Source organism: Rhinoderma darwinii, chromosome 11 (assembly GCF_050947455.1).
Source record: "Rhinoderma darwinii isolate aRhiDar2 chromosome 11, aRhiDar2.hap1, whole genome shotgun sequence".
In the NCBI taxonomy this organism is placed as follows: domain Eukaryota; kingdom Metazoa; phylum Chordata; class Amphibia; order Anura; family Rhinodermatidae; genus Rhinoderma; species Rhinoderma darwinii.
The window spans coordinates 65,554,913-65,699,091 of record NC_134697.1 but is presented as its reverse complement, the minus strand read 5'-3'; the positions used below and the strand labels follow the sequence as shown (position 1 = coordinate 65,699,091).

General features: G+C 42.5%; 3 protein-coding genes across 6 annotated transcripts; all 3 read right to left on the bottom strand.

Moving 5' to 3' along the window:
* Nucleotides 1–2,998: 2,998 nt before the first annotated feature.
* LOC142663919 (steroidogenic acute regulatory protein, mitochondrial-like) lies at nucleotides 2,999–18,464 on the bottom strand. The gene is made up of 7 exons (XM_075842761.1): nucleotides 18,336–18,464; nucleotides 9,044–9,163; nucleotides 8,201–8,340; nucleotides 7,953–8,111; nucleotides 6,697–6,881; nucleotides 5,819–5,912; nucleotides 2,999–3,958 (listed from the first exon to the last, which is right to left on the bottom strand). The coding sequence occupies exons 1-7, from the start codon at nucleotides 18,397–18,399 to the stop codon at nucleotides 3,854–3,856; spliced, it is 867 nt and encodes a 288-aa protein (XP_075698876.1). The 5' UTR covers nucleotides 18,400–18,464; the 3' UTR covers nucleotides 2,999–3,853.
* Nucleotides 18,465–25,396: 6,932 nt separating this feature from the next.
* Nucleotides 25,397–97,739, bottom strand: LOC142663222 (microsomal triglyceride transfer protein large subunit-like). 3 transcript variants are annotated; one of them, XM_075841695.1, is made up of 18 exons: nucleotides 97,492–97,739; nucleotides 84,590–84,777; nucleotides 80,340–80,459; nucleotides 73,196–73,303; nucleotides 68,546–68,662; nucleotides 61,467–61,606; nucleotides 61,027–61,180; nucleotides 52,915–53,072; nucleotides 50,437–50,605; nucleotides 49,009–49,116; nucleotides 44,264–44,476; nucleotides 39,610–39,824; nucleotides 39,287–39,384; nucleotides 38,339–38,460; nucleotides 37,653–37,877; nucleotides 34,856–34,980; nucleotides 30,734–30,904; nucleotides 25,397–25,696 (listed from the first exon to the last, which is right to left on the bottom strand). In XM_075841695.1, the coding sequence occupies exons 1-18, from the start codon at nucleotides 97,550–97,552 to the stop codon at nucleotides 25,531–25,533; spliced, it is 2,658 nt and encodes an 885-aa protein (XP_075697810.1). In that variant the 5' UTR covers nucleotides 97,553–97,739; the 3' UTR covers nucleotides 25,397–25,530. The 3 variants fall into 3 exon arrangements, with proteins under 3 accessions (XP_075697810.1, XP_075697811.1, XP_075697812.1); XM_075841696.1 differs by lacking the exon at nucleotides 97,492–97,739 and adding an exon at nucleotides 90,923–91,038; XM_075841697.1 differs by lacking the exon at nucleotides 97,492–97,739 and adding an exon at nucleotides 90,736–90,869.
* A 4,394-nt stretch (nucleotides 97,740–102,133) lies between these two features.
* TBATA (thymus, brain and testes associated) lies at nucleotides 102,134–130,468 on the bottom strand. Of its 2 annotated transcripts, XM_075842758.1 has the most exons (10): nucleotides 130,346–130,468; nucleotides 125,777–125,833; nucleotides 119,125–119,372; nucleotides 118,197–118,361; nucleotides 113,396–113,481; nucleotides 111,495–111,650; nucleotides 111,215–111,296; nucleotides 109,700–109,835; nucleotides 108,966–109,018; nucleotides 102,134–105,612 (listed from the first exon to the last, which is right to left on the bottom strand). In XM_075842758.1, the coding sequence occupies exons 2-10, from the start codon at nucleotides 125,821–125,823 to the stop codon at nucleotides 105,506–105,508; spliced, it is 1,080 nt and encodes a 359-aa protein (XP_075698873.1). In that variant the 5' UTR covers nucleotides 125,824–125,833; nucleotides 130,346–130,468; the 3' UTR covers nucleotides 102,134–105,505. The 2 variants fall into 2 exon arrangements, with proteins under 2 accessions (XP_075698873.1, XP_075698874.1); XM_075842759.1 differs by lacking the exon at nucleotides 125,777–125,833.
* Nucleotides 130,469–144,179: the final 13,711 nt, after the last annotated feature.

Sequence of the window (144,179 nt, the reverse complement as noted above, 5' to 3'; positions counted from 1 at the left end):
TGGAGTGCCTACAGGTCTAAGGGCATGTTCACACAGGACCGATACACTGCGTAAAAGCACACAACGTATCCGCCCTGGCGGCCGCAGGGAATTCCGGCCGGAAAAAACGCACCAAATTGTGGTGCAGTTTTTTCAGCCAGAATGTCTGCTGTGGAAAATTGTACAAAAAAAAAAAAAAAAGCAGCCAGTGATTGGTTGCCGTGGTCACATGGAATGAAACGTCTTTCGAGGAGGCCGGCCTGGATGAAAAAGCACAGAATTCTGGTCTAAGATTTTTTTCTGAGTTGCGATTTTTGCAGCGGAATCGCAGCTTTTCCGCTGCAAAAATCATAACATATGCTGTTTGTTGCGGTTTTACCTCCCCATTAAATGTAAAGGGGAAAACCCACAACAAAAAAGCAGTGATTGCGCAAATACAATTGACATGCTGCAGATTAAAAAAACACGCCGCAGGTTAATTTCTGAGCGCTTTTTTCCACGTATCAGTTACGCAGCGTGTGGCTGACATGTGTTCAAATCTCATCCGCTGCTACTCTATTATGCTGCAGATTTTCCACAACAATATCCGTTGCAGAAAATCTGCAGTATTTACGCTTCATGTGAACCCGGCCTTATTATGCTACATATTAACACCATAAGGTATTATTTCTATGGGGGAAATAGCTCTATGATACTGCATGTATTGCTGCACGCCATTACTTTTTTTTTTTTGTCACGGATTCTATACGAATCTGTAACATCTGTATAAAATCGGAGGTACAGCATACGAGGCTGAGGTTGCCATATTATGCGTGCAGTAAGTGAATCTCTTTGTGATGTTGAGCTATGAGTAAATGTTTGGTGACCAAGTCTCCTGCAGCTTTTGTTAGATCAATAAATTCTTTGTTGGGTCTTTATCAAAAGTGTAAGGGTATGTTCACACGCATAATCAAAAATGGCTGTTTTCAAGGGAAACAATTTTTTGAGGCGTTTTTGCTAGACGTTTTTGGAGCTGTTTTTCTATTGACACTAAGGGTATGTTCACACGGCCAAATTTCAGACGTATACGAGGCGTATTTTGCCTCGTTTTACGTCTGGAAATACGTCTCAAATACGTCGTCAAACATCTGCCCATTACTTTCTATGGGTAGAACGCTGTATTGTCCACACGACGCGTAATTTTACGCGTCGTACGGCAATTACGACGCGTAAAATTACGCCTCGTAAAAAGAAGTGCAGGACACTTCTTTGGACGTTTTTGGAGCTGTTTTCTCATAGACTCCAATGAAAACAGCTCCAAAAATGGACGTAAAAAACGCTGCGAAAATGGCGTGAAAACTCCGCGAAAAATGCGAGTTGGTAAAAAAACGTCTGAAAAGCAGGGTCTGTTTTCCCTTGAAAACAGCTCTGGATTTTCAGACGTTTTTGTTGACTACGTGTGAACATACCCTAAGAAAAACAGCACCAAAAACGACTCATGAAGTGACATGCTCCTTTTTTTTACGCAACATTTTTTTACCCAACATTTTTTAAAATAGCGGCGTAAAAAACGCCCTGTCTGAACAAAACGCAGTTTTTCCCATTGATTTCAATAAGCAGATGTTTGTAGGCGTTCAGCTACCATTTTTTCAGGCGTATTTGGTGGCGTTTGAATATACCCTAAGGTCTCATGCACACGAACGTATTTTTGTCCTCCCGTAAATACTGGCGTAAATACAGGTCCTTGGTCACACGTATTCGACCCGTATTGCACCAGTATTTACGGACCCGTGCCCGTAAATACGGGTCCGGTGTCACCCGTATTCCACCCGTATTTACGGGCATGTTTTCGCTGCAAAATTACACTGCACTAATCGGCAGCTCCTTCTCTCTATCAGTGCAGGATAGAGAGAAGGGACAGCAGTTTCCGCAGAAAAAGTAAAATAAATTCATACTTACCCAGCCGTTGTCTTGGTGACGCGTCCCTCTCTTGACATCCAGTCCGACCTCCCTGGATGACGCGGCAGACCATGTGACCGCTGCAGCCTGTGATTGGCCTGTGATTGGCTGCAGCGGTCACATGGGCTGAAACGTCATCCCAGAAGGCCGGACTGGAGGAAGAAGCAGGGAGTTCTGGGTAAGTATGAACGTCTTTTTTTTTTTACAGGTTGATTTATATTGTGATCGGAAGTCACTGTCCAGGGTGCTGAAAGAGTTACTGCCAATCGCTTAACTCTTTCAGCACCCTGGACAGTGACTATTTACTGACGTCGCCTAGCAACGCTCCCGTAATTACGGGTGCACACACGTAGTCACCCGTAATTACGGGAGCCCCATATACTTCGTAAGCATACGGGGAGGTACCCATGGCCAATAGAAGTCCATGGGCCCATAAAAACGTGCTGTTATTACGGCCCGTAATTACGGGCGTTTTTACGTTCGTGTGCATGAGGCCTAAGGGAGTAATGTCTGTAGAAATGTATCAATGCATATGGCATATTACACTAATATGGATACATGGAATTATATTGGCATTGACACATTGACACATTAAACGTTACATTTTTATTATACCAAGCTGTACAGTATAAAGAGCAAACCAAGTGTTTATGCAATATGTACAATACTTTACAGATCATGCACATTTATAACATGTATTCAGTATGCACAATTAAAATATATATTTTCATTTGTGTATATGCATATAAATATTCATATTCTTATTTACATGACTCTAAATTGTCCCTCTTCTAGCTAGACAACCTTAGGAGATACAAGGACTTAAATTTGTATAAATAACTGAAACCTTTAATAGTTTAACATTCAAATAAAACATGTGCATGTGTAAAATGGGATACTATACTATGATCAGGTTGCAAGCTCTGACTTAGCTGTATGCGTGTAAATGTATATATATATATATATATATATATATATATATATATATATATATAGATATATATAGATATATATATAGATAATATATATATATATATAGATATATCTATATACTATATAGAGATAGATAGATAGATGATAGATAGATAGATAGATAGATAGATAGATAGATAGATAGATAGATAGATAGATAGATAGATAGATAGATAGATAGATAGATAGATAGATAGATAGATAGATAGATAGATAGATAGATAGATAGATAGATAGAAAGGTAGATAGATAGATAGATAGATAGATAGATAGATAGATAGATAGATAGATAGATAGATAGATAGATAGATAGATAGATAGATAGATAGATAGATAGATAGATAGATAGATAGATAGATAGATAGATAGATAGATAGATAGATAGATAGATAGATATGTGTGTTTTCTTGGTAGGCTGATTTCTGCTCCCTATTGTTTACATGAATGGGGTTGAGCTGGATTACCAGACAGACAACATCGGTGGGGGTTGTACTGTATCTAGTCAAAGGTGTCACTACTCACCACTGACCGCAGCACCCCGTTGTTCTCGTTATTGGTGGAGGTCCCAGTGGTCAGACTTAAACCTATCGCATATTGACGGCATATCCTAGGGATATACTATCAGTCATTGAGTGCAGAACCCCTTTACGCTGATGGATAGAATGTGAGAATGATGAAACCGCCACAGAGGGACAAAGCGAAATGATGGTAGGATGTGTTGCTACAGCATCAGTAAGACCCAATGGCAGCAATGCCACAGAAAGAATCTTAGAGGCTGGATAAGAAAAGACTTTAGAAAATGCTACATCATGTACTGATTCCTATAGTGGGAGGCAGGTAGTGGTTATCAAGGCAGAACCAACACGCTGTATTGGAAATATCCATAGTTCAATAGCATCTGGGACTTCTGGCTGCACTTTGTGCTTCACTTCTGTACTACTCCATTCTAAGGACATTGTAAAATCTAATAGTTGATTTCTCTTGATGATAGATGTTTCCTTAGATGTTTAATAAAATCGGCTTGTGACTGTGACAGAGCTTGGTCAGTCACAGACTGAGGTATCCAGCCCTATGGAAAGAAAATGTTTAGAAGAGAATATTAGAGGCTCATTTATTTCGGTTAGACAATAGTGAAAATTGAATAAATATGAAAAAAATAAAATGATATATACAGTGAAGGAAATAAGTATTTGATCCCTTGCTGATTTTGTAAGTTTGCCCACTGTTAAAGACATGAACAGTCTAGAATTTTTAGGCTAGGTTAATTTTACCAGTGAGAGATGGATTATATAAAAAAAACAAACAGAAAATCACATTGTCAAAATTATATATATTTATTTGCATTGTGCACAGAGAAATAAGTATTTGATCCCTTTGGCAAACAAGACTTAATACTTGGTGGCAAAACCCTTGTTGGCAAGCACAGCAGTCAGACGATTTTTGTAGTTGATGATGAGGTTTGCACACATGTTAGATGGAATTTTTGCCCACTCCTCTTTGCACATCATCTGTAAATCATTAAGATTTCGAGGCTGTCGCTTGGCAACTCGGATCTTCAGCTCCCTCCATAAGTTTTCGATGGGATTAAGGTCTGGAGACTGGCTAGGCCACTCCATGACCTTAATGTGCTTCTTTTTTAGCCACTCCTTTGTTGCCTTGGCTGTATGTTTCGGGTCATTGTCATGCTGGAAGACCCAGCCACGAGCCATTTTTAATGTCCTGGTGGAGGTAAGGAGGTTGTCACTCAGGATTTGACGGTACATGGCTCCATCCATTCTCCCATTGATGCGGTGAAGTAGTCCTGTGCCCTTAGCAGAGAAACACCCCCAAAACATAATGTTTCCACCTCCATGCTTGACAGTGGGGACAGTGTTCTTTGGGTCATAGGCAGCATTTCTCTTCCTCCAAACACGGCGAGTTGAGTTAATGCCAAAGAGCTCAATTTTAGTCTCATCTGACCACAGCACCTTCTCCCAATCACTCTCAGAATCATCCATTCATTTGCAAACTTCGTGCCTGTACATGTGCCTTCTTGAGCAGGGGGGCCTTGCGGGCACTACAGGATTTTAATCCATTACGGCGTAATATGTTACCAATGGTTTTCTTGGTGACTGTGGTCCCAGCTGCCTTGAGATCATTAACAAGTTCCCCCCGTGTAGTTTTCGGCTGAGCTCTCACCCTCCCCAGGATCAAGGATACCCCACGAGGTGAGATTTTGCATGGAGCCCCAGATCGATGTCGATTGACAGTTATTTTGTATGTCTTCCATGTTCTTACTATTGCACCAACAGTTGTCTCCTTCTCACCCAGCGTCTTACTTATGGTTTTGTAGCCCATTCCAGCCTTGTGCAGGTCTATGATCTTGTCCCTGACATCCTTAAAAAGCTCTTTGGTCTTCCCCATGTTGTAGAGGTTAGAGTCAGACTGATTAATTGAGTCTGTGGACAGGAGTCTTTTATACAGGTGACCATTTAAGACAGCTGTCTTTAATGCAGGCACCAAGTTGATTTGGAACGTGTAACTGGTCTGGAGGAGGCTGAACTCTTAATGGTTGGTAGGGGATCAAATACTTATTTCTCTGTGCACAATGCAAATAAATATATATAATTTTGACTATGTGATTTTCTTTTTTTATCTCTCACTGGTAAAATTAACCTAGCCTAAAAATTCTAGACTGTTCATGACTTTGACAGTGGGCAAACTTACAAAATCAGCAAGGGATCAAATACTTATTTCCTTCACTGTACATATATGACTTGTGAAGTTGTATATTCACTGTGGCACAGTTGTAATAGGAGGTTTACATTGTGGCCCGTGAGCTCCAAGTTACTCCGCTGTCCTTAATATCATTGTGTTAGCCAGTTGTATGTCAGATACCAGTTTGTTACAGGTTTTTTTTTAACTATACGTATAAATATGTAAAACAAACCTTAAGGTCCAAGCTAAGAAGCCATGTGAAATGGGTTTTTCCATTGTCGCCATCAATGGGCCGGAGAACAATACAGGTGAGACCAGCTTCAGCCCTACAAAAAACAAAGAAAACAAAGAGAAAATATTACTACAATACAACAAAAGTTTAATCATAAATTTTGGGAGCTGAAAAATTCATTTGAAGAGTATTTCCACCCAAAATGTAGACCTGGAAAGCAAAAGGTTAGAGCAGTGATTCACAATCATATTAGTATGGGGGAAACCCTGAACAATTTTTCAATTTCCAGGGAACTCCTATGCCCATTTCTATCTCAAAGAAGCTTGGTGTAAGAGTTAGTAAAGCGTTCTATAAGACTTGCCTAGAACTTTATTCTGGTTTAGATGTGTTTACTCTTTTGCCAAGCAACTTGATGCAGACTGAAATCAAGTTGCTGTCTCTGCCAGGCTGGATTTACACACAGCGTAGACTTGCCTTTTCGGTAGGGTTTTTAATTTGCTTTTTTGTGTGCATTTTTTCCCCAAAAAAATGCTGCGACCAGATGTTACTATAAATAGTAAAGATGGTTCCTTAAAGCTTTTGACATGTCACATAATACGTCAGTAGTTTTGATCGGTGGGGGTCCGGGTGCGGAGAGCCCCACCGATAACTTAAACGAAGGGGCAGAAACGCTCAGCTGTGTTAGGATCACTCTGGCTCTTTTTGGCTCTTCTTGTATAGATGGGTTTAGCTGAAGACAGGCTCGTAGACTTCGATAAACCTGTCTTTGGCAATTTTACACCAATAAAGAAGGGTGTCATAATAGGTTTTCTTAATGTCTCAGAAAGTAAAAACTAAAGACAGTTCTGGGCATTTACATTATTAAGAAATGTGCATACCTTATCATTCCCATCTGAGGAGGCATTAATTGAGAATCGGTAGCAGTTCCAATAAGATATAATGATGATCCTTTTCGGGAGCAGTGTCGTACGCTAACAAAGTCTCTCTGGCTGACCATATTTGCAGGAATTTGTGCTGTGATTTCTCTGGTCACTAGAGTATTTCTTCCAATTCTTTGTAGAATCTGAAAAAAATCATATTTTTTTTGTTAAGACTTGTGCAGGCTAAATAAGGTCTGGATAATTAACACTGTTGCAGTGATGTACTGTATAGTACAGATGAAAATTCTATGATCAAAATTGTTTATTTTTTACACCCAAAACCACTGGTTTTCTTTCTACCCATTTTAACGTAATGCTGTAATTCCTCATATTCTTATTCTTTATTTTAAATGCTTGAAAAAAATCATTGAGTTAATTTTATTTCATTTTTAATGTGTACATAATTGTTTCCAATGAAAGGGGTAGTCTACTCAGGATAACCTATTTCCATGAGGCATATGGATGTCGGAAAGGGGTCTTCAACTTGGGACCCCCCCCCCCCCTCTACTAGTCAGAGCAGAGAGCCCCTCTGATAGACTTGGCCCTTTCATGTACTACAAGGACACCCACTCATTTAAAAAGAAACTGAAACGTTCTTCAATGATTACAGCTGATGGCTAGGGGTTTAGGCTTTGATCACGTTTTTACGCTAATTGACAGTGATGTGTGTGAACACAGCCTTAAGCTTATCCCATGTATTCATGAGATAAACTTAATCTCCTCCTACCTAGAGCTGACAAGCTCCTATCAATGTCTCTCCTCTCCCGCAAATCTCACACATGCTCAGTACAAGCTTCAGGCTCCCTGGCTCTGCAGTAAAAGAAAGCAGCAGAGAGGAGTCAGAAGCTGTTATTCTACACTAAAACTGCTGCTAGAAGACACTCTCTCACTGCAGAGCCAGGTAAACTGCAGCTTGTACTGAGCATGCACAAGATTTTAGCATGGTGCAGGGGAGGAGGGACACTGACAAGAGCTTGTCAGCTGTAGGTGGGAAAAGTTTGTGATTACATCATGCATATACTTGGTAATTTTAATATCAGGCAGGAAAACTTTGAGAAAGGATTATACAGCCACTCTTCCGTGGATTTTCAAAGTAAGTACATCAGTCTCATCAGGTCTAAGATATCTATATAATAATGTATGCTGTTTGTATTGTGATATTTTGTGACAGATCCTCTTGTTAATATATCTGCAAATAATACGCTTATAATTACCTGCACTTTACTGATACTTGGATTCCATTTATCCATCTGTTCAAGTTTTTCAAAAAGTTGGCTGTAGATGTGTTCCGGTGGTGAGTCTATAACTGCTTCAGCTCGAAATACTTTTCCTATTCTTGGGAATGTTTTGCTGAGAATCCAGTCACCGTTTTCCTGCATAAAATAATTCAACATAAATTTGAAAAAGGATTGTATGCTAAGTTATCTGCATACCTATAAAATTAGATGGTTGATGCCCCTACCGGGTGTGTTTCAGACTGCCAACCATCTTGTTGGAGCATACACATTGCTTTGTGAAGTGTGTCCTCAGCTTGAGTAAAGTAAAACAGCTCTTGGCTGGAAAGCATTGTGGTTTCTCTGAGGTCAGGAACTGTATTAATTTCTGTAAAAAAGCAACATAAACATAATATTTTATTTCGTTCTTTTTTTTTTATTTTTTATTAAAATCTGCACAAACTTGCTTTTCCCATCCCACCTAATGGCACCTAAAAGGCTAATAATTGGAAGCAACTGTATCTTCTAGTTCTCTGTGCAGGTCATCTTCAAAGAGCCCTCATATAAAGACCATCCTGGTGACCAATTACCTTTAACACCTCACCAATTATAAACATTATTGCTAGTGAGATTAAGCACTGTGTATTACTTGAGCTTCCACCCACAATTCCTATACAAACAAACAGGTCGCAGATATTATTCTATTTAGAGGTAAAAAACCTGCAGATACTGCATATCACCCAGTAAAACTATACAGACAGCAGCAATAGTCAGTCTACAATGGCATGGGACTGTGATGGAAATGTAGACTTTTCTCTGCTCATTTATGAGCTTTCTAATCTACTGTATATTGCAAAAGTTGCAATCCGTTTCTGATGCTGCAGTTGTTAAGGTGGCAATATAACAGTTTCTTTTAGGTTTTTTTGTAAGATAAATGGATGCCTCTACCTTTCATTATCCTTATTCCAGTTTTCAAGTTATAGTTCTCAATCGTATGGCTAACATGCATATATAAGTCCTTATAGGTGTATTCCATAAAATGTTATTATAAATCTTTGAATATTGCATTCATGCTTCATGGACTAACTTACTTAATTTTGTGAATAGAATTCTCTGCAGAGACACTGGTATATGTGGGAAGCAGCTTGGTGTCTTTAAAATAAACTTTGACATTTCTTTTCCAAAAGCACCAACAGCAGGACGTTGTAGACCTAAAAACACATACAAGATATTGCATTTTACAATGATTAATGAGCATACACAAAGCATAAAGACAAAGTTGTCCAAATGATCTAAAAGACTGCATTATGAAATGCTAGAAGGTCACTAGGTAACCCATACAAGTAAATATCTCTAAAACAGATAGTATGTTCTATAGGATCATCCTACAAAAAATGTCGCCTGCTTAGAAACTTTTTTAAATTCCAATCCATGGTGCTGACAATGTATTCCACTATGTCAATTTTATAATGAGGAGGTGAAAATATACAAACTATTATCCAAAATGTTCCTACCTAATGAGGCAAAAGGAGAAAAGACTAACAATCTAAGACTGGTACACAGCCTATTTTAATATGAGATTTTGCTTTTTGAAAGAGCTGTTAGAGGATTTTGATGTATTATACTACATGGTTTCCAAAACTGTGGGTCGCGACCCCCTGGGGGTCATGTGAAGACCTCCGGTGAGTCGCGAGCCACTGACTGATGTCCCGGTTTTAACTGTATCTCCGTCCTTGATGGGCTTGATGGCTCCTTTATCCAGCATTCACTTTGCCATGAGCACTGAGCCGTGAGCGGCTCGGAGCAGACAGGTGCGATGTAGTGACGTCAGCGCGCCTGTCTGAGCTCAGCCACACACTGCACAGACCGGAGTATCAGAAGGATCTCCTCCACCAGTCGTGGGAACGGGCATAGGTGAGTATGTGTTTCATTATTTTTATTAGGCACTATTGGAAATGTGTAAAGGCATTATACTGCGTGGGGGCAGCTGTGGGGCATTATACTGTGAGGTGGCAGCTGTGGGGGCATTATACTGCATGGGGTCAGCTGTGGGGCATTATATAGTGAGGTGGCAGCTATGGGTGGCATTATACTGCGTGGTAGCAGTTATGGGGATATACTGTGTGGGGACAGCAATAGGGGCATCTACTGTGGGGGGCAGCTATGGAGGGCATTATACTTTGTGGAGGGCAGCTATAGGAGCATTATACTGTGGGGCAGCTATGGTGTCAATATACTATGTGGGGGCACTAAGGGCCCCGCAGTGCCGTTCCGCTGTATGAGACCTGGTGTCGCTGGAGGTGCGCATATAATGTTTTTTTTCTTTTACAGTGGTTAGTGTTGGGGGCCCTATCTACAGGGGACTATATAGGGGGCACTACCTACAGGGGATGCTACAAGGGGCCCTATCTACAGGGGACTATATAGGGGGCCCTAGCTACAGGAGACTATATAGGTGACCCTATCTACAGGGGACTATACAGGGGGCCCTATCTACAGGGGACTCTATAGGGGGCCTATCTACAGGGGACTATATGGGGCCTTATCTACAGGGGACTATATAGGGATCCTATCTACAGGGGACTATATAGGGGCCCTATATACAGGATACTATATAGGGGGCACTATCTACACGGGACTATATAGGGGGCACTATCTACAGGAGACTATACAGTGGGCCCAATTTATGGGAGTCGCTACAGAGGGCACTATCTATAGGGGGCCCTATCTACAGGGGCACTATCTACAGGGCCTGCTACAGGGGGCACCATCTACAGGGAACTCTATAGGGGGCCCCATCTACAGGGGGCTCTATCCACAGGGGATGCTAAAGGGGGAACTATCTACAGTGGACTCTAACAGAGGCCCTATATACAGGGGACTATAGAGTGGGCCCTATCTACAGGGGATGCTACAGGGGTCACTCTCTACGGCAACTCTATAGGGGGCCCTATCTACAGAGGATGCTACAGGGAGCACTATCTACAGGGGACTCTATACGGGGCCCTATCTACATGGGATGCTATAGGGGGCCCTTTCTACAGGGGGGCCCTATCTACAGGGGACTATGGGGGGCCTATCTACAGAGGGCCCTATCTATAGAAGGCCCTATTTACAGGGGACACTATCTACAGGGTACTCTATAGGGGGCACTATCTGCAGGAGACTTTACAGGGGGGCACTATTTACAGGGGACTCTACAAGGGGCACTATTGACAGGAGGCACTGTTTGCAACCTGTAGACTACAGGGGGCACTATATACAGGGAACTCTATGGGGCACTGTCTACAGGGGGCACTATCTACACAGGGCTCTATGGGGAGCACCATCTACAGAGGGCTCTATGAAGGGCACTACCTACAAGGGGCTCTATGAGCGGCACAATCTACAGGGGGCGCTATGAGGGGCACAATCTACAAGAGGCATTGTGAGTGGCAATATCTACAGGATGTACTGTGTGTAGTGCATTTCTTTACAGTGTTTGACACAATTTTATTCATGGGCACAGTGTATGTTACTATTATATTCAGGGGCACAGTGTATGGCACTATTATATTCAGGGGCACAGTGCATGGTACGATTATATTCAGGGCGTGTAGCACTATTATATTCAGGTACACAGTGTATGATACTATTATATTCAGGGCCATAGAGTGTGGCACTATGAGAATTTTATCTCTGTTTATAGGTGTGGAAATGTTGGTTCTGGTGCTGTATATGTACTGAGCTTGGTTCTGGAGTTATATACAGCATAACAACCAAGCTCAATATATGTATACAGCACAAAAGATAAGCTCCATACATATATACAACTCCAGAACCAAGCTCAGCATATAAATACAGCACCAAAACCAAGCTCAGTACATATACAGCACCATAACAAAGCTTAGTACATAAATACAGCACGAAATCCAAGCTCAGTACATATATACATCATAACAACCAAGCTCAAAACATATATACATGTAATGAGCTTGGTTTTGGTGCTGAATTTGTGTACTGAGCTTGGTTCTGGAGTTCTATATATGTACTGAGCTTCTCTTTGGTGCTGTATATATCTACTGAGCATGATTTCGGTTCAGTATATATGTATGGAGCTTGGTTCTGGAGTTGTATATTTGTATTGAGCTTGGTTCTGGTGTATATGTGTACTGAGATTGTTTCTGGTGCTGCATTTATGTACTAAGCTTCGTTCTGGAGCTCTATTAATGTACTAAGCTTAGTTCTGGTGTTGTATACATGTACTAAGCTTAGTTCTGGTGTTGTATATATGTACTGAGCTTGGTTCTGGTACTGTATACAGGGCCGCCATCAGGGGGGTATTACTGGTACTCCCGTCAGGGGCCCGGCCACATGGATGAAGAAAAGGGGCCCGCCGGGCTGCCGTCGCCCCCCCCCCCCCTCAGACTGTTGCCCCCCCCTAGCAACGCCCGCGGCACCCCCTGCATACCTGTTGTAGCTTCACTGGAATGGGAAGATGCAGCATGTGCTGAAGCTCCGTGTGGAGATCCCGCCCCCCAGCTCCTCTACACTGCAACGGACCTGCAGGCTGGTGAGTATGTTCCCCTATCCATCCTGCTTCCCATCCCCCTGACCCCGTTTGTAATATGTATAAAGTTGATTAAAATATTTTCGGGTATTTTTTCGTTTTCCTACCGTTTTTTTGCCGCGATTTTCGTAATCGCGGCAAAAATGGCGCAGTTTTGCCGCTATGATATAAAAATCGCGGCAAAACCGCGTGATTTGTGCCGCAATTACGAAAATTGCATTAAAAAAGGATACAAGACAAGAAAAGTGCTGTTAGGCTATATTGTCACAGTGCGGTCAAATCACGTTTTTTGCCGCGATTTTGCAAAAATTGTTGCAAAAAAATGGGATTTGAACGCACTGTGTAACTAGACTAAGGCCTTATTCAGACGGCCGCGTTCGGTCCGTGACATACGGAGCGTGTATCGGCCGTATTTCCCAGGCTGACCACAATTCATGGAGCCGGACTCCTAGCATCATAGTATAGTTATCGGTGTTGCTGGGAGTCCCTGCCTCTCCGCGGGAATACTGTCCCATACAGTAATGATGCTTTCAGTGCGGGACCGGGGTCAGTATTCCCACAGGAAGAGAGGGACTATGATCATAGATAACTGTGATGCTAGAAAACCGGCTCCCTGAACTGTGGTCGGTCCGGGAAATATGGCCGATACACGGTCCTTATATCACAGACCGAACATGGACATCTGAATAAGCCACTTACTTGCCTCCTATTTTTGGTGCGGATTGCGCACTGAAAATTCACTACAAATTACAATATAAGGCCTTATTCACACGAGCGTGTTATACGTCTGTGCTACTAGCGTGATTTTCACTGGCGTCGCACGGACCTATATTAGTGAATGGGTCCGTTCAGACTGTCAGTGAATTTCACGCAGCGTATGTGCGCTGTGTAAAACTCACAACATGTCCTATACTTTGCCCGTGTTTCGCGCAGCACACACCCATTGAAGTCATTGGGTGCGTGCAAATCGCGCACGGCACACGGAAGCACTTCCGGGTGACGCGCGTGATTCGCGCTACAGCTGGTAAAGAAGAGAAGGGAAACATAAAAGCCCCTCCTTCTTTACTGTGTTGTAACATCAAAACAGAGTGTCATAATGATGCCGGCTGTGCGAAAATCACGCAGCCACGCACCATATGCTGATGCCACACCGAACTTTTGCTCGCGCAAAACGCAGCGTTTTTTGCGCGTGCAAAACGGACACGTTCGTGTGAATAAGGCCTAAGGCGATATTCAGACCAACGTGTGTGAAATCAGACGTGAAGAACGGCCGTTTTCACAGACTTGAGTCTATTGACGGATCTGTGAAAACGCACAAAAATAGGACATGTCCTATTTTTTTACAGGCCCTCCACATGGTCTGTTAGAACAACAACCGTGTGAATAACCCCATAGAAATACACGCAGCCATGTGACGGCCATTAAAAAAAACGTCCTTCACACGGACGATTAACACGTTAGTCTGAATAAGCCCTAACTCATGTGAATGGGGTTTGTCAGAACCTCATGCACGCGCAGCATTTCACCCCACAAATAATTTTTTTGCAGCTTCCCAGTACATTATGCGGCACAATAAATGGTGTCATGAAAAACTACAACTTGTACCGCAAAAAACAAGCCCTCAAGTAAAAAAAATTATAGCTTTTGGAAGGTGGAGAGGAAAAAACAAAAAATGAGGAGGAAAGGGGTTAAATAAGCTGCATGCCTATTAGGGTATGTTCACACGCTTAGCAAAAACAGTCTGAAAATACGGAGATATTCAAGCGAAAACAGCTCCTGATTTTCAGAAGTTTTTTAAGCAAACTCGTTTTTTTGCGGTGTTTTTTACTGCCATTTTTGGAGCTATTTTTCTATAGAGTCAATGAAAAACGGCTCCAGAAACGTCTGAAGAAATTACCTGCACTTCTTTTTCGCGGCCGTTTTTTTACGCGGTCGTTGTAAAAAGAACGGCCCATGGGAACACAACGCTGTTTTTTTCTCATTGAAATCAATGGGCAGATGTTTGGAGGCGTTCTGTTCTGATATTTCAGACGTTTACGGCCAGAAAAACGGCAGAAAATAAGCTGTTTGAACATAACCTAATGTTGCAGAATTGTAACGTATTTCATCCTTTACAATGTAAAGGGTTAATTTGCTGTAAATCCCCAGCAAATTCTGTAACGCACACATTGAGGAATTTGGTGCACAAAATCCGTATCAAAACCGCAGGTAATTCCGCAGGTAAAATCTGCACCTAATAGTGCGTTTTTTGATAAGTTTTTAGGTGCAGTTTTTACATTTTGATGCGGAAATAGGTGCAGGATTTATGCTGCAGATTTTTTATTATTTTTTAAACTAGTCAGAAACAATTCGCAAGTGGAAACGCAAGATAAAGTGACATGTATCATATTTTCATATACGCACCGCAGGTCAGTTTTTGTGCAGAAAATGCGACATGTAGATGAGATTTCTTGATCTCATTTACTTTGCTGGTCCTGTATTACACTGCGGATTTGCCGCACGAAAAGACCAGCGACAAATTTGCACGTAATAAGTATCGTGTGCATTTGGCCTAACAGAGATTTTTTTTAATTCCCACTAAGGCCCCGTTCACACATGTTGGATTTGATACAGATTCTGATGACATGTCGATGATTCTGCATCCCATGCATATGAGGTTTCCGCAACCCAGTTCACATGCTGTGAAAAATTTTCCACCTGTATTTTTGTCCGCACCATGAAAAGAAATCCGCCACAGCAATAAGTAGCATGCGACTTATATTACATGGAAAAGCTGAGGATTAGCAACTTTGAATGACACTGGGACTTAGGCCTTGTTCACAAAGCTTTTTGCAGGCAGAAACATCTGCCTTGAAATTCCTTCAGGCTTTCGCTGCCTACCATTGATGTCAATGGGAGGTCAGAGACGGAAATGCCTGAAGAAAGAGCATGTCGCTTCTTTCTCTCGCAGGAAAAAAACGCCTTCGCCTCCAGTTGAAATCAATAGGAGGCGATTTCGGAAGTTTTTTGCCGCGGTTTCCGCTGAAAAAAATGTGGCAAAAAACTCTGTGTGAACAGGGCCTTATTCTCGTGCAGATCTGCTACACGCTTGTAGCATCTGCGCCAGGAATCAAAGGGAAAGCCTCCGGTTTTTGCTGTGGAAAAACACATTGAACTTTAATGGCAACGTAAGAGCGGAGCATTAGTGCTCCTTAATTCCTCACAAGCGCTTCCCCCTCCCTTCCCCCTTCACATCGTGTTGTTGCCCTAAGTTTATCGTGTAGTCAGGAAATCTCCTACCTTACAGTATAAACAATGTAGACGATAATTCACAGGGCTCCATTATGTCCTTTTAGCCTCCGTCGGTTTACCTTATTTTTGAAGGATGAAATAGCGTAGTAGACTTTGTTATTCCGGAGTCCCCAGGCAGCATCACGAGTGCTCTACCCGTGGACTTTGTCCCTGGGAGCTCCTGACATCACTGTCCATATATGTAAAGTGACATCAGAGGATTCTCCAGGGCCGGAATCCCTGGCCAGAGCATTGTCGACGCTCCGGCCGTGTACTCAGGCTTTGCAAAGCTTCGGACGTCACTTTACGTATATGGACATTAGGAACAGCGCCAGAGTCCCTGGGCAGAGCGCTAGTAGAAGGCTCCAGCCCTGTTCATGGACAGTGACTTCAGTAGTTTCCCCTGGGCCATTCCCCAGGCGACGTATCCCACTGTATGCCATACAGTCGGATAAGTTTTAGCTGAATAGATCAAAATCCCGAGCATTAACCGGTCACTGCCGGCTCCATGGTTTTCTTCACTGTAATTGACATCGGCACCAAAATCAGTAAATGCGTATAACGTACAAACGTGAGTGCCACAATTTCCGTCGCCCACCCCCGGTAATGGAGGGGGGGCCCCCAGACATCTTGGCTGTATGGGGCCCAGAAATTCCTGATGGCGGCCCTGACTGTATATATCTACTGAGCTTTGTTCTGGCGCTGTGTGTAAGTACTGAGCTTTGTTCTGGCACTGTATATATGTACTGAGCTTGATTCTGGTGCTATAAATTATGTATTGAGCTTGGTTCTGGTGCTGTATATTTTCCACTATGTCTGAATGTGCCCTATTACCTACTGTAGTACAATAGTACAAGTAAGAAGATTACATTTGTACAGTTTGTGATCTCAGACCACCACTGATTTCCAGAGTAAAATGGCTTTATAGAGGGCTTTAAATCCCTCTGTTACTAAATATCTGTCACAACATTCTCAATGAAAAAATAACAGAAAATTGTCTGCACTTCCACTTAAAATGTTGTCAGATTTCTAGTAAAATAAATCTCTGTGCAGCACCGAAAGAGTATCAACACTCTATAGAGCCGTTCCATTCCGGGAGATCTGTGGTGGTCAGATCACATATCTTTGACGTCTCTGAAAGATCAGATAATAGTTATATGTTAACATATGTCATTGCAGCACATTGATGTGCCCACAGTTGAGAACTAATGTGGTTTTGATGCGGGCAGGTCTGTACTAGACAGAGTTCAGTATTTACTGCTTTAGGCCTCACTCACACAAGCATATGACAAAGATCCCAGATATAGTGTTATGGCATTTCAATGTGGCCATTCATATCACAATATACAAATGGGTCCAAGGAAAAAAAAAAAATGTGAAAAAAAATTGCAGCATGCTCCATTGGATGTCATATATGGGGCAGAGTGCTCCCCTAGAAGCACTGATTTCTGTTTATTTAGTAGACAACTCTGTCTGTGATTTGATTCTGTATTGTTCACCTACAAATCCAAATAAATTACTTTGGTTCACTAAGCGCTTAATCTCTCTCTATTGGTTGGAGAATCAGCTTGAATTTGAATACATGAATTTTATTCCAGCTTTCCTATTCTATGCAATAATCAGAACAGATACAATACATGATTTAGGACATAATTAATGTATTTTTTGGTGGTAGTCCCCAATTAAAAGGAAGGAATTCAATTAATCATAAAGACTTTAGACTTCCCTCAACAAATCAAACAAAAACTTTCTAGTGTCAAAACAGATACTAACTAACAAACAAGAAAGTTGTACGCTGTCAATTTAATGGGGTCCAAATTAATGTGTGCAATACTCTATTCTAGGCACAAATCTAAGATACAAGTTAGCGCAATGTCATTTCCCCAACTACTATACAATGTGTGTGAGCACAAATGACTTCTGAATGAATTAGACTGAATATTCACAAGTGCCTACCCCCCTTAAAATAGATTTTTGGAATGGTTTGTACATCAGCAAAAAATATATCGTACAGTATTTAACACCCATAAATGCTGAAGTTGTCTTAGTACTTCTAATGACTAATGAAAGTATTTCACATAAGTAATTGGATATATCTTAGCATTGAATCAAGACATTTGTATGTGTGTATATGGATGGGTATAACCCATAGATTTCAGTCCTCCTTTGTCTTTGAATGACATATATTTACAAATTAATAGTAATTCTCTTGCCAATTAATGCATAAACTTGTAATATATATGTAGGTCACTTACAAAAAATAAATAAATAAATAATAATAATAATAACTATACAGTCTTTGGACTATAACGGTACATGACATTTCCCTTTGGTGCATCACACTAACTGAATACCAGTAATATATTCTTGTGCTGGATTTAGATACAATGTTGCAGGTAAAGTGATAGGTAATTGCACAAATACTAGTTCCCTAATGAATATTGCAAACTGGTAACCTTGTCAAAACAAACAGGGAAGCTATTGGATATTTGACGTAAGGAAATTGTAAGTATTTAAAAACATTGCATCAAATATTGTGTTTTTTGCAAAAGGATATACTGTACCAGTGAGTTTCCGGAGATGTTGATGGGAAATGCCACAGCAGAGTTTGAGCGTTGCAGGGAGCATGGTGTTATGTATCTGCAGCCCGGCCTCCCTTGCTGGAGAGGCTGTGCATACTGTAGGGCCCTATCTTTATAGTTATCCTGAAGGACAGCACCCCATGATAGGCAGCAAGCTTCCAGATAGAAAAGACGAGTGGATGGAGTCCAAGGACAGAGAAAGCCCAAAAGGAGGGGGGAAGCAAAAAGAGGAAAAAGTAATCAGTCGTATGTTCACAAAGCCAATGTCTTTCATCTTTACTGTACACATCTGCATATGAAGTGTTATCTGTCTTGAGATTTGCCTGGGCTTCCTCCTCCAAGACCTTGAATGAGAGAGACGAATGTCTTCTCTTATATACGTTTGTACTGACATACTTAGACACTGGATATTTATGCGGGAAGATTTATAATGCTTTCTAACATGATCATGAAGCGTTACCAATTGGCAAAATCATTCGCTCAGCCATATTTCCTTATAGAAAAGGTTCTGACTATGGATCTGATGGAGTTTTCACCCAGTCGTACTTCTGTGTGCAGTTCCTAATAGACAGCATGTTCTATGGGGGGCAGTATATGCCCTGTATTCTCCCCATGATCAATGGAGCCTACATATATGAATGTATTCTTTTCAAGATCCATATTTTACATTCATGTCCTTGTATGCAGGACTCAGAACACTGGATTTTTAGGTCGGGTCCACACGTAACAGTTTTGCCGCAGAAATTGTCTGAAAAAATCTGCACCAAATTGTGCGACTTTGCTCGTGGATTTTTATTTTGAGGAAAACAAAGTGTACTTATCTTACCAATCCCATAGCACGCCTGTGGTGTTGCTGGTGAACGGACTCTGTTCACTTAGCTCCAGCAATGACGCGTCCACCCATGTGATTGGCTGCAGTTGTCACGTGTTGAGACGATACGTCATCGCTGGAGAGCCGGTAGACAGAGATAACTAAGATAGATGACTTATATTCTGAGACAGTCTTTAAATGTGTCCATAGTCTACCCTAATTTTGATACCCCAGAGATGCTTGAAACATTGAGCAGCAAAAGAAAGCTGTTGTGTGGAAGGACTTCTGCAGAGGAACATACCTGAATGACAAGGACCAGGACGTTGGTAATTGGTGAATATATATAATGTGTTCTCTGGAGCTTCATTGTGGCTACTGTGGTAATACCTAGAAGTTTACCTACCGTGAAGCCCTACATCCTTCCCAAGTTTATTTTAGTTCTATTTATTACTAATATTAAAAATTATGTATGTATGTACAAATTTTAAAACGTATCCTTAAAATGAACGTATTGCACATGAAAATAAAATCTTGAAATATTACAGTGTTCACACTAGCCACCAGAGCAGACACAATACACTGATATTTCCTGTTTGCTGCATCTCACTTGTCAGCTGTAAACACTAGGACTCAATGCCCTTTAACACCGGCCAATTATGAGACAAACGAGCGTTCATAGAAAGCTCGTTCCTGATAATTGTCCTGTGTAAACAGGGCAACGATCAGCCGATGAACGAGAAATGGCCCTTTTATCCTCCGGATCGATGGGGGTCCCAGACCCCCAACACTCATAAAGTGGTGGCGTATCCTATCAAGATGCCATTACTTTATAAGATGGGAATACCCCTGTAACACTGCAGGCAGTTAAATTCCTCACACTTCCTCACATCAGATTATGGCAGAGGAGGGGGGGGGGATCCTAGGTGGAATTGGTAGGGGCTGATGGAGTAGTTCACTATTAGCACGGATGTTTCAGTTATATTATGGGAAGAGAGAACAGGACTGCTGGGCTGTTGTTATTTTCCAGCATGGTGTGTTGCCACTGATGTGGAATACAGCAGCCAACTAGCCGTCCTGTTGTCTCTTCCTAAGATATCTGTGAAAACATCTAATCTAATAATAAAGTACTTGATGATCCCTACTAGTGTACGGCTGGCCCACTGACACAATAAGGGTATATTTACAAGACATATCAACGTTTTTGAAAAAGTTGTGGTAAAAATCATAAACACAACACCAATTATGGTGATATTGCAGTTTTTGGCACAACTTTTTCAAAATCGTGGCAAAAAGGCTTGGAGCAGCTTTTTGCATGGAGCAATATATACATAACCTAGTACACAGAAATATGCATTTCTGGGTATATTTGCACAGGATTTTGTAAATATTTGGTTACGTCACAATTTGGTAATATTTTAGCGTTGTATGCTGTTCTTATTTGATATCTTTAAGTCTCATTATTACTTCTTTACTGTATAGCAGCATTATTTGTGCATGTATGCTTACATTGTATGACGGCATTATTGATATGTAAAGTATATAGAGGTATTTTTATATTTACATTATATAGCTGTATTTTTGAATAGTATAAGGCAGCATTAATTGTATGAACTGCATATGGCGCCAATAGTTGTACGTACAGTGATGATGGCTTATGATGGCTTTATTGTGTGTGTATAGCATATAGCCACTGTAAAGGGAAGTGTTTTCTTTGTCAGATATTAGTCAGGTGTGTATCTCTGCCCTCTGGGAGAGTGGAAGCCATAAGCAGTGAACTTATCTAGGAAGCAGGAAGTTCCAACTGCTTCCATCCCCCTCACCAGGTAATGAGATTCCATGAGGTAGTCATAAGCCCATGCCCTCCCCCTTGCACATGCATGAGCATGTGATGTCACACAGATGTGCACGGGAGGGTTTAAAAAGGACAAACGGTCCCACACTGCCCTCTCTTTTCCTGCTCCCCGGCTCCCAACGGAAGCCCCTTCCCTCCTGGTCTGCTCTTGCCTCATGGCCCTTCCTGAGAGACCACACCAACTTTGGACCACATGAACCGCTAAGTATCTTCTCCCCCTATAACCCTTGGTGTACAGGGACAGTTATATTAGGAGGGAGTGGGACTGAGATAGTGAGCGTGTGAGAATTACAAGTAACTTATGTGTATTGTTTTGTAACGTAACTGTATTCTTATGTATGTTTAGATAAGTGGGTGGCAGTATAATTAGGATTGTGATACCGTGTTTATACTGTACTACGTATAGTGTGAGTATACTCAGTATATATTAACGTGTTATATGTATTGGGCTATACTGATACTATACTGTGATCAGTTACTGTGTTCTGTGTTTGGTGTATTTTATATTCAAGTGTGATTATTGTTAGTAATAAATATTACCCTTTATTTACTACACAATTGTATTTACTGAGTCATATACACTTACATAGCAGCAAAGCAAGTAGATTAACGTTAGTATAAGGAAAAGGTAGGGGAACTAGGCATAAGCCTAGTGACCCTGATTATAAAAGGAGGTAGTAATAGTGGGTAACAAAAGTAGGTGAAATCCACCATTCAACCAGCCCTTTTACAGCCACACTATTCATATGTACAATATGATTATTTTTGTGTACAGTATACAGCACTATTTATGTGTACTGCAAATTACAGCATTGGTTGTGTACTGTATATGGCGGCGTTGGTTGTGCATACAATATTTAGCTGCATTTACTGTGTATGCTGTATATAGAAACATTTTTATATATACAGAATATGGCCTCACTATTTATATGTATAGTACACAGTATTTGGCGGCGTTATTTGTGTTTATAATATATTGCAACATTCTTTGTGTGTATAACATATGATGACCATAAGATTATCTTCACACGTAGTTTATATGCTTCAGATTTTCCAATCCAGATTTGCTGGCTGAAAATAGTCTGCGTATTACTGCAGCCGCAAAGTGCATGACAGTTTAGAAAATCAAATCAACCGCTCACTGCAGAAAAATACCCTAGGTGCATAAATTGACCGGCGGCGGGGCTTATAAATTCGCAACTTGTCAATTTATGCTGTGGATTTGCTGCGCACTTGTTGCAGAATTTCACCTTTAAGTTCGATGGTGAAGTCAAATTCTGCAGCAAATGCCATTGTTTCCGGAATTGCTCCGATTCCACATGTAAAAAATAAAAGACTATACTTCCCTCTCGTGACAATCACAGGCAGCATCAGTCACATGTGCTGAAACATCATCACAGGAGGCCGTCTGGACACAAAGTAGCTGAAAGAGCAGGGACGCATTGCTTTGGCAGCGCCAGAAAAAAAATCTGTTGCTAATTTGCCAAAAGAATCTGCGGCAAAAATCTGAAAGCTAACCATCGGATTTCTGCTGTGCATTTTCCATCTGTCGCTTATCCACATAAGGCTTCCCAACGGGGTTTTTTGCATCAAGAAAGGATATGTCACAACTTTTTTTTTTCAGTAGTGGGATTTCATACAGATTTTCGGCATGGATTTACACATGCAATTGTTGAGAAAGGAGGACACTGGAGGTATTTCTAGCACACTGTACCGTAAGCCCACTGCCTCCACTAGTTTGCTTAGCAACCGTTTTTGTTTATCAATCCATGTTAAAAATGTATCTGTCACAAGGGAATTCAATTGTACACACGTCCTAAGGAGAATTTGCAGTTTATCAGGCACGTGGCAACATACCCTAAGGGTATGTTCACACGGCAGCGTCCGTAACGGCTGAAATTACGGGGCTGTATTTGCCGTGATGGCATGTTGAGGCGCTTTTTGCTGCGTCCATTACGGACGTTAAATGGAGCTGTTTTTCCATGGAGTCCATGGAAAACGGCTCCATTTACGTCTGAAGAAGTGACAGGCACTTCTTTGACACGGACATCTTTTTTACGCCCCGTCTTTTGACAGCGGCGTGTAAAAAAAAATTACCGTCGGCATAGAACATCGTAAGACCCATTCTAATGAATGGGCAGATGTTTGCCGACGCTATTGAGCCGCTATTTCGGACGTAATTCGGGGCAAAAACGCCCGAATTACGTCCGTAAATAGTGTGTGTGAACATACCCTAAGGCTTCATGCACACATTGTGCAATTTAATGCGGAAATTCTGCATTAAAACCGCATCAAAACAGCAGATAAATGCAGGTACTTCTGCAGGTAAAATCTGCACTTTATATTGCGGTTTTATATGCATTTTTAGCTGTGGTTTTTATATTTTGATGTGGAAACAGGTGTGGATTTCATGCTGAATATTTTGGTGCATTTTTTTTTAAAATAAACTCATCTAATACAATTCTGAGATGGAAACGCAAGATAAATTGACAAGCTGCGGATTTTAAAATCTGCACTGCAGGTCAACTTAGGTGCCGAAAATTCTGCAATGCGTAGATGAGATTACTTGCAAAATCTTCATGGCAAATCTGCACGTAATACACATTGTGTGTATGTGGCCTCACAGTTTAATCATTGCAGCGCTCGTATTGCGCTGTGAGGAAGAGTCTAATGTATTCATGAGCTGCCGCTAACCCCACCCTCTCGCCGCATAGGAAGGCGGGGTAAGCGGCAGCTCATGAATACACTAGACTCTTCCTCACAGCGCGGTGTGAGCGCTGCAATAATTAAACTGTAATTTTTACAAAACTACACCACACAGGGGCACAACAAACACTCATAACGCTGAAATCAGCATCTTTTACTCTATCTTATGATGACTTCAGTGAGGGCAGTAAAAAGTTGGTGACATATGCTCTAAGATTTATGGTGATTACAAGCACTGGATGCCAGGCTATTAGTTGTACCCATTTCAGCAAGGGCACTTGATGTGACCGGTTTGGTTGCACACCTCTAAGGCCGGCACTGATATAGGTATCATGGAGCCAGCTGCACCCTGATGCCAATTTCTTTACTATAAATGATTCTGTATTATATATATATATATATATATATATATATATCTAGACAAGTCCTTTATTTTAAACATTTGACAAACAGTAGTAGCAAAGAGTTTAAGGAATGAAATATTGAGATGAATAAAGGTCACACTTTTTTTCCATTCCCGTGAACATGCTTCAATGTATAATATCCATTTAAATTATGAATTTGTGCGGTTACGTCAGTGGAAGTAATGTGTTATGTCTACCCAGCTCAAACAAACCAGGGACACATGGTGTGAGAGGAGGGAAATGGGTGTGTGTGTAAGTGTACAGAGTTGGTTCGGTGCCAGCCTAGATCATAGACTCAGACGCGTGGGATACTTCTGCCAGGATTACATTCTGACCATGAGACCTCTGCAGGAGACGTTTGAAGTCTGTCACTGAACCGATTGTGCGGTGGATAATTACATTATTTTACATGCTGTTAATGCGGCAACTAAATGCAATCACCCCCAATTCATAAAAATATAAACAATTTTGATTTGACATGATTTTTTTTTCATTAAAAATACAGTGATGGTTTAATTCGGAACATTGATAAATTAACGGTTGGATTTTTTTTATTTACTAGGGATTTCATAGAGGAAGGTCCGCCACTTAAGACTCCTCCGATATTTGCAAGGGCAGATAGACGTGCTGCAAAGAGCAGGTTTAACTCTGGAAAACTTAATGCAGCCACCTATTATATACGGTAGTTGCCCATTCATTTGAGTAGGCGCACCGAGCTTCCTCTGGTAATATTAACTGATATCATCAGAGGTTAGAGAAGCCGGGCCTGCGGCGATCAGTTGATCGCCAATGCATCTACATTCTAAAGAGTTATCCAGATTACAACAACCCCTTTAACAAACCCTAACAAAATGGAAGGATAAAATCTGGGTAAAAGTTTTTGTTATCGTCATTGCATAAGTATAAAGAAACTTCACAAAATGTCCTATAGTATATACATTACTTTTTCGATACAGAATCATAATGTGCACGATTTCAATATGTAAAACATACGATAAAAATATTTTGAATTTGGCGGCCACACATACTTCTGTAGCGCAATAGCTTCAATTACAACGATCAGGGGTTCAGACTTTTTATTTACCATGTGACATGGTCGCTTGTAAGTGAGACTCAATGTTATCTGCATGGTAGGACAGCTCGGTGCAGGGATTCTTGTAAACAACGCACCTCGCTTTTCGCCTTCTGTGGTTCGGAATATGAAACATTCCCGTGACAGTAGGTATGCGCTGTGAGTATCTGTATGATGAAGAATACCGGCACAAACTGATTTCCCTTCTAAATTGATTTTATTGACCTCCTCAAATTACATAGTCATTCTGCTGTTGTGTGACAAGTTGGGTCCACGGCTCTGGTAATTAGTGTGGCTCCTCGAGACGGAGCTGTAATAGATGCCTGCTGCTGTCAGACAATAGTGCTGAAATCCTCAGCCTCCTTCAATGTCCTACACATCTCAGAGTTTGCATTATGAAAGGGAAAATCTCGCCCCCACAGAGTAAACGTTCTTCGTTTCCTTACAGTATGTGTTGTGTTGCTTGCTGGAAAAGTTTCTGTTAGAATATAGGTTTCGCTGCAAAAAAAAATAAAAAGAGGCAAAATGTTAAAAGCAATAAATATCTAGATTTTTTTTGTTTTTAATAAATTCACTTATAGTGTAGAATTATAATATAATAGAACATGCCTGTGTTTCTTATAAAGAAAATAATTTAATCATATTTAAGTCACATATCCCATACGACGGAGAATTTACAGTAATACCCATCAAGTGAATTGAGCCGCAGTACTGAACGGGGCAGGGCCTGGAGTAGCATTGTGCACAGAGGGGGCTACGAGAGGCGTAGCTAAAGGCTCATAGACCCTGGTGCACAAGTTCAGATGGGGGCCCCTCAACCGCCACTACTTAGGACACAATCCGACTATGTTTACATTGTAATCTAATTTCATACAAAGGCTTATGGAGTTTTCTTCTGTCTGATTCTTTATTAAAAAAAATTGCCATGTTCTACCAGAAACCGTGTTGTGGAGGTTTTCAATGCTTATGGGGAAGACTCCATTTAATCTTTTTTTAATCGCTGTGCACATTATTCTTGTATTTTTATGCTGTGCATTATTATGCCTGTGCTATGACATCATTTGTGACATCAAATTCACTTTAGTAAAACTGTTAAATTTAGACATAGCTAATTTAATACTGACTGATGTGGAGTAATACGACATTTATGTAATATTTTACTACCACTCCTGTTACATCTACTTCATGGTTTTTCTCCTGGACCTAGTTGGTCAACTTTGTACACCCTTTTTCTGAAAAACTAATAAAAAAAGAATTGAAAATAAAAAAGGTTTTGGCTTAGACTAGCTTGTCTTAGAATTAGACTTGATTAACCGAATTTATCACACTGGCTCACAACTAAAACAAAAACCGTCATACTCACCTATGCCCCGTTACCGTGACGAATGGAGCGAATCAATGCCGACGGTATCCTTGCATAGGCCGGCGTGATCCAGTGACGTCATCACGCCTGCCTGTGCAGGGTTTCTGTGGCCCGTAGCCTAGTAAATGGCAGAGTAGAGAGATACCTCCCTGCTCTGCCATAGTGTTCAATAGTATCTTCATCCCGAGGACGCAGATACTATTAAATGCGGCATCACTACCACTGTAGCAGCCATAGCGGCTGCTAGCGGCACCACCACGAATGGAGGGCCCATGCCGCATTCCATCACGGGCCCCCTCCTGCCGAGGGCCCGTAGCAGCTGCAATGGCTGCTACAGCGGTAGTTACTCCACTGCTGTGACATCATTGTGACTTTTAGTCCTGTACTGTTACTTTACTTTGGTCATTACCCCTGTGGTGTGATATGACTTTTTACTATCCATTATGGCGCCCAAACAACAGTGCCATATGTTGCCAAATAACCATATATATTTGGCACTCCTTTCAGCAGGCTATAGCCGATCGCTGAGGGCGCAAACCCCTCAGGCTGTGTGTATTATACCTGTGGTGGGAAAGCATTACATGCATTATTTAGGGTCTATAACTTTGAGAATAAATAATAATCTCTAAATAGAGCACCAACATATAACATTGCGCTTTACATTTGGACAAGTAATCAAAACAAATGAACAAACAATAAGACAGAAGGAGAGAGGTCCCTGCCCATAAGAACTTATAATCTAAAATACAGAACCTCGCAATCGGTGGGGCCCTAGCGATCAGCCAATTATCACCTAACCTGTGGATAAATGTTAATTGTCCATTCGATGGCTCAAAGACAAAGAGCAATTAGTTTAAAGAGCAGTTCTAAATACTTGACTTTTTTAATCAATATAAAAACACAACCTAGCAAGTGCATTTGAGCCACATGATGTTGTTTATTTACAAAGTGTAATGTGTAGAATGTAATTTCCTAATGTATATTTATAGTAAAATACTTGTTTATCGCTGACCCCAATGATGCCTTACAATGAGTAGAGGTCCCACCTGTGGCACTGATAAGTGTAAGTAGGATGTTACCGCCTAAGACTTTGGTCCATATGTGCATATAAAACATGAATGGTAATTTTACCAATACTCCTATAATACCATAACTCATTCCTTATTATGAAGGTAGGAGTGCCTCTCTCTGGAGCCAGAAGATCATTTATAAGTGCCAGCATTATACCTGGCACCATTACTGTCTTTTATGGCTAGCATATTTCTGGGCTTAGCTATGGTGACTACTTAGCTTAAGTATTCCCGCTAAACTCACATAAAACCCATAGGAGGGATGACACCATCTCACTTTTTTGTGCGGCTTCAAGCGACATTACTGAATACACATTGGAGTCATGATCCACCCTAGTCACTTGGCTCAGTCGTGTAACATGTGCTTGTTTAGTATTCTCTAGGACAGATGGATATAACCATGGCTGACCTTAGAGTTTTGCGACTTGAGCGGTCGCACAGGGCGCTTCACTTTTCACTTCTGTAGGGGGCAGCTAATTGCTTGGGAATCCGAAACTTACACATCCAACAGCTACAGTTTGATTGGACAGTGGTTTTTTTAGGCAACTCTGGCGATGTTATTTGGGCACCCTGCAGCAATGTTATCTGGGCACTTTATCATTGTTTAATTTGGGCAAAATATGGTACGCCATAAAGGAATGTGTCAAGAGAAGGTACTTCATTGGGCACCAACAAACCTAAGGCCGGCCCTGGACTTAACACTATAGATTGCAAACTGACACCTGGCGGAATAAAATAAAAACAGACATGAAAGGTGACAGGCGTAATGTATTTTCTCCCCCAATATCTGACATGAAACAACGTGCGGGCACCCCTGTAATGCAGCACATGGATCTGTGATTTGTAAACTGTTCATTTTCCTCTAGGACTTTGGCTTTAAAATGATTTTGCCACAGAAAGCGGAGATATGTAATTCCCTATGAACATGAACGGCTCTTGACTGTTGTGATAAAGCAGACTATTGGTAACTAGAGTTCTCTCATCTGTGTGTTATCAGCAGTCTTATAGGAGCAGGAGTCATATTTTGTCTGGGGAGATATAACTCTTGGTGGCTATTACAACAGAGAAAATTGAACAATTGGTAAATAATGCAAAAGATAAAAGTGGCCTTTTGTGCTATGCTTCAAGGCATTTATTGCAAATATTTTATTTATATATTGCAATATTATTATTTTATAACCATTATCTATAAAGCAGCTGTAAGATTTAAAAGAACAGTGTACATTACATTGTCGTTTAGGGGAATTCTTTTATGTGCATAGCATCAAAGAAATTGGCTTTATATACGGTAGATGTAGGATAATAACCACAGACAAAAAACTTACGCCTAAAAATGTTTTGAAAAAATGAGGTTTATTTTACTTGTACGTATTTTGTGAACGGTGTACTCTCTCTTGCATGACTTCCTCTACATAAACACATTAGGGCTAGTTCACACGGCGGACTTTGCGTGGCGGCTCCCGCCGCAAACCCTGCTGCGGAACTATTCCTGCTGACGACAGGAAGATTCCTCCCTCCCATTGACATTAAATGCGAGGTTCGGGCAGAATCCACCCAAAGATCGAGCAGGATGCTTCTTTTTTGCGCAATCTGAAATAATCAGCTAGCGGGAAAAAGAAGCGTCCGACTCCCATTGAAATGAATAGTAGGCGGAATTTTGCGAATTCTGCAAAATTCCTCCGTGTGAACATACCCTTAAGTGTACCTCCTGGGATGGATGGATGGATGGATGGATGGACGGACCGTTCAGCTATAATATGAAAACCACCTAACCAATAATGAAAAGGTCTACGTCATGCCGCAAAAAAAAATAAAAAAATCTGACCCTTTAAAGCATGAACTTTACAAGACCTCTGTTTGGTATCGGGCACAAGACATTAGCGGCAGATCCTTTAAGTCTTATAAGTTGTGAGTTGGGGACTCCATGGATCGGACTTGGATTTTCCAGAACATCCCATATAGATGCTCGCCTGGTTTGAGACCTGGGTAATATGGAGGCCAAGTTAAGACCTGGAACTCTTTCTCCTGCTTAGAGAGGCCGCTGCTTTTAGGGAAAGCCATTGCCATAAAGTAGTGTATTTGGTCTACAACAATGTATAGGCAGGCGGTACATGTCAAAATATAATTCACATAAATGCCATGACCCAAAGTTTCCCAGCAGAATATTGACAGAAACATTACCCGGTCTCTGCCATCTCTACTCCAGGCAAGTGAGACACACGCACCCAGCCATCCACATAATGTAAAAGACAACAGGATTCATCAGATCAGACCAGAACAGATAGTGAAAGTTTGATTGAGGCCTTAGGGTTCATGAATACGGCAGAACAGAACCACATGGAGTCCTTGCCGTTCCATACTACGGCGCCATAGGCACTCAATGTGTTTCTGTACAGCGCTCCATATATCACCTAATACTGGAATTATGATGCTAAGCTTCTAGGGAAGAATATCCCCATAAAACAGCATCAGATGGAACATCATCCAACATTCAAATGAGAAAACAAACTGTATAAAATAGGAGACATAAGAAGGTACAGTGTGGCCCCATTGGGGGGGGGGGGAATTATTAAGACCAGCGTTTCATACGCCATTCTTAATGGAAAGAAAGAACCGGGGGTTAACTTCAAGACATTTATGAAGAGACAAAAGCCTCTTCATAAATGTGTTGTATCTTTCAGTGCCCCTCTCTGTTCTCCCCCTTCACCCAGAAGATTATAAAAAAAAACAAAAAACAACATGTCCTCACCTCACCACTCCTCTTCCCCCCTCCAGGTCCCTTCATTTTTCTAACGTTATCAGTGTTGCAATTTGCAGTCAGATAAACTGGCTTTTCGTGGTTGATTTTATGCGAAACTATCGATTATTTGTTTTAAATGAACCTCAGCTCAAGCAGAAGAACCGTGCTGGCTGGATGCCTAGATCCATGTACTAAGATTTTGTAGAAAAGATGGGTAAACCTAGCCAAAGATGTAAAAATAAGATGCAAGGCTCATTACAAGATCTTTGTTGTAATGGGCCCTGCAAATCTAAACATGATTGGGATGGCTTTTTCATTAGCTGACAGCAAGCAGAGATATTGAAAAATAAGCTTTACTTTACCTGTACGGCATGTCATCTTGTCGTAGCTCAAGGCACATCTGTGACTCAGAACCTGCAAACTGCATTATTGAGTCCAAACCTACAGTGGTTTCTGCATCGGCCTCGGCCTTTATAGACACATGGAAGAAGGAGGTATCAATTTCTGTCATGAAGTCTAGGACAAGACCAACTCTACGTTAGGGATAAAAGGAAATAAAAATCGATTACAATTGATTTTTTTTTTTATATAGGTAAAATTATTAAAATATATAAACCTCAGATGAAGGATATGTGCACGTTTCCAACCAAGCAGGGTTTTTTTTTTTTATAATTAGACACACAAGTGCACGATTTCTTACAGTACAGTTATCAGAGCTGTGTCTTGTAACGAGCCGTGCACCCGTGTGTCCATCACATGACCAGGACAGGTTTATTACAGTACAGTTATCAGAGCTGTGTCTTGTAACGAGCCGTGCACCCGTGTGTCCATCACATGACCAGGACAGGTTTATTACAGTACAGTTATCAGAGCTGTGTTTTGTAACGAGCCGTGCACCTGTGTGTCCATCACATGACCAGGACAGGTTTATTACAGTACAGTTATCAGAGCTGTGTCTTATAACGAGCCGTGCACCCGTGTGTCCATCACATGACCAGGACAGGTTTATTACAGTACAGTTATCAGAGCTGTGTCTTGTAACGAGCCGTGCACCCGTGTGTCCATCACATGACCAGGACAGGTTTATTACAGTACAGTTATCAGAGCTGTGTTTTGTAACGAGCCGTGCACCTGTGTGTCCATCACATGACCAGGACAGGTTTATTACAGTACAGTTATCAGAGCTGTGTCTTGTAACGAGCCGTGCACCTGTGTGTCCATCACATGACCAGGACAGGTTTATTACAGTACAGTTATCAGAGCTGTGTCTTGTAACGAGCCGTGCACCCGTGTGTCCATCACATGACCAGGACAGGTTTATTACAGTACAGTTATCAGAGCTGTGTCTTGTAACGAGCCGTGCACCCGTGTGTCCATCACATGACCAGGACAGGTTTATTACAGTACAGTTATCAGAGCTGTGTCTTGTAACGAGCCGTGCACCTGTGTGTCCATCACATGACCAGGACAGGTTTATTACAGTACAGTTATCAGAGCTGTGTTTTGTAACGAGCCGTGCACCTGTGTGTCCATCACATGACCAGGACAGGTTTATTACAGTACAGTTATCAGAGCTGTGTCTTGTAACGAGCCGTGCACCCGTGTGTCCATCACATGACCAGGACAGGTTTATTACAGTACAGTTATCAGAGCGAGGTCTTGTAACGAGCCATGCACCTGTGTGTCCATCACATGACCAGGACAGGTTTATTACAGTTATCAGAGCTGTGTCTTATAACGAGCCGTGCACCTGTGTGTCTATCACATGACCAGGACAGGTTTATTACAGTACAGTTATCAGAGCGATGTCTTGTAACAAGCCGTGCACCTGTGTGTTCATCACATGACCAGGACAGGTTTATTACAGTACAGTTATCAGAGCTGTGTCTTGTAACGAGCCGTGCACCTGTGTGTACATCACATGACCAGGACAGGTTTATTACAGTACAGTTATCAGAGCTGTGTCTTGTAACGAGCCGTGCACCTGTGTGTACATCACATGACCAGGACAGGTTTATTACAGTACAGTTATCAGAGCTGTGTCTTGTAACGAGTCGTGCACCTGTGTGTCCATCACATGACCAGGACAGGTTTTTATTCCCTTGAAGTAAACACTGAAGTTTTCCATTCAAAAACAGCAAGTAGAGATCTTGAAAAATGTGAGGAACTGATACACCAAATATAATAGAAAATTGTATAACTTTTCATTAGACAACGAAAAAACTATTTGCTCAAAACCCAAAATCATCAATGAGACCCTTTCACATCACGTTCAAAATATCCACTCTCCCATATGTCTTTGCAGAATTTTGATGTAAAAATTGAACAGACCTGTGAATACAGTATTATGGGGTACTAAGTCCTGCAGCTGCTACAAAATGAGACCCACTTCTAGCTCCTAGGACCCTCATGGGTAACTTTACACTACATCTACAATCAATAGGCTACGTTCACACAGGGTGGATACGCTGCGTTAAAGCAACAGCGTAAATGCCCTGGGCGCCGCAGGGAATTCCGGCCGAAAAAAACGCAACAAATTATGGTTCAGTTTTTTGTCCGGATTGTCCACTGCGGAAAACTGCACATAAAAAAAGTTTCAAACTTACTCGTAGCCATGGTGACGCGTTCCTCTGATGTCCTGCAGGCCGGCCTCCTGTGAAAACGTTCCACATGGGTCATCCCAGGAGGCCGGCCTGGACGAAGAAGCACAGAATTCTGGTAGAAGATTTATTTTCTCTCGGAGTTCCGATCTTTGCAGCAGATTTGCAGCTTTTCTGCCGCAAAACATCTGTTATTTGTTGCGGGTTGTAACTCCCCATTGATTTTAATGTCGAAAACTCACAACAAATAAGCAGCGACTGCCCAAATACAATTGACACGCTGCAGATTAAAAAAGACGCACCGCAGGTAAATTTCTGAGCGCCTTTTTGCTCATCATTTACTCCGCGTGTGGAGGGGATTTGTTCATAGTCATCCACTTCTCGGCTACTGCATTATGCTGCGGATTTTCTGCAACAAATCCATTTCAGACAATCCGCTGTATTTACGATGCGTGTGAACTTTTGCGGTGCAGATCTTAAAGAGCCGAAGGATTTCTAATAGAAAATGACTCTTTCAATGCTGATGTATTTGTCCTACGTATAAATAATACAAATCCAGACAAGACTTGACTGCAGGGACTACATTTGTGCTCAGAACTGTACAATATTGAAGTTTGTAAAATTTCGATGTGCACTAAAGGAAGGAATGGCGTAAACTGTACAGTAACAGGCTTGTAGAGTAGTAGAGGGATGACTTACATGATCTTTAACTGAACATGAATATACAGGAGGAAGGAATCCCACTAAAACCGGACAAGAGACCACGTGAAACTGATGGCGCAGACTGTCTATAAATATACGGTCGGATAGAAATCCTGTGAACAAGTCGTCGTATTCTCCCCTGAAATAAATGCTTCTAGGGGTAAGTACTTGTGATATTACGGCCTGAGCTGGAGCCGTGAATTTGTGTCTCTATGTAAAATCGGAAGCACATAGACGCACAGTATGGACCCAGCGTGACATGGATACTGAATGCTCTTAATAAAGGCCTGAATTCCATTTTAGGGCTAAAAATATTTTGGTTTTTGTCCCCCCCCCCCCCCTTTACCATCACTTTTATGTATGCTTTGTACTTGGCTAATAGGAGTGTTTCATTTAGGTCGACGGTCGGTTAAATAACTTTTCTTTTGCCAGTAAACGCCAAGCAGAGGATATTTTATCTGATCCCTGCCTTTAGTCCTGGCACTCATCTTCGGTTTCTCTCAGCCTGTCAACATTATCCTATCCCTGCCTTATGCAATGATATATATATATTACAAAGATGTGACACATTATTTAATAAGATAAAACATCACGCAGAGACTGGTGTTGAGTTAATGGGTTCACTTTCAAGTTTAAATCTCACAAAGATCATCTACAACAGCATGTTAATTTACAGCTCCATCAATTTAAAAAACAGCGGAGGAACAAAAAGTTCCACCGATGCAACAATGGTGCCCCCTTGTGGATAAAGTAAAACCTGAACGCCCAACTGAAGTATCTTCAGCGTGAAAAGGATTTCTCCACCTTTCTTGAAATTCCTTTACGTAGGTTTAGAGGGGTTTTACAGTGAAATAAAATTGATGGCCTCTGGAGAGGCCATCGATATCTGATCGGTAGTGGTCCAACTCATGGAACCCCCACCAATCTGCTTAAAGGAGTACGCTGCTTCCCCTTTATTTCTTACACAGCCCGATTCTGTACAATGCCAACACATCCCTAGCGGCGGAGCACAGTATTACAACTGCCTCCCATTCACTTGAAGTTTTCAATTCCCCTACAGCGCCACCATTTGTAACGCATGGGTCCTCCAGAGAGAAAACTTTGTAGCCACTCTTATTCTTTACTGTTACCCCAATAAAAATCTATTAAAGCATACATAAACAATGTTAACATAATTCATACTTGGTATTGATGTTGGTTTTTGACTGCTGATCCCAAATGCTGACATCAATGTTGGATGAGATATCTAGTCCAAGTGCAACCTGATACTGGACAATGGCCTGGAGCCCGGACTGCAGTGGTAACCACTAGAAAATGGAGCAGAAAAAAAAAATATTCTCATTAGAGGCTTATTGCAAGAAAGGAATGTAAGAAAGTAGAATGCAATACAATCCGTAATACACTCCATCTGCCGCCATATGGTGGAGAAGAATACCTTAATGGTCCATGTGAATCCTTTAGTAAAATGAAATATAGAATCTGAGCCACAAGAGCCACAGTATGGACCCATAGCGGTTTATGAGTACTGCCTTTCTTATAGACTAATGTTCCCTAATACGGCCGCGTGCAGGGCCCCTAAAACTGCAAGCAGCCCCTGCAGATATTACAGGAAACCACGGGACAGGACACAAAAGCTGCAGGACACATCACACACGTGTTCTAGCTGCAACTAGGTAGAAATGATGATGTAACTGGCAATAATAATCATACAAGAACATGCAGCACCCAGGGCTCACTGCAGCCAGTATAGCAGAATAAAAGCGGGTGCTTAGTCTGGTCAAGTTTCCACCCCGGGTGTTAGATTTTCAGATCACTGTTGGTTTTCAGCAATATGGCAACCAAACAAAGAAGGTGAAGGACCGGGCTCATAGTTCTGGCTCTAATCCTAGAATATGTATTGGCCTAAAAGCACTACTACCACATGAGACCGTCCTGTTAAACTGCAACGTATAGGTAGGGAAGAGGGACCAGTGCGGATGAATCAGCATAGAAATAATAAAACCGGATGAAAGTCAGAGTTTTGTGCACAAGGTATATACTGAGGAAAACTAAGTCCCGTACAACGGAGCTGTGGGCACTCTGCATGCCTGTATGACCCCTTCAATGTGAGAAAACCTCTATAATGCGGCATCTGATGGCGCATGGCATGTTTTTGGTTTTTTTGGTCAGATTCCATATACAAATCAGAGGCATACAGACAGGGGCGGACATATCACCGGTGCAGCCTGTTTGGCTGCACAGGGGCCCGGAAGAGGTGGGGGCCCGCACAGCTGCCCAAAAAACTGTGCACGTAGATTGGGACGTAGATCGTCACGGCCGTGCGGCAGAAGGAGGGGGGCCTTTCTTCCCTCCCTGTGCACTTTCGGCAACTCAACGATCGGACCCCCTTCCTTCACACATGTTATTGATACCATTCACTTCTATGGGAGTAACTCCAGACCATCTAATCAGAAAGTGTCTGGAACGCAGCGGGAGCCGAGAAAGGCAGAACAAGGTTTAGGGGGCCCAGTTCTAGAGACAGGTGTGTGTCCCAGAGGTGGGACCTGCATCTATCGGATGTTTATATGCCATAAATGTCCAAGATGGGCAAACCCCTTTAAAGTTTTCACTCACTGTGTGGTCACCACACTGTGATGTCCCCCATAAGAACTGTATGGGGTGCACTTCACCACCACAAATACACTTATTTTATTATTGGTTTACTACTTTGGTTATAGTATTTTTTTGTATAAAGTAACTTTACTTATACTAGTGTATTGGTTATTAGAATTGCAAGTATTTATTTAAAAAAAAAAAAATTAAACTTGTCTGTCATCCCTTCCTCGGTCCAGCACTATTGCATTCCTATAGGTGAAGTATTGCATGTTAGTCGTGCTTGATAAGTGACAGTGCAATGAGCAAGATAAAGTCATTATAAGTCAGTTACACGAGTGCTTTGTGTTATACTCAGTTGTTAAAGAGGCTCTGTCACCACATTATAAGTGCCGACTGCAGAGGGCCCCTGTGCAAAGAATGTGCCTGGGCCCCCCATAACCTGACTACGCCCGCGCGCATGTAAAACTATACAAATCTATAATGCACATTTATTACTAGTTTAGAACACGAGTAACAAACATGAATAATGCAAATAATTTCCATATTTAAAGAGGCGCTGTCACCAGATTATAAGTGCCCTATCGATCATTTTTGACCAAGTTATAAACAATTTTAGATTTATGCTAATTAGTTTCTTAATAGACAACTGGGCGTGTTTTTACTTTTTACAAACTGGGCGTTGTGTAGAGAAGTGTATGACGCTGACCAATCAGTGACCAATCAGCGTCATGCACTTCCCATTGTTCCAGCGTGATTGTGCAGTGATTGTTTTTCAAAATAAAAACCACTGTTATCTACATTACAGCCGATCACATTATGTAGGAGATAGGGCACTTATAATGTGGTGACAGCGACTCTTTAAATATGACAATTATTTGCATTATTTATGTTTGTTATTTGTGCTCTAAACTAGTAATAAATGTGCATTATAGATTTGTATAGTTGTACATGAGCACGTGCGTCGTCAGGTTATGGGGGCCCAGCCACATTCTTTGCACAGGGGCCCTCTGCAGTCGGTGCCCGCCTCTGCATACAGCGGTACAGTAGGGTCTAATGCACAACAATCCAGCGAGGAGTACCACTGCACCAGACTCACGATTCTTCAATCAAACATGGCTTTGATTTTGCGTATCTTTGTATCATGGAATAAAAACACTATTGGAGTAAAGAATCCGGAGTTTGGTGTAGTGGATTGTATTGTATTGTATAGTGGGGGAACGGTGGAATCCAGCACCAATGGTGCAAATCTTCTCACACTGGCGGTGCTAAGGAATATTGCTGCATATTAAGGGACTAATACACGGACAGATTTCTAGTCCAGACTTTTTGCAAAGTCACTTCATTTTTTGTTTGATACGTTATTGCAATAAAAATGTGACCGTACCTGAAGATAATCGACCATCAATATATTCCCTTTGACAACATTACTTGGTTCTCCACTGCTTGAAAATACTTTGGACACTAAATCCATGTACCCACTGAAAAACACAACGGGTCGCAACTGAATGCCTAACAAGATAGCGGACATGCCAACCATTGCATCCTCTCCTTCATTGTCGGTTTCTCCGTCTCCCATTAAGGATTCCAGACCGTTAGTTTCAATAGATACCTTATGAAGAAAGAATACAATATAATAAACTCAATAGTTAATTGAATTAAATAATACAAATAGTACCTTGGGCAGGCTGAAACAGTGGGTATTGGTAATGCCAGGTTTACTTCCTGTTCATGTAAGTAAAGAACTATATAACAGGGTTGGCACAGTGTGGATCGGGGGCCATATGCTGGTGTTGGGTTTCTGTCTGTGGCTCTTGACTCTTTGACCCCATGACAAACAAGAAATTAGTGTGACAGACAAGGACACAAATATTGTCTTGGAATACCATTAACTGCATTGACACATGAATAATCTGCTGTGCTGCGTGCTTATAGGACTCCATGACTTGAGGCGATGGCAGCTAGCCATTATGGTGGTTCACAAAAGTCAGTGTGCCGGCCACCCCTGATATAAATCAATGGTTTACTGGCATAAATAACGGATATATACTTGCAAATGAATTCATAGCTGACCTGCATAGCCTTAAACTGGTGGTGGTCATTATACAGGGTGATATCAGATACGCTCCGCTTCAATAACCCAGACTCCGTGAACAAAAGATCCAGACCATAGGTGGACACGGCTTCATTGGTGGCTGGAAAACATCAAGAAACGTGTTAAGAAGGAACAGGTCGTTCCCTTAGATCTTAGAGGACAGTCAATACATTGCAAGAATAGGTTCTTAGGCTAAATGTACAGAGGGTTGGTAGAGCCTCATGTGCCCAATTCATTCAGTAGGGGTGAAGATATAGGATATGGTCAGGCGAGACAGTTTGCTTCCACCGTAAGCATTAGAAAATATATGCCAATGCCAGACAACAGATGCGCTGTCCCTGCATATGATTTTGAAAGCAATATGCAGCCTTTACTCTGGCATTTGATCAGAAGGGTCTATTCACACAGTGCATTGAACTCATGTTTTTTAATGCATTTTTTTTTTTGCAAAAAAAAACAGTTTGATCGCAAAGTATAGGCTTAGTATTCTAGATCATCCTCTATAATAAAATACATAATAATAATAATATAATCATAAGTCGCAGCCGGGCAATGCTCCTGCAGCAAAGTTACGGAGTATGATGATAATGGAATGTGACTTTTTCTTGATGAAAGTTAAATCAAGAAATTCAGAGCGGACAAAAAAATAAACTTGGACTAGGTTATTAAAAAATGTTTTTTTTTTAAAGAAATTGGCACCTGCTAAGCAAAAACTTGCACCACACCCAAACAATCTTTACCCTAGAAATGTAGCAGAACTGAACTTGTATACTATCTAGAGCATCGGTACGTTGTAATCATGTGGTAGGTTTACTAGCATGTTTATTTAAAACCAAACACACGATACAAGTTCTGCAAGATGACAAACTCTGCTCAACTACATCTGTAGCTTAGATTAATTTTAAGTTATTCAACAAAATACATACCAGATAAAAGTCCAGAAAACATAGTGGATCTCCCTGCTCGCACGGTTGTCCAATAGTCATTTCGATATCCATCTTTAAAAGGGAACTTCATATTTTTCCTATGTAGCAAATGAAAATGTATCCATTGAATTTGTTAAGTAAGTGTAAGAGTAAACCACTTAGCATGTTCTGCATATTGATCACTAGATCTTTACTTTATCACTACCATTTTTCCTGACCCTTCTAGTCCACAACTATAAATGTTCTATCGAACAATGCCTGAATAATCTTGGTACTTCTAACGCTCCACAGTGTTCTGTATTCCATAGTATTGTAAGATTTACATTAACTGTTGATGGAGCTTCAGTTTGTGATGTAGTTTGGAGAGAAGTAGCCTCGAAGATTCGTTGTCCATGAATTCCAGAGCCGCGAGGATGCTGTTGAGGTCCACCATAGAATAATCTGCAGACAATAGCGTCTCCGCTGCCATAAGCCGACTCTTTTTATCATACACTTGGTGTGTTTGATGGAGGATTTGCCTCAAGGTGTCCTTCACCTCCTAAAATCAAAAGATGAATTATTGCATGCATGCAAACATTATGTACTATACTGCAAAGGAAGTGTCCTTCAGAAAACATGGCTAAATACCCAAGAATTGAACACAGTAATTCCACCACTATATACAAGGGGGGAGCGCTGTGTGCACTATATACAAGGGGGGAGCCCGGTGTGCACTATATACAAGGGGGGAGCACTGTGTGCACTATATACAAGGGGGGAGCGCTATGTGGCCCTATATGCAAGGGGGAAGTGTTGTGTAGCCCTATATACAAGGGGGAAGCGTTGTGTAGCCCTATATACAAGGGGGAGCGCTGTGTGCACTATATACAAGGGGGAGCGCTATGTGGCCCTATATGCAAGGGGGAAGCGCTGTGTAGACCTATATACAAGGGGGAAGCGTTGTGTAGCCCTATATACAAGGGGGAGCGCTGTGTGCACTATATACAAGGGGGAGCGCTATGTGGCCCTATATGCAAGGGGGAAGCGCTGTGTAGACCTATATACAAGGGGGGGGGGAGTGCTGTGTGACCCTATATACAAGGGGGGAGGGGAGCGCTATGTGCACTATATACAAGGGGGGAGCACTATGTGGCCATATATACAAGGGCGAGCGCTAAGTGGCCCTATATACAAAGGGGGAGCGCTGTGTGGCCCTATATACAAAGGGGGAGCGCTGTGTGACACTATATACAAGGGGGGGTTGTGTGACACTATGTACAAAGGGTTAGGGCTGTGTAGCACTATATACAAGGGGGGGCTGTGTGGCGTTATCCACAGTGGTATGTGTGTGGCGCTCTCTACAGGGAGCTGTGTGTAACACTCTCTACGGGGGGATGTGTGTGGTGCTAGCTATAGCGGGATGTGTGATATATACAGGGGGCTGTGTGTGGCACTATGTACAGGGGGTTGTGTGTATGTGGTGTTTTACAGTCTATGGTATTATTATATTCAGGCGCGCAGTGTTTAGTGCTACTATATTTAGGCACAGTATCTGGCACCATGATAATTTTATTTTCGTTTATAGGTGTGTAAATGTTGGAAAAGTGAGGAGCCGCAGATATCTGAGTGGCAAATTCTGCAGAAATGGGTCATGGCCGGGAAAAGTCATAATGAGCTCTGGACCGGATGGAGAAGAAAAAAGAGGGGGAAAAAACGACTAGAATCTGAGAGGTCGTCACCTGTGAGTCACTAGATTTAGAGAGAATCTGTCACCTCTCCTGACATGTTTATTATAGGAAATCCTTGTATTTCACAAAAAGTCTTTCTGCAATCCAGGACTGATAGACAATTTCCCCTGTCAGGAAGATGTGTCCCTGCACAGTGTGATACTGTCAGTATGTAGGGACACAGCCCTGTGACAAGGGGACTCGTATCACCCATTTGTTAATGCTTGCCCAAAAAGGTAGTGTTAACAATAGTTACGGCGCGACAGGGCGGCAGTGCGGAAGGGTGGCCGAAGTTTGAGTAACAGCCCAGGGCCTATGGTCTACTTAATCCGCCACTACGACATCGATTCCGTCAAAACAACAGAACCCTGTCACAATGGTGGCAGACGGAGTCCAATGGTGAGGGAAACAGAAGCTGAGGTTTCAGTTTGCCTCAGACTTTAGCGGAAGGGCAACAGGCCCTAAAGTGATGCTATTCTACATTATCTAGGCTTACAGTAACGCAATAGAGATAATGAGATGATTCTCATCCTGTGCCATTTTATACAGCAAATCTGACAATTGAGCCACAGAGATCATCATATTGTGCCTACTCTAGTGACCGGTGTGAAAACTGTAATATTTCAAGGGAAAAATAAACTTTTTTTCAAATATGCATATAATAAAAATTTGATTTAAAAAATATGTCATTGTCTGAGCAGAAATTCCCTTTAAAGGAAAGATGCATATGGCCTGGCACCCAAGGCTTGCGCCTACCATGAATCCTAATTTTATACTTCAGTTTTAGTAAGACATTATTTAGCATTGTAGATTATGTATGGAGCAGTAACTATTCATTGTCCAAGCGCTGTATGGGGGTATTTTTCTATGGCACTGCTACTTAGGCAATGTAGTGTACAGAATGTTATTTTTGTAGTGTATGGTGGTGGCAGCGCTGTGTATGTAAAGGTTATTTGACCAACGTATAACTTGTTTTTTTGGTGTAAGATACAGTATGTCACTTATAATTAGACACGGTTTTTTATGGGTATTTGCACACAGTATGACAGAACACCATTGGGGGAGAGGTGGGGTACCAAGGGGAGGGAATGTTCAGCCATGACATTACTAAGGGCTTGTTTACTGAATGTATTTGTCTAGCTGAACCAGAATTCTACCAAAAATGGTGTTTCCTCTGGTTGGACTGTAGTCCGATGTACATAAAGATTTAGCCAAGTTTATCTTGACTGACTACTTGCTGCAGTGTGATATCACACAATAAAAGCCATTGAAAAGTCATTGAAAAGGTCAAGTTAAAATTTCTTGCCACTGTGTATTTAATGCATTACGATAAAGATAGCTACATCTGTATGAAAGGGAATACAGATCCAAGAAAATCCTGCAAGAATCCATACAAATGTACAGGTTTTCTTATTTCTTTTTCTTACAAGAACGGCCTGCTGCCTCTCTGAGGGGACAGCGGCGGCACTGAAACCAGCTGCCGCCTCCCCCTCCTGCACTAATTGTATCTTTGTCTATAGAACGCAGGTACAATTACATGCATAAGCGCTGAATAGCCTGGCACGTTCCGTGCCCGACCATTTAGCGCCTTACAATGACGCTGATTGGCAGCGCAGAATGACTTGCCCTGCCAATCAACACCTTTTGATGACGCGCGCCGCTTCCGTTTTTGAAAGGCGCTGATTGGCGGGGCGAGTCATTCTTCCCTGCCAATCAGCGCCTTTCAACGATGCAAGCGTCGCGATGATGTCATCGTGTCGCTTGCATCATTCAGCCCCAGCAAACCTGCTCAGAATAGAGCAGGCCTGCATTGACACAGGACGGGATCAAGGAGAGTATTTCTTTAAAAAGTGTGTGTCGCATTATCTACAGGAGGGGAGGGCTATATGTTGGGCACAATCTATAGAGGGGGCTATGTGAGGCACTATAGAGAGGGGGGCTATATGTGGGGCATTACATATAGTGGGCTATATGTGAGGCACTATATACAGGGGGGGGCTATATTTAGGGCACTATCTACAGGGGGCAATATGTAGGGCACTATTTACAGGGGGCTATATGTGGGGCGCTATCTACAGAGGAGCTATATGTAGGGCACTATCTACAGCGAGAGCTATATGTAGGGCACTATCTACAGGGAGCACTGTGTGTGTGTGTGTGTGTGTGTGTGTGTGTGTGTGTGTGTGTGTGTGTGTGTGTGACAGTGTATGGTGCTATTATAATCAGGGACAGTGTATGGTGCTATTATAATTAGATGTGCAGTGTATGCCACTATTATATGTATATTTAAGGTGTGTGTGGCATCATGAGAATTTTATCTTCGTTTATAGGTGAAGAAATTTTTGAAAAGTTAGAAGCTGAAGACATCTGAGCGGTCAAATTGGAGAAATTGTCTGTGGCCGGGAGAAGTCCGATGTACTCTTCCCGGCATGCCAGTACAACGGCGCATCTGCAAGAGTTGGAGGAGGCTGCTAGTGATGTTTAACAGACAGGGGGATGTCAATCAAAATCTGGGGGGCGCCATCTAAATTTTCACCTCAGGCAGCAGAAAAGCTAGAATCGGCTCTGCTTACAAGGAATTTGGCACAAATTAGCAGTTTGGATTTCCGTAGTAGGTTTTATAGCTAGTAATATCAGACCTTTTTTTTTATTTCTTTAGGGCTCATGCATATGGTATTGTCGGCTGCACAGAAGGTCTGTGTGCCATTGTATGGTGCGTCTATAGGCACTGTATTCTCCCCTAGAAACAATGCTAAGGCAGCATGCAATGATGACTATATTTCTTCATTTTAAAGCTTTTATATTTTTAGATTTCTGCTTGCTGTCAGTGAATGAGAACATTCTAATTTACATCCAGAAGCTGGAATATTGAACAAATATAACACATCAACTGTAAACAGCGTTTTCAACCTCTAACTATTCCCTTTCACTGACCACAAACACATCTTCAAAAATAGTGAGAATCTTGAAAGTTGCGTAATTTTGAAGATATCACATTTCATGCTATTATCAGCTTCTACTTTATGTTCCCCAGCATTCCGTCATCAAAGACCGCATTGCACTTGATTGACAGGTTCAATATAAATGTATTCTGTAAGTTCAAAAGTCCGCAGCAGCTACTCTCTGCAGTGGTGCCAGCAGGTAAAGAAATATTGCCTTATCATGGCAGACAAATAACATGAAAAAATAGTTTGTAATTCATCCAGAACAATCTGAATGTTCTTGACCTATACATTGTATGTGAAAATACAACAGCGGAACAGCCTCCTACCTCAGTAGATAGAATCTCTGCTGGGAAGCCTTGCAGAGCAGATAGTGCAGTGCTGCACACTACTCCGGTGTGCTCCGCTGCATACTGAAGTAAGATGGGGAGAGTCTCAGGGAGCTGAGCATTCTTCAAAGACAGAAGGTAGATTTTCATTTCCGTTTCATCTTCTGCATTATTCAATCCTTCCAGGAGTGTGTCCTTTGCAAGTTCAACATCCTGCAAAAGTAAAAAATAGAAATATGGATCCTTTGGAGGCGAATATTTAAGTCATTGCTGGCTACATTCACACAACCAATGGCAATTAAAAACTGATCAACTGTTACTTTTTCATGGCCGTTTTGCATCCGTGTGTCTCCAAATTTTCATCCATTTCCAGTCTGTCTGTGTCTGTCTGTTTAATGGCCGTTTGTCATCCTGTTGCCATCCATTTTTAATGCCCGTTAAAAAAAATGGATGGATTTCATTTGTCAGGGTTTTTTGTCCCAACCGCCTAAAAACACCACAGTGCCCATGTAGATCGTGCCGCAATGTCCCTATACATAGTGCCAGTGCCCACAAAGTGCCACAGACAGTGCCCACTGTAGCTAGTGTCACAGTGCCCACATAGATAGTTCCACAGTTCTCCTGTAGATAGTGCCACACACAGTGTCCATGTAGATAGTGCCCATATAGAGCCCCAGTGCCCATTTAGATAGCGCCACCCCCTGTAGATATCGCCTTACCCCTATTGATAGCATCACACACATCCCACCCTGTAGATAGCACTACCCCCCTTTTGATAGCGCCATTGGGGCTCCCTCTAGGGGTGGAAACCCCAGCCAGAGAATCGGCCACGCGCTAGCCAGGGATTCACTTCCAGGAGGAGCCACTGATGTCACTGTCCATATTTGGACAGTGACGCCCGGGACTCCTTCTATGAGGGGAATCCCTAGCCAGAGCGTCGGCCACGCTCTGGCCGGGAATTTCACTCCTGTAGGAGATCCTGACGGCACTGTCCATATATGGACAGTGGCGTCAAGGGCTTTCACAAGACAGAAGTCCACGGTCAGAGTGCTTGCGATGCTCTGGCCGGGGACTCCATAGTTGAAAGCCTTGACATCATTTGTCCATATATGGACAGTGACGTCAAGGGCTTCCCCGGGCTCAGCGCTTAAAGTAGTGCTGTGCCTGGAGAGTCCTCTTGTGGGGGCCAGGATCAGGTTTTTAAACAGCCATGACAAGTATTAATTCCTAAAAAACAGACGTTAAAATCTGATCTATTGACTTGTATGGTTGCCGTGGGGCTCTGAAAACGGCCAAAATAAAGCATGTTCTATTTTTTGATGGTCAGTATTCACGGGCCATTAAACACAGCCGTGTGGGTACACCCTTAGAACTTCATTGTTTGGAAAACTGTCATGTGAATGTAGCCTTAGGCTTTATTCACACGGCCATGTTCGGACAGTGATATACGGACCGCATGTCAGCCGCATTTCCCAGACCGAACACAGTTCAGGGAGCCGGGCTCCTAGCATTTGTTATGTATGAAGCTAGGTTTCCCTGCCACCCTGCAGGAATACTGTCCTGTAATGAAAACATGTTAAGTACGGGACAGCATTCCCGCTGGGAGTCAGGGAAACTATAGCTTCCTTTTGCATTACCAGTTTAATGGCAATGCTTCGGTTTCAGTCTGTTTCAGCTTGTTTCCGTTTCGTAACGCAAACTTTACAATACGGAAATGAATTGAAATAGAAGCATTACCATTTAAATTAATGGTAGTGCTAACGGAAGCTATAGTTTCCGTTTATCGGTTCCTCTGACGGAAAAGTTGAACGGAACCAATGTACTAAACCCGAACGATGATGTGAACAGGCCCTAAACAGCCTGAACACTAGACTGATACATTTTACCTAGACTGATACATTGTACCAAACTATCAGTGCAGGAGTTCAAATTTTTACGCTGACGCATTTAGTTCATAGGATTGGCTAGATCAAATAATTGTAGCAAACTCTCAGCATTTAGAAGTGTTAGGTGTGTACAGGTTTTCATCCTCTGGATATAAACATGAATGCTTACTGACGGAAATCAGGAATCTTGAAAAAGGGGATAAATTGAAGTGCGAAGTATACAAGAAAATTTCAGAAGTTTATTATACAATGATTAACCATTATTTGCATAAAATTGGGAAAGTCCATTAAACATTTAGGCCTTATTGACTCTTTGCAGATTTGAGAAGTACTGAATCCTAAACATGGGGGAAATATAATTAAAAAGATTTAGGCCTCATTTACACGAGCGTGTGCGTTTTGCGCGCGCAAAAAACGCTGCGTTTTGCGCGCGCAAAAGGCACTTGGCAGCTCCGTGTGTCATCCGTGTATGATGCGCGGCTGCGTGATTTTCGCGCAGCCGCCATCATAGAGATGAGGCTAGTCGACGCCCGTCACTGTCCAAGGTGCTGAAAGAGCTAACTGATCGGCAGTAACTCTTTCAGCACCCTCGACAGTGAATGCCGAACACAATATACACCAACCTGTGAATAAAAAAAGACTTTCATACTTACCAAGAACTTCCTGCTTCCCCCAGTCCGGGCTCCCGGCCGTTGCCTTGGTGACGCGTCCCACTCTTGTCATCCGGCCCCACCTCCCAGGATGACGCCGCAGTCCATGAGACCGCTGCAGCCTGTGATTGGCTGCAGCCTGTGCTTGGCCTGTGATTGGCTGCAGCTGTCACTTGGACTTAACTGTCATCCCGGGAGGTCGGACCGGAGTTATCGGTAAGTCAGAACTTTTTTTTTTTTTTACAGGTTCATGGATTTTCGGAGCGGAAGTCACTGTCCATGGTGCTGAACCAGTTTAACGCTTTCAGCACCGTGGACAGTGACTGTCTCCTGACGTCGCGTACCCGAACATTTTTTACCGGTTTCGGTCAAAACGAGTTTGGCCGAACCCGGTGAAGTTCGGTGCGCTCATCTCGAATTTGACACTCCGTTTGGATGTTTGTAACCAGAAAAGCACGTGGTGCTTTTCTGTTTACATTCAGGAGTTTGACAGCTCTTGCGTGATTTTCGCGCATGCAACGCAGGACCGTCAGTGTGGCATGCGTTGTTTTCACGCACCCATTGAAGTCAATGGGTGCGTGTTGCGTGAAAAACGCAAGAATATAGAACATGTCGTGAGTTTTACGCAACGCACTCACGCAGCGCAAAATTCACGCATCGTCTAAACAGCCCCATAGACTATTATAGGTGCGTACGACACGCGTGAAAAGCACGCGCGTCGCACGCGCGTATAATACGCTCGTGTAAATGAGGCCTTATACTTTTTCTCTTCTTTGCATCCACTCCTGATTTTGGTTTCAAAATACGGATACAAAATACTGACCAAATCTCCAATGCGTCAATCGGGCCCTACAATCTCGTTGCAGACACTGTAGCGCACCCATCATATCAATCCATGCATCACAGTGCACATCGCCTTTACTCTTATGGTATGTTCACACGCTAGACTAAAAACGTTTCAAAATACGGAGCTGTTTTCAAGAGAAAACAGCTCCTGATTTTCAGATGTTTTTTAAGCTTTTTTCGATAGAGTCAATGAAAAACGCCTCCAAAAACATCCCAAGAAGTAACCTGTACTTTTTTTTCACGCCCATTTTTTTTATGCATAAAAAACGCCGCGAAAAACGCTCTGTCGGAACAGAATGCCGTTTTCCCATTGAAATCAATGGGCAGATGTTTGGAGGCGTTCTGCTTCTAATTTTTCGTCCGGTTTTGGCCAGAAAAATGGCCGAAAATAGGCTGTGTGAACAAACCCTTATACTAGCAGGTGAGCTATAGTTGCAGTGTCAACCAATACACTTTTCCTCAGCCGCAATCTTGATACTTGAGGCATACTGCTTAGTGCTGCCTGTGTATGGCATACTAAATGCAGAACTAAAAATGCATGAGATTTCAAGCACATTTTTCACGAACATCATTCATTAATATAGATTGTGGAATTTATTTAATCTGGCATTAAATTCTTATAATCTGGAATCTCATGAGACCAGAAGCAAATCATGATATTCTGAGCTGTCATATATGATTGATGACTCCTTTTTGCATTAAATATTTCTATATAGAGTGTAGAAGTTATTCAGTCAACAAAATATACCGAATACAATAAGAGTTAATAAATACAAAATGTGGGATTTTTTTACTTATTTATTTTAATCCTAAATATTGAATGATATACATTAAAAACATCTCTATCCACCCCTTATATGAATATTGACACAGCAATCGTCTGCAGGAAGGAGCCCCCTTGAGTTTGAGGCCTTATTCACACCAGCGTGTTTCTCGGCCGAGTGCTGTCGATTTTAACAACAAACAGCACGTTGACCATACTAGTCAATAGGGCTATTCACATGTCCAAGTGTGTGTCCAATTTGAGAAATTTACAGCTTGCCCTATTCTGGTCCGTTTTTGTGGGCCAGACTTGCCCATTGAAGTCTATGAGTGCGTGAAATATTTTTTTTTAGCACACAGGTTTGCTATCAGTTTTTTAATAATCAGTTGCTAAAGAAATGCAGGAAAAAAAAAGTGAAATCAGGAGATGCTTACAGAGGGGAAAACCAGATGACGACACAGATGCAACACGGATCTTCATATGGATGAAAAACGGTCAGTATTTCCGGGCACTTATCAAACATGCTCATGTGATTAAGGTCTAACTGGTATTATCAGAACACTTCATTGTGTATAAGAAAAAAGTGATACTTTAACCAACCTTCTCTTCACAGAGGTCCATTCTACACAATTTACCAACAATCGCACCAGTTATAATGATTCCAGTCTCCATTATGGCAGGTTCCGAAATCTTCCCTTTCAGTTTTTCCTGACAATTCAGTGAAACATTGCGTTATTAAAAGGAGATAATAAACAATAGATAATAGGCTATATAATATAATGAAACTCGTAAATGAACAAACAATGTGAACATAACATTCAGCATCAGATTCTATAACATATAGACGATAGCATTAGTGAACTTCTACTTATTAAAAAAATAATAAGAAGAAATAAAACTTAAAGTGAATATCTGAATAGATTTAAAAGAAAATTCAATTGTGCATTCAGTTTTGGATTAATTTTTTTTCAGTATCCCAAATAATGGCTCTTACATTTCTAATATTCAAAGAATTGTTGTTTTTTTTTATATATAAACTTATTTATTCATTTTCTTTTAAATTTTTGGCGTTTATTTTAATTTCCATTTTCATGATATGTATATATATATATATATATATATATATATATATATATATATATATCCCGCACACATACGCACTGTATATAAAAATCCTGAAATATTGATGATTTGCCGGATGTAGACCTTGGTACAAGGTTGAAATGCGTTGCATTCCTGAATAGAAAATCAAGAACCTTTTTAAAATAAAGTTTTTTTCACGTGAATTACCAACCTTTTTCCACCTATCCACAAAAAAACACACTGGTTCATTGTGAATACAGGAGCGCCAAAAAGGAGTCCTTTTTCTATCTCCACTGGACACGGGCCACAAGGTGAGACACAATAGGTTGGCAGTTCCTATTTCCAGTAGCTCAACTGTCAGCTTTACTGTGTACACTGGGAGAGAATGCACAGAAGCATCTCTATCATTAGAGGGCAAGGGATTTAATGAAGAAAGGGACACCTCAGAACAAAGGGTCAAAATGGGCCAAAGATCAAAATGGGCCCCCTGTTATGGTTCCAGTTTCTGCCATGGAGCACAAAGAACCTTGGCGTTTGTCACCCTCTCTACAACCTTTCCAGGACTCTTGGACTTATTAACTGGGCCCGTGAGATGATAGTCCTTTACAGGTTGTTCTCATCCAGTAAAAAGCGAATGAACTAGGGCTGGGCCCCCATTCTCCAGGGTCCCCATACCAACTGTGTGTTTTGTCTTTATAGTATATATATACACACCTTTGCCTATTACAATATAGTGTTCAATTGACAGCAATTTCAACAAAAAAAATATTTTTGTAACATAAATAATCCAAGATGGAGGGAACGTAAACTGTGAACAAAATGAGTAGATTCACTTCTTTTAAAATCTGATTTATGCCATGGTGTCCATCCCTATAAGTTTCTTTTTCCAAAAGTTATAGAAACAAGGGCACTAAAATACACTAGTCTAGACGACAGACCTCTTACCAGCACAAGGTTAAGAAGTTCAACTGTCGGGTGCGGTGTGAAGGCGGCAGAATATAGAAGTTTCTCTTGTAAGTGAGTATGTTTCTTTTTGGAAAAATCTAAATAGTCAGATAGGGCTGCTAATGTAGCAGGAGACTGGGCCGCTACTGCAGCATCGATGAAGAAAGGCCTGCAAAAGAGCAAATATTAACATCATAAGTAACATGCAGGATAACCACCTTTCATGCAATGTTTTATGTTGGGTATTACGGATTCAGCAAATAAAGGTTATTTATCGTATGAGAAAAGTTATATGATTTCCCTAATATACTTTCTGAATCAATTCAATTTCTGTCATTAAATAGTTGAATTCCAGTGGATAAAAACCTGTCCTGGTCACGTAATGGACTCACAGGTGCATAGCTCGGTACAAGACATAGCCCATACATATACTGTAACGATCCCTTCACCTGTGTGTCCATCACGTGACCATGGACAGAATTTTATCTACTGGAAGTAAACTATGCAGGTTCCTAATGAATAACTACTAGAAAAAAACGTGAAAAAGTAATGCAGAAAATATACTGGAAAATGTATTACTTTTTTTCATTATAAAATGAAATACCTTTATTTGCTTAACTCGAATACTCCTTTCCGCGGTTGCTCCACTTGTGAAGGATGATGGGCGCCCGGCCAAAGTTTGAAATTTATAGCCGCACATGCAAAGCCCCCATGCAAGTGAGGCTCCGCGACCGGCCCAACCAACCTTCCCTGTGGCATCTCCCACCGTTCGCTTTTAACTTCAGATGGGACATTCATCATGTTTCATTGGTTGAGCTATCCTCTAAAGGGGTTTAATGCAAGTTTAACCTTCCTATGTACTGCGCTTCAAGATCTTTCTTTTGGTGTCAGTGAATGAGAACAGTCTTTGGGTTTTCAGCCCGTGTAGACCGAGTACCACTAATGAATGAGTATTTAAAACAATTGTGTCTGGTCTAGGCAATCCCCTGCGAGCTACAAAGCCAGTACTCCAGCCTGATACACTTCACATACACGGCTACATTTTAGCTAACGCTAACCTTAAGGCCCTGTTCACACAGAGTTTTTTTGACACTTTTTTTGACGTGGAAACTGCGTCGGAAACCGCGCCATAAAACGGCTGAAAATGCCTCCCATTGATTTCAATGGGAGGCGGAGGCATTTTTTTACCACAAGCGGAAAAACCGTCTCGCGGTAAAGAGAAGCGTCATGTCCTATCTTTGGGCGTTTACACCTCTGACCTCCCATTGACATCAATGGGAGGCAGAGAAAGTGCATTTTGCTGCGTTTTTTTTTCCCGTAGCACTTAATGGGCGTGAGCGAAAAACGCCACGAAAATCGCGGCAAACGGCGTGCAGGCAGTTCAAAATCTGCCTCAAAATACCAAACGGAATTTTGAGGCAGAATTTTCCTACTGCAAAAAAAACTCAGTGTGAACAGGGCCTAAGGGTATGATCACACGGCCTATTTTCAGATGTAATTCGAGCGTTTTACGCCTCGAATTGCGCCTGAAAAAACGCCCCTAATACACCTACAAACATCTGCCCATTGCTTTCAATGGGAATTACGATGTTCTGTTCCCACGAGCCTTTATTTTACGCGTCGCTGTCAAAATGCGGCGTGTAAAATGACGGCTCGTCAAAAGAAGCGCAGGCCATAAAAAATGCAGCGAAAAACGCGAGTTGTTAAAAAAAAAAACGTCTCAAATTAATAGTTTCAGACGTTTCTGGTCACTGCGTGTGAACATACCCTAACAGGAGATTGCATAGACTAGAACAACTGCTGAGAAAAGGATTATATTTGTAGTGGGTTTGAAAGCAAACAGAGATCTTATAAATGGTGAGGAATTGAAACACACAGTTTATTATAAAGTTGTATAGCTTTTCACAGTTTATTATAAAGTTGTATAGCTTTTCACAGTTTATTATAAAGTTGTATAGCTTTTCAGTTTATTATAAAGTTGTATAGCTTTTCAGTTTATTATAAAGTTGTATAGCTTTTCACAGTTTATTATAAAGTTGTATAGCTTTTCAGTTTATTATAAAGTTGTATAGCTTTTCAGTTTATTATAAAGTTGTATAGCTTTTCAGTTTATTATAAAGTTGTATAGCTTTTCACAGTTTATTATAAAGTTGTATAGCTTTTCAGTTTATTTTAAAGTTGTATAGCTTTTCAGTTTATTATAAAGTTGTATAGCTTTTCAGTTTATTATAAAGTTGTATAGCTTTTCAGTTTATTATAAAGTTGTATAGCTTTTCAGTTTATTATAAAGTTGTATAGCTTTTCAGTTTATTATAAAGTTGTATAGCTTTTCAGTTTATTATAAAGTTGTATAGCTTTTCACGATACAACGATTACGTTTTATTTACATTGAACCAGAAAACCTTTAGAAATATATCTGGTCACTATAAACAAAGTACAGTAAATTTAATAGCAAAAAGTAATAACTGTTTAACTTACACTAGATTGGTAGAAGCGGTTCGCAGGAGCAGTAGAACGTCCCCTTTCTTTGCAGAACGTAATGTCCTAACGGCATTCCTGAAGTATCGGACTGTTGATATCTTGGAGAAAGCCAGCTTACTCATCTTTCTCTTTGAGATCTCGAAGTATTTTTTAAGCTAAAACCATAATAAATAGTATTCAGACTGAGACCGCAGTAATTTCACTACGCAGAGGACACACAGCAACCATTATTAAAACTAATAGAAAAAACGATGACACAATATTCCCAACCACAAAACATTGAAATATGAAGAACATCATTGTGGACTTTTCTCTATTTCATATAAGACTAAACCAGTCCTAATACTACTACTGTTCCTGTGCTCAAATTTCCAAAAAGTTTCTGATTTCATTGCTTCATAATTAAACATTTCTGTTGTCATCTCTTTACCCTAGCTAGATTTGCTTTCAGCTTGGCTTTCTTCTGCTTTAAGTTTACACGGGTTGGATTTGCTTCGGAAATTTTCCACAGCACATCCACAAGACAAATCTGTGCCGAAATAGTGCACATTTGCCTAAACAGTGTGAATTTTCCTCTTCTGATTTCCTTTGAAGCAGCATATGCCCTGGGTGGTGAGTGGCAGTAAGGGGGTATGAACAAGCCCATCTACCTTGACAAGGATACTTACCCAAGTACGACTATAATACTCTCCCCAAATTATCCAGCCTTTGATGTTATTCTGCATGCCCCATAGCATGTACTTACATGTCAAAAGACTGACCTAAAAACGTGCATCTAATGGGATGCGTCCAGATGGACCTGCACATACAGGAGTCATAATGGGCAGATGATCAATCTTTCATGTGATGTGGCCATGAGAAAAAGACAGATTTCTTACAGGAAATCATGTGCAATCCGTCAGTTCATTATATTCAGGAGCCAATTTACCAGCTGTAAATGTCAAGCGATGGATGGGGATCAACAATTGCTGGATTTTAATTTGTCCTAGAAGCAGCTATCTCTTTGGACTTAATGCTTCACCAGCCTTGAAAGGAGCTGACAGAATGCCTAGCCTTCAATTACACAGAAACAGATGACCTTCTTGTGAGATATTGAGGTCAACCACCTGACAATGAAACCGCTGCAATGTCCCTCCAAGTCCTTAGAATAAGTTAATAAAAGGATAATGAGAAAAGGCAATAACAGAAGTAATAGTAAAACAGAAAATTGAAGGAGAAAACCGTAATTACTTCTCATGGTGCAACCATGAAAACACCTTATTGTTAACAGCTTTATTTTACATGTGTCTATACACAAGCTAAACATTTGTCAGTCATTGTTAAAAATGTCTTACCGCACACAGCTCTGCCATGAGCATTGAGCCTATACAGAGGCAGACATCGTCCTTGTACCTCTGTACTATGTAGCTATAGGCACTTCGTGTACTATTACAGGTTACCTTCATATCACACTGTATTATTATTTTTTTTATTCATGTATTTATTGTTTTTCCAAAAAGTGCTATTGATCTTTATTTTATTTTTTTGTTGTAAATTCTTTATTTTTTTAAGACATATTAAGGAACAGAAGAGAGAAAAAAAAATACAAAAATTAAATTAAAAAAAACCATATATAAATAAATATGAAATGGTGATTAAACAACATATGATACATCAGGGTTTTAGGATTCATGGGGATGGAATACATTAAGGAAAAAGGTGTGGGTGAGTTGGTACCATATTAACATATTTTGTTAAGCATATTCAACCTAGGAGGATTAGCTGACTATTATTAAGATATTCTCGTGTAAAAGTAATGTTTCTAGAGAATGGCGCCATAATACTGCATATCAGCTCCCCATACAGTATAATGCCCCCATATAGTATAATGCACCCATACAGTATAATGCCCCCATATAGTATAATTCCCCCCACCATATCTGCCGCCTTTACAGTAGAATGCCCCCCATATAGTATAATGCCACCCCACCATATCAGCCCCCCATACAGTATAATGCAGCCATATGTGCATAATACAAAATTAATAAACTTACTTAACTATCCCCGTTCCCACGCTGGGTGGAGGATCCTTCTCCTCCTTTGGTCTGTGCTATGAGTGACTCGGCGCAGACTGGCGCTTTGACGTCACTAGATCGCGCCTGTCTGCGTCGAGCCGCTCAGGGCACAGTGAATGCTGGAGCAAGGAGCCGTCAGCTCTTTGCTCCAGCATTGAATGGAACTGGGACGACGGTGAAGGACTCGCGACCCCCCGGAGGTCTACACTTGACCCCCCAGGAGGTCGCGACCCACAGTTTGTAATGTATTGTATTGTGCAGTTTGCGGTGGAGAGAGGGGCTGCTGTAATTTAATGGCCCACCTCTCCACCACAAACACACAGCACAATACAATAAATTATGGGCCCCCTCTGCAGCTCACATGCAGGATCTTCTGCGCCGGCTCTTCCACACTGGCTCTAACGACCCTCACATGACATTACGGTCACATGGTACACAGTGTACCATGTGTCTGTGACGTGAAGGAGACCGGCCCGTAGCCAGCAAGCGTCGGAGAATTTATTTAATCACTAGCGCGCTGTGTGGCAGCAGGGGCCCTGTGGGCCCCCCAGGCTTAGGGGCCCGGTCGCAACTGCGACCACTGTGTCCCCTATAGTTACGCCACTGCAAATAAGACATATTAGAGGTACAGTAGTGTCACAAACTTCTATGTGAGCTATAGTATAAATCTGTACAACTCAGAGGTTATCCGTAGCCAATACATGGTAGTGTGCATAAGGTCTTAAGGCCACTTTCTTAATACGAATGAAAATTATGTTACTATGTCTGTATTTATATGATCAATAATATGTAACCAATGTTAATCTATGGGGCTTTTTACATAGAAGTATAAAACATGCATGCATTTCAGATATGCAGTATTTACTATGTTTATCTGTTTTGTAGATGCGAGACACTCATTGAAATGCAGATAGTTAAAACTATGGGTGCATCTATATGTCAACAGTATTGCATCGGTTTATCAAAGGGATGATCTAATGTGTTTTCGGTTCCTCCCAATAAAGACAGTCCATCAGTATTACAGATCCTTTATACAAACAAATTACTGATGACCTATAGATGGTATGTGATATGATATAATTATGGCCGCATTCAGACTGTCATAATGTGGGCAAATTTCAGCATCCATTTTACGGCTCAATGTCGTTTGAAAGTCCAGACTCTCGACGGTGACGGTTCAAGTGAACTGACTTAGGTCAGCATAGGTTCCCATAATAATTTAAGTCTGGGCAAGGGGGGGGGAGGGTGTCATAACTAGGCCTACATTTAGAGCAAAGATTCAGCTTTCTGCCCTAGCCCAGTATCTAAATAACCTGGCCAAGGCAAAATGGCACTCGGGGCACATGCGTCCCCCACCCCCCTGCTAAGGCCTGGTGAGGAATGCAACTTTGCATAATGCAGACTTCTATTCCATTCATGGTCCAACACTGAACAAAACTATAAAACAGACTGTAGCTGAACAGACTACATTATTATTTATCCCTTTCAGTTTCCGGTAGTCAGAAGGGATCATATTTTATATTCTAATTTTTATCTCAATTCTGAAGTCCATCCTAAATAATCTTCATGTGCCATATTTTATTAATATCTTTCACAATTGTTAGCGAGTTTGTAATTTTAACTTACTGCAATTTACAGATTGTGTCACGTCAAACCACAGAGGTTTAAAACATATTTATTGTCAAGCATACAAATAAAATCTCAAATCTGTTCTGAGGCTCAATGCTGGTTATTAGGGACTTCACTAAAAGTGAACAATGCGGGGGTACTGCATCCCAAGAATATAATTGGCGTAAACTTTAAAAAAGTAATTAAAAATAAAAGATATATGGGGTTTATATATATGTTTTCAGATGGAGCAGTTGGCTCACTAGAGCCACATGTGGGATATTTCCTAAAACTGCAGAATCTGGGCAATAAATATTGAGTTGTGTTTCTCTGTTAAAACCTTCTGTGTTACAAAAAGAATGGATTCAAAATGAATTTCTGCAACAAAAAAAATTAACTTTGTAAATTTCACCTCTACTTGCTTTAATTCCTGTGAAACGTCTAAAGGGTTAAGAAACTTTCTAAATGCTGTTTTGAATACTTTGAGAAGTGCCGTTTTTAAAATCAGGTGACTTATTGGGAATTTCTAATATATCAGGCCCTAAAAGCCACTTCACAACTGAACTGGCCCCTGTAAAAATAGCTTTTTGAAATTTTCTTGAAAGTTCGAGAAATTGCTGCTAAAGTTGTAAACGTTGTAACGTCCTAGAAAAATAAAAGAATGTTCAAAAAACAATGCCAATCTAAAGTAGACATATGGGAAATGTTAATTAGGGACTATTTTGTGTGGTCTAACGATCTTACAAGCAGATAAATTTAAATTTAGAAAAATTCAAATTTTTGCAATTTTTCGCTAACTTTGTGTTTTTCACAATTAAATACTGAATGTATCGACCAAATTTTACCACTACCTTAAAGTCCAATGTGTCACGAAAAAACAATCTCAGAATCGCTTGGATAGGTAAAAGCATTCCTAAGTTATTACCACATAAAGTGAGACATGTCAGATTTGAAAAATGAGGCTCTGTCAGGAAGGTCAAAAGTGGCCAAAGCGGGAAGGGGTTAATTCATGTATTAACAGCACTGGCACCGGCTACATCAGCGGCTTTTTCTTTTGTTGTATATACAGAGCTAAAGAACCCATTTAGTAACTCTGCCTTCTCTTCATCCCCTGTGACTCCCCATTACCATGTAGGACCCCTAAATAACTCGCTGAGCTACGTGGTTTCCGTAACTCCCTTAGTAGTGAATGGCAGTTACAGAAGCAGCTTCAGTTCTATAGGAGTTACGAAACGGCATAGCTCAGCGAGTTTCGCTGTTTCTGTAGCGCGACATGTAATCATTAAGTGTCCGGGAGGGCACAAATAGCTGGAACGCGGTTTAGGCAGCGCCGTTCTAGAGATAGGTGCAGGTCCCAGAGCTGGGACCCGCATCTATCTGACATTTATGACATATCCTGTGGATATCTCATGAATGTCCTTCATAGAAAAACCACAATAAATGCAGCGGTCATTATTGACTGCGGCATTTAACTAGTTGAACGACCAGGAACATCGTGATCGCAGTTTCTGGCCGTTAGAGCACAGCTGACACCTGCGGTGTATCGAGCGGGCTCAGCTCCCCTGCTCCAAACATCACCCCTAAATTTAGAAGCATTTTTATTATTTTAGAATTTTCACTACAAATGTTCCACCACCAAGCGACCAAATTAAAGTTGGTCTATTAGCGGAATATGCTACCCTAGATAAGGGCAGAATGTTAAAAAAGGGACAGGTCGGTACTCCTTTTACCCAAAACGGCACAACAAATTATTGTCCCACTTGGCTAATAGGAGTGCTCAAAGAATACACTTGACGTATAGTTAGGGTATGTGCACACACACTAATTACGTCCGTATTTGACGGACGTATTTCGGCCGCAAGTCCCGGACCGAACACAGTGCAGGGAGCCGGGCTCCAAGCATCATACTTATGTACGATGCTAGGAGTCCCTGCCTCTCCGTGGAACTACTGTCCTGTACTGAAAACATGATTACAGTACGGGACAGTTGTCCGGCAGCGAGGCAGGGACTTCTAGCATCGTACATAAGTATGATGCTAGGAGCCCGGCTCCTTGCACTGTGTTCGGTCCGGGACTTGCGGCCGAAATACGTCCGTCAATTACGGACGTAATTAGTGTGTGTGCACATACCCTTAGGAGTCTGGTGTATTCGTGAGTGGATCGCTTCTCCCCACACCCTTTTCACAATGATTGACAGGCTGCTGTGTATGCAGGATACACAGCAGCCTGTCAGTAACCGCGTAGATGGGTGGGGCGAGCGCTCCCCTCATGATTACACTGAATTCAATACTAGGAGTCCAATGTAATCTTTATTCGCTCCTATTATATATATATATAAATGTATTTTGTGCTGTTTTAGGTAAAGGGAGGACGGAACGGTTCCTGTAATATGCTGCCCTTACCTAGGACACCACATTCAGCTGACAGATCCACTTTAACACTGCTCAATCTGAAACACATGTAATGTAATATGGACTATGCACGTGCTGTTTTGTTTGGTTTTGTTTTTTTTGCTGTATGTACAGCACGATCTCCAGGCCACAGCCGAGATTTAAAAGGTGGCAATATAATAAAATGAAACCGCCTAGCAGTCCTAATTCCGACTCTCTATGTAGGCAGTGCAGCCGCTAAGAAGTGATGCCTTTGCATTGACCGGCGCGCCCCTCTACTTGGTCTGCAACAAGCACTATTCCGCACTTTGAAGAGACAGTCCACTTTTTACAATCCCTATTTGCTAGAAATTTTCTCCCAAAAAATAAACTGATCATAATTTATTTGGCTGATGAGACCCCTAGTGTTTAGCTGTAATCTGCAGAGGAACATTGCATTAAGTGTTCAATCCCTCAGTAGCGCCACCACAGGGGAAAAGAAGCATTGCATATTGTCCATTGAAATTAGTGGGCTGTCAATGTGAGGCACAAATGTGCTGGGTCCTCCAAAGGAAGAGATACGCTCTATAGATGCTCTTTTGAGCTTTTCTCTGCTCTGGCCACTTGATGAATGTCCTGAATGAGGGATCCCCGTCTATTAAGTTAGAGAACCCAGCGGTTATTTGAAGATAGGTTTTCTAAACCAAACAACCTCTTTTAATTGAATTTAGGAAAGAGGCCACCGCGTGTTTGTGTTTGTTGGTGTGCCCAGCTGCACATTTATGAATATAGTCCATTACACTGATGGACCAAAGTTTTTTGACGCGTCATTTAATTTCCCTATGGTTGTTGTTTTTTTTTTGCTTGTAGAAGTGATTTGGCTATGAAGAGTGTATTGAGAGTGGCAGATAATGCAATGACCTGATATATTAGCTTTTTGTACTATCAAATCATAGATGCACTTAAAGTTGTTGCAGAATTAGACTACGACTATTGCTAGTACATTGTTCTAGAGATACAATTTAACTTTGCATATGCACACATATATAATATTACTTTATCAGAATATAAAAAGCGTAGATCTACCCAGTATGCACTGCACATCCAGGGCCGCCCTTAAAGGCTATGTACACCTTTGGAAGCATTTTTATTATTATTATATTAATGTATTTTGTGTTTTTAAGCAACTTTGAAATGGACTTTTATTAAAGAACTAAACAGCTTCTATGTATACAGGATAAACACCCCATTAGAACTCCAGCAAAGCATTTGCAGGTTGCCAATGGTTTCCATGGCAGCCAGGGGCCTAGCTAAGGTCCGCCATGAGTGTTGCCAGAGACAGGGTCCAATAGAATTCCTGACAGTCTTAGGGGTAGTACACACAGAGCTTTTTTGTCAGGCAGAACAAAATCTGCCCAAAGTGTTTTTTTAAGTTTCTTTTACCGCATATTTTGCAGTGTTTTTTTTTTCTGCTTTGTTTTGCCATATGAATCTAATGAAAAAAACGCGGGTGGCATTTGGTCCAAAAAAAAATAAATCACATAATTGGTATTTCCGTGTCTATAACAACCCGAACTATAAAACTATTCCATTATTTAACTGGCGGGGTGAACACCATAAAGGAAAATAAGATAAAAAACAATGCCAGTATTGCAGTTTTCTGTTCATCCGGTCTTCCAAAAAATACAATAAAAAAGTCATATGTACCCAAAAATGGTACCAATAAAAATGACAAGTTATAGCTAAGTTCACAGAAAAATAAATAAGTTATGGCTCTTAGAATATGGCGACACAAAAACATATACTTGAAAAAAAAAAAAATTGTTCTCATCGTATAAAAGTAGTTAAACATAAAAAATAAAAAAAACTATATACATTTGGTAGCTTCGTAATAGCAGCAACTTGCAGAATAAAGTTATGTCATTTATACCACACGGTACATGGAGTAAAATTTAAGATGCAAAAAGGAATGGTGGACTTTCTGATTTTCCATTGCCTCCCAAAAAAAGTTAATCAATAAATTAGATGTATCCCAAAATATAAAGTGAATTTCAAATTGTTGCAAATTATTAACTCACCAGAGTTTGAGGATTTCCTGCAGGTGTTTCCTGAGGGTGGCTCCTAAGTTCTACCTTGTGGTATTTCTCTTGAAGTTGTTCAAGTACCATGTCAATACTCTCTCCTTGAATTTCTGGAGAGCCGGGCTTGGAGGATATGAGCAATAATTGCTGACTGGTTAAAAATAAAAGAATTCCTGTTTTCACAAAGGTTATCAGTAAATTCAAATGGTTTGTTTTGTTGCTCAGTATTTTACTGCATAATATGTCATACGACACAAGCGTATATCTAAACCAACATTTTATGCAAAAAAATTTAACTGTCCAGGTAGGTGTAAAAAGTGTCAGTAACAAATAATTGGTGCATGCCGTAGATTCAATTTTGGTGGATTTTGTTAAGTAAATCTACTGCTATATTTCCATTAATAATAATTATTATTAATAATAAAGTATTGCCTTACCTAGATGTGATTTGAACACCCAACCGAGATCTCAAACTTGCAGACAAGTTATGGCTTTCTTCAGAAACCACTTTCTGGAACGTGGAGCCATTAAGCGACATATATCCTCTGCTAGTGGAGTTCCAAGATACCCCCAGTACCTTAAAATAAGACATTTCATTTGGTTGAAGGTTTTTCAGCTTTGCTTGAGATTATTACCTGAACTTACTTTCTTCAAGGAACACTAGATCACAGAACGGAGCCATTCCATAAAGAATGACTTTTAATACAAGGTAGTAATTTTCCATTCATTTAATATCAGCTATGTACTCAAAACCAGATCTTATGACTAGTCAAAAACATTTCTCATGCTGAACTATATTACAACAGTGGATTAATTGTAAGGTGCTTTTCTTTTTCCGAATTTACTTGATCACCATGAATTCGATCCATAGCCTACCACAGACTTAGTTACATGAAAAAGTAAGTGAACCATTTGGAATTACCTAGATTTCAGCACTAATTACTAATAAAATGTGGTCTTAAAATGATCTAAGTCTCAATTCTAAACCATCATAATCTAACTAAACTAATAACCGACAAACAGTTGTAATGTTCATGTCTTGTAAGGCCTTGTTTACACAGACTAATGATTGGGTGAATGAGCGTTCATACGAAAGCTTGTTCCCTATTATTGCCCTGTGTAAACAAACACAAGCAATATCTGCCCCTGTAAAACCACCTTTATTGAGCACATTGAGTAAACATTCACAGTGCAGGGGGGAAAAAAAATGTACGTTAACCTCTGTTAAAGGGTAACTTAACATTCAACAAACTTCTGACATGTCATAGTGGCATGTCTGATCATTGAGACCCGACCGATGGATAAAACTAAGTGGCAGAAGCGCTCAGGTGAGCGCTGTTCCGCTTAATTTCTGATCGACTTTTCTCAGAAAGCCGAGCCATTCGTGTACGGGCCCATAGATTTTCTATTGAGTCTGCAATAACCGCTACATCGGCTTTCCGAGAAAAGAAACCAAGTGGCTCAGCGCTCACCCGAACGCTTCATTTTAGCGATCTGTGGGGGTCTCAGTGCTCGGACACCCAACGATAAAAACTTATGACATCTCACGTTAGAAGTTTGTTGCAAGTTTAGTTACTCTTTAATGACTTATCCAAGAGCTAATTGGCAAAAGGTATTTCAATTAAGGAGATGAGACTAGAAGAATAGATTTCACAGGTACTTTGCCCATTAAATAAAGGCACAAAAAGCCTGGTTACTGACAAATCTGTTCTTCTCAAGAAAGATTGGATAGTGTGAACTATGCTTCGAGGCAAACAACTTTCAGAAGATCTCAGAAGACATGTTACAGAGGTGCATGAAGCTGGAAAAGCCTACAAAATTGTTAGACAAATTGTCTACAAATAGAGAAAATTCAGAAATGTTGTTACTTTGCCTAGGAGTGGGCATCCTGTTAATATCATTCTCTGAGTACAACTGGCAATCCTGGAAAAGGTGAGAAAGGTTATCCACAAAAGACCTTATGAAGACAAACTACAAAAACCTTTGTTCATGTGTCCACTATTAAAAAAACAAAAAAACGTGAACAAGAATGGCGTTTATAGAAGGCCCATCTCAAGTTTGCCTGAGACCACTTTGGTCTAGGAAAAGTGTTCTATGGACGGATGAGATAAAAGTGGAACTTTTTAGAACATATGCACAACGCTATGTTTGGAGGAAAAAGAACAATCCACATCAACACCAAAACCTCTTCCCAACTGTGAAGCCCGGTGGAGGGAGCACCATGGTTTGGGGCTGCTTTGCTGCCTCAGGGCCCAAACTTTTTGCGATCAGTGAGGGAACAATGAATTCAAAAAGGTGTTTAAAAGAAATAAAAATTACAGGAGAATGTAAGGGCAGCGGTCCATGACCTCAAGCTGAGGAGATGTTGGATGATGCAAGAAGACAATGACTCAAAGCCCACAAGAAAATCTGTGTTTAGGATGGCAAAGTCTGGACCTTAACCCTATCGAGATGCTGTGGCATGACCTGGAGAGGGCTGTGTACGTAAGACACGGAGAAACATTTGCAGGAAGCAATGGTCCAAAATTCAACCTTGATGTTGTGCAAATGTTGTTGGCAGCTACAGGAAACATTTGGTGGAGGTGATTGCTGCTAAAGGGGCATTTACATGTTATTAAATGCAAGGGTTATTTTTCTCCCTGCACTGTGGATATTTACTCAATAAGACATGAACAATACAATATTTAATGTTGTTAGTTTAGTCAGATTGTGTTTGTCTATAATTGTGACACTGATAGCAAATCAGACCATATTTTATTAGTAATCAATGCAGAAATACAGGTTAGGGTATGTTCACACGGCGGGGGTCCGTAACGGCTGAAATTACGGGGATGTTTCAGCCTGAAAACATCCCCGTAATTTCAGCCGTACCGGCATGTGCAGGCGCTTGAACGCCGCGTCAATTACGGCCGTAATTAGCGCTGCTATTCATTGGAGTCAATGAATAGCGGCTCCAATTACGGCCAAAGAAGTGACAGGTCACTTCTTCTACGCGGGCGTCTATTTACGCGCCGTCATTTGACAGCGGCGCGTAAATATACGCCTCGTGTGAACAGACAAACGTCTGCCCATTGCTTTCAATGGGCAGATGTTTGTCAGCGCTATTGAGGCGCTATTTTCAGACGTAATTCAGGGCAAAAACGCCCGAATTACGTCCGTAAATAGGCCGTGTGAACATACCCTAACTCCAAAGGGTTCACTTACTTTTTTTTTTTCTTCAAATTGTATACAGACCAAAAACTTTAAAAGATGGCCACCAAACTGCATAATTTTAAAACCATTAAGTTATATTCATGAGGCCTTACTGAAAAGTTGTAATTGATATAGTTGCTGAAATGACTGACAGGCCACGTGCCATCTAACAGTTTACTGGAGAGCATGCAGCATGAATCACGAGGAGAAAGAAAAGGAGATGAAAAAATGGAAAAACGACATAAGTGCACATTTCTTTTTCTTGAAACCGAAGATAAAAGTGAAGTTTGAAACATGTCCCTCTTTCATTCCTAGGCTTGTGGCCAAACCCCAGTCAAGGCCTCCCACAGTTTACTGATGTTTGTTCCCAGACAATTCGGTAGAATTGCATTTCCAGGAGGTAGATTTATTTTTGCATGGGTTTAACTATATATTACTGTATCTTTTTTCTGTAGATGTTCAATTTTAAATTTGATAAATGGGTAAATAGTGTGATGTTTTTCCCAACCTGGTGGATTTTGAAGCAAAATAGTAATTTCTTAATAGTAACAATTGTGAATATAATATTGTTTGTTTATTTTTAAATATTTATTACTAATCATCTCGTTTTATTCTATTTATTATTTATTTTAACAGTAGTACTACCAAATAGTATGGTGTGAACAGAAGCACTAGTAAAATAAAACGTGAAGTTCATAAAGAACATGGACTATACTATTATCATGTTCGAATGCAGATGCGTCATTAACTTATTCACACTGTTTGGCACCTTAATTAAATTACAGAACCACCACTCTTCCGACACACAGAACCCTGCATCCAAATGATCTGATGTCAACCAGCCCCAAAGGTAAGTCTTTTATCCTGCACAATAGAAGTTATAATACGTATGCTCACTACAGTCTTATACATGCAAAATGTTGGCACATCCCTAAATTTCTTGGTAGTGCACTATGAACAGAGCTGGTTGGCAACAGAGGTAAATAATTTTCAGTGTATACAATGGTTTCCAAAATCTTTCTTTCGCTCCCAGTAGTGACTGCTTCCCATCAGAGGTGTAGCTAGCAGGGGGGCGGTGGCCCCTTGCCCACTTAAATGTTAGGTCCCAGGGGCAGGCTGGTCCACAGTGGCATGTCCCAGTTTCAACTATATCTGTGAACTCAGGACACAGACACAGTTGAATCCAATGCTGGAGCAGGGAGCCGCCAGCGCCCTGCTTCAGCATTCACTGTGCAACGCCAGCCGTGAGGGGCTTGGCACAGACAGGCACGATGCAGTGACGTCATCGCGCCTGTCTGTGCCGAGGACACTCACAACACATACCAGAGGAGCAGGGGGATCTACTGCACTCGTCGTGGGAACGGGGATGGGTGAGTATTTTATTTTTATTTTTTTATTAGGCACTATGGGAGCATTATACTGTGTGGGGGCCAGCTAATGGGGTATTATACTGTATTGGCAGGCAATATACTGTACATGAGATTTACTTACACAGTGAAGCAGTTACGGAAACAGTAATGTAATGCCCATTGACTTCTATGGAAGTTTACAGAAAGAGAGTAACGCAGCAAACTACGCTGATTACATAAGTCTGACCACGCCGGATGCGCCTCTGAAGTTGCAAACATGCAGTGGGGGGCCAACCTTGTTGGGGACCTCTCACATGTGTTTCCCCCCCCCATCCCCACTGTGGTAAACCCCTAGCTACACCTTTGCTTCCCATTTAAGGAAAGGCAATCCCTGGATTCCAGAAGATGTTGTAGGGGGGGGGGGGGCTACTGCTGCTGCACCGAACATCCAGTTGCCTGTCATACAATCTTATCTTTTCAGTATCTCTGGTCATGTACATTTTTCAACCAGAAATGGTTATATATTAGTCAATAGCTAAAGTATGTTAATTAGGTTTGTTTTACTTTCATATATCTTGCTATTTTTCTGGTCAGTTTTGGTGGCCATGTGGCAACAGGAAGGGGAAAATACTGCAAAGATGAGGAGTCTCTAAGAACTATGTTTCTGTCTCTGCTCACTTTGGAGGGATAGAAAGAACATATGGCATCCCGTGAATTACCAACACAGAAAAACGTTGTAATGGAATCAAACCCGAACATGGGGAAGTCTGCACACATGTCTTTTCAATTTTTATACATAACCTCATAGAATATAACGGATAGTGTGATTTACTTGAATTCCAACCAATTTCTGATGTCAATGAACAGAGAATGTTCTCATAAAAAGTTTTAAAGAAAGATAATCAGATACTGGAGCCGGAGGAACATATTGGACGACTGCCTAGAATGTGGGGATTATGAAACTGCTGACGCAAGTACTGGACTTCACCTGTCAGCTTGCCCTGACCCTTTAGACTAGACCACAGATGGTTCCAAAGGTGAGTTATTGATAGGAATACTGGAATGAGACCACCAACTATCATATTTTGGATAAAAATACAGAGATCTGTTAAGCTTTAGTGTAAAGTTATCTAACATTTCTAAAGAAAAAAAAAAAAAGTCCTTAAAAAAGATAGATGCCATGTAGTGATCTATTAGGTAATTTTTTTATTTTTTTTTTTGCAATTTTCAACTAAAAAAAGAAGAAGAAGAAAAGGTACCAAAAAATGGTAGTGGAAACAAACGCCATGGAGGTTTTCTCAAATCCAACAGAAAAGTAATTGCAGCATGATCTATCAGACTCAATATGTACAGAGGTAGTCCCCATAAAAGCATTGATTCTAGAGGAGACTACCCCCGTACATACAGTATCAGACCCCATGTGCATGGAGCTCTGTACTAAGAAGCTATATGTCCTCTGTGCAGAGCTGTACAGGCTTCATGCCCATGTGCATGAGCCAAAAGGCAGATTTACCAATTGGCCATGGCTGCAAAAGCTAGAGTAAAAGTGTCATAACAACTCTAAAAATACTTATTTTATATTGTTGAAAAAGCGGAGACATACTTGTGTTAGGGGTGTTACTTTTACTCTATCATAGGGAATTTTTAATAATGACAGAACTAGGTCTTAAAAAATGGAGAATAGATAAGAAAGATCCAGGGGCGCACATAGAGGCATAAGAGCAGTTTCCCAAAACAAACTTGAAATTTGTTAGTTATATGGCCATGTAATACAGCATTTCACCAGCAGGGACAATCATGCGCACTGTCCCAAATCAGGAGACATATAATAGTACATTAAATCTTAAAAAATTGCACGCAGTAGAAAGACACATTTACATTATGTAATGATAAAATTGTAATGGCAAAAGTTTCTAACATGTCTGTATTGTCAGAATTCTTTACCCGTCAGCCTAATAAATGGTTATGAACACCATGAACTTTTTCTGTAAAGTCCTTTGGCATGAGCAAAGTCCAGAGTGTCCGGCCTCGCGTAAAGTTTCTTGAAAAATGAACTGAAATTAAGTTCAAGGCAATCGGTGCTAAGACAGAATAAAATGAAATTATTGTAGGACTGCTGGCAATATACAGAACATGACCAAAACGTGATACTGGATATAGTTCTTCTTAATGGTTAGTAATGAGTTAATGAGCATGATTAATAGGAAGTATGGATAGAAGTTTTGATTAGATAGCAGAAGTCAATTTTTTAACACTTATCTAAGCGTTTTCCAGAAACAGCGCCACACCTGTCCGTGGGGTGCGTCTGGTATTATATCAGTTCTATTGAAGTTAATGTAGCGGAGCTGCAATATCCCACACAACCTGTGGACAGGGATAGCACTGCTTTTTTTTTTTTTTTAATCAGCTGTTTTTCTAACACTGGACATCCTCTTTAAGGTTTCATAATTTCCTTTTAGAAGTGCGTTATCACTTTAAGGATTTTTCCAGGAAGGTTTTGCTTTTTTTCTTCAGGAACAGCATTACTTTTGTCCATGGGCTGTGTGAAGTATAGCAGCTCAGCTCTATTTACGTGTATGAGGATGAGGTACAGTATCAGACAACCCATAGACAATGTTTTTTTTTTTTTTTTTTTAAAGTGTAATTACACTGCTTTCAACAAACGTCGATCGGCGGGGGTCCGAGCACTGAGACCCCCACGATTGATAAAACGAAGCGGCAGAAGCACTCGGGTGGGCCCTGAGCCGCTTACTTTCTGAACGGCTTTTCTCGGAAAGCCGATGTAACGGTATATAGGCCCAAAGACTTTCTATTAAGTCCGTACACCGCTACATCGACTTTCCAAGAAAAGCAGATCATAGCGATCATAGATCCCCACTATGGCATGTCAGATCTTTGTAAAAAGTTTAGTTACCCCTTAACTATTTCTGGAGACCCCTTTAACTAGCTTATATTATCGAATATCATGCACTCACCTTATGATCGGATTTATAGCCAAATTGAGAACTTATGCAGCCCCTAAAATCTTTTGCCTTGCTGATGAAATCCTGGGACACGTTGTAAGTTACTTGACATCTCCCTGAAACATCTTCCTAAAACATATAGAAACATTACATTTACTATCCATTGCTCACAAAAAGCATTTTTTTAGGCTTGATAAGCAGCATGCTCTGGGTACGGCATTTCTGCAGGTGTTTTTGCCATAGGCTTCTCTATAAGGCCGGGTTCTCACGGGTCGGATACGCTAAATAAAAACTGCACAGCGTATCCGACCTGGAGGCCGCAGCACTTTCTGTCCACAACGTGGTGCAGTTTTTTTTTGACGGAATTTCCGCTGCAGAAAGCAGCGCTTGAAAAAACAAACAAAAACATCGATACTTACCCCCTCCCTCTTCTCTGCGCATAGTCTTGCCTCCTACGATGATGTTGCAGCCATGTGACGCTGCAGCATGTGATTGGCTGCAGCGGTTACATGGTATGAAACGTCATCCCCAGGAAGAAGCCTAGAGTTCTCGGTAAGTATAATTTTTTTTATCCGGAGTTGCGTTTTTTGCAGCATAATTGCTGTGATTCCGCCGCAAACACTTGGCTTTCTGTTGCGGGTTTTGCATACCGCAACATAAAATCAACAAAAACGCAGCATAAATTGACATGCTGCAGATTTAAATTCTGCCCCGCAGAATTTTTTTAATGTTTTTGCTGCGTTTTTTTTCCGCAGTGTGGGTATGAGCTTAATCTCATCCACTTTGCTGCCCACTGTAAATGCTGCGGAATTTCCACACAGAATTCCGTTGAGGAAATTCCACAGCATTTATGCTACGTGGGAACCTAGCCTAAGGGTATGTTCCCACAAACATGATACGCTGCAGATTTTGGGTATGTTCACACAGGCTATTTTCGGTCGCTTTTCGGGCCGTAAATGGCCTGAAAAACGGCTTAAAAATCGGAAGCAAAACGCCTCCAAACATCTGCCAATTGATTTCAATGGGAAATACGGCATTCTGCTCCAGCGGGGAGTTTTTTTCAAAACAGCCGCGTAAAAAAACGCCTCGCAAAAAAAACGTGCATGTCACTACTTGAGCCGTTTTTCATTGACTCAATAGAAAAACAGCTCCAAAAACGGCCATAAAAAACGCAGCAAAAAACGCGAGTTGCTTAAAAAACGGCTGATAATCAGGAGCGGTTTTCGCTTGAAAACAGCTCCGTATTTTCAGACGTTTCTTATTAAGCATGTAAACATACGGCATGTTCACATGCTTACTAAAGAACGTCTGAAAATACGGAGCTGTTTTCAAGGGTAAACAGCTCCTTATTTACAGCCGTTTTTGGGGCTGTTTTTCTATTGAGTTTATGAAAAACAGCTCAAGAAGTGACATGCACTTTTTCACGGGCGTTTTTCAACACGACCGCGTAAAAAAAACAGCCCGTCGGAACAGAACGCCGTCGGAACAGAATGCTTCCGATAAGCCCTGTGAACATACCCTCAGTTTTAAACATTGGTTATAGCAAAGCATATGTGTTCCTGCGGATTTCCAGCAGTGAAAACCGCAACAAAATAAAAAACAAATCTGTTTCAGAATTTATGCTCCCCATTTAAGTCTATGTTCAAAACATGAAGCATCTATGAACAGATCACGCAGCGGAATTGAAAGTGGCACCGCAGAACACTTTCCGCATGACTTTGTCAGCATTTCTTTTCTGCAGCCTGGGCATGAAATTTTCCAAACCTCATTCACTTTGCGGATACTGTAAATTCTGCGGAATTTCAGCACCGAATTCTGTCCCGGAAATTCTGCAATGTTTATGCTACGTGGGAATCCAGCCTAAGGCTCGATTCCCACGTAGTGTAAACGCTGCAGAATTTCCGCAACGGAATTCTGTGCCGTTTACAGTAGCAGCAAAGTGGATGAGATTTAGCAAATCTCATGCCCACGCTGCGGGAAAAAAATGCAGCGTAAACGCTAATAACTTGAGCTGCGGTGCGGAATTTAACTCCGCAGTATGTCAATTTATGCTGCGTTTTTGTTCATTTTCCCGTTGCGGGTTTTCCCCATTGAATTCAATGAGGATGCAAAACGCGTAACAGAAACCCAAGGGTTGCGACTTTTGCGCTGTTATTACACCACAAAAAAAATAAAAAATCGCAACGCCGGAGGAAAATAAATAAATCATACTTACCCAGAATGCCTTCCTTCTTCCTGCAGTCCAGCCTCCTGGGATGACGTTGCGTCCCATGTGACTGCTGCAGCCAATCACAGGCTGCAGCGTCGCATGGCCTGAAACGTCATCCAGGGAGGCTGGAGCGACGTAAATATGAACGGCTATCCTCCGCAGCGGAATTTCCGTCTGAAAAAAACAAACAAAAAAAAACAAAAAAAAAAAACGCACCACAATATGGTACGGAATATTCTGTGGGTTCCAGGTCGGACACGCCGCATGATTTTTACGCAGCGGATCTGTCCCGTGGGAACCCGGCCTAAGGGCGTGTCCACACATAACGGATTTGCTGCAGAAAATGTCCGCATAAACTAGAAGACACTGCACCACTGCGGAAAACCTGCACCATTTCATGCGTTTTTTTACTGCGGAAAATAGTGCAGATTTTGCTGCATTTTTTTCTTCTGAAAACCGCAGGAAATCAGTCCACTTTCCGCAGCAATAATTGACATGCAGCGGAACGAAAATTACGCACCGCAGAGGAATTTCTGGACTGAATTTTTCCGCAGCGTGTGGATGACATTTGTTAAATCTCACCCACTTTGCTGCTACTGCTGTATTCTGCGTCTGTTATTCCGGACGAAAAATATGCAGCAAATCCGCTACGTGTGGACAAGCCCTAAGGCCTTATTCACACGACATGGTCCGAGTGTCAGCCGATAAAAACTGCCGTTTTGGACCGTTTTCTCCCGGCCGTTTTGCATCTATTCAGATTCCGTTCCGTGTTGCTATTTTTAACGGCCGATTTTGACCCGTTTTGCATCCGTTCTTCGTCTTGACAATACACCATAGATTGTCTATGGGGTTGAGGTCAGGCGAATTTGCTGGCCAATCAAGCACAGTGATACTGTGGTTATAAACCAGGTATTTGGTACTTTTGGCAGTGTGGGCAGGTGCCAAGTCCGGCTGGAAAATGAAATTAGCATCTCCATAAAGCTTGTCAGCAGAGGGAAGCATGAAGTGTTCGAAAATTTCCTGGTAGACGGCTGCGTTGACTCTGGACTTGATATAACACAGTGCACCAACACCAGCAGATGACATGGCTTCCAAAACCATCACTCACTGTGGAAACTTCACACTGGACCACAAGCAACTTAGATTGATGCCTCTCCACTCTTCCTCCAGACTCTGGGACTTTGATTTCCAAATGAAATGCAAAATTTACTTTCCTCTGAAAACAGGACTTGACCACTGAGAAACAGACCAGTCCTTTTTCTCCTTAGCCCAGATGAGACACTTCTGACGTGGTCTCTGGGTCATGAGTGGCTTGACACAAGGATTGCGACAGTTGTAGCATATGTCCTGAATACGTCTCTGTGTTTGGTGGCTCTTTAAGCACTGACTCCAGCAGCAGTCAACTCCTTGTGAATCTCCCCCAAATTCTTGAATGGCCTTTTCTTGACCATCCTTTCAAGGCTGCGGTTATCCCTGTTGCTTGTGCACTTTTTTCAACCACACTTTTTCCTTACTCTCAACTTTTCATCAATATGCTTGCATACAGAACTCTGAACAGCCAGCTTCTTTAGCAATGTCCTTTAGTGGCTTCCCCTCCTTGTGGAGGGTGTCATTGACTGTCTTCTGGACAACTGTCAAGTCGGCAGTCTTCCCCTCGATTGTGTAGCCTACTGAACCAGACTGTTGGACCATTTAAAGGCTTAGGAAACCTTTTCAGGTGTTTTGTGTTGATTAGAGTGTGACACCATGAGTATACAATCTAGAAATTTTACCCAATATTCAAATTTTCTGAGAGACAATTTTTAGTTTTCATTAACTGTTGGCTATAATTTTCAACATTAAAAGAAAAAAATGCTGGAAATAAATCACCCTGTGTGTAATGAATCTATATAATATGTTATGGAAATGCAAGTGAAGCGATACCACAAGGCTGCTGGAGTCTGCCAGGATAGAGAGTGCACGTAAACCGGCAACCTCAAATCCATAACTACTCTGATCAACAGTGTCTAAGGCTACTCTAAGGTGTTCGCCAGAGCCGACCGCAAAGTGGGATGGAGTTTGCTGCTTAGAACCCAGGTTGTCTTAACGGAGTGTAGTTTTGGATAAGAGTGCAATGCAGGCAAACCTAACCTGGAAACCAGACCGCCAATAGGTTAACTGAAAGTCCAGAAATGAAGTAGAGGTCCCCAAACCTCAGCACTAAAATGTTTAGATGTGAGGGCACTAGAAGAAAGTGATGCAACACCGGATATGTTAACATGAGTTGACCATGATTCGGGGATGCACGTAGTTATGTGCTTGTAAAGGAATGGCAACCAGGTAGATCATGTAGATTTTGTGAATAGAGCCATAGTTGGAAAAATAAAATAGTGACCATTTTGCCTGTATATGGAGACTTTTTAAATCACTCTGTAGTATTGGTTTAAGGATTATTATTTTTTATAGACACTTACCTCTAGATAAGTCCCAGAAAGTGGTTGGAATTGAATCAGACTGACAAGTCCCCTTTTTATATCAAGCACTAGGCTATCATCCTCCCCTGTACTGTACAAGCCTAGAACCTGGAAAATAAACAAACATACATTGAACTTGTATTAAACAATGATATGTTTTGCTGTACTGTATGGCGGCATAGTTTAGGTGTGCAATATAGCTGAATGGGAGTCTGTTACCACTTTTGACCCACTAAACCGCTAACAACGGTAGATAATTGAAGAGGATACAAGTTTTAGCATATCTCTGTTTGTGCTCATACTTTAAGCATAACTAGAAAGATGACGTTAAAATCGCTCATGTGCTGTATGCTTATGAGATGTGAAGTGTCCGCCGGGTAGGCAAGTGTCCTGGGCTTCTCGGCTGTAAATCCTCATAAAACCGTCCCCTCTGGAGTGATGGCTCTAGTGGATAGCACCTTATGACGCAGGAGACAGCTAGAGCCGTCGCTTAAGCAGATGGGAGGGTTTACAGCCGAGAAGCCAGGGCACTACCCTGACAGACAGACACGTGGCATCTCATTAGCATAAGGCAAGTGAGAGTGCTTGAAGTACAATCGCTAACTTAGGTATGTTTAAACCGGTATCCTCTTGACCTATCTAGCAGTTTGGGGGGTGTCAAAAGTGGTGACAGACTCCCTTTAAATTATGCAGTTTTTCATGAGAGCACTGACATTGTGTAGAGCAAGTACCTGTACCCACTGGCGTAGCTATAGGGGTCGTAGCGGTCGCAATTGCGACCGGGCCCCGAAGCCAGGGGGCCCACAGCCCCCCCCCCCCCCGCACCACATCAATAAAAAGTTACTATAGTAACTAGGGCTGGGGGCCCCTGTTACTATAGTAACAGACTGTACTTACCTTCTTGGTTCCGGATCGCAGCAGAGGTCCTGACGTCAAGCGCTGTGCGCAGCGCATGACGTCACAGCGCTATGCGCCGCGCACAGCATCGAGACGACAGAACTACCGCCGCGGCTGAAGAGGAAGGTAAGATTAGCCCTGACTGGCGGGGTCCGACTCCCGGGACCCGCCAATCAGCTGTTTTGAAGGGGCCGCAGCACTCGTACGAGAGCTACTCCCCTTCATTCCGGTCACACTGTGAATCGGTGTCGGCGATTCACAGTGTGAGCGAGTAGTGAAATGAAGGGGACGCAGCTCTCGTACGAGTGCTGCGGCCCCTTCAAAACAGCTGATTTGCGGGTCCCGGGAGACCGACCCCGACACATCAGCTATTGATGGCCTATCCTGTTTAGGGACTGCACAACCCCTAAGCCTACGATGTAGCAGGCTTAGGGGGCCCATGAGACAGGATCACAAATTGTGTGATCCTGTCTGCTGGGCCCTGTATCTAAGCCAATCACATGGTAGGCTTAGATACATGGCCCATGTGTGATCCTGTCAGATGGGCCCTGTATATAAGCCTACCACACTAGGTTTAGATACAGGGTCCAGCACACAGTAATCTTATACTGTATAAGATTACTGTCTGCTAGACCCTGTATCTAAGCCTACCTTGTGGTAGGCTTAGATACAGGGTCCCACAGACATTATCACACATGGGCCCTGTATCTAAGCCTAACACATGTGTTACTAATCGTTTTTTTTTGTGTGTTTTCTTACAGGTTCGGTCGTTGGACTACGTCGGATTCCAGGACTACTTCAATGACGGCTTTTTTTTTATTATCAATAAAATGGTTCATGAGGGTTGTGAGGGTTTTTTTTTATTTCAATAAAATATTTTTTCTATGTCTTTGTTTTTTTTTTTTTAAACTATGTTACTACCGCCTTAGTAATGGCTGCCGGCTGATTGACAGCATCCATTTCTAAGGCGGCGCTTAGTGTTAGCCGATGCAGAGGCTAACACTAACCCCCTTTATTACCCCGGTACCCACCGCCACCAGGGGTGCTGGGAAGAGCCGGGTACGATCCAGTACCTGACCATCTGTAGTGATGGTCGGCCACTGGGGCGGCCGCAGGCTGGTAGTATCAGGAGGGGAAAGGCCAGATACAGTGGCCTTTCCCACCCTGGTGATGCTAGGCTGCTGCTGCTTTATTGTATCTGGCTGGTTATGAAAAATGGGGGGGACCCCACATCGTCATTGAAGTCCTCGAATCCGAAGTCCAACAACCGAACCTGTAAAAAAAAAAAAACACAAAAATAATCAGTAACACATAAAGAAGCTAAATTATTATTCTTACCTTTCCTGGGTCCAGCACTGGAGCCGCAATGTCAGCGAGTCCTGTATCTAATCCGATCATGTGTGATACTGTCTGCTGGGCCCTATATCTAATCCTATCATGTGTGATACTGTCTGCTGAGCTACTGTATCTAATCCTATCATGTGTGATACTGTCTGCTGAGCCACTGTATCTAATCCTATCATGTGTGATACTGTCTGCTGGGCCCTATCTCTAATCCTATCATGTGTCATACTGTCTGCTCAGCCACTGTATCTAATCCCATCATGTGTGATACTGCCTTCTGAGCCACTGTATCTAATCCTATCATGTGTGGTACTGTCTGCTGAGCCACTGTATCTAATCCTATCATGTGTGATACTGTCTGCTGGGCCCTATCTCTAATCCTATCATGTGTCATACTGTCTGCTCAGCCACTGTATCTAATCCCATCATGTGTGATACTGCCTTCTGAGCCACTGTATCTAATCCTATCATGTGTGGTACTGTCTGCTGAGCCACTGTATCTAATCCTATCATGTGTGATACTGTCTGCTAAGCCAATGTATCTAATCCTATCCATAGTTTATAGCAGGGGTCTCAAGCACGCGGCCCGCGGGCCGCATGCGGCCCCTGGGGCTGTCATCTGCGGCCCGCGGGACACAGAGCCGCTAGTATCGGCTCTGCTCCGAGACTCTGGAATTCCCTGACATCGCTGTCCACATATGAACAGCGATGTCTGGGGCTTCCCCAGAGCCGGAGTCCCGAGCAGAGCGCTGGTGTCGGCTCTGCTCCGGGACTCTGTGGAATTCCCTGATATCGCTGCCCATATATGGACATTGTGTCAGGGTCTTGCCCAGAGCGGAGCAGAGCGCTGGTGTCGGCTCTGCTCCTGGACTCTGTGGAATTCCCTGACATCGCTGTCCACATATGAACAGCGATGTCTGGGGCTTCCCCAGAGTCGGAGTCCCGGGCAGAGCGCTATTATCGGCTCTGCTCCGGGACTCTGGGGAAGCCTCTGACATCGCTGTCCATACATCGACAATGATGTCAGGGGCTTCCCCAGAGCAGGAGTCCCAGTGATGTCAGGAGCACAGCTGGAGTCCCAGAAAGAGCCTACTAGCGCTCTGCCTGGGACTCCAGCTCTGGGCAAGCCCCTGACATCACTGGGGCAGCCTCTACAGAGGGCACTGGGGCAGCCTCTACAGAGGGCACTGGGGCAGCCTCTACAGAGGGCACTGGGGCGTTATCTACAAGTGGGTGTGTGACAGTATCTGAAGAGGACACTGGCATTATCTAGTGGTGTGTTGCATTATCTACAGAGGGCACTGTGGCCTTATCTACAGAGGGCACTGTGGCCTTATCTACAGAGGGCACTGTGGCCTTATCTAGGGGTGTGTTGCATTATCCACAGAGGGCACTGCGGCAGCATCCACAGAGGGCACTGCGGGACTATCTAAAAAGGGGCTGCCCAATCTTGACATGTGTGCTAACTGAGCCGCCGGACTGCATTTGGCGACACTTAAACTGGAAAGCTGGATTGTTGAAATAAGCACGTGGAGAAATATGTCAAAATTTTAAACCTAGCGCTATTATTATAGTAATGTAGTGTTATAGTAGTTCAAATAACTAATTGATTAACAATAATTTTGTATTGTATCAAATTTGAAAGTAATGCGGCCCGTCAACTTACCATTTTTTCTATATGCGGCCCACTTACCCGGCCGAGTTTGAGACCCCTGGTTTATAGGGTCGTAGTGCTATAGATATGCTATGCTGTCTCCTATACACACACACATTTTTTTTTTGGGCGGACACATATGTATTGGGGCTATTTCCCCTGACATTTTAAGCCCTGAGGGTATGTTCACACGGCAGCGTCCGTTACGGCTGTAATTACGGTGCTGTTTTCAGGAGAAAACAGCACCGTAATTTCAGACGTAATGGCAAGTTGCCGGCGTCTTTCGCTGCGTCCATTACGGACGTAATTGGAGCTGTTTTTCCATGGAGTCCATGGAAAACGGCTCCATTTACGTCTGAAGAAGTGACATGCACTTCTTTGACGCGGGCGTCTTTTTTACGTGCCACCTTTTGACAGTGGCGCGTAAAAAAAATGACCGTCGGCACAGAACATCGTAAGAGCCATTTAAATGAATGGGCAGATATTTGCCAACGCTTTTGAGCCGCATTTCCGGACGTAATTCAATGCTAAAACGCCGGAATTACGTCCGTAAATAGGGTGTGTGAACCCAGCCTTAGTGACGCCCCTGGCTGCTAGTGCTGCATTGTTGGGTTAATTAGGAGACCCAGCGATGCAGCTGAAAGCTGCGGACCGTCGGCCATGAGGAGTTTGCGGGGGGGGGGCCAATAAGAACTTTTGCATCGGGGCCCATGAGCCTTTAGCTACGCCCCTGCCTGTACCCCAGTATATTTGGGTGCACCCACACCTGCATTTCTAAGTCCATACACTCCCCCCTCCCCCAAAATCCTGCATTTGCAAACCATAGTAAGAAAGCATGTTTTTTGTTTCCACGAGGATGTGAAATATGCAGGCAAGATATAGATCTTCCCATTCAATATCATGATAATGTGGCATAACTGAACTGTACAGAAGAGTAAGGGTATGTTCACACGTGCACGTCCGTTACGGCTGAAATTACGGAGCTCCTGAAACAGCTCCTGAATTTCAGACATAATGGCATGTGCAGGCGCTTTTCGCTGCGTCCATTACGGACGTAATTGGAGCCGTTTTTCTATTGAGTCAATGGAAAACGGCTCCAATTACGTCCCAAGAAGTGACATGCACTTTGACGCGGGCATCTTTTTTATGCGCCGTCTTTTGACAGCGGCCCGTAAAAAAAAAAAAAATGACCGTCTGCACAAAACCCATTCAAATTAATGGGCAGATGTTTGCCGACGCTTTCAAGAAGTATTTTCGGCCTTAATTCCAGGCGTAAAACGCCTGAATTACGTCCGTAAATAGTGCGTGTGAACATACCCTAAGGGTATGTTCACATGACAACGCCAAATACTTCTGAAATTACGGAGCTGTTTTCAAGAGAAAACAGCTCCTGAATTTCAGACGTTTTTACAAGTGCACGCTTTTTTCGCGGCGTCTTTTACGGACGTAATTGGAGCTGTTTTTCATTGGAGTCTATGAAAAAACTGCTCCAATTACGTCCCAAGAAGTGTCCTGCACTTCTTTGACGCGGCCGTACTTTTACGCGCCGTCTTTTGACAGCGACATGTAAAATGACAGCTCGTCTGCACAGAACATCGTAAGACCCATTGCAAGCAATGGGCAGATGTTTACCGACATATTGGAGCCGTCTTTTCAGGCGTAATTCGAGGCGTAAAACGCCTCCATTGCACCTGAAAATAGGTAGTGTGAACATACCCTAAGAAAGATTGTAATTATTTTTAGGCATATCTTGTAGTGTCAAGTTATATTACCTGCACTGTATATAAAATAGTATTTTTGGTGTCCTGTAAAATTGCAAACCGCTACAGCTTAGGGAAATGTGAAATCACAGCCAGGCAGATCTGGGTGAGGAAATGATCTATGTGAGTGAGTGAGTGAGTGAGTGAGTGAGTGAGTGAGTGAGTGAGTGAGTGAGTGAGTGAGTGAGTGAGTGAACTATGTAAAGGCCTGTTTGCATCAGTAAGGGATGCTGTATAGAGACATTCAGCAGGATTATTAATCACGTAGAGAACAAGCTCCTGGTAAATGTAATGTCTTCTATCCAGGGTGTAACTGCCATCTGGTGGTCAATCCTGCACTACACACACACACACACCAAGTGCCTATGATTTTACAGATGTCTAAGGCCCTATGCACACGAACGTGTTTTTGCGGCCGCAATTCACCTGGGTGAATTGCGGTCCCATTCATTTCCATGGGCCGATGCACACGACCGTGGTTTCCACGGCCTGTGCATTGCCCGGGAGCCTGGACCGCAAAAAGATAGGACATGTCTTATTACGGCCATATGTTGCGATCCAGGCTCATTGAAACGAATGCACACGGCCATTTGCACGGCCCGGGATTTGTAGGCGGCCCGCGGGTGACACTCTGTGGCCGTCCGAGCCGAAAATCACGTCCATGCACTCCACTACGGTCGTGTGCATGAGGCCTAACTCAATTTTTGGACAGAAGTTGCGACAAATCATTATAAAATACATGAATAGATCTGTACCGTTCGCATGGGTATCAATAGGTATGGGTAACATGACTGCTTTTCATCTACCCAAAGTAAGTTAATTTGATTGATCATGTTCTTATGATTATAGTCAATAAATATGTGGAGTACAATGTAATATTGTTTAGCTGAGGGAATAGGGATGGGGACATTTATATATTTATTGGGTGTCTGAATACTAACATAAAGGTAGTGGTTAGGCAATTGAGCAATGCTATAGGGGGTGCATACGTAGTAGTCACATCCAGTTCCTTGTGCCTGAAGAGACACCAGTATTATAAATATCACTTGGCCCTATTACAGATTTTGCACTAGTTCAAGTTATACCTCTGGCCAGCAGCTGAGGGAGACCAAAGACCTCACCTGATCCACTGGACAACTGGGCCCAGAGAGGAACCACTGTCCGATAACATTTGATATTTCCATAAAATTGACTGACTTCTTCTACCATTAAAATTATATTCTCATTGACCGGCCATGATAACTCAAGAACCCACAGATTTTAAAAAAATGTCATCTTCTTTACCTTTGTCTTGATTTAAGAAGACACATATATGGCACATCTGCAGCTTATACACTGCTCTTATGCAGAACATTTACTTCTTTCCCTTAAATAGGCAGCAGAAAATAGCTGAAATCAATGGTTCAAATAGCTCAGCCTAAACGTCTTGCTGTGATATAAAGATGCTGTGACATTGACTGTAAATTTCCAAATCTTTACATTAACGTACCTTCCCAGAGCTCCAGTGGAAGAGAATGGGGGCATCCAAGCTCCTTTTTTTCTCAGCATTGATGGCTACAAATTCTTTTGTTCCAGGAGTCGACTTATTGTGAACAGTAAAATCTTTAATCTAAAAGGGGAACCGATAAGATTTTAGGCATAAGTGGAAAAGGAAATTGCAAAGACTGAAGTGGACTTTTTACAGCTACACCTTATGGGAATACATACAATGACTTAAAAATGAGCATTACCAGATTATTGAAATATTATCCAACGCTGTAATCTATAAAATAGAAACATCAACGTATTACACATTACCAATGATGGTCAGATGTATTCTCACCTAATGATAATCTCAAATTCAAGAGGGCTGTGACCAAGCAAAACAAAAAGTGTGAATGGAGTATAACACAGCTCTTACCAGACTGTATGTGCCATCTTTTGTAGACTTGGCCACTTAAGCTCAAAGTCTTATTGAACAAGAGGCAATTCAGAAGAAAGATCAAACCATTTAATGATAGCAACACTTTTTTTTTTTTCCCCCTTCCAATCACAGTGCCATTTGTTCTAAAAATAAATGTTAAAAAAAAAGTCAAAAATTCAGCTCTAGAGACTAAGATTTTACCTGTTCTCTGGTTCTTACCAGTCTGGCTGTACAGAGGGCGGACATACCGAGCCTTGCTAAAGTATTAACCCCCACCCCCCCCCCCCTTGGTGTTTTGTTGTGAGACCACCAGAATTAAAATTGATTTTTGGGGGCGATATTGGATTTACACAACAGGACTACAACATTGAAGGTGCAATATATTTTTTACTGTGACACAAACAATAATTGAAGGGGTATTCCCAACTTAGACATTTATGTCATATCCACAGGATATGCAATCAATGTCCGGTAGATGTGGGTCTCAGCTCTAGGACTTACACCTATATTGAGAATTGGGGTCACTAGATCCCCCGTTTCATCTGGTGAGGCGGCCACTGGCTGCAGATTACAGAAGGCGACTAATAGAGAGTGGGCTGCAAATGCACTTGTCTCTCTCCATTGTATTCTATGGGTGTTCCGGAGACGGCCGAGAAGGACCGACCCCGTTCCCGATATAGGTGCGGGTCACAGATCTGGGACTTGCATCTTTCAGACATTTATGGCATATCCACAGGATATGCCATAAATGTCTCATTTGGGAATAAGCCTTTAAGGAAAAAAAAAAAAAGAGAACTTTAAATGTGAAACTATTCAGCCCTGAGTCAATACTTTGTAGAGTCCCCTTTTGCTGCAGTTACAGATGCAAGTCTCTTGAGGCACAGTAGGTCTCTAATAGCTTAGTACATTTAGACAATGGGAATTTTTGTCCATTCTTCCAGGCAAATCTGATCCAACTCCTTCAAGTTAGATCGTTGCGTTGGTGTACAGAGGTCTTCAAGTCATTCCACAGATTCTCAGTTGGATTGAGGTTTGGGCTTGGACTAGGCGATTCCAAGAAATGTAAAGGTTTCTTCTTAAACCACTCCAGTGTAGCTTTAACAGTATGTTTCAGGTCATTGTCACTGCTGGAAGGTGACCCACCTTCCTAGTCTCAAATCACTGGCAGACAAACAGATTTTCCTCAATTATTGTCCTGTATTTACTGCCGCCCATTTTCCCTTCAATCCTGATCAGTTTTACAATCCCTGCCGACGAAAAGCCTCCCCACAGCATGATGCTGCCACCACCTCACTTCACTGTGGGAATGGTGTTTTGGGGTGATGGGAGGTGTTGAGTTTGCGCCACATAGTGTTTCCCATGATGGCAAAACATGCTGTGTGTCGAACTCAAAACGTGTTTTTTTATGGGGTTTTTTAAGCAATGGCCCTTATACTGGTCCTTATACTGGTCCTACGGACAGATACTTCCATCTCCGCTGTGGATCTTTGGAGCTCCTTACGTGTTGTATTTGTTGAATCTCTTATTAATGCCCTCCTTGCCCGGTCTGTGTGTTTTGGTGGGCGGCCTTCTCTTGTCTGGTTTATAGCTGTGCCATATTATTTCCATTTTGTTATAATAGATTTAATAGTGCGTGTGGGATGTTCACAGTTTTAATTTAAATTTTTTTTATAATGAGTTTATGGCAAAAGGTTATGGTTATATTAGGGTCTATTTCAGTGGTGTAACTACCGCTGTAGCAGCCGTAGCGGCTGCTACAGGGCCTGCGGCATGAGGGGACCCGTGTCGCCCGCCGGCACGGGCCCCCACCATGGCCGGAGGCTCCGCTAGCTGCCGCTATGGCTACTACAGCGCGACGCCACTAAACACTATGGCAGAGCAGGGAGGTATCTCCTCGCTCTGCCATTAAAGGGGTTGTTCCTACAAAAGACATGTATCCCCTATCCACAGGATAGGGGATACATGTGTGATCGCTTGCAGCGATAGGGAGAACGGGGGACTGAAAGTCCCCTGAAGTTCTCAATCACAAACCTCGGACTTCCGGGGTCTGTGTCGGCAGCTCCGTAGAAATGAACGAGGCGCCGGTCGCGCTTGTGCACATGCGTGACCAGCGCTCCTTTCATTTTTATTGAGCTGCACAGACGCCGGAAGTCAGAGGTTAGTCATGGAGAACTTCGGGGGACATTCGGTCCCCCGTTCTCCTTATCGCTGCCAGCGATCACACATGTATCCTCTATCCTGTGGATAGAGGATACATGTCTTCTGTAGGACACACTATAGGTCGGATTTTTTTTGGGGGTTGGGGCTGTATAGCCTTACCTACAGGGGGGGCTGTATGGCGCTACCTACAGGGGGGGCTGTATGGCGCTACCGACAGGGGGGGGCTGTATGGCGCTACCGACAGGGGGGGGGCTGTATGGCGCTACCGACAGGGGGGGGCTGTATGGCGCTACCGACAGGGGGGGGCTGTATGGCGCTACCGACAGGGAGGGGCTGTATGGCGCTACCGACAGGGGGGGGCTGTATGCCGCTACCGACAGGGGGTGGGGGCTGTATGGCGTTATCTACAGTGGGGGCTGTATGGCGTTATCTACAGTGGGGGCTGTATGGCGTTATCTACAGTGGGGGCTGTATGGCGTTATCTACAGTGGGGGCTGTATGGCGTTATCTACAGTGGGGGCTGTATGGCGTTATCTACAGTGGGGGCTGTATGGCGTTATCTACAGTGGGGGCTGTATGGCGTTATCTACAGTGGGGGCTGTATGGCGTTATCTACAGTGGGGGCTGTATGGCGTTATCTACAGTGGGGGCTGTATGGCGTTATCTACAGTGGGGGCTGTATGGCGTTATCTACAGTGGGGGCTGTATGGCGTTATCTACAGTGGGGGCTGTATGGCGTTATCTACAGGGGGGCTGTATGGCGTTATCTACAGGGGGGCTGTATGGCGTTATCTACAGGGGGGCTGTATGGCGTTATCTACAGGGGGGCTGTATGGCGTTATCTACAGGGGGGGCTGTAAAAAAAGGCACTATCTACAAGGGGGGGTTGTGTGACACTCGGGAGGGGGGGGGGCCCCAGTCAAAAGTTTGCTATGGCGCCCAGTCTTTCCTAGTTACGCCCCTGGTCTATTTTCTTGGCCTCCTATCGAACTGCATTAAATTTTGCACTACCTACTTTCATTCTCCCCTCCATAGTGTTTACGATAAGTGAAAGTGGGTGCCCTTGGCTGCTGGGACCCCTAGCAGCTGCTATTGTGGCTACCATGGTAGTTACGCACATGTCAGTCAAATAAACTCATGGGTTGATATCCCTATAAGGGTATGATCACACGAGGGTGTCCGTTACGGCTGAAATTACGGGGATGTTTCAGCCTGAAAACATCCCCGTAATTTCAGCTGTAACGGCATGTGCAGGCGCTTGAACGCCGCGTCAATTACGGACGCAATTGGCGCTGCTATTCATTGGAGTCAATGAATAACGGCTCCAATTACGGCCAAAGAAGTGACAGGTCATTCGACAGCGGCGCGTAAATTACGCCTCGTGTGAACAGACAAACGTCTGCCCATTGCTTTCAATGGGCAGATGTTTGTCAGCGCTATTGAGGCGCTATTTTCGGACGTAATTCGGGGCAAAAAACGCCCGAATTACGTCCGTAAATAGGCCGTGTGAACATACCCTTATATGTACCAATTTGCATTTGGAAATCAAGGAACCTATATACCTTATTGCACAGGGACCCTAGAATATCATGAAGTACCAGAAAAGGCAATTGATGATGTGCAGCTTAGGCATTATGCACTGCAAAACTAGTTGATACCTATAAAAAAGGACATACCTTTATATTTATAAGCTGCTCGTGTGGTTGGGACTTGTTTCTCCACAGGTGGGAAATGTCTATAGTGGCATGAATTTGCAGCCGGGTTGTTGGCATTGCTGATTGGGCAAAATGTGCTAAGAATAGATCAAGATTGTAGTGATATTCATAGGAAACATTTGGTTGGAAAGACGGACCTTCTGAGAAACCTATGTAAAAAAAAAATATATATATATGAAAAAGTATATTCACAATCCCAGAACTTATATTATATTTAAGCTTCTTTTCTCATAGCGAGATAAACAAACCTTGTGTGTGCACTACCTTACCGTGAAGCACTAACCACCACCATGTGCGTCCTGCATTTCTAGAAGTATAAGGGCACGAACACACACGGCTTGTGCAGGGCGGATACGCTGCGTTAAGCCTACACACCGCAGGGAATGCTGTCCGAAAAATCGCACCATTTCCGTCAAGCAGCGCCAGAGAAATAAAAACAAACGTTCATACTTACCCTCTCCCTCTTCTCTGCTCGCAGTCCGGCCTCCAGCGATAATGTTGCTGGCTATGTGACGCTGCAGCCTGTGATTGGCTGCAGCGGTCACATGGAATGAAACGTCATCTCAGGAGGCCAGACTGGAGAAGAAGCAGGGAACTCTGGGTAAGTATAACTTTAGTTTTTTACTTACTGAATTTTGCGGCGAAATCTCTGTGATTTTGCTGCAAATGTCGCATCACACACCACTTTGTTGCGGGTTTAAGCACCCCATTAAATTCAATGGAAAAACCCGCAACAAAAGAGCTGCGATTCCGCAGCATTAATTAACATGCTGCGGCTGAAGAAACCGCACCGCAGGTCAATTTCTGTGCATTTTTTTCGGCTGTATTTTGCCGCTGTGTGGCGATGAGATTTGTTGATATCTCACCCACACTGCCGCTACTGTAGTAGACTGCGGATTTTCAGAAATTAATCTGTTGGGGGAAAATCTGCAGTGTTTACGCCGTTTGTGTTCCTACCCTAAAGTCGCAGGCAGCAGCGAGAAGTGCCCCCCTTAGGCTTGGTATTGCCAGGATACAAATGAAGTAAACTATAGCAGCAGAAAGAGCAATGCATCCCCTGACTGATATCAAGGTTGGGTCATGCACAGGTCTGAAGTGCACAGCATTGTCTGTGTCGGGATGACCCAGTAATACCTCTGTATATGGCTTCCTCACTTGTGCATGGGCAGCTTTAGAGTGCAATCACATGGGGCATATACTTTTTTGATGAAAACACAAACATGGTTTACATTTCTGGACGGAATTTTGCCACTGTAGAAAGATTTTACGCATTGTATTCTGTATGTGTTGCAAATTTTGATACAGAATTTCATTATAGTAAAGATTCCCTGCCTGATAGAACGATTAAGATGAGTAAATTTTATTAAAGTATTAAACTTAAAAACGGGCTCTCAAGCCAATACCTAAAACAGGTATAGACAGGTAGACTCAGGAGGGAGGTAAACGGGTGCCTCTTGTCTGCATACATCCACTTTGCATGCACACCCAGTCTCCCTTCTAAGGGTATGTGAACACGCTTAACCAAAAACGTCTGAAAATACTAAGCTGTTTTCAAGGCTGTTTTTGGAGTGGTTTTCAATAGTCAATAAATAACGGCTCCAAAAACGTCCCAAGAAGTGACATGCACGGAACAGAATGCCGTTTTCCCATTGCAATCAGTGGGCAAAAAACGACCGAAAATAAGCCAAATCAAAAACGACTGAAAATTATGGAGCTGTTTTCAGAGAGGGCAGCCTCTGATTTTCAGGCGTTTTTGAAGCTGAAAATTAAGCTTCTTTTAATTTGGAGCTTCTTTTCAGGCGTTTTTCATAGTGTTTAATGGAAAATCAGCTCCAAAAAATGCCTCAAGTAGTGACATGCACTTATTTTTACGGAGCGTCTTTTTACAGCAGCGTAAAAAGACGCCCTGTATGAACTAAATGCTGTTTTTCCCATTGATTTCAATGGGCAAATGTTTGTAGGTGTTCAGCTTCTGTTTTTTCAAGGCGTAAACACCCCAAAATACGCCTGAACACACTGCGTGTTAACATACCCATAGGGTATGTTCCCACGGCTTATTTTCGGCCGTTTTTCGGGCCATAAACGGGCGAATCGGAAGCATAACGCCTCCAAACATCTGCCCATTGATTTCAATGGGAGAACGACGTTTTGTTCCGATGGGCCGTTTTTTACGTGGCTGTTTTGAAAAACGGCCGCGTAAAAAAACGGCCGCGAAAAAGAAGTGCATGTCACTTCTTGAGCCATTTCATAGAAGTCTATGGGGCCGGGTAATACACGGCCATCACCGGAATGTGTCCCGAGTGATGGCCGGGTCTACCGTCGCTCGCGCACTCTCTCTCCTCCTCCTCACAGTGCAGAGTGCATGTGAGGAGGAGGATCTTTTATTGCTCGCTGTAGGAGTCGGAATCCCCAATCCCCGGCTGGGTATTGGGGATTCCGCTACAGGAGAAGTGCGTGACTGCACTGTCCATATATGGACACAGCGAAGTCACGCACTTCTGCAGCGGAATCCCCGACTCTATGGCCGGGGATGCCGCTACAGGAGAAGTGAGTGACTACACTGTCCATATATGGACACAGCGAAGTCACGCACTTCTGCAGCGGAATCCCCGACTCTATGGCCGGGGATGCCGCTACAGGAGAAGTGAGTGACTACACTGTCCATATATGGACACAGTGACGTCACTCACTTCTGAAGCGGAATTCCTGACCTGTGGCAGGGAATTCCTCTTCAGGAGAAGTCAGTGACTACACTGTCCATATATGGACATTGAAGTCAGTGACTTCTCCTGGAAAGGGGGGGGGGAATGGGTGCAACCTACAGGGGACTGTGTGGCATCACCTACAGGGGGCAGGGTGGGTGGCATCACCTACAGGGGGCTGGGTGGGTGGCATCGCCTACAGGGGGCATCGCCTACAGGGGGCAGGGTGGCATCGCCTACAGGGGGCAGGGTGGCATCGCCTACAGGGGGCAGGGTGGGTGGCATCACCTACAGGGAGCAGGGTGGCATCGCCTACAGGGAGCAGGGTGGCATCACCTGCAGGGTGGCATCGCCTGCAGGGGGCAGGGTGGGTGGCATCACCTACAGGGGGCTGGGTGGGTGGCATCGCCTACAGGGGGCATCGCCTACAGGGGGCAGGGTGGCATCGCCTACAGGGGGCAGGGTGGGTGGCATCACCTACAGGGGGCTGGGTGGCATCACCTACAGGGGGCTGGGTGGCATCGCCTACAGGGAGCAGGGTGGCATCACCTGCAGGGTGGTATCGCCTGCAGGGGGCAGGGTGGCATCGCCTGCAGGGGGCAGGGTGGCATCGCCTACAGGGGGCAGGGTGGCATCGCCTACAGGGGGCTGGGTGGCATTACCTACCAGGGGGGCTGTGGCATTATCTACAAAGGGCTGTGTGTGGCAACAAATTTTAAATGAAATTCATCCGATTTTAAAACGGACAGGGAAAAAAACGGATTCAAATCGGGTCCAAATCGGCCGGTAAAAACGGCAACTCGGCCCGGAACGGATGCAAAACGGATGCAAACCGGCCGGGAAAAATCGGCCAAAAACTGCCGATTTTCCCGGCCGACACTCGGACCCGGTCGTGTGAATGATGCCTAATAGTATATATCCCTGATCTACTGTCAGTGATAACTGTGTCCCTATGCGTTTCTGCACTCAATGATACTTATGGTGCCTCTTCAGGGGTGACGCTAATAGTACTAATTATTAATCTCGGCCGGTAAGCACTGTTCCGTGCTACTATGGTCCCCCGGCGTGTCAGTTTGGCAGGTCACGTGCACACGCCGTTCTTAATTACAATAATTTTTGGACTAAACTATTTATGACACTTATTGACAGTGATTTTTTTGAGAATTTCATTATAGATACAAAAGTTATTCTGTTGTGAATTACTGTTGCATATTTTGTGGCGTATTTTTACCCTACGTCTGACTGCTTCTTTGAAAGTGATTGATTTTCTGAGAGATCAATGGCCTCTGTAAGGCCGTGTTCACACAGTGCAGATTTGCTGCAGATTTTGCATACACTTTTTAAGCCAAAACCAAAATTAGATTCAGTAGAGCAGACCTATAAGGCTTTCCTTTATATATTTCTACTGTTTAGGTTCCGTTCTGGTTTAAAAAATACATGCAAAACCTGCAGCAAATCTGCACTGTATGAACAAGGCCTAATGGCTCATTCAGATGAGCATAAGACTCGTTCATGTGCTGTGCGTTGAAATAACTCGCAGCACACGGACCCATTCATTTCAATGGGGCTATTCACACATGTGGGAGTTTTCACGCAGCGTGCGTCCGTTGCGTAAAACGCACAGCATGTCCTATATTGGTGTGTTTTTGCGCACCTAGTCGCCTACTGAAGTCTAAGGGTGGGTGAAAACCACAGACAGCACACAGACGACATCCGTATGCTGTCCGTGTTGCACACATCAGTTAGGCTATGTACACACAACTTATTTTCAGCTGTTTTTCGAACCATAAACGCCCCGAAAAACAGCCAAAAATACGGGAGCTGAACGCCTCTAAACATCTGCCCACTGATTTCAATAGGGAAAAACAACGTTTCGATCCCACGGGGCATTTTTTACATGGCCGTTTTTAAAAACGGCACGTAAAAGAACTCCCTGTAAAAAAGAAGTGTATGTCACTTCTTGAGCCGTTTTTGGAGCCATTTTTCATTGGGTCAATAGAAAAACAGCTCCAAAAACGGCCGTAAAAAAACGCATCAAAAAACGGCTGAAAATCAGAGGCGGTTTAAATCCTCGCACGGACGTGAAAAACGCATGCCCCACGTAAAGCACACATATGCCAATATGCAACGCACACGGACAAGAAATGTAGGAAAAACATTGCGTTTTTTTACATGTGCAAATCTGAAACGCTCGCCTGAATGTAGCCTGATAGATAAATTTTTAATAGAAATGAAACGATTACCTGGAGTGTAAGCACTGAGAGAATATTTCAGAGGTCACTAAAAATGGGCATAGACACTAGATGTGTTTTTGCTGATCCAGCCAATTTAGATGGAAGCTACCATAGACATAAAACAGTCAGCTGATCCCACCAAAATTGTTTAGAGCGGCCAAAAAATAGTTCTTGTGTTTGGCTTCTGTTAAGACTTGTGCAGACGGATGCTAAAAAGACCAAAATAGAACATATACAGATGTAGCACATTGCAACAGTACAAGTGGTGTGCTACTCTATTTACATATTTTACCAGTGGCGTAAATATAGGGGACGCAGTGGTCGCAATTGCGACCGGGGCAAAATAACGGAACCCTGTCACAGCGATGACAAACGGAAACCTTTAGCAACCTTTCCGTCATTATTGATATCAATGGTGAGGGAAACAGAAACTGAAGTTTCAGTTTGCCTTTCCGTTGAGGGGTTAACCCAATGGAAACCTCAGACGGAACCCCTGAACGGAAGGGCAACGCTGATGTGAACAGGCCCTTACTAATGTTATTTTGTTGTCTGTGTTTTTTTTTTAAAGGTTTGGCCGTTGGGCTATGTCGGATTCGAGGACTACTTTTCGATGACGGCTTTTTTTTATTATTATCAATAAAATGAGGGTTGTGTGGTGTTTTTTTTATTTCAATAAACCTATTTTTCTATGTCTTTGTATTTTTTTTAAACTTTACTACTACCGCCTTTGTAATGTCTGCTGACTGATTGACAACATCAATTACTAAGGCGGGGCTTAGTGTTAGTCGGTGAAAAGGATAACACTAACCCCCACTGTGTGGCCGCCTGCCCGTCAGTTATTCCTCCCTGTAGTTGTTCTCACATAGCAAGTTACAGCTCTGCTATGCCGAGCTATGTTTGAGCTGTGAATACACTCAAACAGTTGATCGCAGCTCACTTACTCTCTACCCTTCTCATGTGTATGTGACTGACTCTGGCAGCATAGTCTGCACAAAGAGAACACACTCTTTCCTGTAGAATTGTCCTCACGTAGCAGTTACAACTCTGCTATGCCGAGCTATGTTTGAGCTGTGAATACACTCAAACAGCTGATCGCGGCTCACCTTCTCTCAACCCTTCCCATGTGTATGTGACTGACCTCGGCAGCCTTATCTGCACAAAGTAAACACACCTCGATTTAGTGATACAACTGCCTGACAGGCAGAATACTAATGGTTACGTGGGACTGGAGATCACTGTGTGAGCACACTATCTGATCAGTTACTCCTCCTGCAGAGTTGTCCTCACGGAGCAGTTACAGCTCTGCTATGTCAAGCTCATACATAGAGGACTAGCTAGCACGCCAGGGGCGGACATACCGCATGTGCAGCCGGTGCAGCTGCACAAGGGCCCCGCGTGGGAAGGGGGCCCGTTCCTCTGCTGGCCGACTCAGTTCTCAGCTGCGCGATGCTGAGGACTGAGACAGAGGCCCGTGGACCACTGGCGTAGCTATAGGGGTCGCAGCGGTCGCAATTGCGACCGGGCCCCGAAGCCAGGGGGGCCCACGGCCCCCCGCACCACATCAATAAAAAGTTACTATAGTAACTCGGGCCGCGGGCCCCTGTTACTATAGTAACATACTTTACTTACCTTCCTGGTTCCGGATCGCAGCGGAGGTCCTGACGTCAGGCGCTGTGCGCAGCGCATGACGTCACAGCGCTATGCCGCCGCGCACAGCATCGAGACTACAGAACTCCCGCCGCGGCCGAAGAGGAAGGTAAGATAGCCCTGACTGGCGGGGTCCGACTCCTGGGACCCGCCAATCAGCTGTTTTGAAGGGGCCGCAGCACTCGTACGAGAGCTGCTCCCCTTCATTCCTGTCACTTCATTCCGGTCACACTGTGAATCGGTTTCGGCGATTCACAGTGTGGGCGAGTAGTGAAATGAAGGGGAAGCAGCTCTCGTACGAGTGCTGCGGCCCCTTCAAAACAGCTGATTTGCGGGTCCCGGGCGACACATCAGCTATTGATGGCCTATCCTGAGGATAGGCCATCAATGTTTAGGGACTGCACAACCCCTAAGCCTACGATGTAGCAGGCTTAGGGGGCCCATGAGACAGGATCACAGATTGTGTGATGCTGTCTGCTGGGCCCTGTATCTAAGCCAATCACATGGTAGGCTTAGATACATGGCCCATGCGTGATCCTGTCTGCTGGGCCCTGTATCTAAGCCTACCACACTGTAGGTTTAGATACAGGGCCCCAGCACACAGTAATCTTATACTGTATAAGATTACTGTCTGCTGGACCCTGTATCTAAGCCTACCTTGTGGTAGGCTTAGATACAGGGTCCCACAGACAGTATCACACATGGGCCCTGTATCTAAGCCTTAGGGTATGTGCACAGACACTAATTACGTCCGTAAGTGACGGATGTATTTCGGCCGCAAGTACCGGACCGAACACACTGCAGGGAGCCGGGCTCCTAGCGTCGTACTTATGTACGACGCTAGGAGTCCCTGCCTCGCTGTGGGACAACTGTCCTGTACTGTAATCATGTTTTCAGTACCGGACAGTTGTCCGGCAGCGAGGCAGGGACTCCTAGCGTCGTACATAAGTATGATGCTAGGAGCCCGGCTCCCTGCAGTGTGTTCGGTCCGGTACTTGCGGCCGAAATACGTCCGTCAATTCCGGACGTAATTAGTGTGTGTGCACATACCCTAACACATGTGTTACTAATCATTTTTTGTGTGTTTTCTTACAGGTTCGGTCGTTGGACTACGGCGGATTCCAGGACTACTTCGATGACAGCTTTTTTTTTTATTAATAAAATGGTTAATGAGGGTTGTGTTTTTTTTTTTTATTTCAATTAAATATTTTTTCTATGTCTTTGTGGTTTTTTTTAAACTATATTACTACCGCCTTAGTAATGGCCGCCGGCTGATTGACAGCATCCATTGCTAAGGCAGGGCTTAGTGTTAGCCGGTGCAGAGGCTAACACTAACCCCCTTTATTACCCCGGTACCCACCGCCACCAGGGGTGCTGGGAAGAGCCGGGTACGATCCAGTACCTGACCATCTGTAGTGATGGTCGGCCACTGGGGTGGCCGCAGGCTGGTATTATCAGGAGGGGAAAGGCCAGATACAGTGGCCCTTCCTACCCTGGTGATGCTAGGCTGCTGCTGCTTTATTGTATCTGGCTGGTTATGAAAATGGGGGGGACGCCACGTCATTTAAAAAATAATTGGAAAGAACGATGTCGGGTCCCCCCCAATTTTCATAACCAGCCAGATACAACACAGCAGCAGCAGGCAGCATTACAAGGGTGGGAAGGGCCACTGTTTTTGGCCTTCCCCAGCCTAATACTACCAGCCTGCGGCCACCCCGGTGCCTGCCCGTCACTACAGCTGGTCGGGTACTGGTTTGTACCCGGCTCTTCCCAGTACCCCTGGTGGCGGTGGGTACCGGGGTAATAATGGGGGTTAGTGTAGACTCTGCACCGGCTAACATTAAGCCTCGCCTTAGTAATGGAGGTTGTCAATCAGCCAGCGGCCATTACTAAGGCGGTGATAATAAAGTTTAAAAAGATACAAGCACATAGAAATTTTTTTTATTGAAATAAAAACACAACCCTCATTAACCATTTTATTGAGAATAAAAAAAACGCCGTCATTGAAGTCCTCGTATCCGAAGTCCAACAACCGAACCTGTAAAAAAAACACAAACACACAAAAATAATCAGTAACACATAAAGAAGCAAAATTATTATTCTTACCTTTCCTGGGTCCAGCGCTGGAGCCGCAATGTCAGCGAGCTGGGCCCTGTATCTAATCCTATCATGTGTGATACAGTCTGCTGAGCTGTGTATCTAATCAAATCATGTATGATACTGTGCTGGGCCCTATATCTAATCCGATCATGTGTGATACTGTCTGCTGAGCCACTGTATCTAATCCTATCATGTGTGATACTGTCTGCTGAGCCACTGTATCTAATCCTATAATGTGTGGTACTGTCTGCTGAGCCACTGTATCTAATCCTATCATGTGTGATACTGTCTGCTGAGCCACTGTATCTAATCCTATCATGTGTGGTACTGTCTGCTGAGCCACTGTATCTAATCCTATCATGTGTGGTACTGTCTGCTGAGCCACTGTATCTAATCCTATCATGTGTGATACTGTCTGCTGGGCCACTGTATCTAATCCTATCATGTGTGATACTGTCTGCTGAGCTGTGTATCTAATCCTATCATGTGTGATACTGCCTTCTGAGCCACTGTATCTAATCCTATCATGTGTGATACTGTCTGCTCAGCCACTGTATCTAATCCTATCCATAGTTTATAGGGTCGTAGTGCTATAGATATGCTATGCTGTCTCCTATACACACACTTTTTTTTGGGGCGGACACATATGTATTGGGGCTATTTCCCGGACATTTTAAGCCCTGAGGGTATGTTCACACGGCAGCGTCTGTTACGGCTGAAATTACTGTGCTGTTTTCAGGAGAAAACAGCACCGTAATTTCAGCCGTAATGGCATGTGCAGGCGTCTTTTGCTGCGTCCACTACGGAAGTAATTGAAGCTGGTTTTCCATGGAGTCCATGGAAAACGGCTCCATTTACATCTGAAGAAGTGACAGGCAGTTTTTTACGCGCCGCCTTTCGACAGCGGCGCGTAAAAAAAAATGACCATCGGCACAGAACATCGTAAGACCCATTCAAATGAATGGGCAGATGTTTTCCGACGCTTTTGAGCCGCATTTTCGGATGTAATTCAATGCTAAAACGCCCAAATTACGTCCGTAAATAGTGTGTGTGTGAACCCAGCCTTAGTGACGCCCCGGCTGCTAGTGCTGCATTGTTGGGTCACTTAGGAGACCCAGCGATGCAGCTGAAAGCGGACCGTCGGCCATGAGAAGTTTGCGGGGTGGGGGGGGGGGGGCCCTGGCACATTATCTGCACAGGGGCCTTTTGCAGTCTGTGTCCGCCACTGTAGCACGCAACAGTCTCAACTCTGCTGTGCCGTGTCTACTTGCATGGGACACATGCACATACAACCCATATGGTTGTATTGATGCAGGGATTTCTCCACCGCAGGGCTTTAATTACAGCCCGTTGGAGGAACCTTTAGTGTCATATGCAGGTTGACTGTCTCGTCATTGATACTGAGGGGGACAGCCATTTGCTAATAATTAACACTTTAATCTCTGGATCAGGGACTATTGCAGAGCCTCCTCGCATATACACAGGGGGAGGCTAGACACATATATCTTTAATAAAACGAAGCAATTAATTTAGACATAATATTGTCTCAGTGTGCCAATCTAGGGGACTTTGGCACAACGTCAAAATTTTTTTCATCTAACATTGTTTTTAATAATTATTCAATAAAGTATTTTTTATTTTTAACATTGATGTAACACACTACTTTTCCCACTCCCCGTTCCTTTGTTCATATATCGATAATTGGTGGTGTACACCTAGTGTGAATTACTCCAACATATTATATATAAAATTGTAAGAGGGTAATACCTATCTAAATATATAACCCCCACTATCACCTCGGTACCCACCGCCACCAGGGGTACCGGGAAGAGTTGGGTACGATCCAGTACCCGACCATCTGCAGTGATGGTTGGCCACCGGAGCGGCCGCAGGCTGGTATTATTAGGCTGGGAAAGGCCAAACACAGTGACCCTTCCCACCCTGGTAATGCTAGGCTGCGCCTGCTGTGTTGTATCTGGCCGGTTATGAAAAATGTGGGGGACACAATGTCATTTTTTAAAATAAACAATTGGAAAGAACGATGTGGGGTTCCCCCATTTTTATTACCAGCCAAATACAACATAGCAGCAGCCTAGCATTACCAGGGTGGGAAAAAACACTGTTTTTGGGCTTAACAAGCCTAATACCAGCCTGCAGCCATAGCAGTGAACAACCATCACTAAAGATGGTCGGGTACTGGATCGTACCCCTGGTGGCGGTGGGTACCAGGGTAATAATGGGGGTTAGCGTTAGCCTCTTCAGTTCTAACATTAAGCCCCGCCTTAGAAATGGATGTTGTCAATCAGCTAGCGGCCATTACTAAGGTGGAAGTAATAAAGATTATACTTTACAAAGACAAAAAAATATTTTATTGAAATAAAAATCCCACACACAACCCTCATTAACCATTTTATTGAGAATAAAAAATATGCTGTTATCGAAGTAGTCCTCGAATCTGAAGTAGTCCAACAACCGAACTTGTAAAAAAAAAAAAACACAAACAAACACATAAAAAAGCAAAACAATTCTTATACTTACCTTTTCTGGGTCCAGCGCTGGAGCCGCAATGTCAGCGGGCTTGGCCCTATATCTAATCCTATCATGTGTGATACTGTCTGCTGAGTCAATGTATCTAATCCTATAATGTGTGATACTGTCTGCTGAGCCACTGTATCTAATCCTATCCATAGCTATAGGGTCGTAGTGCTATAGATATGCTCTCCTATATACACACACATACATACACAAACATATTTTTTCTGGGGGGGGGGGGGGTATATGTATAGTGGCTATTTCCCCTGACGTTTCAAGACCTTAGTGACGCCCCTGGCTGTTGGTGCTGCATCGTTGGGTCACTTAGGAGACCCAGAGATGCAGCAGAAATGAGAAGTTTGGGGGAGGGGGCCCAAGAAGAACCTTTACATCATGGCCCATGTGCCTTTAGCTACACCCCTGTATTTTACCATGGTTTGCTATTCTTTTTACATAGTGTGCTGTGGCGAACTAAGTAAATAGTGGTGCTGTCTGTACTGTTGGTGCTCGCTACATCTGTATGTATTGCAATTATTTTTATGTGCAGTACCATGAACAGAGATTTCCATAGAAGCCTCGTGAACCAAAGCCAGAAGTGGTTTCATAAAGAATGGTAAATATAAAGGAAAACCAAAGGCCCTGTTCACACAAAGTTTTTTGCAGGAGGAAAAAAAAAAAATCGGCCTCAAAATTCCTTCAGATTTTGACCTGCCGGCAGAATATTTGCCGCGTTTTTCGCCCATGGCCATAAAGTGCGGGCAAAAAAAAACGCAGTGAAAAACTAGATCTCTGCCTCCCATTGATGTCAATGGGAGGTCAGAGACGGACACGCCTGAAGAAAGGGCATGTCGCTTCTCTTTCCCACGAGCGGAAAAAAAACGCCTCTGCCTCCCATTAAAATCAATTTTGGTTTTGGCTTAAAAAATGCAGGCAAAATGTGCAGCAAATCTGCACTGTCTGCACAAGGCCTAAGAAATCCACTTTAAGCAGGGTGTAGTAAATATTACCAAAATATCTTATATTTATGTCCCAAACAAACAATCATTGAACACTGCGGATATAGTGATATCAACTTACCTCTAATCCTGTATTTGATTTCCTCTAAAACTAAGTAATTTTTGTGATTTTAAAGTGTAACTAAACTTTTAACATGTCAGAAGTTTCGATCGGTGGGGGTCTGAGCACCGAAACCACCGCCGATGGCTAAAACAAAGTGGCAGAAGCACTCGTCCGAGCGCTGTGTTGCTTCATTTCTGATCGAAAGCCGGGCGAGCAGTGTACAGACTCATAGACTTTTTATTGAGCCCATACACTGCGCAGTTTATGAAAAAAGCCGTTCATTAATGAAGCGGCACAGCGATAACCCGAGCGCTTCTGTTGCTTCGCTTTATTGATCAGTGTGGTCTCAGTGCTCGGACCCCCCGATCAAAACTTCTATGATCGCTATGACCTGTCAAAAGTTTTTTTAGAACTTTAGTTACCCTTTAACTAATTTGTTCTAAATGTAACTTCTTGTTCTAATCCTAACAGATTTCTTTTGCACATCTGTGGTTTGAAGGTGAACACTGGTTTGATATTCGACCATATTTAGTTAATTGAGATAGATCATATGAACCGAGGAAACACTTAGACCAATAGTTAAACTTACCCAGTGTAACGAAGCAGCAGATGATGAGGAGGAGGAGGGGGCTCTCAGATCTCCCAGCCATCCTGTCCAATAGGCTGTCACAGCAGGGAGGATCAGAGGATACTGCTCACTGTTCACACACAGCTCCTGTGCAGAGAATGCTAATAGTCCGTCATCTCAATGCAGGATTAATGTAGTCTGCACCATCAGGGAGGACACCGCTACATATTCTCACCTTCCCAGCCCTTATTAATCATTGATCAGGTCTACATAGACTTTGTGACTGGGGTATACAGATGAGTGAGCTCCTCCCTGATACTGTGCTGACACCCCCTCCATTCATCAGCTGGGGGAGGAAGAGGCTGAGAAAACTACAACTTCCTTTCACTTCATTCCTAATGTCCATGGCTTCTCTCTGCTGTTCCCCAGTCAAGTGCTCGGATCTTAAATCCACTTTGTTCTCCTTGGTTTTCCCAGTGCATAAATGACCTATAGATTTCATGCTGGGTAAGGATTTGACTTTAGTCAACACATAGTTACAATGTTATTTAGTATTTTGTTTTATTTACGCATTCGATAAATAAATATTTGAAGGGCTGATTCATTCTTCTGTAAAAAGAGCTTGATCATGATATGATGAGTTATGCAACTTTTTTATATATATTTTTTGTTTAATTCCTCACCATATATAGATCTTTTCTTGTTACCAGTGAATACAAACATTCTTGTTTACGTCCAGGCAGTGGCGGATTAAGAAGACCATGGGCCCTGGGCTGTTACCCAAACTTGGGCCCCCCTTCTCCACCACCACCCTGCCGCGCCGTAACTATTGCTAACACTACCTAAACACTAGTACACAAAGTAGGCACATTATGCACAAAGTACACACAGTACACAAAGTACGCACATTATGCACAAAGTACGCACATTATGCACAAAGTACGCACATTATGCACAAAGTACACACAGTACACAAAGTAGGCACATTATGCACAAAGTACGCACATTATGCACAAAGTACACACAGTACACAAAGTAGGCACATTATGCACAAAGTACGCACATTATGCACAAAGTACACAAAGTAGGCACATTATGCACAAAGTACGCACATTATGCACAAAGTACGCACATTATGCACAAAGTACACACAGTACACAAAGTAGGCACATTATGCACAAAGTACGCACATTATGCACAAAGTACGCACATTATGCACAAAGTACGCACAGTACACAAAGTACCACATTATGCACAAAGTACGCACATTATGCGGAAAGTACACAAAGTAGGCACATTATGCACAAAGTACGCACATTATGCACAAAGTACGCACATTATGCACATTATGCACAAAGTACGCACAGTACACAAAGTACCACATTATGCACAAAGTACGCACATTATGCACAAAGTACGCACATTATGCACATTATGCACAAAGTACGCACAGTACACAAAGTACCACATTATGCACAAAGTACGCACATTATGCACAAAGTACACAAAGTAGGCACATTATGCACAAAGTACACACAGTACGCACATTATGCACAAAGTACGCACATTATGCACAAAGTACACACATTATGCACAAAGTACACACAGTACACAAAGTAGGCACATTATGCACAAAGTACGCACATTATGCACAAAGTACGCACATTATGCACAAAGTAGGCACATTATGCACAAAGTACGCACATTATGCACAAAGTACACACATTATGCACAAAGTACACACAGCACACAAAGTAGGCACATTATGCACAAAGTACGCACATTATGCATAAAGTACGCACATTATGCACATTATGCACAAAGTACGCACATTATGCACATTATGCACAAAGTACGCACAGTACACAAAGTACCACATTATGCACAAAGTACGCACATTATGCACAAAGTACACAAAGTAGGCACATTATGCACAAAGTACGCACAGTACACAAAGTACACACATTATGCACAAAGTACACAAAGTAGGCACATTATACACAAAGTATGCATAGTACACAAAGTACACACGAGTATGCACATTATACACAAAGTAGGCACATTATACACGAGTATGCACATTATACACAAAGTACACCTTGTAAACACATGAATATGGACATTAAACATACATGAATATGGACATTAAACATACATGAATATGGACATTAAACATACATGAATATGGACATTAAACATACATTAATATGGATATTAAACATACATGAATATGGACATTAAACACACATGCACTTACCTTTTATGTCTTCACTGCAGCTCTTCTCCTGCTCACAGCACAGAGCCCGCCGACAGTCTCCCCTCCCCCATGTCCCGACAGCTAGCAGCAGAGGAGAGATGTTTAGAGCAGGGAAGGGGGGCTGGAGGGGGAGCTTCTAAAGCAGCACAGACCACGGCTGCTAAGTAGAAGCAAAGCTCCCGTCGCCTGACAGGTGCGGTCCTGGCACCGGGGCTCCCTCCGGTGCTAGCGACGCCACTGGGCATGAGGGGGTTCGGGCGGTCATAGGCCCCCTGGGAGCCTTGGGCCCCCTGGCAGCCTTGGGCCCCGGGCGACCGCCCGAAACGCCCTAATGATAATCCGCCACTGCGTCCAGGGTCCTAAAACTTGTACAGACCTAATCCTTATTATAGCTGAGATTTTGTCACAATTGTATCCAGTCCAGACAATCGTCTGTGAGCTGAATAATTTACAAACACTTATAAATTGTAGCAAACCTTCGGGACAGGAGGGAAGAGACATTTGTGTGTGCTCATACTGTATTTAGCTCAGAGAATTGCCTAGACTGGATATATTTGTAGAAATGAAGGGGTTAATGGTTATATCCCTGGTGTCCTATGAGAGAGTTGTGGACAGTGTGAGCATAGGAGGGGAGGAGAGAACCATAAGACTAGGTTCCCACAGTTCGGATATGCTGCGAAAAACCTATGCATCGTATCTGACCTGGAACCTGCAGCACATTCTGTCCGAAAAACTGCACCACGTAGTGGTGCGATTATTCGGCCAGAATTTCCGCTGCGGAAAGCAGCGGTAATTTTTTTTTTTAACTTTATACTTACTGCGGTCGTTGTGATGGTGACACATCCCTCCTTTTAGGGGAATACCCGCAACAGAAAAGCAACAAAAACGCAGTATAAACTGACATGTTGTGAATTTAAATTCCGCACCGCAGGTGAATTTATTAACGTTTTCGCTACGTTTTTTCCGCAGCGTGGGCATGACATTTTCAAAATCTCATCCACTTTACTGCTACTGTAAATGCAGAATTTCCACACACAGAATTCCGTTGCGTAAGTTCTGCAGCGTTTACGCTACGTGGGTCCCTGTACAGCGTCACAGGCTGTACTTTATATCCGCCCCTGGTATTCAGTATGTCGAAAATTTTAGCCACTCAATGTAAACAAGAATGTTCCCATTATGAAAGAACATGTTGAGGAATTGAAACACACGGTATCTTAGTTGCAGAACTACACCGCACATTTACGCAGCTGGCGGGATGTACTTACCACACAGTGCTGTAAGGGTATGTTCACACGCAGTGACCAAAAACGTTTGAAAATACGGAACTGTTTTCAGGCGAAAACAGCTCCTGATTTTCAGACGTTTTTGTAGCAACTCGCGTTTTTCGCTGCATATTTTACAGCCGTTTTTGGAGCTGTTTTTCAATGGAGTCAATGAGAAACGCCTCCAAAACCGTCCCAAGAAGTGTCCTGCACTTCCTTTTTGCGGGTGTCTTTTTACGCACCGTATTTTGACAGCGACGTGTAAAATTACACCTTGTGGGAAGCAATGGGCAGATGTTTGTAGGCGTAATGGTGCTGTTTTTTCAGGCGTAATTCGAGGCGTAAAATGCCCGAATTACGTCTGAAAACACTGCGTGTGAACATACCCTAAATGTAGTGTGCATGGATGGCGCAGGCTCAGTAGCTATATCTGCGCCATCAGCAGCGGGTCTCAACTGTGACATACAGCTAACACCCTGCTGCAATAGCCTGGATCAGAGATAACTCAGATCCAGGCCATTTACCCTGGTATTGACCACAACACCTTAGTGGTTTCACAGTGGCAGAAATTCATTCTGTAAGCTTATTGGCCCCCCATGCAGTGTCAGACTGGGATTTCTTGGGGCCACCAGATGAGATGATCCTGATTTCCACACTTGGGTATTCTGCGTACTTTTCCGCACCTTATCTAAACTGTGTGAACATATCCAAAATGGTGCCAGTGAAATCATTCAAGAAAAAACTCACAATTAGGCCCCATGTACACGGCCATAATTTTGATCCGCAATTATGGACAGTCATTTCTATTGCCCAAGGACACCTTCCCGTATATATTTAAAGGAAGGTGTCCAGGCTGTAAAATGGCTCCACAAAAAATAGGACATGTCCTATTTTTTAATTTACGGACCGTGCTCCCATACTTTATAATGGGAGCACGGCCCGCAAATGCGGGTGACTGTCCGCGGCCGGCCTTAGCCGTAATCATGCACCAGGATTACGGCTACGGCTGTGTTCAAGGGGCCACAAACTGCTAGATTAATTAAAAACAAAAAAAGTTGTGGTTCTTAGAATGCGGCGACACAAGAATACATTTTTCAAATGTTTTTATTGTGAAAAACTACTAGTACATAAAAAAAACCTGTACATTTGGTATTGCCGTCATCGTAAGGACCCACAGGATACATTATTTATTTATACCATACGTGTACCATACGGTGAAACAAATACCATAAAAATGATGCCAACTTTTTTTCCCCATACCTTCCTCTAATAATTAAGTTATTTAATACATTATATGTACCTGAAAAGGATGCAATTAAAAAATACAACTCATCCCGCAAAAAAAAAGCCCTCATAGAGTTAAGTTGAATTTGAATGGAACTTGCAGAAACCCATTCACCTGTTGCAGAAAAAACCTCATTCAGATCAATGGAACTGATTTTCAGTTGCAGAAATTTCTACATCTGCCGTGTGAGAATTTACCTAAGGGTATGTGTACACGCTTAGCAGTTTTTACGGCTGTTTTTGGAGCTGTTTTCTACAGAGTCAATGAAAAACGGCTCAAGAAGTGACATGCACTTCTTTTTTGCGGCCGTCTTTTTATGCTCCGTTTTTTGAAAATGAGGCTTAAAAAACGCCCCGTTGGAGCAGGACACCGTATTTCCCATTGAAATCAATGGGCAGAAGTTTGTAGGCGTTCTGCTTCCGTTTTTCCCAGCGTTTTTTGAGGCGTAAACGCCCCGAAATACGCCTGAAAACACTATGTATGCACATACCCTAAGGAGTCACACGGAAAAATAAAAGCACTTCCTTAATTTCTTTTTCTAAACTTCAAAACCGCGTGTCATAAGCATGGCATATGCGTGAAAATCACGCAGCCACGCAGCACATACTGATGACACACGCAACTGCAACGTGCAAAAAATGCAGCGTTTTTTTGCGTGCGCAAAACGCACACGTTCGTGTGAATAAGGCCTAATACAGTGTCCTATTGAACATGCCACAATTTTTTTTTCCATAAAATTTACACGGAATCCAGCATAAAAAGCCATTATATATCTCTGTATGAAATTGAAGGCATACAAAGGTATAGTAGGTCTCCAAAGAAAGATTATGTATTGTATTTTGGCTCCTTACAACTCGGAGGTTGCACTAACCTATAAAATTCTCGTTTTCATAAGGGCCGAACTGCAGATTTGGCAAAAAAAAGTCAAGAATTCATATTTACGAGTAATTCTACAGAAGAGCTACATGATTCTCATCTGTAAAATAAATACATTTTGGATAAGACAAAGCTTGAGTTCATAAAACGGCTATACACGGTCTGGTAAGTTGGCTCCTCTGATCAATGGCAAGCATTCAGTTCAATTATAGATTTGGCTATTTTGTATTCTGCTGAAGAGTAACTAGAAGTATTAGCTGCCGTTTCTGAATGTTATTAAGCTGGGCTCAGGATCCAGAAAACTGACTTAATTCAGAATATCCAACTGCTCAAAAAAGTTTTAGGTTGGATTATCACGTTTTGATTTTGAGGCATTTTTTTGCCGTAATTACAACAAAATGCAACGTTTTCGTAAAATCCTAGCAAAACCACTGTGTTTTGCTGCAATTTTTCACTCACCAAAACCGCAACTTGAAAACCCAGCCAAAAGCTGTCAATAGACATTAGATAGCTGTTGGCTGAACGATGGTGCCACCCGCCAGCTATTCCTCCTGACTTCCCCATACACATGCACGTGCATATGTTTTCAATAGGGAAAGGGGAGAAAGCTACTGCCAGACTCCTCTGGCAGCGCCTTATCTACTAACAAACCAAATGATCAGGAATGTTGAAATTCAACTTGCCCAACCCTTCTCTCCCTCGACGGCACGATGCTGCCATACACATTAGATGATCGAAATCGTCAGGTTTGGCCAGCTTTAGACTCCCATGCTCAGGAGATCTGAGAACTTATGAACTCCACCCTAAGGGTCCTACTAGACGGGCAGATATTCTTTCATGAACGAGCCACGAGTGATGATTTAGCGAGTTGTTTACATTCAAAAGACGTTCTATTACACGCTGACTATAATTGCTAAAGATATGCGCTGTTCAGTGGTTACTGTGATCGTTGCTCGTTTGCCCAAACCTATGAGCTGAACTTTTAACAACTGGAAGATTTCTTATAAACCGAAAGGATATGGCAGTGACAAATGATAATCTTTCACCCAGGTAGATGTGGCCGATCCGCGAAAAACCAACGATTTATCGTTCATTGTTTTGATCAATGCGCGCTATTACACATGGTGATTGTCTCTAAGGGCCTGTTCACATCAGTGTTGGCTTTCCGTTCCGGGGTTCCGTCTGAGGTTTCCGTCGGGTGAGCCCTGCAACGGAAAGTCAAACTGAAACCACAGCTTCCATTTCCGTCCCCATTGATATCAATGGTGACGGAAACATTGCTAATGGTTTCTGTTCGTCACCATTCTGGCAGGTTTCCGTTTTAATGACGGAATCAATAGTGCAGTCGACTGCGCTATTGATTCCGTCGTTTTTTTGTGGTAAACCACTGAAAAGGAAGGAGCAGCAGACTTTGCTTTCCTGTGCAGTAAAAAGAAAGTATACCTGCTGAGCAGGGCAGATTGGGTGGGTGAAAGGCTGCTGAATTCTCAAGGTTGTGAAGGCCCTGGCACACGTGCCCCTTGTGCTCTACTTATAATCCATTCATGGGTGTGTTTAGCTGCTGTCTGACTCTCCCATAAAAAAACAAAAATGGCTATATAGGGCAATCATTATAGGGAGTGGGGGCTATTCCAAGTGTGTGGGTGTTACAACAACTCAATGGATACTCAATGCTCAACTCAATAACTCAATGGATAAAACAAAATCATAGGGAATTACCAAATATTTTCTGGATCCCCTTTGATTTTATCATGACTGAGTTTAGGAAATCGCTCATTAGCAAACATGAGCCGCTGTCAGCCGAGCTGTCAGTGCAATTCACTAACGGATTCGGCTCAGAACGGCTTTCCGCAGCTCCTATGTATTGTATCTTACTAAAAGTACATTACAAAAAAAATTATGGAAAAAAAAAATTACCCCAAATGTGTCCATAGCCTTTAATGTGAGTAAAAATGTTCTGGACTGCGTCAACACAAAGATTGATGTCATTGACTTATGGTTTCTAACAAGCAAATATTCATTTTTGTGGCGCCTGTGACTCTGGTTGCTAAGAAGAAGCTGCAAAGTAACGTGTAATACTGCAATTGAGGTTATTGCTTTCCTAATAACTATACATGTTTATTAAACCTCAAACTACAGCATTGGACCAAAAAAAGAATGAGAAGAGAATCAGGTGAGAAGTGTCTACAGAGAATTTTATAATAATCAGACATGATCTAATCCTGACCTAAAACAAGGGATGAAGAAAGCATCATACATGTCCTCTAAAAATTGTTTCTTTCATCTTAAAGAAGACACTTGTCATAAATTACAGAATAATAGAATAGAAGTTGCTTAGTCCAAAGGAGACGTTGTTTAGGAGAAGGTCCTCTCTATAGCGTGTTCATTTTCAGAACCAGGCTTGCATTGGTTTTCACCATCTTCTGCATGTATCTGAAGAACTTCTGCAGTACCAATGTGCTCTGAAAAGGTGCAAACATGTAAATGTTAGGTCTGTGGCTTACTATCTCATGACATCTAGCCTGTAATTAGATGTAAAGTTGTACTTTCCTTGTGATTTCTTAGCACTAGGAATATAGTTTACGTCTGGAAATTGGTTGATATGAACCGCTCATGATCTCTGTTTTGTTATACTAATCTTATGCCCCAGAAGAACAGGGAAAATAGGTCTTCTGCCATTTCATATGGATAGCAGAGCTTAAAGATATACAATCTCTGTGTCATCAGAAGAGCTCTGAAATCCGGAACCCCTACAGGTCATAAAAACTCAGTGGCTGTGGTGCTACACATTACACATTTCTGCCTGTCCGTGCCACTGTCTTCAAGGCACTATGTCTAGTGTTGCAGCTTAGTCCCTGCAGTGGGGTTAAACTGTTAGGCTATGTTCACACGCTAAAGTAAAAACGGCTGTAAAATACAGAGCTGTTTTCAAGGCTTTTTAAAGCATCAAAGTTTTTTGGAGCTGTTTTTCTATTGACACAATGAAAAAAACGCCCCCAAAACAGCTCAAGGAGTGACATGCACTTCTTTTTATTGGGCGTTTTTTTACTGGGCATTTTTTCAAACGGCCGCTTAAAAAAATGCTCCGTCTGAACAAAACGCCATTTTTCCCATTGAAATCAATGGGTAGCTGTTTGGAGGCGTTCAGCTTCCGTTTTTTCAGGTGTTTTTTGAGGCGTTTACCCCCCTGAAAAACAGTTGAAGACACAGCGTGTGAACATACCCTAATACCAGATAGCTGGACGAAAACTGTACTGTGTCAGATGACAGCTCACCTAGATATGCCATCAATGTTAAATGTTTGAAAACCCGTTTAAATGGTCACTAACCTTCTTAACAAACTTTGCATAAATCAAAAATGCAAGCAACTATAAGAGACTTTTAACATATCTTATTAGAAAAAGATGCTTCTTTCTCCATTTATCAGGCTCCTTCCTCCCACTTCCTCTTCTCCCTCCTAACTGGTCACTCAGACTGAATTTACGTCTAAATCCGTCTCCCCAAGACAAGACAGACTGATGGATCATGTTACAGTTGCCCTTAGAAGTCCATGGAGGAGGGGGAAGAAGAAGAGCAGGAGCAGAGTTAGGGAGAGGCATAGAGTCACACCACATCCTGCAGCAGCTTCTAGTAAGTATTATATCTCGCCCCAGTGATGGATTTACAGCTACACTGCTCATTACTGCTGTATGAGGTTCTTCATGCTGCTGCTGTTTCTGTGGGTGTGCTACAAAGTGATAGGGAAAAGGACATCCTGCTCACCCTATGTGTGCAATGTATGTCAGACATAAGAGCGGTTAGGCTTCACCCACAGAGAATGTTGTGCTTGGGTCCAATTCTCATTAATAGGACCTGCACACAATACTTTCCATAGTACAGCTGCTTAGGCAACTGTTCCACCCAGCCTGCACTATATCATCTCTCCATGACCTGATGTCATTTTGATCTGGAGATCAGAATTCGACGGACACTTAACCCCTTCCCAACATTTGACGTATCCATACGCCAAAGTCGGGTAGGGAAAGTATAGAGCGGACTCACGGAGTGAACCCGCTTCATACGATGCCGGTGTCAGTTGTTTGTTACAGCCGACACCTCAGAGTAACTAGCGGGATTGCGCATTTAAATTGTTAGAAAGAGTGGGGCAATGGGGCAACTCCCTCTAACAGCTCATCGCGCCCCCGCAACGCAATCGCGGGGGGGGGATGGTTGCTACGGCTGCCTGGGGGCCTAATGAAGGCCCCCAGGTCCGCCATCTTTGTACACCTATTAAGCCCTGCCTCCGGCAGGGCTTAATAGGTGCCTGTGAGAATCACGATATATTGCAATACATTAGTATTGCAGTATATCGTGCAAGCGATCTAACAATCGCTGGTTGAAGTCCGCTAGGGGGACTAATAAAAAAAGTAAAAATTAGTTAAATAAAGTTTGTTTTTTTTGTGTAAAAAAAAAATATTAAAAGTTCAAAAAAAAAAACCTTTTCCCATTTTCCCCCTAGAGCATAGTAAAAAAAGAAATAAATAAACATAATTGGTATCGCCGCATCCATAAAAGTCTGAACTATTACAATATATCATTATTTAACCCGCACGGTGAACGCCGTAAAAAAAAATATATATTTTGGTCACCTAATCTTCCACAAAAAATTAGATAAAAAGTGATCAAACCATCGCATTTACACCAAAATGATATTTTTCAAAACTACAGCTTATCCCGCAAAAAATAAGCCTTCAAACCACTTAATCGACGGAAAAATAAAAAGTTGTGGCTCTCGGAATTTGGCAACACAAAATAAATTTTCTTTTTTACACTAAGGCTGGGCTCACACAACCTATTTTCAGACGTAAACGAGGCGTATTATGCCTCGTTTTACGTCTGAAAATAGGGCTACAATACGTCGGCAAACATCTGCCTATTAATTTGAATGGGTTTGCCGACGTACTGTGCAGACAACCTGTCATTTACGCGTCGTCGTTTGACGGCTGTCAAACGACGACTCGTAAAAATACAGCCTCGGCAAAAGAAGTGCAGGACACTTCTTTCAGACGTAATTTGAGCCGTTCTTCATTCAACTCAATGAAGAGCAGCTCAAAATTTACGGCTGTCAGAGAAGCCTCGCAAAATGCGAGGAGGAGCATTTACGTCTGAAACGAGGCAGCTGTTTTCTCCTGAAAACAGTCTGTCTTTTCAGACGTAAAAGCCACTCATCGTGTGCACATACCCTTAGGTTTTTACTTGTAAAAGTAGTAAAATATAGAAAAAAAACTATATATATTTGGTATCGCCGTAGTCGTATTGACCCAGAGAATAAAGTTAACATGTTGTTTTAATTGCACAGTGTATTCCGTAAAAACGGCGCGCAAAAAAACCATGGAGGAATCGCTGTTTTTTTCATTTTCTACCCCACAAATAATTTTGTTCCTGTTTCCTAGTACATTATATGGCAAAATTAATGGTGCTACTAAAAACTACAACTCGTTCTGCAAAAATCAAGCCCTCATAGTACTATATCGACGGAAAAATAAAGACGTTATGGGTTTTGGAAGGCAGGGAGGAAAAAACGAAAATGAAAATCTGAAAAAGGGCTGCGGCGGGAAGGTGTTAAAAGAAGTTCTCTCAATATAATAGCCACTTTCTATATTAAAGTCAGACCAGTGATCAGCTGATCGTCAGCGGTCTGGTTTCATAAACCCCTGACAATCTGCTGTTCTCACTAGAGGAAGCTCTGTTTGGCTACACATTTCTCTGACAGTGACTACAACATTTATATTCCAGTACACTATGAAAATAAGCTATAATGAATCTGGGTGGTAACCTGGTTTGTCTTCTTCAGGAACAGGCTCCGGTTTCTGTCTGTCATTGGACCTACTATGTATAAGAGAGAAAACGAGTTGCTTTAAGCATGACTACATGTTGTATATGGACACTTCTTTACATGCAAACTTCATTCATAGTGGTGGATTTGATGTTTTTTTTTAATGTACCAGGGCTAAATCGGGGAACGCAGTCTAAGGGATTTGGACTTCACCGAATGGGAACCCCAGGTTACTACCCCCAGAGTAGTCCCTTGGTGACGGCCTACATAACAGGTCAAGTGCAAGCTCAAAAAAATAAGCAGAGTCAGGCGTAGCAAAAGGTCAGGGGAGGCCGCAATATTCGTCGTAGGTCACTAGCTAGATGTCTGTTCAGGTGGCAGGCAAAGATGGTCAAAAGGTACAGGTACAACACAGGGAATCCAATAAACAGTATATCAGAAACTCACAAGACTCGCTTGGATGAACCAAATTGTGCTGGCATATAGTACAGGTTGGGGAGGACCCTTTATAGCCAGTGAAAGCTGGGTGGAAAAATTTGGTGCACGCTGGTTTTTTAAGAGAACAAGAGACTCTGCGCACGCTAGCACCCAGAGCAGAGTGTAGGCGCGGTCAGACGCTGAAATTGGAGAAGAGGGGCGGTGCTGGTCAGGAGGAAGATGATGACAGGATCAGGTAAGTATATGGCATCGGCAGCGGGAAGCAGAGGGAATTACTACTATGACACACTATATACCTGTTTAGATGTTTCCTTTGTAGGTACTCATCCTTTGACAACAGACCTATATTTTGAGAGGTGAGTCTTTCCCCCATGGATTCATGTTGCATATTGGCAGTAGCTGTCTGGATCATATTCATGACAAGGTCCTTTTCTGTAGGACATTAGAAAAGCATAGACACATGACAGTCTACAAGTCAAATTACTTCTAAATCTTGTATTAATTTTTTCCCTGTAACATTAAAGGGGCTTTCCAGCCACTAAAAATTGATGGTCTATCCTCAGGATAGGCCATCAATAGCTGATGTGTTGGGGGTCTGCCTCTCGGGACCCCCGCCAATCAGCTGTTTTTAAGGGGCCGCAGCGCTTCCACTTCATTTCTTCTTGCTCAGCGGCGATTCACAAGTATTGCAGCCTTCTTCTATTATTCACTTGAATGGGAGAAAAGGCTGCAATACCTGTGAATCGCCACTAAATGCATGTCGAAGATTTACAGTGAGCTAGAAAAAACGAAGGAGAAGCCGCGCCGTACGAGCAATGCGGCCCCTTCAAAACAGCTATTGATGACCTATCAGGATAGACCATCAATTTTTACTGGCTGGAAAACCCCTTTAACTAAATATTGTATATTGATTTATATTTTTGAGACTTATTTCATTAGATATTCTTGTGGTTTTTTTCTTGGATTTAAAGCAAATTTGGAACTCTGAAGACCACTGCATCCACTGCAGAGTACAACAAGCTTGTGTTGTAACTCTAGACAATGTCGAAACCGAAAACAAAGCAATATAATACATGTAACAAATAAAGTATAGACTATTCTACAACATACAACTCCTAGAGGCCAAAAGAGTAGGAGGATTATTAGACATTAAGAACATAAGGGCTTTAAAGTAATCCTCAGGCAATGCTGTGAGAAATATTTGGACATTTATGGATCTCTAATTCTAATTGTGATGCATTGTTTTATAATACAGTGAAACCTCTTTAAAAGACCACCTCTTTGAGCAGAGCAGATTTCCTTTGACAGATTTTCAGTTCCATCATATATAATATACTGGCTATGCTCTCTGAGAAGACCACCCTAAACCTCGTCTCGAAGAGGTTTTACAGTAGTTAATTTGTGTAAAAGTTTATACTGTAGAAACTTCTACTAAAATTATTTCAGTTTTTGCTACTGAGCTCCCAATGTTCAGTCCAATATAGGAGTTTGAGGTGTTGAAACCAGTATATTAATAGTCATTTTCCATGCAGTCGCAATAACCGTAGAGCCTACTGAAGTCACTGGTTAGATATGCCATTCAACGTTTAAATTTTGACGTTGGCTTTCTCCATAGTCCTCCAGGGAAGAGTGCCAAAACCCAGACCTTTATTTTAGCTAATAAAACAGGGTTCATCTCCTGGAAAATAAACGCTGTTGTAGTAACAAGACTATATTTTGTCATTGGACACAAAGCCAATTTTATTGAAATAAATGATTCTACATTCTCTGAAATTATAGGCACAACTGTTATTATTTGTCATTTCCCTCACCTCTCTGGCCAGCTGACAGAAGCCACTGTTGGATGGCAGACAGAGAATCCGTTTGCAGAATCTGGCAAAGCAACTCCAGTATCTATTAACAGAAGAAAGACCTATTACAATTCCAGGTCAATGTGACCTGATTGCCATTTGTAATAATGATGACTTATTTACTTGTTTGGACATGGCTTGGATAGATCAGCTCTTTGGTGTGTAGAAAGTTCAGATATAGACAATGTTATCCAAGAGTGACCAGAATATAAAGGGTCTCTTAGGATTTCTTAGAACTCACCAGAAGTTCTTGGTCTTGGAAATGAGTGTTTGTATTCCTTCCTTTACTGGTTCGGTTTGCTTTTCGGGATGCCTGCCGTGTCAAAGCTCTTGCAGAGGCAGGTATGATACGTCCAGTTTCTGCGGAGTACTGCGTAGATCTTCGTGGCTCTTCAACCTAAGGAATGAATTATAGTTATTGTCACGACAAGTCTTTGATCCATCATCATCATGGACTTCACATTACATTGTATCTCTTGGTGGAAATATAGTATGTATAAAAAAAAAAGTGAGATGACAATCTAGTGTGATACATTATAAATGAGTATTGTCCATATTTTATAAGAAGGCATTGCTTTCATATTATCCTGTTTTCTTAGTTGACTGAGATCATTGCTTTGGTTGCAATTGCTACCTCGGCCAGCTCTCTACACAAGCCATCGCAATGCTAGTATGAAATGAGTCTTTGTTCACACACACACAACGGGTCAGCTTTTATGTAATCTGGGCCTTGAGAGCTGTTGTTCTGTTGAAATGATGGTATTCAAGCACTACATTACCTCTGGTAGCACATGTAAAGTTTACTGTGTCGTAAGACTGCGTTGTTAAGTTGTAATTTCTCTGTCACCTAATTTTTTCATTGTTCAATCTGTTTTCATGTTTCCCCCATAATGGAGCATAACTTTCTCCGAAACTAGCCAATTATCGGGCAAACAAACGTTCTCGATCATTGCCCTGTGTAAGCAGTGCAAAGATCAGTCGACGAATGAGCAAACACTCGTTCTGTGGCTGATTGCATCGTTTATGCTGAAAGAGATATTATCGTTATCCGCAGCACATCTCCCTGATAGATAGACGTGCTGCCGACAGGTTGACGTGCTGCCGACATGATGATAATGTATGGGGACGAGTGATCGAAGTAATGAATCCCTGTAAAAGGAGCAAACAAGTGCCGATCAACAAGCTGTCTCATGGATCCGTGCTCGTTTACACGGCCCACGTCGGGCCATGTAATAGTACCTTAATTTGGAAATTGTATGGCTCTAGTATTTGCCCTCTGTATTACTCTGTGTTTGCATAACATTCATTTGCAACGTGTGACCGGGATCAAAGCAGTCTAGATAGGGCTCAAGAGACAGAAAAGACGTGCAACACCGGAGAAGTAAGGCTTCGGAACGGAGCCCTGAAAGACACTAGGTTTCTGTTTCCATCACCATTGATTTCAATGGTGACAGATCTGGTGCCAATGGTTTCCGTTTGTCTCAGTTGTGCAGGGGTTCCGTCGTTTTGACTACGTTATGCATTCCGTCAAAATTACTAAACCCTTGCACAACTGAGACAAACGGAAACCATTGGCACTGGATCCGTCACCATTGAAATCAATGGAGATGGAAACGGAAACCTATGGTTTCCATTTGTGTCTGTCAGGGCTCCGTTCTGATGGAAAGCTCTGACGGAACCTCGGAACGGAGCGCTAGCGCAGATGTGAACGAGGCCTTAGCTGCAGATTTTTTTGCGGAACATTCACAGCGTATTACAGTAGTAGAAAAGTGGATGAAATTTCAACAAATCTCATCCACATGCTGCGGAAAAAATATGCAGAAATTTAAATGCAGTGCGGATTCTCAATCTGCAGTATGTCAATTTCTCTTGCAAAAATGCTGCAGAATTTCTGTCCAGAAAATCTGGTCACAAATACAACTCTTTATTTCTACTTTCATATAGATATATATACCCCAGCACAGTGGGCAACGCTTCCGTGGGCATCTAAAGATCGGCAGAATTTTCCTTCTGGCAGGAGGTCCCACAAAATCTCTATTAAAATGACTATACAGTCTGCAGATAACAGGTTGTAAAGTATAGAGAATTATACAATGTATAAAACGGTTAAACACGAGTGTTACATTGAAGCAAGAGTCGTACCTCCTGTTTTTCTGGCTGTTTGTCTGTTGTGCAGACCTTTGCAGCAAGTTCTCTCAATTCATCACGCCATGCTTCAGACATGGAACCTGCATTACAGAAGATGAAGGTTCTTATTTGGCAGTCATGGATTAACAGCTGAATTTCTACCTGTTCATACCTCCCAGCTTCTGCATTCGGAAAAGAGGGACATTTTTAAGCCACGCCCCCTAACCACGCCCAATATCTCGCATAAACACATCAAATCACGGCCAGATCATTCTTCAAATAACAAGCGCATATTCTCACTGTGGATCTCTAGACTTACAAACAGATTATGTCGTCTTTATGTTACTTTTCCTAACCTTGGTATAACATTTGCTCATCACGGCGGCAGCTGCAGGACAAACCACAAGGCTGAGAACAATGAAAGTCAAGAGGGAGACCTTGTGGTGGATGACTTTTCAATTGACAGGTAGCAGAGTTACATGATGGGGAATTTGTTTTCCAGTTGTGTAACTCTGCTACCTGTCAATGTAAAAATCATCCGCCAGAGGGAAAAATGTTTCCCCATGGCGGAGTACCACAAAGAAACACCTGGGGATCAGACATGATGGGGAAACATTTTTCCCTGTGGTGGATGACTTTTCAGCTAACAGGTAGCAGAGTTACATGAAGGGGAATTATTTTTCATTGACGTCTAGTTTCTATTGCAGCGCAGGGAAGAAGACAGATGTTGCTGGAGGTGAGGAGAAGCTTTTTTTATTCATATTACTAACTTTATTTTGTTTTGTTTTGCAGGTTCCGCTGGACTGTTTGGACTATGTTGTAGATTCGTTGCACTACTTCGATGATCTTTTCTTTTTTTTTTTTTATAAAATGGTTAGCGAGGATTGCGTGGGGGAGTTCATATTTACATAAAAAATATCTTCTTATGTCTCTGTGTTTTTTTTTAATACTTTAATAGCGCCTTGGTAATAGCAGTTGTCTAATTGACAGCATCCATTACTAAGGTGGGGCTTAGTGTGAGCCGGTAAAAAGGCTGCAACTAACCCCCCATTATTACCCGGGTACCCACCACCACCAGGGGTGCTGGGAAGAGCCAGGTATGATCCAGTACCTGACTATCTATAGTGATGGGCGGGCACTGGGGCGGCCACAGGCTGGTATTATTAAGCTGGGAGAGGCCAGAAACCGTGGCCCTGCCCACCCTGGTAATACTAGGCTGCTGCTATGTTGTATCTGTCTGGTTATGAAAATCGGGGGGACGGCATGTCGTTTTCTTCATTTTTTTGTAATTCTTTTTTTTTTTTAAACTACGGGGGTCCCCCCTATTTTTCATAATCAGACAGATACAACATAGCGGCAGCAGCATAGCATTACAAGGGTGGGAAGGGCCATGGTTTTTGGCCCTTTCCAGTCTCATAATACAAGCCTGCTGCCGCCCCAGTGCCCGCCCATCACTACAGATAGTCAGGTACTGGATCGTACCTGGCTCTTCCCAGCACCCCTGGAGTGCAAAAGTTTAGGTTGTGTTTCAACAATACAACATAGTGGACTGCTGGCTAAGGCCTCATGCACACGGCCATGCCTGTAATCGCGATTGCGGGCACGGCCGGCCGCCAATACCTACGGACCGCTCTTTCGGGCCGTGCTCCCATGCAAAGTATGGGAGCACGGCCCGTAAAAAACAAAAAGTAGAACATGCTCCATATTTCCCAGCACAGTTCTACGTCACGGACACTCTTCCGTAGCGATAGAGAAAGGTGTCCGCGGCTAATGGAACCGGGTGGGTCTGTAATTGCTGACCGTATTGTGGTCCACAATTACGGCGTTTTTTTTACGGTCGTGTTCATTGGGCCTAATGTTTCACACTGTATTACATTGGACTCCCTGCTGTTCCTAATTTAGTTCACCATAAAGTTCTATGGCAGTTTTTCAGCAACTTTGATATATACTAGTACATACACTCCTCAACTTTTGAAAAGTTTTGGAATTGTGGAAATCACAGGATCGATAGACGTGTTAATTATATGCAAATGATAAAAAAAAAAGGAAACAAAATATTCCAAACCTCTTGATTTATTCAGTATAGAGTATGAGCGTCATCCGCAGAAATACACGCACTTACACGCCTTGGCATGCGATCAATGAGGTTAGTAATGGTTGTCTGCTATGCCACGCTGAATGCACTTGGGAACGCAAATCAACAAGATTGGCTGCAAGGGGAGCTGCCAGCAATCACCAACCAATAACGTCCCAGATGTGCCAGATTGGAGACAATTCCAGAGACACTGCTTGCCATGGTTGTTCGTTTAGGCCACGCAGGCTGGTCACAGTAGCACGAGAAACATGTGGCCTCGCGTTGTCCTGTTGAAAATCGGCTTCTGGGACACTTTGGAGAAACGGCCGTACTACTGGTTCCACGACCAAATCAATGTAACACCAAGCTGTTAGTGTACTAAAAGGAAGACTAGAGGGGTCTGGCTACCGCACATTATGCCACCCCACACCATAATCCCGGAAGTAGGACTGGTGTGACGTTTCCTTGTGAAGGTCTCTTCATGGCGTTGACCACTTTGTCTCCAGACGAATCTCCGGCTATCATTGCATCCGAAACAAAAGCCGAGGCTCATTGATGAAGAGAATAGACCTCTATTCCAGCCTCCATTGCCATCTTGCTGTGCACCATGATACCTTTTGAAAGCGGTGGCAAGTTGTCACGGCTGGACGTCTGTATTGTTGTTGAATGTCGTGCAAACGCCTTGTGATGGTTTGTGTCGACACTGGTTGCTGCCCTAGGCTTGGGATGCGGCGTCCAATTTCACTTGCAGTACAGAATGGATCACTATGCGCTATTATTTCAATCAGGCGATACGTCCATGCAGAGGTTCGCCTCCACGTACCTCTTGCTGTCATTCCCATTCGTCGTTGTTCTCCCAACAGTCTTGACATCTCGAATAGTCTGATATCTCGGCCTAGGTGCGTAGCAATCTGCCGGAGTCATAAACCAAGATCTCAGTTCAAGGATTCTGTCCCTCTTAGTTTGTGACAAGTGGCTATAACTGGCACATCAATGAATAGGAGGCATCACACAATCATTCCACACTAGCTGATCCGATTTTTGAGGTTTCAAGTGGCTAAAAAAACTTTGCTTCCAATCTGACATTTATGCCTCTCCCACGTGCCACAGATTGGAGCTCAGTTCTTGAAAATGTGATCATTTGCAGATCACCATCTAAGTTTATGGGTGCTACAGTATCTCATGTCTCCATACAACTTGGGGATTGTACGGAGCTGTAATACGATCATGTGCATTAGCCCTTAGGGTGCAGTCTCAAGCAGCACATTTTGAAATCCGTTTCATTTATCTGAAAAGGGTCATTTCTGCAGGAGGTGTACGGATTTCTGCAAGTTCTACTTAGATGAGTAAAAGGGATTTTCAGTCGCATTTTTGCAACAAAATTTGCCACGTTGTGAGTATACTCTGAGGGTAAGTTCACACGTAGCGTAAACACTGCGAATTTTCCGCAACTGATTTTGTTGCGGAAAATCCGCAGTATAATACGGTAGCGGCAAAGTGGATGAGATTTGAAGAAATCTCATCCACACGCTGCGCCAATAATAAGCCGAAAAACGGCTCAGAAATTGACCTGTGGTGCGTTTTTTCAGTCCGCTGCATGTCCCTTGTGTTTACACAAGCACTGCTTATTTGTTGTGGGTTTTCCCTATTGAATTCAATGGGAGCTATAAGGGTATGTTCACACGCACTAATTACGTACGTAATTCGGGCGTTTTTGCCCCGAATTACGTCCGAAAATAGTGCCTCAATAGCGCTGACAAACATCTGCCCATTGAAAGCAATGGGCAGACGTTTGTCTGTTCACACGAGGCGTAATTTACGCGCCGCTGTCAAATGACGGCCCGTAAATAGACGCCCGCGTCAAAGAAGTGACCTGTCACTTCTTTGGCCGTAATTGGAGCCGTTATTCATTGACTCCAATGAATAGCAGCGCTAATTACGTCCGTAATGGACGCGGCGTTCAAGCGCCTGGACATGCCGTTACGGCTGAAATTACGGGGATGTTTTCAGGCTGAAACATCCCCGTAATTTCAGCCGTTACGGACGCCCTCGTGTGAACATACCCTAACTCGCAAAAATTAGCAATGTTGCATTTTTTTGCGACGGAAAAGCAGCGATCCTGCCGCAAAAATCGCAACTCAGAAAAAAAAACTAAAAAATCTTATACTTACCCAGAATTCTGTGTTTCTTCATCTAGGCCGGCCTCCTGGGATTACGTTTTATCCCATGTGACCAATTTAGCCATTTACAGGATGCAGCGGTCACATGGGATAAAACGTCATCCCGGGGCTGCAGAGCGTCTGGACGTTGCAGGGAAGCGTCACCATGGTAAGTATACATTTTTTTTTTTCAGTGCAGTTTTTACTGCGGACATGCACCACAATTTGTGCGGTTTTTCAGCTGGAATTCCCTGTGGCGCACAGGGCGGATACGCTGTGTGCTTTTACAAATACCCTTAGGGTATGTTCACACGGGCTATTTTCTGCCATTTTTCGGCCAGTAAACGCCCCTGAAAAACTGCTAAAAATGCACGGGTTGAATGCCTCCAAACATCTGCCCATTGATTTCAATGGGAAAAACAGCGTTCCGTTCCCACGTGCATGTCACTTCTTGAGCTGTTTTTGGAGCCGTTTTTCATTGAATCAATGTGTATACCATGTGTATATTCTTGTAACAAATTTCATCCAATCTGAACATATTAATATATTACAATATTTATTTTATTTTTACCTACTACCATACCTGCTCCAAGAAATGGAACCATGTTACCGTGTGTATCTCCTATAGGCAGACAGGGTACACCCAGGAGATTTGTTGGAAGCTTGCTCCTTATCATGGGATGAGGGTATAGTGGAGAAGTTACATTCCACTCATCATTGACAATACATATAGGAATTCCGTTCAGCCCTGTTGTAAAAATCATAGAGAAATATAGTGAAAAATTTGCAGCAGTGTGTGTGTGTATATACATATATCTATATATGACACACACACACACACACACACACACACACACACACACACACACACTATTTATTCTTGTCATCCTGCTGTAAATTTGTCTTTGCACCACTAGAGGGAAGCAATGAGTAAATACTGTATGTGCTTCTATGCAAACTACACTAACAACTGGAGAAAAAAGAAAAAAAAAACCATTGATATAACAAGCTATCATACAATTTCCAAAAATGAGGGAAACAAAATATAAAAGGAGGAAATTCAGTACAAGACAATTCAATTTTCTGATTAAGCGATGCTGTGAAGAATTTAAAAAAAATATGGCAAAGTCCTTTAATACTAGGATTTTATGCTGATAAAAAATATAATCTTGAAAGACGTGAGATCTTAAATAAATGTTTAAAGGGACTGCTAGGCCAGTGGTAGACAACTACTCTAACTTTCGATTTTTAGCAATTACGACACTGGGTCACAGCCAAGTTACCAAGTACATATCACAATCATACATAAGAGACTGGTTGATCTTAATATTTCGGTACCATAGATCTAATAAATATCATCATAATTACTTCTTATTAGTAGTATTGGTGGACACCTAAAGAACGCAATGATTGGCAGAAGGGTTCCTGATTATAAGTCTCTGTGGGGGAAGCCAGCAGCAATTCTTTATATTAGAATTCGATATGATTTTGTGACGTCCACCAGAACGTACCTTGAATATGTGTAACACGATGAGGGTGAGGGTTATGCCTGGAAAAGAATGAGTGGTGACTGAGGTTACCAAACCGAGGGTTGCTTTTAGTTGGGGGTCTCATCGCTTCATCACTGAAACGCAGCGGTGTATTCTGGGCAAGATTTTCTAGTTTTCCAGCCAAATCGGTAATGTCTTGACTTTTAAATGTACTAGAAACCGGATTCTTCAAATTTTCCATCTTTTCTTTTGCAGTTATGTGGCTGTTGCTATAATGCAAAACAAGAGCTATTAATATTTATATAAGTCAATGATGTGCGGATCAGCATTGCAATATTGTAAAACACTGTACCGAGCAGAAATGTTAATATTCTGTGAATATACTGTAACCGTGTATTTAGGACACACCTGGGTGATGGAAATTTTCATTGAAATCTATATGAAAGACGTTCTCCAGGAAAGTATAATTGTATTACAGACGGTGAGAGCGATCCCTGAGCTCTGTACACAGAAATATTGATGTATTCTTCATCTGTAGATGTTCTCTATGTAAATAAACATAGCACCCGTGATCATTTCATAGCGCAAACGTTTGCTGACAGTCTGCAGTTGGCAGGCGATGGGCAGACTAAGGAATTCTGAGCTGCGTTCTTAGTAAAAAGACATATCTGTGTAAGCATTGTATGGGAATGAGCGCATGATTCTTGGCTGAGAGGTATTTAAACATATTTTTTTAATTTATTTTTTTGTAACAAAATACAGAATCGAAAAATAATAATATAAAATTGAACATTGCTGTACAGATATAATTTCAAACTTAAATCAAAGACTTATCAAAATGATCATTGTGAACGAAGCCTAAGTTATACAGAGAATCATACCCTATGGATATCCTGACCAGGAGACCATCAGCAATATGAGTATTTCGGAGAGACAAAAGAAGTACATGAGTGCTCCTTCCCCTCTCCCAACCTTCTGGAGACCATCATATTTTAAGTGGTCCTAGAGAGCCCCTCAGGTTCTCCTTTAACCCCTTGGCACTGAATCACGTACATGCACAGCATAGAAAGGCAGCCGTTCGCGCATTCTACCGTGCCCGCCCGATCACCATTGGAGCCCAGCTGTGAATGACAGCCAGGCTCCCGCTGCAACAGCTAGGATTGGAGACACCCCTTAAATGCTGCGGTCAATAGCGACCATGACATTTAAGTGGTTTGACAGACGGAGGGAGCTCCCTTTGTCACCGATCGGCTACTGCGATGACAGAATCGCTGATGGGTTGCCATGGCAGTCGGAGGCCTAACAAAGTCCTCCAGGCCTGCCCTGTCTATATGCCTAGTAGGCTGTCATGGCCTAATAGATTGCCTGTCAGTTTTACACCAAAGCATTATATCTGTGATCAGAAGATCGTATTGTGAAGTCACCTAGTGGGACTAAAAAAAATAAAAATGAAATCAGTTAAATAAAGTTGATTAAAAAATAAAACGATAAAGATTAAACTAAAAATGAAAATAAAACCACTTTTTTTTCCATAAAAAGTGTTTTTTTTACTAGAAGGGTAAAAAAAACAAAAAAAACACACATTGAAACAACCCGAATAACAAAGTTAACACAATAATTAAACCGCCAAAAAAAAATAATTAATCAATAAGACCCATGTAACCCAATATCATACGAATGAAAACTACATCTTGTTCCGCAAAAAACAAGCCCACATATGGCTACATCGACGGACAAAATAAAAAGTTACTGCTCTTGGAAAGCGGCGATGCAAAAACAAATCATTTTTGTTTAAAAGTGTTTTAATTGAGCAAAAGTAGTAAAACATAAAAAACCTATACGTATTTGGTATCGCCATAATCGTACTGATCCATAGAATAAAGGTAACATGGTATTTACACCGCATAAACAACGGCGTCAATTTGAAAAGCGAAAAACAATGTTGAGCTGTTTTTTAATAGCTGTTTTTTTTTTCAATTCCTTCCATAAATTTTTTTATAAAAGTTAAGCAATATAATATATGCACCCAAAAATTGTGCAGTTGAAAAATACAACTCCTCCCACTCATCATATGTCTATGTCGACATAAAAAAAAAAAATTATGACTCTTGGAACGCGGGGATTAAAAAACAAAAAATAATGCTTTGTTATTAAGGTCAAAATAGGCCTGGTCCTTGAGGGGTTATATACAAAGATGTGGGGCGTTGTCTCGGCATGTGAGAAGTAGGACGCAAAGCTTAGGAGCTCCCGCCAACCGTGATTATTAACGTGACATTCAGCTTACCAACGACTTGCGAATGCCTTGTTTTTCGAGCTATGCCTCGAGGGAAGACCCTTAAGACTTTCCAAAAGGTGACTCCGGCATCTTCGCTATCCCGCTTCTTGCGGCCGCACATTTCTCAGATACAGGAGGAATCCCTCATTTCGGCCACCTCACCCAGCTCGACTCTACAACGGAAGGCTGTGGTCTCCCCTCACCGCTCGGGCCTTGCATGGACGAGGCCCCACTGACTAGACTCGACCTGTCTTGAGGCCCTTAAACATTTTACGACCAGAAGTTTCTTTGATAACATGTTGGACAGAATGGAGAAAATGCAGCGCACATGTTTGGAGGAGGTGAATCATACTGTGGAAGAAATGTGCTCATGTGTCTCGGCCCTAGAACAGCAGACATCTTCTAATTGAGACAGGCTGGACAGGTTAGAGGTTCAACTTCGATTTCATTAGTTGCTGTTACAATCTATGGCCTTAGAACATGATGACTTGGAAAATAGAAACAGGCGCAATAATGTGTGTATACGGGGATTACCAGATTTAAAGGAGGGAGATAATCTCCGAGCCATGGTGACGGAAATGTTTAACAAAATTTTGGGGGAGCCACCAGACAATCACAACGAGCTAGACAGAGTGCACAGAGCATTGGGACCTATGTCACAAGACCCGTGCAGACCTCGGGACATCGTATGCAGAATTCATTATTTCACTGTAAAGGAACATATAATGCGCAAAAACATGGGCCACTTGGAATTTCGGGGAGCTGAAGTTCCTATTCTTCCCGATCTATCGGCCCGTACATTACTAATGAGACGGATGATGCGCCCGTTGCTGGACATAATCAGAGAGGCTGAAGCGACATATGTGGGGATTTCCGTTTCATCTTATTGTCAAGAAACAAGGGGCTGTGATCACGGTACATTCTCCACAAGATTTGCCTGCTCTTTTTGCCTTCCTTGGTGTTCCACCGAGTGACATTCCAGACTGGATTACTGCTTCCCTCAACCATTGCTCATCTAGACGAGGACGGAACCGCCCTATGGACCCACAACAGCCCAGCCTGCAACGTCTCAGACCAGCGAGGCAACAACTTCCATAGAAGGAACGTTTATTTGTTCAAATTCCTCGATTTGCATGCAGTTATATCCTTATCAGAGAGCTGACCTCAGGTCCATACCGGTTATCTCTCACAATATTGTATGTGAATGGTTCACTGGTTGCTAATATGAAGTCACTACTTAAATGTCCATTGCCTATACTGGGCTCATCTTGTTGGGCAGATTACGATTCTTATACATGCAATGTTTCGGGCTTATCTCACTTACAAAGGGTATTTGAGTTATTTGCAAACTATTGAAGGGACGTTTAATGGTTCATTTTCAAGGCTTTGCATGCAGTTCAGTTATGATCTGATAACATCGCCATCCAGAAAACATTACACCGCCCAGAGTGAAAAGAAAGGGTTTCCTCCCATTTGGCAAGTATAGCCAAATTAGCATATTTAGAAAAATTCTCATAACTTTGCAAATAATAAACGTTTTGAAACACAATTTACACTGTAGTTATCAGCATCATAGCGCCTATTAGATTAGTTAGGAGATAGGACGTTAATAAACTAGTAACAGATCCTGTTTAAGTGATCATCTTTGCCATGTTAACAATGCACACCGGCAGTTAAACAGACAGGACAGGAAGCAGAATACATAAAGTAAATGTAAAAAAATTATAGCAATAAAACAAAACATATGTTTTTAAAAATGACATATAAAAGTTACATATTGATTGTTAATATGTAATTTTTTTTTTACAGAAGTGTTCCTTTAATAGATAAACATAGGAACAGACTCTAATCAATGTTTTATAATTTGACTAATTGCTGTATAATGATTCCAGAAGGTCTATAGCATTCTGTTATGCAAGGCTGCAGCAAGCATCGTTGTTGCACTTGGCTGGGGCAGCTATGAAATGGGACCACTGACTTACCTCGTCCCAATCTTGGAAATAACTGGCCCTGAGAAAAAAGACTTATGCTGGCCATACACTCCATACACTGGACAGGCTCGTACAGTAGTTGGGAGGCCAGAAGATTGCAGGGAGTCTGACAGTCACTGTATCCTCAGTGCCATTGGGGGGTTGCCAACAAGTCAATGGGGCAGATTTACTAATACTGTCTTAAAGGGAATGTGTCATCAAAAATTACCTATTGTTATATTATTTATTTATTTTTGGTGTTTTTTTTGTTTTCGAAGATATTATCTATATTCAAAAATAATACTAAAATCTTGCAGTTTTCAGTCTGGCCACTGAGCCTCACAATCGACTATTTCCTGTTCTGTAGAGATCACTTCTCAGCAGTCATTACGTTATCATCACGGGCAAGATTACACTGAAAAGGCACATCTCTATATAGATTTACCATTGATAACAGGTGATGGACACAGATCCCCTCCTATCCTTTCCTGCGCAATGACCTCTGAACAGGACACAAAGCAGAAAAGTCTAGAAAACTTCCCCATAGTAGTCAATGGGTCCCCTGCTGTTCACATGTCCCTATGGTCCATGTGGCTGCTGTAAAGCATATCTCTAAATTCTGTTAACAGCGCTTTAGCCTACATTCACACGAGCGTGCCAGATTTACGCACGTATAAAGCGAGCGTAAATCTTGCCATGTGAGTTGCGTTTTAACATCAGTGTGCTTTGCGAGTGGCATGTTTTTTTCACGGACTTGCAAGCACTACGTTTTTTTTTTTTTCAATGTAATTGATGCGTAAAACACTGACAGCACACAGATGTACGTTTGTGGTTTTCACGCACCCATTGACATCAATTGGTGCTTGAAAACTCACCAATATAGGACATGCAGTAAGTTTCACACAACGGACACTCGCTGTGTGAAAACTCACGCATGTGTGAATGGCCCCATTGAAACAATTGGTGCGTGTGCTGTGCTTTGTTTAAATTTACAGCACACGGATGAGATTCACGCTCATCTGAATTAGCCCTTAGGCAAGAAAACTGCTCTGATAATCATGTACAGAAAATAGAATAAAAAAATCTACAACCAAAAAAGAAAAAACAAATTAGAAAAAAAGATTATGTTTCACATCTGGCTTTAATTAGGAAAAAAATGTGATTCTTCCCCTTTAAATTCAGACAGCTTAGAATTAGACTAGATGAACCAAATTGATCACAGTGGCTCATGACAGATTATAAATTATACAGACAGAATGTTGCTCCTCTCTTCAACAGTGCCCAAAGTTACCACCTACTCCACACACCCCTCATCCTGTCCCTGACTGGGGTATTTAGATACAGGGCTAGTACAGCAAAATTATTAACTGAATATTTGCCTCGGTTAAAGAAAAACCTAGCTACAACTCTGATTTTGGTAATCCGTAATGAGAAATTAAGGCTTCGTTCACATCTGCGTCGGTGCTCCGTTCATGGCTTCCGTTGGAGCTTTCCGTCAGGAGAACCCATGAACGGAACCCTGACTGAAACCATAGATTTCCGTTTGCATCACCATTGATTTCAATGGTGACGGATCCGGTGCAAATGGTTTCTATTTGTCACCATTGTGTTAGGGTTCCGTCGACTGGGCTATTCATTCTGTCAAAACGATGGAACCCTAACACAATGGTGAAAACGGAAACCATTTGCACCGGATCCTTCACCATTGAAATCAATGGTGATGCAAACGGAAACCATTTGCACCGGATCCTTCACCATTGAAATCAATGGTGATGCAAACGGAAACCATTTGCACCGGATACTTCACCATTGAAATCAATGGTGATGCAAACGGAAACCTATGGTTTGCATTTGTTTCGGTCAGGGTTCCGTTCATGGGTTCCCCTGACAGAGAGCTCCGATGGAGCCCATGAACGTAGTCCCGACGCAGATGTGAACGAAGCCTTAGACTATCCCTTGCCATTGGATCTACCCTTTCCGTGACACAAAAGATTGTGTAAAATGCTGAAGGCAGAGGTCTGACAAAACTTCTATGTTGGATATTTCCAGTCGCTTCTCGGGTGTAATCATTGTTCAATGTAAGTGAATCCATTAGGGCTCATGAAATACTCATTGACTTCTATGGAGCGTAACTGTACCTCCCATATTTTTTCTGTTAAATTTCATATGAATGTCACAGTCCATGCAATTTTATTTGTATCGGGTGGCAAAGCGGAGAATAACGCTGTGCTGTGGGGAGCATTATATAGCAGTACACATTGTGCCGATTGCTCCGTAGTATGGAACTACATGTACTCTGTGTGCCTCCGTACAACCTCTGTGCACATGGCTCTAGTGTTTACTTAGAGATCTGCGTTGGTTTTAGATTATAACTTCTTGTTTATCAAAATTATTATTTAGAAGTGTTACATATTCTTTTAGTACTTACTGTGTTTCACGTAAAACAGGTTGGGGATCATTTGTTTCACTTGGCATTTTTTTTGTCCTATGGTATCAAGGAAAGCACATCATCACATTGTTTTAACTTCATCAATTGTTGGTGTACATAAGAATTTCTGCTACCCATGCAAATTGTTAAAAATGTTAAAGGAATTCTCCATGGAAAACTGATATTGTGTTATGCTTAATACAGGGCCTAAGGGGGCAGTGCAGGACTCAGAGATTGAAAGAAAACAAGGATAGAAGTCCACTGCTCTTTCAGGCCCTGCACTAGACATAACACTACGTATCTCAGTTTTTTCTGGAGTGTTCCTTTTAATATATTGCTTTATAGATATCTCCCTCTGCTTTATACGATATAACGCATGGTTATTATGCTTTTGCATATTTTTACCCACATAAACTTATTTGACGCACAGCTCTGCGCATCAATAACTCCCTAATGCTAATCTGGTAATGTCTATACCAGTTTTTTTGTTTTTACAATGACATTTTTTTATATTATAGTATTTTCCTTTTAGGAGTTTTCCTAACTTGTCCCGGACTACATAGCAACTGTAGTGCCAGGCTGCTTCCAAAGTCATACCATGTTTGCCGCCTGATATAAATGCAATGGTTACATGTGTATGACCTTATGCGGCAACAACGTGACAAAATCTAAAATTTGCATTTGGGTGGCATGATACTGTTGTAAGATAGTTGGGATGTTTTTTTATTTTTTAGAAAATGGAGCAAATCGTGTACAGTTTCCCCCTTCCTCTTTTGCCCTTCTCTGTATTGGAAAGGGGTGCCCTTTGCAATTGCCCAGTTTATTACCCTACAAAACCAGTCCTGCAAAATAGTGGAATTCCAATAGAATTCAATGAAAAATCTTGTGTGAGTATTGCATATACTTTTAATAGTAGAGCAAGTCAAGGTAAAATGCTAGACAACAGCCACTCCATGTGATCCAGTTGTGTCAGACAATGATCAGTGTGTAGCCCTAAATGCAACAAATGGAAATCCGCCTTTATTAAGACATCTATCAAGCCAAATTTCATTAACAAAGCACCATTCCAGCTTACACAGCTCTGTCCTGCAAACTAAACATTACATACATACTATACTGTGCACACATTGAAATGTTGGCAACTTCTGTAACATTATATACAGGTCTTTATGCACACATTTGTACAGAATTGCCACAGAAGCCGGTAAAAAATAAGGAAATGTTCTTCACTTGTCAGGGTCAGGCTTAAACAATACTTGTTCATAGAACGGCATGAATTAAAGAATATACCAAGAAATCTGTCAACTTCCCACTAAATCTAGCAATAGATCTATAAGCACAAATATGCAATGTACATTATATGCCAATATCCAACCTCCATGTTTGGATTTCAAGGACAGTAACTGTATGTAAGTTTGCAACAAAAAAACAACACAAGGAGACCATAGCACAAAATAAAAAAAATTATTAAAAAAATATTTTTCTTAACATTTGCCATTGAAAATGTAACAAAAAATAGGACGGTTAACGAATGAATCGCATATGGCTGAATTGCATGATACCCCAAAAATGCATCAATACTTAAAGTCAGTGCACATTTCCAAATGTAGAAAAAAAGTAGAAAAAAACAAACATTATATAAATCACACATTGTCCTAAAACATTACAATAATCTACTAGGGACCTTGGCTTGCGGACTGCATTGGCCCAGTATAGTACCGATGCTCTACATTTTGCTCATGGCACATAATGTAATTTCATACGAAGAGTTTCTATCTAGTAGACCATTATTAGCAGTTCACATAAAGAGCGAGCACTGCATAGTTGAAATATTTAAATGGTTTATGACACCTCTCTTCACTGGGTTGATGATTTCTCTACCCATCTCTTGTAGAAAGAAGGGCAGTAAGCCAACACTGGGGTGCCCATGGAGAGGTACAGTAGAGTCATGAACAAATTCACACCCCCTTAGGTGAGAGGTATGAGGCTAACCATGTCTATCGAGCCGTAGTAGTAGACCCTTCCTTCATCTCTATAGTACTGTTCTGTTTTGTTTCTTAATAATAGAAACATTTCTCTGGGTTCTCTGGGATTTAAACATTGATAGCTATCAATATCTAGCTCTTGGAAAACTCCTAAAACTTTACTTTATGGTGCCCACTGTGCATATGCTTCACTCAAATGGTGAACCTACAACATCCATTCTATGTTAAGTCCCAATGTCAAGGACATATAGAACCATTTAATGCACCTGTTATGTGTTGCTATGCAGATGTCCTATTAATGTAAGTGAATGGGATTTGCTTGTTCAGACTGTGAAATACAGAACAATACCCTTTAATTTAGTATTTTAAGACAGGCAACGTTACCATAGAGCCATGCCTGGAAAGCACAACACTAAGTGTGTGGTTCAAAGGATAACAATGCTCACTGGACCCTGAACATTCATGACTGACAATGAAAGACATTTCTGTTCCCCTACACACAATATTCCATTGTCCTTTTTTTCTCAGTATGATTGATTTTGCACGTCTGGCTTTACAATATAATCCAGCCTAAAAGTAAAAACATGTACAACTACTTTAGAGGCTATGTAAACCTTTGAACACTATATATACATAGAAGCTGTATCTTGCACTCAGAGCCAAATCCATCAGGTCAGCGGGACTGATGGCTTCGGTGCCAGCGGGTCGTGCGTGTCTCTGACGCACCAGGATCCAGCGGTTATCGATGACATCTAGGTTAAAAGGTTTACATGGCCTTTAATTTAATTCATTTAAGATAAGTATATAAAATATGTACACAATTAATATTCCATACTCTGACTCGCAGAATATATCCTTTTCCACGCTTTTCCTTTCAAAGATTTAAGAAGGTAATGCCCATTACAGAAACTAGTACCCTCTCAACTCTGAACGTCTAGGCTGCGTCTTGGACTCATGCTATACCTGTCTGAACTGTATGCGATATATGTGTGCCTACTATATATGCATTGTACGATCTGTGGGAATGAGGTGCCACTATGTGACTCATGTTATCGGAATTTTGTAATCAAAAGGTTCTATGGAGGACTCTCCGAGTTGGGTCAGTAGAAGATGGACATTCTGAGCTGCTGTGCAGCTTCTCATGAGCGGGAGATTGGGTGGGGGGATGCGATTTGTGTTTATTTATATGTTTTACTTTTCTAAAATTTAAAATTTAAAAAAAAAAATATAATTTGACTTAAAAAAAGGAAGTTACCCTCTCTTGAACCAACATCATAATACTTCTTATCTTCAACTTTTCTTATTAGGCCTCATTTATAATCTGAAATCTCTGACTTAATTGGTATTTTTAATAGGGTTTTCCAGTTTAGAAAACCTATTGTCATACACCCTACCTGGGATTTCTGAGTTAATAGAGGGGGGGGTCCCCTTTCCAGGATCCTCATCTCTTGACCAGAGTGGAGAGTGGTTACAAAGAGTACCTCTCGTTCTGGAGGACCTGTCTTGTCCTGCATTACACAGACAGCCCATTAATATAAATAGGCACTGTGTAATGTTTCATTTCTCCTGTGGTGGCGCTGCAGAGAAATTGCACACTTACTGCCAGGTTTTCCCACAGATTACTGTAATCGCGGGGCTTCTAGCATGGAGACATTTTGTGATTCGTCTTTTAATTTGCATAAAAATGAATGTCTGTAATGTGTCAAGCTTATACTATTTTCGGGAACTTATGTTTGCCAAGTATAATTCTTATTTGTGCAGGATTTTCTATAGTGAGGTTGAGAAAACAAGGATGTCATTAAAGCAAATAACTTAAGAGTTATGAATAGCAAATACAAATCCAGTGATCAGGTGCCAATTAAAATGTATGGGATGAAGACAATGGCCTTGAGGAGGTTGGTAACTGTGAGTAGAATTACTTTGTGTTCTATAAAGAAATAATATTATGTTACATGTTAATGCATCTCGTATGAGGCAGGTTCACTTTATTTAGGGACACTTACAAAATGTCTACATTCAAAACGCAGCCCCCCCAAACTAGAGTCGTGGGACCTGTGCATCAATTTTGCCATGCGCTAAGTTTGTCATCTAACCAGTTTTCGGTTAGACAAATCAGCTAATTAGTAAAAAAAAATGATCCAAGGGGTTCTTTACTTTTTTTTAATATTAAAGATGACAAAGCCGAGTATTACTGACACCTTAGAGTATATCCTATGGTAATGTTGGCTCATTTAGGGTGCTGATGTTGTTCCTTTCCATATGAATGAGATGCACACATAGGTGGTAACCCGTGTCTGTATCTGAGCTATAAGTAAATAAATTTGGCCCTTATATCATCAATACCAAAAATCAGCACTCGGAGACTGACCTTTAAATGTGGGTCACTGTCTGTCCTTTGTTAGTTTCGAAAAATGTATTAAACCCCATAGAACCGCTAAACGCAAAATTGAAATTCGCCCTCTATAACTTTACATAAGTCATTATTTCAAAGGAGCATTTACAAATTTGTTACAAAACATTTGTCTCTTCATCTTTTAATTGACCTGAGATTAGTTTTAAGTATAGGAATTAAATGTCTAATTACCTGTAAACGTCCGTCTTCACAATCCCGTTCCCCTAAGCAGCGATTAGTATTGCATTTGATATATGAGAACTTCTCACAGCAGCATGTGGATGCTTCCTCTGTAGCCGGAGCCTGGCTGAACGTGCGCGGCCACCTCTATAGAGCTGTGTTTGCATTCATGTCCCTGTCTTATTGAAACTTGGTTGCTTGGTTACAATTTTCTTGACAACAGCAGGACAACCCCCTCCTCCCCAATAAGTGCCGAAGGACATGCATCCTTGACGTTGGCAGAATAATTTTTTATTTAATCTCCTGTCTGCATATTACCTAAATGTTTTTTCTAAACAATTTACCTAAGCTAGAGACCGTAGGGTCTAGTTAAGGATTGTACAACCATTGTCAACGAAGGGCTTTCAAAAATACTGAAATAACTTTAGGGATCAGGTCGTTGGCTCAGAGTGAATAGTATTGTATGTATGTTATGAGTTAACACTAAAAATACAGGTTTTGCTGAGTTGATATCTCACCTTAAAATCTTCTTTGCCTTTACAATGTTTGTGTATTGATTTTTACCTGGGCAAACCCTGATTTTTTTTAATTTTTGGACACGTTGTTTTAGTCTGAATAATGACTAAGAATAATATAGTAATGATAAATATAGATAATATTTACTATAGATGGAACATATTTCCATTAATCTCAAAGAGATCATGTACATGTAAATTATTGCTCTGAAGACTGAACCACAGGCAAATCTACAATATCTTCTACTCTATGGTCACCTTTGTACAAATACAGTCAGATACAACTGAGCTTGGATTCAGGAGACATGATAAATATTTGCTTGGCCAAAACTGAGAAAGAACCATTCAGCCACCGCCTGTCAGAGGTCCTAATAATTGGATATGTAACTGAACATTCATTTAAAATAGTGACATCTCACAGTGGACCAAAGAAGTGGCTGATCAGAGGTGGCACAATAGTGAGATTCCTTACTAGAACATTTGAAGGGATCGATCATCAGAACTATAATTGGTTAAAGGGGTTGTCTAGTTTAGAAAACCCATTTTGAAATATCCTATTAGGGAATTCTGAATTGATAGAGGAAAAACATATTTTAACTAGCTCTGGGGGATTTGGCGTGTTCATGCATTACATGGACAGCCCATTGATTTCAATTGTAACTGTGTAATGCTTTATTTGCCCTGCGGTGGTGCTGCAGGGTAACTGCACACTTATAGCCAGGTTCCCCCACATAGTACAGCTGATCACTGGGGGTCACAGCAGTGAAACGGCCTGTAATCCTCCTATATTTTCAAGGAACTTTCTAACAAAAGGGATTGTTGAAAGTGGACAGCCCTCTTATCACAATGGCCATATATACACAGTCTGATGGACTGTCTGAAGATATGATCGATCATCTTGATCACAATATTATCATTAGCAGAATGCAGATCCCTTTGTTTGAATATCACAGCATTTATGGGTTAAATCACCATATATCAGATGTAGTATCTGATCTTGTGTAGGCACCTTTGACCTGAACAGCAGCTTCATGTTTATTCAGCTTTACTGCTTTGTAATGTTATGTCAGCTTGTGAAATGTCTTTAACACATTTGTGTTTTAATATTTGCAGAGTTTTGTTTCTTGTATTAGAGAGACTGATCAACCAACAATACTTCAGAGAACAAACTGTCTGTGGGAGGTATACCACACGCTGACCTGTTTCATACATTGTTGAGTTGCTTAGATAACCGCGTGTAGTTGTTACGTGAGATTATCCTCATATCCAGGCGTATCTTCTATATACTTATTCTTCATTCCATAAGGCGTAAGAAAAACATTTTCCATATGTGCAAGGAGCTTACTTTCATACAATTAGTCAGGCACTCTCAAATTTTCTTTAAAAAATTTCCCAAAATCCAATTATTATTTACCATTTCTACGCCATTCCATGGATGTAATGCTACGTTCTTGTACGCCCTATTCGGGCATGTTTAGCTGAACACAGGTGAGGAGTCCATCTGTCCAAGACCCTTCTTGGTAATGGAGTTTTCCGCTTTTGGCATACACTTTTTTCAGAGAGTTCCCCCAATATAAGCTGATAAGAAAGCGTCTTGCTGGAATGCCCAGTGATAAACTGTAATCTTTGGAGGAGCCTGGCTCCAAGTGTTCAATTTCCATACAGCACCAGGAAATAATGCCCTTGTAACTTTAAAGCTGAGAGCCTCACTCAGGAATGATGGACCACAGAGCACGGACAAATCAATCGGAACATTTATTGTCTGGCTCACAGCAGATAACGGTTGATATCAGGGGTTCCCAGCAATGAGACATGTCAACAACTCTCAGGAGGGCCTACATTATGAGAAAGTTTTTTCCCATCCAGACAACCCCTCTGATGAGTGATTATTTCGCTATTGACTGTTATCCTTGGCTTAAAGGTGTATTTCCATTATATAATATCATGGCATATTGCTAGGATATGCCACAACATTAGGATCATGGTGTCCAACCTCAGTGACCCCAATGATCTGAATAACGAAGGTACCACTGTCCCTTTTAGCTTTTTTTCTGGACCATGGCACTCCAAGTTTATTATTGCTGCGGACCGTTCATTTTAAGGATCGTAGCGGGAAAGCCATCAATATTGAAGACACAGAAAGCCCCGGAATAGATGTCTGGGTTTTGAATTAATTAAAGGGTCTGGGGTCTGAATAAATTAAGGGGTCCAGTCTGGGGTTTGATGTCTCCCTGTCCACATCCTGCAATTTCCACTTATGTGGCTACTGGGGCATAACTAGGAAAGACAGGGCCCCATAGTAAACTTTTGACTGCACCCCCACAACCCCGCCCTCCCGACAATGAACACATCAGTTCTGTGTGCAATGTAAAAATTCAGCTAGGCCGCCAAGTGTACTCTTATTAACCTTTAGTTACAGGGCTACCAAAATTGTAACAAACAGTTAAGCACTGATATTATAACATTTGTTATCACTTTATTATGACTATAAAATAAAATAATTGTTATTAAAAAAAACTGACCCGAAACGTAACCCCTTAATGACCAGCCTATCTTAAGCCTTAATGACCACGGTATTTTTTACGTTTTTTCATCGTCTCATTCAAAATGCTCTAACTTTTTTATTTTTGCGTTGACATAGCTGTATATGGTCTTGTTTTTTGCGTGACAAGTTGTCTTTTTTAATAGCACCTTTTTGGGGTACATAGAATTTATTGACTTTTTTTGGAGGGGGAATAGAAAGAAACAACAATTTTGCCACACTTTTTTGCGTCCTAAATTTACACCGTTTACCCTGTGGTATAAATAACACAATAACTTTATTCAGCGGGTTGTTATGATTGTGGTGATACCAAATTTATATAGATTTTGTATGTTTTACTACTTTTACACAGTAAAAACACTTTTTTTTCAAAATGATTTGTTTTTGTGTCTCCATATTTCAAGAGCCATAACTTTTTTATTTTTCTGCCGATGCAGTTGTATGAGGGCTTTTTTTTTGCAGGACAACTTGTAGTTTTTATTGGTACCATTTTGGAGTAGATGCGACTTCTTGATCACTTTTTTTAAGGCAGGATTCACAGAAAACAGCAATTTTTGAATTGTTTTTTATTTATTTTTTTACGACATTCACCGTGCGGGTTAAATAATATAATAACTTTATAGTTGGGGTCGTTACGGACGCAGCGATACAAAATATGTGTAACTTTTTCCTTTTTTTTAATAATAGTAATAATAATAGTAATAATAGTTATAATAATAATAGTAATAATAATAATAAAGCATTTTGTAAGGGGAAATAGTGGGTTTTTAATTTTTTTTTTCACTTTTTTTTATTTTTATTAACTTTACTAAACTTTTCTTTTACTTTTTTACTAGTCCCACCAGTGGACTTCACTATGTGATCATCCGATCACTTTTATAATACACTGCAATTTTGTATTGCAGTGTATTAGTGCCTGTCCGTGTAGAACGGACAGGCATCTGCAAGGCCATGCCTGTGGGGCCTTTATTAGGCCCCCCGGCTGCCATAGAATACACCGAGACCCTGCGATCTTACACAGAGTGGCGGTGGGGTGAGAGAGGGAGCCCTCTCCCTCTCATTAATACCAATCAGATGTGGCGTTCGCTATTCAGTGCCGCATCGGAGGGGTTAAACGGGCGAGATCGATACTGATCTCACCCGTTAGAGCAGGGCTGCTCCCTGATCACAGCTACCTCTAGGCCTCTTGCGTAGATGTGATCCAGTGACGTCATCGCGCCGGGATCCTGTCCCAGCGCCTTACGGGCTACAGGCCTAACGTGGCAAGTAGCCTAGTAAACGAGCTAGCTCCCTGCTCCGCAATAGTATTCAATTGTATCTGCGTCCTAAATGTTGCAGTCGCCTGGGGCTCCAGATGCCCGGTGCTAGTGACGCCACTGGGCATGAGGGGGGCCCATGCCGCCCGGCCCATAACCTTATGTGCCGGCCTGGGCCTGCTCATGCTGCGGGCCCTGTAGCAGCCACTATGGCTGCTACAGCGGTAGTTAATGCCACTGTTTGGCTGATAGTGTGTGTGGTACCATTTTCCTGCACTTTTTAGTTACACCCCTGCTTCCAATGTGAGGTATAACACAATATAGAAGCAGGAAGGGTATTGTGTAATAAATGGACAGTTGGGTGGCAGCTACTGTTGGAGCTGTAACGTCTGCCATTATTCTATGTCACTTTTGGAAATCAGAGTTGAGAAACTGAGTAGTTGAACTGAATAGGGCCTCTATTTAGTCTGGTCTGATTTGAAATGTTCAATGTTTGACCAGGTTTATATTGTAAATGACTAAAATAAATGAGATGGATACTTGTACGCCATGCAATATGCTCCATGTATGTCATAATGTCTGCTTTCAAGGTATTTGACTGACCTGCACTTAGCTGCCTGCAGGAAAGTGTGTACTGAATTGTTGCTTTAGATACAGTTAGTGAACACATAAAGTTAATATGTTAATTAAAGAGGCTCTGTCACCAGATTTTGCAACCCCTATCTGCTATTGCAGCAGATCGGCGCTGCAATGTAGATTACAGTAACGTTTTTACTTTTAAAAAACGAGCATTTTTGGCCAAGTTATGACCATTTTCGTATTTATGCAAATGAGGCTTGCAAAAGTACAACTGGGCGTGTTGAAAAGTAAAAGTACAACTGGGCGTGTATTATGTGTGTACATCGGGGCGTGTTTACTACTTTTACTAGCTGGGCGTTCTGATGAGAAGTATCATCCACTTCTCTTCAGAACGCCCAGCTTCTGGCAGTGCAGATCTGTGACGTCACTCACAGGTCCTGCATCGTGTCGGCACCAGAGGCTACAGTTGATTCTCCAGCAGCATCAGCATTTGCAGGTAAGTAGCTACATCGACTTACCTGCAAACGTCGATGCTGCTGCAGAATCATCTGTAGCCTCTGGTGCCGATGTGTCCTCGCTCGTCTGATGCAGGACCTGTGAGTGACGACACAGCGTGATCTCTGGAGAACACGGCTGTGTCTGCACTGCCAGAAGCTGGGCGTTGTGAAGAGAAGTGGATGATACTTCTATACACAACGCCCAGCTAGTAAAAGTAGTAAACACGCCCCGATATACGCACATAATACACGCCCAGTTGTACTTTTACTTTTCAACACGCCCAGTTGTACTTTTGCAAGCCTCATTTGCATAAATACAAAAATGGTCATAACTTGGCCAAAAATGCTCGTTTTTTAAAAATAAAAACGTTACTGTAATCTACATTGCAGCGCCTATCTGCTGCAATAGCAGATAGGGGTTGCAAAATCTGGTGACAGAGCCTCTTTAACCCTACACTCTCTCACATTTTCCAACAATATATGTGAAGCAGATTATGGATAGATATACAGTGTCTGAGAGCAATTCTGCAACTTTTTTCATATAATAGAGGAAGTTTTTATTTTAGTTCCATATTTGTCTTGTATTATTTAGACTTTCTACTAAACCCCCACGAGTATATACTGTAGACAAAAGCAAAACCACTATTGAATGCTAAACCTGAAAGCTGCCTTATGCCAAATGATAACTTCACACTCTCAGCAGGTCTTGTATTCAATTATATCTGCTCCGCCTATAGAACATTATATTCTTACGGGAAACCTGTTTTTCTGCTCTCTCCTGGGCTGGCCGCCACGTCCACTTAATTAATTAACAAAGAAAATGACACAGAGCAAGGGAATAGCCTACAAGTAAATGACCGGCCCAGTAATTCTAGGTCAGTGTCTACCAATACAAGCCTCAAGTGGCTAATAATATAGAACAAGACTTGAATCTGAATTGGCCTGTGTTCACACGCTGCGTATTTGCCCTATGTTGCGGATTTTGGCAGATTTTAATTACCGCAGATAATCAGTCATTTTTCATTAGCCCACCTTCAGATATGGCAGATTTTACACAACCACATTTACACACAGTGGAAAAAAATGGTGGAGATTTTAGGTCACGCTGTGGATTGAAAATGTTAGTGATGATTTTTATGGTGTTTTCCACCTATAGGCTATGTTCACACGGAGTATTTTGGGGGAGGAATATCTGCCTCAAAATTCCGTTTGGAACTTTGAGGCAGATTTTCTTCTACCTGCACGCCGATTTTCGCGGCGATTTTCGCGCCGTTTTTCGCCCGCGTCCATTGAGCGCCGCGGGCATAAAACAGCGCGAAATATGCTTTCTCTGCCTCCCATTGAAGTCAATGGGAGGTCAGAGGCGGAAGCGCCCGAAGATAGGGCATGTCGCTTCTTTTTCCCGCGAGGCAGTTTTACTGCTCGCGGGAAAAAGACGTCGACGCCTCCCATTGAAATCAATAGGAGGCGTTCTCGGGCCGTTTTTGCCGAGTTTTGCGACGCGGTTTCCGTGTCAAAAAACTCGGCAAAATACCCCGTGTGAACATAGCCATAGACCCATAGACTGTGTGACCTGTAAACCAATTATTGTGTGTGAAGGATTAAGATAACTGTAATCTGACAGGTGTAGGTCTATCAGTTATCACCCCTGATGTTATTGCTATAGATAAGACATAAGAGGGTTGAGCAGATGCCTGATGACTTTGGTAGAAATGGGGACCTGTCAAAAAAAAAAAAAAGTCCAAGCTGTCCGGATCTACTAGCAAACCAGCAACAGTGCGCATTAGATTGTTCGTAGATACTCATAGCAGACTCATCAGTCTATAGAGGTAATTTCTTCTCTGTAATTCCGTTTGAGCAGAATATAGTCTGTTCGGTGTCTCGTTCCATTTAATGTACGATGTGTTTGCATGTGGTAAACATTTTGCAACAGTCCAGACATTCAATCTCTGTACATACAACTATTTGATCTTAGTGATTTTCTCTTCCAGACTTTTTTACTGCCGGTTTTACTTTTATTGCAATATGGTTTATTAAACTAAAGCCTAATGACCTGGAATTTAGTTAAATGATATCATGTTATAAACGCTGAAGTGTATGGAGTCGTCGATATTTGAGCAGCACGCTGAAGCGTCACACTTCTTTCCTAGCTAGAGACGCTTACTGAAGGTATCATATTTTAGTTACATATTTAGAACAGGTTAGAAAATGCTAGTAAAGGTATATCATACAATGTAAGTAAAATACAGTGGTGGGCTACAGTTATACAACCTCCAAAGTGGTCTTAAGTTAGGCTCAGTCCACATCTCGTTTTGTGCACACGTTTGTGGTATACGAAGACGTATACGTTTTTAAAGTTACAAAATTGTAAGCATTTGTATCATACGCTTAAGTTTTTTGTAGTATACGTTGTAAAATGGTCTGTTTACTTGTTATATCGTCGATCAGCAGAAATCTGTCTGTGGGCATGGCCCCACGTGGCGGATTTCCTCCGCAGCTGTCCGCATCAATGCCGCACAGAATCTGCGTTGCAGATTCTGCGGCGGATCTGCCCATAATGTGCAGTAAATTGATGCGGACTAGCTGCTGCGGACTGCGGTAAAAGTGCTTCCCTTCTCTCTATCAGTGCAGGATAGAGAGAAGGGACAGCACTTTCCCATGTGAAAGTCAACAAATTTCATACTTACCGGCCGTTGTCTTGGTGACGCGTCCCTCTTTCGGCATCCAGCCCGACTTCCCTGGATGACGCGGCAGTCCATGTGACCGCTGCAGCCGTCACTTAGACTGAAACGTCATCCTGGGAAGCCGGACTGGAGACAGAAGCAGGGAGTTCTCGGTAAGTATGAACTTCTATATTTTTTACAGGTTGCTGTATATTGGGATCAGTAGTCACTGTCCAGGGTGCAGAAACAGTTACTGCCGATCGCTTAACTCTTTCAGCACCCTGGACAGTGACTATTTACTGACGTCTCCTAGCAACGCTCCCGTAATTACGGGAGCCCCATTGACTTCCTCAGTCTGGCTGTAGACCTAGAAATACATAGGTCCAGCCAGAATGAAGAAATGTCATGTCCAAAAAGCAAGACGCATCCGCAGCACATATAACATGTGCATGACATCTGCGGACTTCATTGCAGAATTTAGAATCTCCATTGAAGTCAATGGAGAACTTCCGCAATGAGTCCGCAACCAGTCCGCCACTGGTCCGCAACATCCATTGTATGCTGCGGACACCAAATTCCGCACCGCAGCCTATGCTCCGCAGCGGAATTTTCAGCCTCGTCTAAACGAAGCCTACTAAAAAGAAGTGGAAGGCAATGGAGAAACGGGTCCGCTGCGGATTAACGCTGCGGAGTGTCCGCAGCGGAATTCAAGAGCAATTCCGCCACGTGGGGCTTTGCCCTTAGATTAGCTTTTCATCATTGTTCTTTATGCGGCTCATGATTCTAAATCACAGAGTGATACAGTAATTGTGTAAAGTGTTCCTCCAATGTTACTCTTAACGCCCGATCTGACACAGGTAAACTATGCTGGTGGCCGCTGGGGGAAGCCGGATAGCGGTGAACAATGGCCGCCAGCGTTACACCGTACATGATACTTGCTGGGTGTCATGCGGTTGCCACTTTACCGCCTAGCGTGCAGTTGCGTCTCTCAACCCCCAATGCCAGATCGGGCAGGAGAGTAAAATTGGAGGGACACTATTTGTAATGGGAATCAGGGGCTTATCTATAGGGGATGCATATGCACCCAGGCCCTGAAGCCTAAAGAGGCCCAAACGGTCCCTGTGCTTTATATGAGAAGACGAGTGCTACAAATGAGATGTGATTCTTGGGGTACCGGTTATAAATTTTGCATTTGGGCTTAGTAGCTTCAAATTTAGCATCTAACGGGAATCATAATGAAAACAGATGATTGAACAAATGACCAAAAGTTTATCAAATAGCTCTTAATAATGCCCTTTACAAACAAGTATAAGAATGCTTACTGTACCCCTACTGCATTACACCTAGATGTCAGAGCATTTAGAAGACAAAGATGAGCAAATCATGGGTAGCTACTACATTATTCCCATGTAGAAAACCAAGTGAAAGTCGGATCTGGGAGGATATGTGAAATAAACATTCATGCAAATTTCGGCATAAATTAGGAAGACGTTTATTGTCATGTACTGCTTCATTTGGATTATATTCTCCAATAAATTATTGGGGCTATATGATAAAGGTGAATAGGAGATAGTTGCCCACACTTTGTTTCCAGAACATGCAGAAAATCCTGCAGAATGACTAATTGTCTTTGTAGAAATCCTGCTGATATCTTCCATTTTCGGCTGGTAAACGGCTGAGGGGTGGATTTTAGCTAAGGTGTCGGTGTCCTTCTGCAGACGGAGCAGTGGAGAGAGTGGAGTTGGATTTCAAACGTAAATCAGTTCTGCATCAATAAAGTTTGAGCGTTTTCCATTTCGATTAACATTTCATTTAGACATTTATCACAATGCTGACAAACCTGAACTGGCTTCTTTGTATAGAATGACATGCCGCTCACTAGTTATTAATGATTTACTTTTTGCCCCATGCGTAGTATGAACATGACACACCAGACTGTTCTACTCTAGCACAGATAGCTTTATTATACATCTGAACTTTTAGAGGAAGATAAATGGAGTCTCAGTAGAAGTTTCAACCTTACAAAGTTTGTTATCGGAATATATTAGCAGGGGCGTAACTAGGAAAGACTGGGCCCCATAGCAAACTTTTGACTGGGGCCCCCCCTCCCCTGGGTGTCACACAACCCCCCCTTGTAGATAGTGCCTTTTTTACAGCCCCCCCTGTTGATAGCGCCATACAGCCCCCTCTGTAGATAGCGCCATACAGCCCCCTCTGTAGATAACGCCATACAGCCCCCTCTGTAGATAGCGCCATACAGCCCCCTCTGTAGATAACGGCATACAGCCCCCTCTGTAGATAACGCCATACAGCCCACTTGTAGATAGTGCCATACAGTCCCCCCTGTAGATAACGCCATACAGCCCCCTCTGTAGATATCTACAAAGGGGGCTGTATGGTGCAATCTACAGAGGGGGCTGTATGGCGCTATCTACAGAGGGGGCTGTATGGCGTTATCTACAGAGGGGGCTGTATGGCGCTATCTACAGAGGGGGCTGTATGGAGTTATCTACAGGGGGGCTGTATGGCACTATCCACAGGGGGACTGTATGGCGTTATCTACAGAGGGGGCTGTATTGCGCTATCTACAGGGGGCTGTATGGCGTTATCTACAGAGGGGGCTGTATGGCGTTATCTACAGAGGGGGCTGTATGACATTATCTACAGGGGGCTGTATGGCGTTATCTACAGGAGGGCTGTATGGCGTTCTCTACAAAGGGGGCTGTATGGTGTTATCTACAGGGGGGACTGTATGGCGTTATCTACAGGGGGGACTGTATGGCATTATCTACAGGGGGTCTGTATGGCGTTATCTACAGGGGGTCTGTATGGCGTTATCTACAGGGGGTCTGTATTGCGTTATCTACAGGGGGGGCTGTATGGCGTTATCTACAGTGGGTCTGTATGGCGTTATCTACAGGGGGTCTGTATGGCGTTCCCTACAGGGGGGGTCTGTAGGGAACGCCATAAAGCCCCCTCCTGTAGGGAACGCCATACAGCCCCCCTGTAGGGAACGCCATACAGCCCCCCCTTTAGGGAACGCCATACAGCCCCCCCTGTAGGGAACGCCATACAGCCCCCCCTGTAGGGAACGCCATACAGCCCCCCCTGTAGGGAACGCCATACACACACCCCCATAGGGAACGCCATACACACCCCCCCATAGGGAACGCCATACAGCCCCCCCTGTAGGGAACGCCATACAGCGTTCCCAACCCCCCAAAAAAATGCGACCTACAGTGTGAAAAGACAAAAGACATGTATCCCCTAGCCACAGGATAGGGGATACATGTGTGATCGCTGGCAGCGATAGGGAGAACGGGGGACTGAAAGTCCCCTGAAGTTCTCCATGACTAACCTCTGACTTCCGGCGTCTGCGTAGCTCAATAAAAATGAAAGGAGCGCTGGTCACGCATGCGCACAAGCGCGACCGGCGCTCCATTCATTTCTACGGAGCTGCCGACACAGACCCCGGAAGTCCGAGGTTTGTGATGGAGAACTTCAGTCCCCCCTGTAGATAACGCCATACAGCCCCCTCTGTAGATATCTACACAGGGGGCTGTATGGTGCAATCTACAGAGGGGGCTGTATGGCGCTATCTACAGAGGGGGCTGTATGGCGTTATCTACAGAGGGGGCTGTAAGGCGCTATCTACAGGGGGACTGTATGGCGCTATCTACAGAGGGGGCTGTATGGCGTTATCTACAGAGGGGGCTATATGGCGCTATCTACAGAGGGGGCTGTATGGAGTTATCTACAGAGGGGGCTGTATGGAGTTATCTAGAGGGGGGTGTATGGCACTATCCACAGGGGGGCTGTATGGCGCTATCCACAGGGGGACTGTATGGCGTTATCTACAGAGGGGGCTGTATTGCGCTATCTACAGGGGGGCTGTATGGTGTTATCTACAGAGGGGGCTGTATGGCGTTATCTACAGAGGGGGCTGTATGGCGCTATCTACAGGGGGCTGTATGACGTTATCTACAGGGGGCTGTATGGCGTTATCTACAGGAGGGCTGTATGGCGTTCTCTACAGGGGGACTGTATGGCGTTATCTACAGGGGGGACTGTATGGCGTTATCTACAGGGGGTCTGTATGGCGTTATCTACAGGAGGTCTGTATGGCGTTATCTACAGGGTGTCTGTATGGCGTTATCTACATGGGGGGGCTGTATGGCGTTATCTACAGGGGGCTGTATGGCGTTATCTACAGGGGGTCTGTATGGCGTTCCCTACAGGGGGGGGGTTTGTAGGGAACGCCATACAGCCCCCCCCTGTAGTGAATGGCATACAGCCCCCCCCTGTAGGGAACGCCATACAGCCCCGTCTTTAGGGAACGCCATACAGCTCCCCTGTAGAGAACGCCATACAGCCCCCCTGTAGGGAACGCCATACAGCCCCCCTTGTAGGGAACGCCATACACACCCCCCCATAGGGAACGCCATACACACACCCCCATAGGGAACGCCATACAGCCCCCCCCTGTAGGGAACGCCATACAGCGTCCCCAACCCCCCCAAAAAATGTGACCTACAGTGTGAAAAGACATGTATCCCCTATCCACAGGATAGGGGATACATGTGTGATCGCTGGCAGCGATAGGGAGAACGGGGGACTGAAAGTCCCCTGAAGTTCCCCATGACTAACCTCTGACTTCCGGCGTCTGCGCAGCTCAATAAAAATGAAAGGAGCGCTGGTCACGCATGCGCACAAGCGCGACCGGCGCTCCATTCATTTCTATGGAGCTGCCGACACAGACCCCGGAAGTCCGAAGTTTGTGATGGAGAACTTCAGGGGACTTTCAGTCCCCCGTTCTCCTTATCGCAGCCAGCGATCACACATGTATCTCCTATCCTGTGGATAGGGGATATATGTCTTTTGTTTAATGGCAGAGCGGGGAGATACCTCCCTGCTCTGCCTTAGTGTTCAGTGGCGTCGCGCTCTAGCAGCCATAGCGGCTGCTAGCGGAGCCTCCGGCCAGGGTGGGGGCCCGTGCAGGCGGTAGTTACATCACTGTATATTAGGTTATAGTTTAAAGTCGTGAGGCAACCATTGGCAAACTTTATCCATTACAGCAAAGGCAGAGTTGACGCTGGGGAATAGTCTAGTCTTACTGGAAGAATTTGTATGCAGTTTCTTGACTTACTGCATAAACTGATAACTTGCCAGCAATTTCCCAGTATAAGTTGTAATTTTTAACAAACAGATCTACATCTGAATGTCCTGCTTTTACTTCTTCATAGTGTATATACCCAACAGAGAATGCTATATCAATTGCCTAGAGATTTGTATGATGTGGCTATATGTGCTGTATACAAGGTATAATGGTGACTATAATGTTACAATTATAATTTAGGTATAGCTGTTCATAGGCCGTATATGTGTGTGTGTATGTGTGTGTATATATATAGTGCTGCAATACAGATGTAGTGTATTTATAGTTATCATAGCGGCACCTTCAGGCTCGGTCACTTCCAGGTAGTGTCTGTCGAGATATCGTATATGAAATAAGTCTTTCTCTGTCACGAAGGGTCTGTGAACCCACTGGGCCATACCTCCTTGGCGGTAGGGCAGCTGGCCAACAGGGCGCAGGTCACAGTCTATGGTATATAGGGTACCTGTGGCAGCACGGACAGTAGCTTGGCAGGAACTAGGCAGCAGGTGGACGTCAGGCGTGGAGAAGCAGGCAAGCGTGGTATCCAGCACAGCACGACTATAGCAAGCACAGCACTAGATCGGGATACAGGTACAGAAACGGGAACAGGAACACTGGGAGCAGAAAACACTAGGGGAC

Coding starts and splice junctions, on each gene's coding strand:
- LOC142663919 (XM_075842761.1), bottom strand. CDS start 18,399: ATGCTCCCTGCAACGCTCAAACTCTGCTGTGGCATTTCCCATCAACAT. Junction 8,112..8,200: donor GGCAGTCTGAAACACACCCG/GTAGGGGCATCA, acceptor TATTTTATGCAG/GAAAACGGTGACTGGATTCT. Junction 3,959..5,818: donor TTCTTAGCTTGGACCTTAAG/GTTTGTTTTACA, acceptor TTCTTTCCATAG/GGCTGGATACCTCAGTCTGT.
- LOC142663222 (XM_075841695.1), bottom strand. CDS start 97,552: ATGGCTGGGAGATCTGAGAGCCCCCTCCTCCTCCTCATCATCTGCTGC. Junction 44,477..49,008: donor TGGACCTCTGTGAAGAGAAG/GTTGGTTAAAGT, acceptor TTACTTTTGCAG/GATGTTGAACTTGCAAAGGA. Junction 25,697..30,733: donor CAAGATGACATGCCGTACAG/GTAAAGTAAAGC, acceptor TTTTTTTTGCAG/CGAAACCTATATTCTAACAG.
- TBATA (XM_075842758.1), bottom strand. CDS start 125,823: ATGCCAAGTGAAACAAATGATCCCCAACCTGTTTTACGTGAAACACA. Junction 109,019..109,699: donor CAAAGGAAACATCTAAACAG/GTATATAGTGTG, acceptor TCTTATACATAG/TAGGTCCAATGACAGACAGA. Junction 105,613..108,965: donor TCCTGAAGAAGACAAACCAG/GTTACCACCCAG, acceptor GCACCTTTTCAG/AGCACATTGGTACTGCAGAA.